We start from the raw sequence: 144179 nt of genomic DNA, 5'->3' as shown, positions 1-144179 counted from the left end.
GCTAGGAATCAATAACAACAAAATAATACATTAGACATCAAGCAATGCTTTTCTAAATAATCTATAAATCAAATGGATCCAAATCAAATAGGAAATGTCAATAAAAATTACAAAAAAAATAAACTAAATGATAATGAAAAGAACACAGGTAATAATAAGTGGAAAATAGATAAAACTCATGTATAACTTTTATATGTTAGAAAAAAGCTCTCCATTTTCAGGATTATTTGCACAAGATGACTAATTTTATAAAAAGAAAAACTTGGTCTTTTAGGTCTTTCCCTGGTTGAGGTTGGTAGATGGGTGGGGTACTGGAGAAGAGTATATCATTACTAGAAAATATGTTTCAGCTTTTTAATATGGAGAGAATTTTTGTTATTTTATGCTTTCTCAATGAATGTTCTCATTTTTTTCAAGACAACTAGGAAGACTTAACCAAAAGCAGGTTTTTTTTGTTTGTTTTGGTTTGTGAGGTTTTTGCTTGGTTGTGCTTATCTTTTGAGAGTTATCATTCTTTACTAAAAGTCAATCATAAAGGAAATCAACATTGAATATTCTTTGGAAGGACTGTTGAAGCTAAAGCTGCAATATTTTGGCCACCTGATGCAAAGAGCTGACTCACTGATAAAGACCCTGATGCTGGGCAAGACTGAGGGCAGGAGGAGAAGGAGGCAGGAGAGGATGAGATGGTTGGATGGCATCACTGACTCAATGGACATGAATTTGAGCAAACTTGGGGAGATAGTGAAGGAAAGGGAAGCCTGGCATGCTGCAGTTCATGGGGACACAAAGAGTTGGACAAGACTTAGCAACTGAACAACAACAACAAATTCTTTATTAACATCTGGATTTGTCAAGATGGTGGGTCTGACAACACGGCTCAAGTCCAGCTCATTGAAGTATCCAGCCATGAAAATTTCAGCTGCACATTCTCAGGAAGGAATATCCAGTGAACCAGATGCATTTTGCCATCTTCATGGTCCTAACCTTGTGTGCGTGCTGAGTTGCTTAGTCGTGCCCAACTCTATGTGACCCTTTGGACTATAGCCCACCAGGATCCTCTGTCCATGGGATTTCCCAGGCAAGAATACTGGAGTGGGTTGCCATTTCTTCCTCCAGGGGATCTGCCTGACCCAGGGATCGAATCTGTGTCTCCTGTGTCTCCTGCATTGCAGGAGGGTTCTTTAACCACTGAACCACAGGTTAAGCCGGTTCTAACTTATTCGTCTTGAATGTTTCCTTCTCATAGGTGGTATAAGACCTCATCCTGGTCTCAACATCACAGCTGTGTATCTCCACATAGGAGAAAGAGGGAGCTGCCTTTGAAGGTCAAGTTCAGACAGGATGCTGGGTGCACAGTCCAGATCTGCTAACTGGGATGTGTATTTTTTTCCCCTTATCTTCAACTTCCCTCTTGGTTTTTTGTGAATATTTGAATATTCTGGTCATTTCACTCACAGGTAGATAAAGAAATTTGCCCCAGGGAAGCAGAAGGGCCTTCCCACCAAAGTGCAGCAAAAGGCAACACAGCCCAATTCTGTTCTTAAATTATTTATTAATCAGAAAAAAAAAAACTTTAAATATCTGAAAAATATTATTTTCCCTGTCCCTGGGGAAAACATTGCACACAGGCAAATACAAATTTTGTATACAGCTTCAAGGCATTTCTAGAATGCCTGAGTTCAGTTATGAATATCAATGTCAAGATTTCTGACTTTAACACTCAAAAAAAAAAAAAAGGAAAAGGAGGGGTGAGGGGAGTAGAGAAGGGAGAAGTGAATGAGAGGAGAAGATTAAAGCTATCATAAGAAAGTGAGTGGAAATACATGTTTTTCTTTCATATACCAACCCACTGAAAAGTTCAGATTTTTCAATACCTTCCCAGACTCAGCACTCAACACCTAAATGCCATGAATTGTTCTTCTTCCACTTAGTGAAATGTCATCAACAATGCCTTTCCTTTTTCCATGTAGCATATCCACTGAAGCAAGACAGTGAAAAGAGAGCGGTAAAAACAAATCTCATTGCATTTAAGATTGTGCACTTGATAAAACTGTTTTCTTAGCCAGACAAAGTGTGAAATTCTTTTCATGGTTTTTAGTTTAAGTAATTTGATCGGATCACCATTCAGCTTGTCGCCCAGAGCTGCTCCATTATGCTGAGTGCTTCCCCAAAACTGCTTCCTCTTATCCAGCTCCTTCTCCACTGATGGAACAAGATTAACAGGATTAGGTGTCTTTCATTTGTTCCTTTTTGTCAGGCAAGACTCGATTACTCATATGTTGGGAGAAGCTTTGTGTAAGTTATTTTAACATGGTTTTTTCATTGTTCTATTTTTGAAAGGTTCAAATTGTTTTCCTACCCACCTCTTTTCCCTCTCCTTGGTAAAAGTCTATATATCTCAGTAACATGAAAGAACATCTTCTGAAGTTTTCCACCTCTAACTTGATTCATGCTCAAGAAAGCACCATCTTCCTATACTTATTAGTATGCATTTTCAAGGTAGTGGAGGACAGAGGAGCCTGGCTTGCTACAGTCCAAGAGGTTGCAAAGAGTCAGACGTGACTTAGCAACTGAACAACACCTTTACTCCCTAATATGGTAAACAATGGACTTTAGGATTAAGTCCTAAAAATTTTTGATCATGCAAGATGCATCTTTAATAAAGAAAATGTATTATTTTCCTCTGATTGTAAATTTTCCACATCAAGTCCAAGAGGAAAAGATAATTCTTTCTTGACAGTTTGACTAAGGTATTGATTTGGAGAAAAGAGAAGAAAATAGAGAGAGAAGTGAAAGAAACAAAAATAAAAGTACGACTAAGTACCGCTATGTCTCTAGGGATATGTGAGAAAATGTCCTTTTCCTTTCATTTTAGACTCTCCTCGATTCTGATAGAGGGATTTGTAACCCAGATGGCCTCTACGCTGACCAGCCTATTAGTGAACTAGTTATTACTGGCATCCTTGCTAAGGTTCAGCTGTCTCACAGCCCTAGCCCTGTTACCATGGTACTCATATCCTCCTTCGCTCATGCCTACCCGCTGCATGCAGGGCATTGTAGCTGCAGGGCATCTGGGGTAACTCGGCTCCAGCTCTGTTGAGTTGATCATCTTCTCCAAGGCATCTGAGGATGGAATCTGAATCTGGTTCAGCAGCTGGGATCCTCCATGATATTGGGATTCCTCACTCAGGATTCTGACTCCTGGCTTTCAAAATTATGAAACACTCTGGCCTGTGAAAAAACCCCATATCCTTTAGACTCCACTTCACCACATTCTCCTGGACTCCGCTTCAATTCTCTGTTTTCCTTTTTATTCATCCTTCAAACTGGAATACCTTTCGAGAATGCAAGTGCATTTGTAATGATTTCATGAAGACAACAGGCATACATTGAGACTGCCCCACACAAACCGATGATTGTCCAGGAACCATACTGCTTTCCCACTCGTACCAGAAGGGCTTTATGAAAACTGTTTTTCTTTCCTCCTTTTCTCCTCTTCAGGCTGAGTCTGTTGTCCTTCTTTAAAATCAAAAGTTAGACAATTGGCTCTGTGTTCTGCTTTTGTTCTCAATCATTTATGAAGGTGATGCTATTAAACAGGCATATATTTAGGTATATAATGTTTTCTTTGTTTTTGAGGGTCTTGCTGTATTGTTCTCTTATGTAGTTAATTGTTGTGACTGTCCAACAAGTCCTTCAGAAAAATGGCCCTTCTCTGCTTTCAAGGGAAAAAAAAAATGTTCTAGCTTTGTGCATTATTAAAATTTTGACTGCACTGAAGTTAGTCACACATTAATGAGAGTTGTGTTAAAATATTTTACTAAGGTAATGGATTTGCTTTAAGGTAATAGTCTGCTTTATTGACTATGCCAAAACCTTTGACTGTGTGGATCACAATAAACTGTGGAAAATTCTTCAAGAAATGGGAATACCAGACCAGCTGACCTGCCTCCTGAGAAATCTGTAGACAGGCCAAGAAGCAACAGTTAGAACTGGACATGGAACAACAGACTGGTTCCAAATCGGGAAAGGAATATGTCAAGGCTGCATATTGTCACCCTGCTTATTTAACTTATTTGCAGGGTACATCATGAGAAATGCTGGACTGGATGAAGCACAAGCTGGAATTAAGATTGCCAGGAGAAATCAATAACCTCAGATATGCAGATGACACTACCCTTATGGCAGAAAGTGAAGAATGTGAAGGATGTGAGAGGTGAACCGTAAAGAAAGCTGAGCACTGAGTAATTGATGCTTTTGAACTGTGGTGTTGGAGAAGACTCTTGAGAATCCCTTGGACTGCAAGGAGACCCAACCAGTCCATCCTAAAGGAAATCAGTCCTGAATATTCATTGGAAGGACTGATGCTGAAGCGGAAACTCCAATACTTTGGCCACCTGATATGAAGAGCTGACTCATTTGAAAAGACCGTGATGCTGGGAAAGATTGAAAGCGGGAGGAGAAGGGGACGACAGAGGATGAGATGGTTGGATGGCATCACTGACTCAATGGACATGAGTTTGAGTAAACTCCAGGAGTTGGTGATGGACAGGTAGGCCTGGAGTGCTGCAGTCCATGGGGTCACAAAGAGTCAGACACGACCGAGTGACTGACCGAACTAAACTGAAGGTAATGGATGTATCAATTTTGGTCTTATGCCATTTTTTTAGCCCGAAGTATTTTTGGATATAATGTTAGGTTCTTATAAATTTAGAATCATTTTTCCTACAGTGAATCAAATGGTTATACTGACTTTCTTCAAGCTTAATAGTGTTTTTTGCACTTAAGTCTATATTGTCTGATATTTATATAGCTACAGCATGTTTTGTTTTTTGCAGTATATTATTTTCTGCACAGGTTTCTGTTTTGTTAGGTTTAATGTATATCTGGTAAAGAATATATAGTTGAATATTTTTCTGTAATCTAGAAAGCTCTACCTTACAGTTTGGGAATTTAGCCATGCATTGTGATTAAGGACACATTTTAAATTATGTTTGTGACCACATTTTGCATTTTTCTGACTGTGCTACATGTTTTAGTTTATTTTTCCTTTTCTGCCTTCCTTTGAGTTATTATTTTAATTCCACTTTTCTCCACCATTTATGAAAATGCCCAATCTGTGTTAACGTGAATACTTATCTAAAATGCAAAGATATTACCTTTATCCTCCTGGATCTCTGCCATCACCATGGAGTATTCTCTGCTTTCTTTTTTCATACACGGTTATGTTATTGTTTTATGCAGACTTCTTTTCTTGGAGTCCCTCATATTTAACATGGTTTTGATTAATATTGTTCTTTCTGACCTATCTTCTATGGATTTCCTTTGGTGACTATTCTGTGTTTTCCTACAGGTGTCTTTATTTCAGCACTATCTCTTGACTTTGGCTCATCTGGGTTTTTATCCCTGCTTTGTTATTTTCTCTCACTACTTTGAAGATATAACTATATTATTTTTTCAACTGTTCTGCCAGGAAGGTCATGCTCATTCGAATCATTTCTTTGTGAACAATTTGTCTTTTCTTTGTTACTTTTTTCAAATCTTTCACTGTCTTTGTTGTTTTGAAGTTTTACTGCTATGTACCTGGCATGAATGTCTAATTTCCACCTAGAACTTAGTGAATCTGAGGCTTAATCACTGCAATTATGGATAAACTTAATCCATTAATGTTATAAGCATTGCCTGTAACTTTCTCTATTCTCTCTCTGGAAATGTTATCAAAATGTATTAGGTTTTGAAACTTCATAACTCAATGTCTCTTCTATATGTTGCATTCCCTTTTTCCATATTCTCAACAAGTTCTTCAATTCTCTCTTTAGCTCTCCGTAACCAATCTAATGAAGTGTTGAGCTTTTCATTTCAAATGTTTTATTTTTTGTTTATTGGAATTTTATTTGTTTCTTTTGTAAATCTACTCACATTTTCTCTCTTGTCCCTAAATCACATTTTATACTCCATATTTTACTTCTTTTTAAACTACATAATTTTATCTGTGACTGTCTTTTACAATATCTTAATTCCTTGCTGGTCATATCATGTTGTTTATAGTTTCTACTGGTTTCAGTCATGACTTCTCCTCTGATCATATATTGCATACATAAGTCCGGATTGCGAGTATATGACTGGCTGACTTTGATCAGTAATAATCTTTGCATCCCTAGGTTGAGGATGCTTTCTTCTAGAGAGTCTCTCTTGACTTCCTTGAATGCCCCAGGGTATTGCCATGCTATAAGTCATTTAAATTAATTCCTGGTTTAGATTTTTCTAAGTCATGCAATTATGGTAATTATCCAAAGAAGAAATGAATTTTCATTAAAGTATTAATTTTCCACTTGGTGCCAGGATGAAAGCAGACATATTTCCCTATAATCTCCCTTTTCCAAAGGTTCGTTCTTCTTTTCCTAGCCTTCCTCTCCCTAAGCATGTAGCACATCTTTAAGAAGGAAAACTCAAGCTCTTATTTTCATTTTTTATAGGGTCAAATCCTTGTCTTCTGTCTGTGCAGCCAACCAAGGAGAGCTAAAATATCAAGGCTCATGTAACTCTGTTCAAGGCTCATGTAACTCTGCTTTCAGGTTTGTCTTAAGGTTGGACCTCTGGGAAAATCTTGCATTGCACTAGTGTATTTACACACTTGTCTGCTCACATACTTAGGGAACTTCACTATGCAGCTAAAATTATGTTTTTCTGTATTTTATCCAATATTTCTAGACATTTGGTATGGAAAGTGTATCCGGGACATAGTCTTACCATATTGTTATAAACAGAACTCTGAAATATAATATTTGTCATAGGGTCAGTGCTCTACTTTCTAATAATTTCCTTTACCCTTTTGGATCTTTTCAAGATTTCTTTTGATGTGGACCATTTTTAAAGTCTTTTTTGAAATTGTTACAATATTACTTCTGCTTTATGTTTTGGTGTTTTGGCCCTGAGGTATGTGGCTCCCCGGCCAGGAATCGAATCCATGCCCCCTGTTTTGGAAGGTGAAGTCTTAACCACTGGACCATCAGAGAGGTCCCAAGATCTAGATGGGAAGATTTTTGGAGATAAAATTAAAGGCCCTTATCAGAGAAGTCCTGGTCTCTAGTCTTTAGTGAAACCTTTAAGAAATAGGAAGAGAACAGAAACTGGATGAATTAATAATTCCTTGCCTTTGGGGAGATACCATCCTAAGGCAACTAGAGTCTCCAAGTTGTGTCAAAATGTAGGACTTAGAGAAACTTTTCAATCAGTTCAGTTCAATTCAGCTGCTCAGTCGTGTCCGACTCTTTGTGACCCTGTGGACTGAAGCACGCCAGGATTCCCTGTCCATCACAAACTCCTGGAGCTTACTGAAACTCATGTCCATCGAGTTGATGATGCCATCCAACCATGCCATCCTCTGTCATGCCCTTCTCTTCCTTAGCAAGAGGAGTATAAGCATTGAGACAAACAGCAACAACTTTTATGAACCCTTAATTCAATTTCTCTCTTTCACCTCTTTTTGGTTCTTACTGATTTTCCTGTTGTTGTTTTAAGTACCACTCTTTCTACACCTAAATGAACTTGCTCCACCACCAGTATTTTATCTTATTTAGTGGCTTAACTAATATCCAGAAACAAGATTCCCTTTAACCATATTGAAAAGTTTGATCTGTGTGACACCTCCCTGCATCTTCCTTCCACTGACTGACTGAGTTCTGCTCTCCATAATCTAACGATGTGTGTTGACTAGCACTGGGGTGCTTTTTTCCAGGGTAAAAGCAGGACAAAAATGGTTATTTTTCAAAAATCCTAAATCCTAAGAATGACACAATGGGCTCTCCTTATAAAATTATCTATAGTGCTGGCTTCAGGAAGAGAGATGATGCTAAAATATCTTTTAGACTTATTACACCCCATACAATGTTTCAGACTTATGACACCCAATACAATGTAATACTACCATCCCGTCTGTGATTGGGCTCATTGATGGGTTTTTAATTCATGTGTGCCTTTCTAATGATATATTCTGAAAGGAAATTCCATTCCATTCATTCGTCAGTAGCTCCTGTTAGAGTTTCATCATACGGCAGCAAATTCTGTATTTCAGTTCTCCACAAAAATTAGCTCTGCTGTGAGGTACATGGACCTAAGAAGTTTAAAAGGTCATAGAACTGAGCCCATGTACTGAAACGTACCATGTCCCTTAGCAAGAGGAGTAAAAGCATTGAGACAAACCGCAGCCCACCTGCCAGGAGATGGAAGCAAATCTATCAAGAAGGGAAGCCTCCCACTCGAACCAGACAGCTCAGGAGAACCTCCCAACAGCCGGCAAAGATAAGGGTGGGTGACCCACTTCTACTAAAGTAAGAGAGGAAGAGAAAGAAAGGCAAAGAATTCTGAATATGGACAGATATTTGTACTAAAAATCCTGCTTTTTCAAAGATAAACATTTGAAAACTTTTCACAGGATCATGGAGAAATATACTCCTTATCTTCAGTGCTCCTAAAGCCAGAACTGGAGATTTTTAAAGGTGTACACTAAGAAACATACCAGCTCTAAAGATGGATATCCGTTGGTTTTGCTCTTAAGTATGTCCTCTAGGAGGGTGCATTGACCTTGGTGTGGTATACCCAGCATCTATCAGACAGTGTTTACCAGACCAAAGCAGAACATTTCTGATGTAATAGTTGTGTCTACAAGCTCTCTGATCCCAGTGACCTAACAAGAGTCGGGGGTAACTTCTAAGATAATCAAAGACTGATTTGTAAGAACAAGTACAACAAAGAGCAAAGCAAATGAGGAATTTTTGAACTTCTCTGGGGACCTCATTTGGGCTGAGAAACTCTTGAACTTCCTCAGATGCCTCAAGCATGAATTTTCTTCTCTTCTTTCCCAGTAGCAGATTGAGACTAGTTGATAATGTTTTAAATTGCAAACAGATAGGGAAATTTCCCAACACCTCATTTGACTTGTTGAGCATTTAGCCTACAAATCTTTAACAAGATAAGGAAGGTGCCATGTAAAACAAAATTTGAAAGTGTCCATCCAAGACCTTTTGGAATTTAAATTTATTATAAGTTTTTCCAACCCCAAAGGAGAACCTAAGCCAGGCTGGTAGATTCTATAATGAGTACATTTTGGAGGAAATTGTTATTTGACAGATAAAATGAATTTGGTAGTGGAGATCTAGAAACCAGTTCTTCAAATAAAGATCATAATCATCTTTATATATAGCAACTGCCTTATGGGCAGGGGTCTAATTAGAGTCTGCTATCATGTTGATTTGAATATTTTAAGCAGAAAAGAAATAATTTAAACATATTATTCATTTCTTCAGATAACTTTATTAACTCCACACACATAGAGACCCAGGGTTTACTCCATTTTACCTTTGGAAAGGTCGGTCATCATCTGCCCCAAGATCATAGAGTTCATTTGCTAAATCAATCAAAATTTACTCCTGAGAGTTAACTGGCATTTGCCCCACACAAACTGATCCACCCTCAAAATCAAAGATTTAATATCTCAGTAGCTTCAGTTCTTATAATCTCCTGTACCAGTCTTCCATGAAACCAACTCCTGGTTGTGAAGACCTCTAATCCATTGACCCCTCCACTTCCATTAGCCCCTCCTTTTTCTTCCTCAGGTTGGAATTCACAGGTTTCCATTACAGTCAACCTTTCACAGACACATTCTTTCTCAAGAGTTGTCTCTCTGTCACTTGGGGGGGAAAAAAAGCAGCCATTGATCCAATGGCCATTTGATTTCACCATGTCCAAAATTATACAAGTGAGAATTGTCAAATAAAATCACACAAAAGATGATTCAACAGTAGCCAAAAGTCCAAAATCATCTCTCAGTAGCCTCCATGAAATTGCTTCCTCTTTCTCTTTCCCCATCTCTCCCTCTCTTTCTCTCTCTCTCTTATCTCTTTCATGCATCCTTGGCATTTAGAAAAGTATGCATGTTTTGTTCTAATGGTTTCACTTATAACTCTGTTTCAATACTTATTTACCCATCGTGAAACTTATTCCATTTATTGGAAAAATCAAACCATGTCTTTTCCTTACTCCTCAAATTTTATGCCTCCCTGTTTCCGCTGCACACATCACCTAGTACTTCCCTGAGACAATACTCAGTTTCTTTCTTCCTGTTTCTTTCATTCATATCTTGTTTCTCTCTCCTTGTGCAAATAAAGTATTCCCCCCACTCCCCGGCAATAAGAATCTACCCATCTCAATCTTCCAAGGACTTTCTTGGAGTGACCCCGATCTCTCCCCTGAATTCTCATTCTCTTGTCATATCTTATTCTTTACACAAGCAAGATCCGGTTGTTGTTGTTTAGTCATTAAGTCATATCCTACGTTTTCAGCCCCATGGACTATGGCCCGCCCACCAGGCTCCTCTGTCCATGGGATTTTCCAGGCAAGAACACTGGAGTGGGTTGCCATTTCCTTCTCCAGGGGATTTTCCTGACCTACAGATCGAGCCCACGTCTCCTGCATTGGCAGACAAATTCTTTACCACTGAGCCACCAGGGTACCATTAAAGAAAATAAAAAGGAAGAAGCTCTCTTGATTATCCATTCTTCCCTAGGTTCTCCCACACTTCTACTTTGCCCTTTTCCAACCATTTTCCATATTCCAGGTACCATGATGTACTGGAGGTCAGCCATGTTGGTAGCCCTCCTCCCCATCTCCCGGTGAGTCTTGGGCCATTTTTTCTCAGCACAGCTCTCCATGCAGCCTGGCTCCCCTTCCTCTGCCATCTTCCTGGCATGCTTGCCTGTGGCTGCTCACACGGCTGTATGCTTCTCATCCTCAAATACCAGCTTAAATACTATTCTCTCAGGCAGGATTTTCCCAGTAATCTTCTGTTAGCAGTGACACAGGCACAGCCCACTGCTTTATTTCCATCACAGAGCACGGTTCCTGACTCTTTAATCAATTTGCTGTGGGTTGCATTTACATGTGCTTATCTGTTATTTTTTCTTCCCCCAGCTGACAAGCAGTCTGTCTCTTTGTGCTCTAGGATATCCCTGATATTTAGCTCAGGGCCTTAATAAATGTTTATTCAATGAATGAATGACCAATGCCAGCTATGAAGCTCAGGCAAATATGTACTTGAGCCAAAGGTAGATTTTAAATATGCTTGTCTGTGGCTCTTACTACTTTCTCTCAGTGTGTATGTTCAGCAAGTAGAATGGACCTTGTCTAAAGTATGTACCCAACAAATATTTGTTGAATCAATGAATGACTGAATGGGGTAATATGTATCAGAAACAAATATCAGACTCTTTGCAGTTTTTATTGGCCTTTTCTTAGCCTTTGGCCATTGGAATCATTTATAGATGATGCTGTGTGTACTTAGACCAGACCCTGGTTACTGACCCATGAACTTCATGTTCTTCTTAACTCCCTGCTGAGGGTCTGAAATGGTAAGACCTTCCTGCAGAGAAGTTAAAATTTCCAACTGAAAAGATAAGAATAATATTTGACTCTTTTTTTCCTTAATCTATACTACTTTTGAATATATATAAACTGCCCCTGGTACAGGAAAATAAAATAGTCATATTAGATTGCATACTTATTTCATACATATTTATTATGCTTTTATTATTCATAATCCTGCTACCTAATGGCTTCCCAGGTGGCACACGTGATGAAGAACCCACCTGCCAATGCAGGTTAGACCTAACAGACATGGGTTCAATCCCTGGGTCGGGAAGATCCCCTGGAGGAGGGCATGGCAACCCACTCCAGTATTCTTGCCTGGAGAATCCCATGGACAGAGGAGCCTGGCGGGCTACAGTCCATGGAGTCACACAGAGTCAGACACAACTGAAGTGACTTAGCACACACACGCTACTTAATTACAAATAATATCATTAAACATCAAATAATCTTATAATAAAATTACTAGTTGATATTCCTTATTTCAGGCAGATGGTAAATAATGATCCTATTTAATAAGATAACATTTTGTTACTTGAGTGTTCATTTCTCCACCATTTGCAAAGCAGCACTCAGATGAATTTATTAATAATAGGGCCGCGGGAGGCATCAGCTATCCTGAGCCATGGCCTTCAAGTAGTTTCAGGCTAAAATTATTGTATCCAAACCACATAGACTATAATCTTTGAACTTCTGCCATATGTTTATCTATTCAATAAAGCAAGTTTAAAACGATCATTTAAGAGAGATCCTGGCTTCGTTAAATTAGTTATCAGATCATTTCAAACAAACCCGGGATGACTTTCTAACTAGGCTGTGTCTTTGGTGGGTTCGTCAGCTCCCATAAGACACACAGAAGACCCTCTTGCCTCACTTCCTGCCGAGGCAGCATGGAAACATACACATGTCCCTGCCAGCCTTCAGAATTTAGTCGAGAAAAGTCATCACTCAAGACAGTTTTCCCAAAAGATATCCGGCCCATCCGTTCTTCTAGGTATTCCACAATGAAAATGGCAATGGATCAACAACGGATCAGCAGAGACCCGTAAGAGCAGAATTGCTTAGTTGTTCTAGCCTCATCGATCTCCTGGAGAAGGAAATGGCAACCCACTCCAGTATTCTTGCCTGGAGAATCCCATGGACGGAGGAGCGGCTACAGTCCATGGGGTCGCAAAGAGTCGGACACGACTGAGCGACTTCACTTCACTCTAACCTGATCGTATGTATTGAGGTCCACCCACAGAGGAGCCAGCGAAACAAAGCAACAAGTCAACAAGAACATGTTCTCAAGACCGTATTAATTACATCACAGTGTTTTACAGTTTTAAAAAAGGAGATAAGTTCTATTGTTTTAAAGAACTTCAGCAATTTTTTCAAATTTTGATTTTTCTCTGTCTTTTGTCTCACTTTCAACTAAAGTTTCTGTTTGTCACATATAAGTGACCATGAATATTTTCTGAAATAAAAATATGTACATACAGATACACATAATTACACATGTATATACACACATAACATATGTATGAAATACATAATACACAATGCATAACATAGAACATATGTAAAATATACGACTAGTTCTTCTAGCAACTCTCTCAAATCGAGTCACTGGGCTTTTAAAGGAGAGTGTTTTTAACCAAAGAAATAAGTCTTTTCTTTAACCAAAGAAATAAGGTAGATATAGTCTACCACAGTTTTACCCCAAGGGAAGGCATGAGGAAGGTATTAGTGAGTAGGAAGAAAAATAGCCAAGTGACATTCAAATTACAAGTTAGCTGTTACCTACCCCATCTGGCCACTGGACCATTGTGATGTACACACAATTTTCAAAATCAATTTCTTTCTAGATTTAAGGCAGAAAATTGGAGCTTAGTCTCCTCACTTTGATCCTGTTATTGATTTATCTTGGGCCATCATTAAGCTATTTGGTAGCTTTTTTCCCCATATTGTTTCTCCTTTTATCTCTACTTCATAGTCAGGAATAGCCTACCCAAGAGATTGCCTGGACTTTAAAAATTAATCTATTCATAATTTGTTAAGGAACACTTGCTCTGTAGGCAGCACAACGCTAGACTTTGGGGATTATTAATGAGTCCAAGGCATAGTCTTTTTCTGTCTGTCCCGCCAATAGTATAATAAGTTCATATCCACTGCTGGGTGGGTAACACAAAAACGTATGCAAAAGAGATAAGAAACAAAGGCTGTTTCTCTTAGGGGAGGGGATGTCTGAGTTGACATTTCAAGGAGAAAGTCTGGACCCTGAAAAGTAGAGTGATTTTGGTATGGTAGCTTTAAAAAATATGATATAGAATTTCTGAGGATAAGATAAGTAAAAATGTAAATACAAGCATGCTTTGCAGAAAATCCATAGATTTTGAGAACATTGAGAAGCAGTATAGCATAAAAATAATTATCACAATAATGATAGTTATTATTGTGATTATTAATAATAATATTTACTAAGCAGTTAAGTTTATATGCATTGGCTAATTAAATCCTTACAACCTTATGTTTTAGGTATTATCAGTATTCCCATTTGACACATGAGGAAACTGAAGTCCGGAGATGTTAACTCTTTTTCCCAAAGTCACACAACCAGACTAAACATGATGGCCCCAGACTTCATCTAACCAGGGCTAACCTTTCACCTGCTGTGTACTTCCTGCGTGCCCTTAGGCGAGTCATTTCACTTGTCTAGGGTCCAGTGGTCTCATCTATAAAGTGGGATTATATGGAACTACCTCCACAGAGTAACTAAACTATTAGTAAGTAGTTGCTACATGTTACTTATTTTCACTGTTACTATTTTCATCCCGGTTGCTCTTGCTGCTGTAGCATAATGTTCTTTTAGTTAGAAATGTAAGTGGAGGCTGGAAATGGAGATTTATCACAATCATTATAGGTCCTTGAATGTCTGGTATTATCCACACAAAAATGAATATTGGTGTCTGCAAGTTACCCCAGGACAGGAGTCCGGCTTGATGCTTCTGAGTGTCCTGAAGTCTGGTGGAGAATTGAAGAGCAGGTTCGTACTAGACGCCGAACGAGCCAATGAGTTCACTCCCTCACACTCCTTGCTTCTCGAGATGCGTATGGGCAGGTCCATGGGTTGTCGTGGAGCCCTGTGAGATAACTGGATGGTACGTGAGGCTCTCCCCCTGAAGCAATGTGAAACCGGAGAACCACAGGGGCAACACGAAGGAAACGGGGAGGAGTGAGGGACGCAAGCCCGCCCTCCGCCACCTGGAGCATCAGCTGTGGGGAAACGGCCCGAGGCCGCAATGCCTGGCCGGAAGTTCAGACAAATACCAGGGCAGAGTGGCTTTGCCTCTCCTTCCCGCAGGACTGTCCCCCATGAGACACCTTTGCTGGGAGCATTAACCCCAGCAGGAGGGCCATCCTGAAGAGACTCAGAATTGCCAGCCTCATCCCCTGAGGATCTGAGAATCCACCACCATCAGTGTGTTTATACTGCCTTTCTGCATCTCTGTCAGTGGTTCTTAAAATATTCTCCCATTTTTATAAACCCTAAGCTGGACTAAGATTTTTTTTAAGTGGAAACTTTAAAAGAATAAAATATAAACACTAAAAGCTCACAGGTAACACTCTTCTAGGTACAATTATGGAGCGGTAAAGGCAAATCCCAAAGAGTTTTGGATAACAAAACTATACTTTTTTTTGCCAAATACAGTACAAAACAAATAAGTCCAGTGACTTTGTCATAGACTATATTATGTTCAAGAAATTCATCTTTGATCCCTAAGCCTACAGCCCTCTTAAAGACTTTCAGAAACACTGAAATGGAGGCAAAATGAGGAAGCCAGCTCAGTGCCATGAGACATGATACAGAAATGCAATGCTATTTCAATCACAACTGTTTTCTAACAGCTTCCTCAACCTCATGCTCTTTGCCATTATGGTGTGTTCAATATCCCTGCACACTTGGAAGTATGAGGCACTAATTTCCATGGCCCTGTTTTTACAGGAACTGAGGAGCAAGGATGACCAGTGAGGTGGGGACTTAAAAGACATTCAAAAAGATGATGGCTTTTAAGGTAGCGTAATGTCAGGCAGAGAAGTTATGCTCACACAGGACATTAAGGCTTTAAAGAATTACAGGAGTCCATTAGGAAGAAATTGCTTGCTGAATTTTATCCCTTTCTTCTTAAAAACACAGTATTACTTGTCATAATTTGAGACAGATTTTTTAAATGCGTATGCTACTTTTAGGAAGTGGGATCTGTTCTTTTAGGTCACTCTCTTAGCCAACTTAGGAATCTTTTTGTAAGAAGCCCTGCTTTATGTGATCACCAAATTTGTTTTTTTTGGTTTGTAGGAATGCTCACATCAACTTTTATGGCAAATGCATTTCATTTAGTCAAACAGTCACTATGTCAGAACTCTTTCTGCGTGTGTGTATGTATGTTAGGGGCTGGATTGTAATGGTTAGCGAAATGGGATATAGATTTTTACACCCTAATGAATAAGATGGGTATTAATAGCATAGTAACAAAAACAAGTGATAATTGCTACAATTGAGGCATATGTGTTTCCATGATAAAGTCTAGCAGGTGAGAATAAGAGGGATTCTTGTCTAGATCTGGAAGGAGGAGAGAATATTCTAATCATCAGTGAGACAGTCAATCCAGGATAGATGTCAAGGGTAATGAGAGAAATATCACAGCCTCATTTAGCACCTGAAGTCAAAAACTGTATAAAACATTTCCTTATAATAAACAAAAACAGTTTCATTTGGTTTGTAAAATCTCTTTTTAGAAACACACACGTGAATTTTCTTTCTCTAGTTACTCTCCTGCCCAAATCCTGAAAATTCAGACCCTGATTATTATAACAGCTGAAACTGAAGTTTATTGGAATAATGGTGCAATCTAAAATGAATTTTTTTAAGTCCTCATGAAAGGTCACAGTTAGGTCCAAAGATTTTTTTTTTTTTTTTTTTTAGTGAAAACTAGAAGCAAACCTTAAATTGAGTGTTTTGCTTGCTTGTCCAGGTTGGATCCTCTTCACCAAAAATCATAAAAGAGCAGACAAAATAAAAACACAACCCTCAGTCTAATAACTTCGCTTATTGAAAACAATTTCTCTGTTCATCAGTGGGCGATAACAGAATTCCTTTTCATTTTTCTTGTGGACATTGCCAATGAAGACACATATTCCTAAATGACCATTTTAAATGCTTGCCCTAGAAATAAAAGCCAGACCCGGTGTACAGAAAAACAAACAAAAAAAACGCCTTGCTTCTGAAATCACTTTCCTGCTTCAACACTTTTCACTATCTGAATTTATGGAGCTGTCCGAATTCCCATAATAATCATGGGATAATGAATCCCTTTGGCAAGGTAGCTGCAGGCTCTAAAATGGACTATTTGTTTTTAGGAGGAAAAAAAAAATCAGTGGACACTGACACAATATTAATGGCTAGCTTAATCCACTCCTTGTTTTTCTTTTCTTTGATTAAAATATTCTGATTGTATGGGCAACACTCATAGTTTTATACCAAGCGATAAAACTCAAAATAAAATGGCACATCTGTGTTTCTGCCAGGGAATTTTTAGTCACTGAAAAAGGTAAAAAGTTTTGTCTTAAAACCAATCACTTTATGATGTGTTTTTTAAAACTAAAATGTATTCATCTTACACTTGAAATGGGTATCATGAATGTAATTCATTTTCTTCAACCATTAACACACGAGGGAGGTTTGAATCAAACAAAGCAAGCAAATTGGGCCCTTTCTTAGACTTCTGGAAACCGCAAAGTTTTAGTAGTAGACCTATTAGTGCTTACTTTATTTATTTATAAGGTTTTAATCATATGTGGATCACTTTTCCAAACATATGCAGTCATTCTGGCTGCAATATGGAAGTTTCTACTGTTTGGAAAGTGCACAAATTAAAACTCTGCTCTAGGGGGAGCTCAGCTCAGGGTCTGTGGGAGGGGTGAGGCGGGGTGAGGGGTGGGAGGAAGGTCCGAGAGGGAGCGCACATATGTATACTTGTAAAGCAATTATACTACAATACAAAAAATAATAAACAGTTTTAAAAAACTTATAAAATGCTGCTCTATAGAACATTGCTCACCTTTAGAGCAGGATGAACAGTGAAGATTCTTGCCCCTCCCATTTTACATACAGTAATAATAACAAGCACTGCATTGGGCACTAGGTTAACACATTTAAACTAACCACAACCCAATAAGACGGTGCTTTTGCTGTCCCCAGTTTATGGATGGAAAAGTGCAGAGAGGCTGTAATGAGTTGCCGTGGTCACATAGCTGGGAACTGACAGAGTGAGCAAAGACCCAGGTCTCCAACCCCTTGGAGAGGTCATGGCAAGAGTATTGTGAGAATCCATGGAGCCACTGCAAGCAAATCACCTGAGCCAATATTTTTTGGCCTCATTTTCTTTTTAAAAAATTTTTGTTTATTAATTTATGGCTATGCCTGGTATTTATTGCTGTGCACGGGCTTTCTCTTGTTGCAGTTTGCCGGCTCTAGGCGCGATGGCTTGGTAATTGTGGCCCAGGGGCTGACTTGCTTTGAGGCATGTGGGATCTTCCAGGACCACGGATAGAATCCCTGTCTCCTGCATTGGCAGGCAGATTGTTAAACACTGCACACCAGGGAAGTCCCTCATTTTATTTCTTTACTTCTCAGATACATTCTAACCAAACAGAGAAATCCCAAAAACTTCCGAGGAAAAAGGAAATGCTTTCCTTCCTTCCTCCTCTCTGTCTAGGACTTATTTTCATCAAGAGTAGTACTGGAAAACTACGCTTAGCTTAGGATTTAGAAGGCCTCTAAGAAACCACAGTGGTTGATTTATCCTTTCATTGCAAACCTAGTTCAAGAAATTCTTCACACTCTACACACAGAAAATCTGTCAGAACATGTGAGCAACATTCAAAGCAGTGATTTAAACAGATAAAGAATTCACCTGTCGATGCAGGAGACGCAAGAGACCTGGGTTCGATCCCTGGATCAGGAAGATCCCCTGGAGGAGGAAATGGCAACCCTCTCCAGTATTCTTGCCTGGAGAATCCCACGGACAGAGGAGCCTGGAGGGTTACAGCCCATGGGGTCGCAAAGAGTCAGATATGACTAAGCGACTGAGCACCCCCACAACGATATGGTGATGTTACCATAGCCACAGTCAAGAAGCACTATATTTCACCCTGAGGTCTTCACCCAGTCAGCCCAGTCAGGACGGTGCTTTGCTTTCTGTTTTTTTTCATCTCACAGGAAGCTCCCTATCGCCTCATCTCTGAGAGCTGCGCCTAAACCTGATGCATTTGCTTTGCTTTGTGTCACAACCAAGGGCCAAGTCGCACTGCAGGTAATTGGCTTCCAGAAGTCCTCAGAGAATTCCTCTCTGCCCTGTTTGCAGTCGCCCTGTTCATCCCATGATAGAGCTTTGCCATCTATCCTGTGCACGTTTCCAGCTCAACAAAAAGCAAATTACATGAGGTAGAACTTCAGAGTTGTTCTCATTCAATGTTACAAATGGTTCTCGGCTGACTTTGATGAAACTCCTCAAATGTCTGATGGGACGCAGGTGACAAAGATAAATGCCATCAGCCTGTGTGAGAGCAGGCGCTCATGTGAGTTGAGAAAAAGAGAGTAAGTTTGAAACTTTAGTCTGGAGGTCACCTCTAGAGGAACATTGATTTTAACCATTATCAACATTTAGTTTTTTTCTGTTTAAATAATGAACATTGTCTACATTATTTGCTTAAGAAAATGCCGATTGCTATAATGACAGGATAATATTTACTTATTAAATGAGATAGTATGTAGAATATTTGAAATCATCTGTTATGTAAAGGTGACTTCTCTCTGATCTTGCAGGGTCCTAGAATGGATGTATTGTAATTTTAAATATACAGTAATTATTGATTCACTTGGCTGTCTGCTTCAGATCATAAGTTCTAAAGGACAAGACGCACGAACAGATAAATAAGAAAATGAATGAATGAAGGGACAAATGTACTCTCATTCATCCCACTGTGCTCAAACTTACAGAAAACTACCATGAGTACAGACCATCCCTGTTAGCACTGTTATTCCCTTCTCTGAATCTAGTCAATCACTAGGATCTGCTGCTCTTAGTATCTAATTTTTAGGATAAAATGTGTGACCTCTTTCCTCACTCTGCTGCTGAAATCCAAGTCTTCTTCACTTGTACCTCAACTCCAGATGTTGTTTTTTTCCCCTTTGAAACTCAGCTTTCATTAAGACCAGCAGCAATATTCATTTTTCCAAGATGCAAATCTAATCCTGCCATGCTCCTTCATAGGCTTCATCACTTGCTCATGGATGGCATGTAAGGACCTCCCCAGCCTGACTCACCTATGGGCACAGCCTCCTCTACTGCCCCTCTGGTGGCACAGACTGTAAGAGCCCTGTCTGCCCCTTCCACTGGCACTGCGTTGTGTCACCATGCTCTATTCCTCTCAACCTTAATCTATTCCTCCACGGCCAGGTGCAGTTCAGGTTGCCTCTTCCAGGGGGCCCTCCAGCCTTCTGTGGATGCTCCTGCAGAAGGGCGCCCCATCCTGTCTCACGGGCACTTTGGCACGCACACCCCACGTTGTTCACAGGAGACACGGCAGCGGCCCGTTCCAAACCTTACAGAATGATCAGCACAGATATTCCTCGTCCATCCTTATTCTCTTCATATAAAGAGTGCCTGACTCAGAGAAAACACGGAAGGCATAAAGACAGAACTCAGGCAAACCTGTGGAACAAGCCACCCCATCTCTGTTGACGCAAATTAAACACTTGTTTCTCCAAGACAACACATCGCAGCCTTCTACCTCATAACTGAGTGTAACTTTATTTTTATAAATTTGAAAGTAATGAAAATCAGATTTATCTCCCTCATTTTGGATTTGGCTAGTTGTCCTAAACAACCAACTGAATGGAGGCCATTTAAAACACCTTCCATTTCATGAGAAGTCATTGATTTTTTTCCTGGAAGTTGTACAGGTAATAATTTCCTAACCCAAACTGACTACATAATTGGTCTGTCTTTGCATTGGTAGAAAAACAAAAAGTCAATTAGATGGTTATTTTCAATTTTTTTTTCCCACTTCAGGTATTTCAGTCCTACCCACACATGTTCAAAATTAAACATATTTATTGCCTTATAGTTCAACTTATTAATAGTAAAACGTGTAAAATCTCCGAAAGCAGAAAACTGGTAACCAGTCCAGAGTTCTTCCATTTTGGCCAGCAAAGCTGATCCCTGAAGTCAGGAGGAAAATTCATGTGTGTTCTTGCTATTGAGAACATACCTGTTCTATCCTAAATCTTGCCTTTGTCACAAAGGTTGTATTGACATAGAAATTATGTGGCAGATTGATAAGAATGGCAACAGTAAAATATTGGCCAGAAATTATGCCAGATGCAGGCTTTGCCCACAGATAAGGGGGAAAGTCCCATTCAAACCCTTCAGTCTTTGTGTCTAAACAAACAACAGGTACCAATTGTACAGAAATCCCCAGCATAACAATAGACTATAATCACTCCGTAACATAAATCTTTAAACCGATCCTAAGCTTCTGGATTAAAGTGAGTCATGGAGTATCAAAGAAAAGGGTGGAGGCTCTGAAACATAAAATAAGGAAATGACATGAAGTGTCATTTATTAAAGCTGCCCTAGACATAAAGGGGGCACCGTAATAATCATTGAGTGATGGCTGCAATCAGGTCTCTGTGACAGGCCATTGAGATCTAAAATGAAAAATTGAATTATTACTAAATAAAAGGTTCTGTTTTCATTCTTGAATTTATTCATGTATTTAATACAATTTAGTTATCTTGGGGGTTATATTTGAAGGTCAAAGAATAAAATGGAAGCATTTAGCCTATTGCAAAGATGTCCCTTGGTTCTGGGAAGTTCTCTTGGATTTAGAAAAAGGCTACAGCTCTTATTTAGGCTTTATGAGAGTAGACATTTCTAAGGAAGAACAGAGCACCAGAGGATGGAGAGAGGTAGAGACAGAGATAGATAAGGGCAGCCCAGGTGGCTCAGTGGTAAAGAATCCACCTGCCAATTCAGGAGACAGGGTCCAATCCCTGGGTCAGAAAGATCCTCTGGAGAAATAGCAACCTACTCCAGGATTCTTGCCTGGAAAATTCCAGGGAAAGAGGAACCTGGTGGGCTGCAGTCCATGGGGTCACAGAAGAGTTGGACATGACTTAGCCACTAGAAAGCAAAAACATAGTTGAATTGGTTCACATAATTATGGAGTCTCACATGATAAGGCAGGCTGACCTGCCATCTGCAAGCTGGAGACCCAGGAAATCCTATGGGGTAGCTCCAGTCCAAAGTAAGAAGGTCCTAGGACCAGAAAAGCTGATGGTCTAAGTCCCAGTCCAAGGGCAGGAGAAGACTGATGTCCCAGTTCAGGTGGTCAGGCAGAGAGCAAACTCCCCTGTATCCTGCCCTTTTGTTTTCTTCAGGCCTCCAGTGATTTGGATGAGGGCCGACCACATTGGGGCGGACAGTCTGCTTACTCAGGGCGCTGATTCAAATATTCATCTCATCCAGAAACGCCTTCACATACACAACTAACGTTTCTCTAATGTCTGGGCACCCCATGGCCCAGTCATGTTGACACATAAAAATCAAGCAATGAGTCACTGTGTAATGACCACAGTGATACATATTAGACAATGATATCTACTGCATCCATTGTGTTCAAACGCTGTCATTTCCAACTCTTTTGTGACCCCCATGGACTGTAGTCCACCAGGCTCCTCTGTCCATGGGATTTCCCAGGCAAGAACACCGGAGCTGGGAGCCATTTCCTTCTCCAGGGGACCTTCCTGACCCAGGGATTGAAAGGGACCCCTGCATCTCCTGCACTGGCAGGTGGGTTCGCTAACACTAAGCCACCAGGGAAGCCCATCATGTCTATTAGACAGCTGCTAATCTCCTACCATTGAGCATCTACCTAAAACCTCATATCTGTATGACATTTGTGCTTTAATTTGCTTGCAAAGGTATTTAAACTTCAGCCCTAAAAACAGCAGAAAATTACTTCTTCTCTTGAATGAAAGTTTCTAATTTCAACTAAGAACCAACAATTTAAAAAAAGCATAGACATACTGGGGCTTTCTTTGTTTGCTTGCTTTTTGGGCTTTTTCACTTAACTTTCTCTCTTGTTGAGCTTCCAGTAGTTTCTCCTGATCTTTCTTCTTGTCAGAGTCCTATAGTAAATATTCACTTAAGTAACACAGTTCAAGTCCCTTGGACTGCAAGGAGCTGAAACCAGTCCATCCTAAAGGAAATCAACCATGAATGTTCATTGGAAGGACTGATGCTGAAGCTGAAGCTCCAATACTTTGGCCACCTGATGCAAAATGCTGACTCATTGGAAAAGACCCTGATGCTGGGAAAGATTGAGGGCAGGAGGAGAAGGAGAGGACAGAGGATGAGATGGTTGGATGACATCATTGACACAATAAACATGAATTTGAGCAAACTCCAGGAGATAGTGAAGGGCAGGGAAACCTGGTTTGCTATAGTCCATGGGGTCGCAAGGAGTCAGACACGACTTAGTGACCAAACAACACAACACATTTTGAAGCAAATATTTATAAGTCTTCATCTTTTCCAGTCCTTTTATTTTCTACTGGAAGTATAAGTACAAGCAATGACCTCAAAGTCTTCCAGAAACTTTAACTCCAATGCCAATGGCCCCTCCAGTAACTCAGTGTTAGTGTGATGCTCATTTATCATGCTTTTATTTTAAAATATCACCCTCTGAAAAGCAAACATTTTTCCTGAGTCAAAGTTATGGAAAAGAGAAATTGTGTTTTGTTATTAAGAAATTGAAAGGTGATTGATCACAGCAAGGTGAAATCTTTTCCCTACCTAGGTATATTTCCCCAGAGAGCTTTCATTTAAAGTCCTGTAGTCATGTTTTCAAATGTCCAATGATTCAAAATGAATTCTTACAGCCTTGACAGACTTGGCAAGCCTTAGTTGATATTTCGCTGCTGTATTATCTATTAATCTAGTCCTGGAGAAAGGAGGGAGAAGAGACGACTCTATTTTGGCCAGCTTCCTAAGCAACCCTCTCTGCCAGGCAACATGTCTGATCTTTGATTTCGAACCATACCCAGGGAAACAGAAAGTAGGACAAGAGACATGTTTCCAGAGGAACCTAAAACTGTCTTGATATAAGTTACTCATCCTGGATGCATTATCAAGTAGGAATAGCAGGCCATTGAATTAGGGTCTTGCTGCTGCAAAAACCACACAATTACAGTTCAAAAACAAAAGCCCAAACTACAGGCTATTAAACTTTTCAAGATAATGGCTCCTGAGCATGTAAGTAGTGATTTTTCAAATGTGTGTGCTATCTTTTTGGCAATTACATACCATAGAACACATATTCATTTTCTTTCCATTGGTGTTTGTAAAGAATATGCCAGGCTTCCCTGGTGACTCAAGTGGTAAAGAATCCGCCTGCAATGCAGGAGACCTGGGTTCTATCTCTCGGTCAGGAAAATACCCTGGGGAAGAGATGAAACACACTCTAGTACACTTGCCTGAATTTCAAGGCCAAAGGAGCCTGGTAAGCCACAGTCTATGAGTCGGATATGACTGAGTGACTAATACTTTCACTTTTCTTTTTTGTTTTCAAAGGATATGCCAGTAAATCACTGCTGCCTAAAAAGTTTCCAGTTCAAAAGCCCGTGTCTCCCATCATTGCTTCAAATTTCCCATCTCTGTGTTACTGCACCCATCAGATCAAAGTCGACCCAATAGTTCAGTTGAATTACAAACAGAATTGAAAATAGATTTTAATGGTCAACTGTCATATGTGTGTGTGAGAGTACGTCAACCAGGAAAAGGTCTATTAAATATTCATGGAAATCATTTTTTTGGTCTCCAAACAGCACAGTTCAAATTAAACTGCCCTCATAAGAAAAACTGTGTCATCACAGGTAACTCTGTACTACTGCTGAGATTGCCAGGCTCTTTTCAAATGTTGCCTGAATGGATGGAAAGGTACAGGTCTTTCAGATTAGCATTTCTGGCAGACTTTCCAGCAATCTGTCGTGATTTTGGTGTTCTCAAAGACCCTTGTCGGTCCTTGCAAAGGAAGCTGCTAAATGCTGTTTACCCACCTATGGCTTCTAATTTTTAAATATACCCTTTTTATTTAATATTTATTTATTTGGCTGAATAGGTTCTTAATTGCTGCATGCAGGATCTTCACTGCATCATTGGAATCGTTGACTGCGGCACACAGACTCTCTAGTTGTGTGGAGCTCAGGAGTTGTGGGCAAGGGCTTAGTTGCTCTGCAGCATGTGCGAACTTAATTCCCCCACCAGGGATCAAACCCGTGTCCCCTGCATTGCAAGGTGGATTCTTAACCACCAGACCATCAGGGAAGTCCCTAGATAACTCTTTTTTCAGACATAACATGCTTTGACTGTTAATGGAAAAATAACATCACCTGTATAAAAGTTGTGCTGTTTGGTCCCCTTCTTTCTATCTTAGGACTTCCCTGGTGGCTCAGATGGTAAAGCATCTGCCTGTCATGTGGGAGACCTGGGTTCAATCCGTGGGTCAGGAAGATCCTCTGGAGAAGGAAATGACAACCCACTTCAGTACTCTCGCCTGAGAAAGTCCATGGATGGAAGAGCTTGGTAAGCTATAGTCCATGGGGTTGCAAAGAGTCGGACATGACTGAGCGACTTCACTTTTCGATTTTAAGGGTTGCTGCTCTTCCCGAGAGAGGAACCCAACAGTAAAACTGCATGGGCCACTTTTGGACAACAACTGTATTTTTCCTTCCAGTTAATGCTTTGACTTGTTAAATTCTACCACAGCAAAATTTCAAGTCCTCTCCCCCAGTGCTTAATGGATGAGAATGCTGCACCAGCTGAGATCTGCATGACTTCCAAATTGTGTGGCTGGGGTGGCGTCTGGGGCTGGGGACAGGCAGGGAGGTTGTCTCCTAATTACTCACGGCTGCAATTTGCCTTGGCTGTGTGTTCACACAGAGTTGTGATGGAGGTCCCTGATTTTGTTTTAGGAAGGAAATGAGTGTGATTCTCTTTTTCATGGGAAAAAGCAAATAAACAATTACCTACTCTGTCCTTCAGCTTTGAAATGGTCCCATCATACTTTCATGTAAGAAAAACAGATAGTGACTAAGTGACAGAATGCTGAGGTTTGACTTGGAGAAAAGTGTCCAAATCAGGTTACCTCTCCGATGATTTTTCTTTTGTACAAGATCACTATAAAATGATATGATGAGTTTTGCAAATGCTGTTTTACCCATGACGCTCCAGAAATGTTTCAGGACGATTCACCCATGACCTGTGGTTGAGCTGATATGCCAAAGCCCTTCCTCCCAGTGGCATGAGCAGCAGAGACCAGAGTGTCTGCTCAACTGTGTTGTCATGGGAAGGGTCCACTGGTGAGGGGCTTGATTGAAAGTTACCAGACCAAGTCTAGATTCAGTTCTGCTGGCTAAACAGAAGCAGAAAAGTATATTTTCACAAAAAGTTCTCAAAGGCCACAGCACTCATTAATGAGAGTGTCATTAAGTCACTTTTGAACTTCCTTTCCTTGATTATATTCTATAATACACGAAAGGAAAAATTGTTTTATTGCTTTTGCTGAAGGCTTAAGGTAGGTGCTACTAGTAAAGAACCCACCTGCCAATGCAGGAGACATAAGAGACTCAGGTTCCATCCCTAGGTCAGAAAGATCCCCTGGAGAAGGAAATGGCAACCCACTCCAGTATTCTTGCCTGGAGAACCCCATGGACAGAGTGTGGTAAGTACAGTCCATAGGGTCCCAAGGAGTCAGACACAACTGAAGTGACTTAGCATGCACGAAGGCTTAAGAAAAGAAGGTTTATATTGATCTAATGATTATTATCTTCTCCCCTGTGTTCTTAGAGGAGAGGAAAGCTAAGTGAAAGTATAGAAAGAAATTACTTGATCCTACTACTTCCACTGGCCTGGATGATAAGAATTAATTCAAGTTTCAAGTCAAAAGAAAAAGTATGTTGTGTGTGTTGGGGGGGTGTCACTTATTACTCCATATAATTGATTAAAAACAAAAAATAAATTTATTTCAGTTATTTACTTCCATTTAATCTAACATCCAGGGTGCTTTTATTTAGGACCATAGGATACATTTTAAAACTAAAAAAATCAAAGTAACTCCTCTTAGCATCCCAAACAGAGGGTGGAAATTGCATATGTCGCCTCTTCTTTCTAAGCTCCTGGGAGCCCTGGGTGTTATAATGAGTGACAAGATGTCCCCAGCAGAGGCTTCTGTCCTCACTCAAGTTACCTCCTCCGAGTGAACCCTGCAGCAACAGGAAGCAGGGAGACAGGGTGTGTAGACTGGCCAGCTTGTCAATTCCCCGCATTCCCACAAGACCAAGTGATCCCTGCCTGACCTCGGCAAAGGTCTCCATGTACCTTGAAGGAAGTGATGCTTCTCAGGCCCCGGGATCTCACTACTGGTTACAGGTAGAAGTTACAGAGAAATGATGAAAAGGGTGTCTGAGCTAAGAAACCCTGAAATCAAGCCAGAAAGCCTCTAAAGCTAGCACTGCCTTTCCCCCGATCTAGAGTTACTCATAAAATTTGAAATCTATGAAAAATGAAAATTTAACTTCATCACATTGATTTGGATTTGTTCTTATTTTAATTTCTGGCAGAACCAGTTTGCAGGAGCCAGAGGATGCTCTCTCGATGGCTAAGATGTCAAGTGACACCGTCAAGGTTACCGAGTGTCTGATCGATAGAACTGTACAGACAGGAGAGCGATGAGGTGGCCAAGCTGTCAGGTGACAAACAGAGAGATGGGGTGAGTGTCACCACAGGCTGCTGGTGTGAGGGGACACGCCACCTGCCCTAGACAGAGCAGGTGAAGGAAAGCAGGCGGCGAGAGACCTGAGCTCTCCTTGGACCGAACGGGCTCAACTCAGGTCTCACCGTGTTGCAGGTGTTAGAACCGGAGAAACAGCAAGAGGAAAACTCAGCTGGAACTATTTTAATGACATACGAAATTAGATAAGAGAATAGAGGGAAATAATTTACAGTAGAATAGTGCAAAGTGGAACTCAAAGTAAGGGCGGGAGATATAGATGTATGCCTTCGGAAGGTCCGCTGATGGCGGGCGTTTGACAGCCACGATGCAGAGCAACTGGCATGCGAGCCTTTTCCTCCTGAGAGCTCAGGACACAGAGGTTCAGAGAAGTGGCTTCCTCAAAGCCACAGGGAGAGCCCTGAGAGGGTCAGATCACGGATTTCCACTGCATCACACTGCAGCCTCCTGAAGGGCACAAGCACAAATTACTAATATTTGATCCTTGTGACCTGAACTGACTCCACCTCCCAAAAGGATTCTGACCTTGTGACTAAGAGACAAAAACATTTGCAGATATCCCTTTCTCCCTCCCACACAGAATGGCCAACACATTAAAAGAAGGCAATGGTCCACATACCTAGAATTTTGGAAACACCCAAAAAGGAAGCTATGAGGTCCTAGAGAAAACACTTGACCCAGAGGCAGAATCCCTGTATTCAAATTATAGTCCTGCCTCTGACCGATTTATTACGTGACTTTGAATAAGACACTTAAGCACTCAGAGACTCTGCCTCTTCATCAGATTGATGGGATTCAAATATGGAAGAGTTATTGCACGCAAATAGAGCAGTTGGCACCTACTAGGCGTTTGACATGTCTGTAGGCATCACTACTGGAGTCACTGCTGTGAATGAAGAGAAGGCCCTGCTGAAGTCAGGCTGTGAAGGTGTACATTGCGGGCTCAGCGACCTGGGTCCTGGTGGAACATGGAGATAAAAGGGAGCCCTCAGGACCCAGGACAGTTGATGGGAACTGGCAGCGCTGGACAGCACAGCTCAAGAAGGTTGAAGCAAAGACCTGGAGAAGAGTTCAAGTCAGAAGTTCATCTTTAGCTCCCCAGGTCAACATCCAGAAGATGTGTTGTGTAAGACAATTCAATGAAGTCATCTCAGGGTCTGATTTGGTAGCTGTTAATTTATGTACATTCTTTATCTCTTACCAAAGCTTTTCTGCAGTGAGGTGGGAAGTCATCTTTAGATGAAAACATTTTCAGAAAACTGGCCCCAGACTTCCTTGGTGGTTCAGTGGTAAAGAATCTGCCTGCCAATGCAGGAGACACAGGTTGGATCCCTGTTCCCAGAAGATCCCATATGCTTCGGAGCAACTAAGCCCATGTGGCGTAACTACTAAGCCTGTGCTCTAGAGCCCAGAAACCACAACTACTGAAGCCCATGAGCCCTAGAGCCCGTGATCCACAAGAGGAGCTACCACAATGAGAAGCCCATGCCCCACAGCTAGAGAGTAGCCCCCGCTCCCCACAACGAGAGAAAGTCCACACAGCAATGAAGACCTAGCACAGCCCAAAATAATATTTATTTGTTAACAAATAAAATTATTTTAGAAAAGAACCTGGCCTGGATACCCAGTGAAAAGCTGATAGCTTTGAGGTTAGTAGAACCTGGAATACTTTTTAGTAAAATTCTTTGACTATCATGATATGAACAAAAATTAAACTATTTGCCTGGCCTGCAGCACATGAATTAAAGGTTAAGCTTTACTGCCTCCCTTTATATAAACTTTTTGTTTTTTTCATTTACCAACACACTTATTGACACATCTTCTATGATATTCAAGCGTCATGGCCACATCATTTTAATAGACTAAATCATCATTTAATTACCATTCATCAATTATTATTTAATTGATTAAATGCAGATTTTGTCAGTTTAGCCACACTATTTGCTCAGAATGTTAAAATATATTCAGTAGCTTCAGATGATCTCTAAAAGTTGAATGAAAACTAAGATCATGGCATCTGGTTCCATCACTTCATAGCAAATAGATGGGGAAACAGTGGCAACAGTGGCTGGCTTTATTTTATTGGACTCCAAAATCACTGCATATGGTGACTGCAGCCATGAACTTAAAAGATGCTTACTCCTTGGAAGGAAAGTTATGAACAACCTAGACAGCATATTAAAAAGCAGAGACATTACTTTGCCAACAAAGGTCCATCTAATCAAAGCTATGGTTTTTCCATTAGTGAAGTATGGATGTGAGAGTTGGACTATAAAGAAAGTTGAGCGCTGAAGAATTGATGCTTTTGAACTGTGGTGTTGGAGAAGACTCTTGAGAGTCCCTTGGACGCAAGGAGATCCAACCAGTCCATCCTAAAGGAGATCAGTCCTGGGTGTTCATTGGAAGGATTGATACTGAAGCTGAAACTCCAATCCTTTGGCCACCTGATGCAAAGAGCTGATTCATTTGAAAAGACACTGATGCTCGGAAAGATTGAAGGCAGGAAGAGAAGGGGATGACAGAGATTGGATGGCATCACCGACTCAATGGACATGAGTTTGGGTAAACTCCAGGAGTTGCTGATGGACAGGGAGGCCTGGTGTGCTGCAGTCCATGGGGTTGCAAAGAGTTGGATATGACTGAGCAACTGAACTGAACTGATCTGTATACTTTTTAATATTAATCAAGTTAACATGTTTGTTGGAGTACAAAATGAAGCAAGGCAAAGGCTAACAGTTTTTCCAAGAGAACACACTGGTCATAGCAAACACCCTCTTCCAACAACACAAGAGAAGACTCTACACATGGACATCACCAGATGGTTAATACCAAAATCAGATTGATTATACTCTTTGCAGCTGAAGATGGAGAAGCTCTATACAGTCACCAAAAACAAGACCAGGAGCTGACTGTGGCTCAGATCATGAACTCCTTATTGCCAAATTCAGACTTAAATTGAAGAAAGTAGGGAAAACCACTAGACCATGCGAGTGAAAGTGAAAGTCGCTCAGTCGTGTCTGACTCTTTGCGACCCCATGGACTGTCCATGGAATTCTCCAGGTCAGAACAGTGGAGTGGGTAGCCTTTCCCTTCTCCAGGGGATCTTCCCAACACAGGGATGGAACCCAGGTCTCCTGCATTGCAGGCAGATTCTTTACCAGCTGAGCCATAAGGGAAGCCCAAGAACACTGGTGGGGGTAGCTTATCCCTTCTCCAGGGGATATTCCCAACCCAGGAATCGAACCGGGGTCTCCCGCATTGCAGGCAGATTCTTTACCAGTTGAGCTGTCAGGGAAGCCTGACACTAGATCATTCAAGTATGACCTCAATCAAATCTCTTACAACTATACAGTGGAAGTGAGAAATAGATTCAAGGGATTATATATGATAGACAGAATGCCTGAAGAACTATGGATGTAGGTTTGTGACATTGTACAGGAGGCAGGGATCAACACCATCACCAAGAAAAAGAAATGCAGAAAGGCAATATGGTTGCCTGAGGAAGACCTACAAATAACTGAGAAAAGAAGAGAAGCGAAAGGCAAAGGAGGAAAGGAAAGATATACCCATTTGAATGCTGAGTTCCAAAGGATAGTAAGGAGAGATAAGAAAGCCTTCCTCAGTGATCAAAGCAAAGAAATAGACAAAAAACAATATAATGGGAAAGACTAGAGATCTCTTCAAGAAAATTAGAGATACCAAGGGAACATTTCATGCAAAGATGGGCTCAATAAAGAACAGAAATGGTATGGACCTAACAGAAGCAGAAGATACTAACAGGTGGCAAGAATACACAGAAGAACTATACAAAAAAAGATCTTCATGACCCAGATACATGATGGTGTGATCACTCACTTAGAGCCAGACATCCTGGAATGCAAAGTCAAGTGGGCCTTAGGAAGCATCACTACGAACAAAACTAGTGGAGGTGATGGAATTCCAGTTGAGCTATTTCAAATCTTAAAAGATGATGCTGTGAAAGTGCTACACTCAATATGCCAACAAATTTGGAAAACTCAGCAGTGGCCACAGGACTGGAAAAGGTCAGTTTTCATTCCAATTCCAAAGAAGAGCAATGCCAAATAATGCTCAAACTACCGCACAATTGTACTCATCCCACATGCTAGCAAACTAATGCTCACAATTTTCCAAGACAGGCTTCAACAGTATGTGAATCACAAATTTCCAGATGTTCAAGCTGCATTTAGAAAAGGCAGAGGAACCAGAGATCAAATGGCCAACATCCATTGGATCATTGAAAAAGCAAGAGAGTTCCAATAAAACACACTATTTCTGCTTTATTGATTACACTAAAGCCTTTGACTGTGTAGATCACAACAAACTATGGAAAATTCTGAAAGAGATGGGAATACCAGACCACCTGACATGCCTCCTGAGAAATGGAGAGTATATCATGCGAAATGCTGGGCTGGGTGAAGCACAAGCTGGAATCAAGATTGCCGGGAGAAATATCAATAACCTCAGATATGCATATTATACCACCCTTATGGCAGAAAGTGAAGAAGAACTAAAAAGCCTCTTAATGAAAGTTAAAGAGGAGACTGAAAAAGCTAGCTTAAAATTCAACATTCAAAACACTAAGATTATGGCATCTAGTCCCATCACTTCATGGAAAATAGACAAGGAAACAATGGAAACAGTGAGAGACTTTATCTTGGGGTCTCCAAAATCAATGCAGATAGTGACTGCAGCCATGAAATTGAAAGACATTTGCTCCTTGGAACAAAGGCTATGACCAACCTAGACAACATATTAAAAAGCAGAGACGTTACTTTGCCAACAAAGGTCCATCTAGTCAAGGCTATGGTTTTTCCAGTAGTCACGTATGGATGTGTGTTCAGCTATAAAGAAAGCTGAGAGCCAAAGAATTGATGCTTTTGAACTGTGGTGTGGGAAAGATTCTTGAGTCCCTTGGATAACAAGGAGATCAAACCAGTCCATCCTAAAGGAAATCAATCCTGAATATCCATTGGAAGGACTGATGCTGAAGCTGAAACTCCAATACTTTGGCTACCTGATGCGAAGAACTGACTCACTGGAAAAAACCCTAATGCTGAGAAAGATTAAAGGCAGGAGGAGAAGGGGATGGCAGAGGATCAGATGGTTAGACGGCATCAGTGACTCGATGGACATGAGTTTGAGCAAACTCTGTGAGTTGGTGATGGTCAGGGAAGCCTGGCATGCTGCAGTCCGTGGGGTCACAAAGAGTTGGACATGACTAAGTGACTGAACTGAACACGTTCATGGTTAAAAGGAAAACTGCTGCTGCTGCAGCTGCTAAGTTGCTTCAGTCGTGTCCGACTCTGTGCGACCCCATAGATGGCAGCCCACCAGGCTCCCCCGTCCCTGCGATTCTCCAGGCAAGAACACTGGAGTGGGCTGCCATTTCCTTCTCCAATGCATGAATGTGAAAAGTGAAAGTGAAGTCGCTCAGTCGTGTCCAACTCTTCCCGACCCCATGGACTGCAGCCTACCAGTCTCCTCTGTCCATGGGATTTTCCAGGCAAGAGTACTGGAGTGGGGTGCCATTGCCTTCTCTAAAAGGAAAACTAATAGAACATAAAATATACAGCAATGCTCTTAAGCCACTTTATTCTACTTCTTGTTCAACTTCATTCCCGAGAGCTAACCACTGTCCTTGCTTTTTCTTTGTGTTGTTCTTTATTATCTTCATAAATGTTAATAATTTTTACACCACTACTTCTATGTAGGCATTATCTAATAACTCCAGATCATGGAGGCTGTGAAATTAGCTAACTGATAACCTTTCTCACAATTATTTTTCTCTCTCCAGTTTTTGAAAGCTCTTTCTCTAGTAACTCCATCTATAAGATCAAATAATATGTTTAAAACCACTATTTATTGTCCTGCCAATGGTAAACACTATCCCTTGAGTACTTAGCCTGTAAATAGTGTATTATTGATGAACCTTTCTCTCCCATCTTCAGTTAACTATAAACTTGTACATTATCGAGATTAATGATATTTATATTCTGGCTTGAAATTATGGTTAATTTGGAGGTTTGACTATAATTTAAGCACTGCAGTTCAAAATCAGTTGAGTATTTACATTTCTAGTAAATATTACTCCCTGGGGACCCATGCTAGACAGAGGTCAACACATTTCCTTCCCCTGGGTCAGATGTCATGACACACAAGCCATGTAGAAATGCCTGTTCCCAGCCTATGAGTCAGCAGCTTTTTCTGCTGATAATTCACCAGGTATTAAATCCATGCCATGTTTTTCTTTTTGACCTATTTGACCCATATCATTCTTACAATATTTTTTCCTTCATCCTTCTAACATTGATGTATAATATTAACTAAGAGATCTGGGTCATCCTTTAGCTCCATGAAACATTTTTTGTTGTGTGTTTAACTTCATTTCATAGTTTATTTCTGTTCATTCTTTCTGGAATGCTTATTTATCAGACATTGGTCCTTCTCTATTGTTCCCTTATGCTTTAATCTTTCTCTGATATTATATGTTAAGCTGTTTGTTGAATTTTCTGGGGCTTTTACTCAATTATTGCCACTAACCTTTCTATTTATTAACATGCTTATGTTAGCAATTATTTTTAATTTTCGGGAGATCTTTGTGTCCTTGATTACTCATATTTCATAGCATCCTGAACTTATTCTTAGAGTTCACATTTTCTTTATTTCTCTGAGGATAATAATTAACAGTTTTATAAAATCATGATAGCAATAATAACATTAAAAATACTCGACTCATCCTTAAATTTTCCTGGCTTCCTCTTGAATTTGTTGTCATGATTATTTATCTTTTCCTTTTTCATGCGGGCAGTCTTCAACTGACTGGTAATTGCTGATTTTCATTTTCCCTGTCCTGAATCTTCGTATATTTCTTTGGTGAACTGCTCCTTGAATGGAAGCCAGTCTGGGGGCTCTGTTGATATGGGTGGGATTTCAGACTTAATGGATAGGTGGACAGCAAATGATATCAAGGAGCTCCCTAAAGCTAGTTCAATGAAGGATCTATTCTGGGCAGCCCACCTCACACTAGCAACTCTAGTTCTTCCCAGGAAGTTTATCCAATTTTGGGGTGGGGGAGCATATAAACTCTCTAGGCTTTGTCTAGGGCTTCCCTTGTGACCCAGACAGTAAAGAATCCACCTGCAATGTGGGAGACCTGGGTTCGATCCCTGGTTTGGGAAGATCCCCTGGAGGAGGGCATGGCAACCCACTCCAGTATTCTTGCCTGGAGAATCCCATGGACAGAGGAGCCTGGCGGGCTACAGTCCATGGAGGTTGCAAAGAGTCAGACACAACTGAGTGACTAAGCACTGGTTTTGTCCAAAGATGAATGCTGAATTGCCAATTTCTTTGCTCAGAGACAAGGAAATTAATGAGGGGTCTACCCAGGAAAACAGTTTCTTGGATACAGTTTGAATTAACTCCATGTTTTACATCCATCTCACCCTCATCCTGGAAAACTGGTAGACCCCAAGTCAAGAGTTTCTCTTCTCAGGAGTTTTCTTGGCAAATGATCTTTAGCTTCCACTAACCACTGTAGGTCGAAGCTTCTTCAAACCTCTTTCATCCATCAGTATGTTTTCTAAATTCATGGAAGTTTGAAATTCACTATCTGTTGACCAGTGCTCTCCTTTCCATTGTCTTTGCTCTTGTAAGTCTATTTGCATTGCTGATTCTACATTATGTCTGTAGTGGGTTTTGGAGAAGAAGGGGAAAACTATATGGGGGAAGGCAAACCCAGTCTTTAGTCCATCTTAAATGGGATAGCCTTCGACATGCCAATAAAAGGCATTAATGCTTGAACAAGAATCCCACAGTGACATTGTGTCAACATTCTCAATGGTCTACCTGCTGCTTCTATCTGTGGAAAACAATCATGAAATTAAATGACATCTAAACTCTGGAATCACACTGTCCAAATATATGGCTACTTAAATTTAAATTCAATAAAACTAAATCTAATATAAAATTCACTTCCCCAGCCCCACCAGTCACAATTCAAGTACACCACACCACGTGTCTAAAGTCTACTGTGTGTGCATGCTAAGCCATGTTTGACATTTTCCAACCCCATGGACTGTGGCCCACCAGAATTATTTGTCCATGGGATTTTCCAGGCAAGAATACTGGAGTGGCTTGACAATTGCTACTCCAGGGGATCTTCTAGATCCAGGGACTGAACTCATGTCTCCTGCTTGGCAGGTGGATTTTTTACTGCTGAGCCACCTGAGAAGCCCAAGGCCTACTGTACTAGGTGGCAAAGATAGAGAACATTCCCTACATGACATAAGGACACAAGCATAGATGTTCTATTGAACAGCATGTCGCTAATGCAAACTCAGAACTCAAAGATAAAGAACGAATCAGTGAATTTAGCAAAGTTGCAGGATACAAATCAATACACAGAAATCACTTGCATTTCTATATACTAACAATAAAAAATCAGGCAGAGAAATTAAGGAATAAATTCCATTCACTATTTCAACAGAAAGAATTAAATATCTAGGAATAAACTTACCTAAGGAGACAAAAGAACCATGCAAAGAAATTTATAAGACACTGATGAAAGAAATCAAAGATGACATAAACAGATGGAGAGATATTCCATGTTCCTGGGTAAGAAGAATCAATATTGTGAAAATGACTATACTACCAAATGCAATCTACAGATTCAGTGCAATCACTATCAAATTACCAATGGTATTTTACACATAACTAGAACAAAAAAGATTCACAATTCATATGGAAACACAAAAGACCCTGAATAGCCAAAGCAGTCTTGAGAAAGAAGAACGGAGCTGGAGGAATTAACCTTCCTGACTTCAGATTATACTACAAAGCTACAGTCATCAAGACAATATGGTACTGGCACAAAAACAGAAATACAGAGCAATGGAACAAGATATAAATCCCAGAAATAAACCCATGCACCTATGGGTACCTTATTTTTGACAAAGGAAGAAAGAATATACAATGGGGCAAAGACAGCCTCTTCAATAAATGGTGCTGGGAAAACTGGACAGCTACATGCAAAAGAATGAAATTAGAACACTTTCTAACACCATACACAAAGATAAACTCAAAATGGATTAAAGACCTAAATGTAAGACCAGAACCTATACAACTCTTAGAGGAAAACATAGGCAGAACACTCAATGATATAAATCAAAGCAAGATCCTCTATGACCCACCTCCTAGAGTAATGGAAATAAAAACAAAAGTAAGCAAGTGAGACTTGATTAAACTTATAAGTGTTTGCACAGAAAAAGAAACTATAAGTAAGGTGAAAAGACAACCCTCAGAATGGGAGAAAATAATAGCATATGAAACTTATAACAAAGAGTTAATTTCCAAAATATATAAGCAGCTCATACAACTCAATACTATTAAAACAAACAACCCAATCAAAAAGAGGAAAAAAGATCTAAACAGACATTTCTCCAAAGAAGACATACAGGTGGCTAACAAACACATGAAAAGAGGCTCAACATTGCTCATTATTAGAGAAATGCAAATCAAAACTACAATAAGATATCACCTCACACCAGTCAGAATCAGTCAGTTCAGTCACTAAGTTGTGTTTGACTCTTTGCAACCCCATGGACTGCAACACGCCAGGCCTCCTTGTCCATCACCAACTCCCGGAGCTTACTCAAACTCATGTCCATTGAGTTGGTGATTCCATCCAACCATCTCATCCTCTGTTGTCCCCTTCTCCTCCTACCTTCATTCTTTCCCAGCATCAGAGTCTTTTCAAATGAGTCAGTTCTTCGCATCAGGTAGCCAAAATATTGGAGTTTCAGCTTCAGCATCAGTCTTTCCAATGAATATTTAGGACTGATTTCCATTAGGATAGACTGGTTGGATCTCCTTGTTATCCAAGGGACTCTCAAGAGTCTTCTCCAACACCACAGTTCAAAAGCATCAATTCTTTGGCACTCAGCTTTCTTTATAGTCCAACTCTCACATCCATACATGACTACTGGAAAAACCATAGCTTTGACTAGATGGACATTTGTCGACAAAGTAATGTCTCTGCTTTTAAATATGCTGTCTAGGTTGGTCATGACTTTTCTTCCAAGGAGCAAGTGTCTTTTAATCTCATGGCTGCAGTCACCATCTGCAGTGATTTTGGAGCCCAAAAAAATAAAGTCTCTCACTGTTTCCATTGTTCCCCCATCTATTTGCCGTGAAGTGATGGGACCAGATGCCATGATCTTAGTTTTCTGAATGTTGAGTTTTAAGCCAAGTTTTTCACTCTCCTGTTTCATTTTCCTCAAGAGGCTTTTCATCAGAAAGTCTACAAACAATAAATGCTGGCAAGGGTGTGGAGAAAAGGGAACACTCTTGCACTGTTGGTGGGAATGTAAATTGATACTGCCACTATGGAAGATGGTATGGAGATTTTTTTTAAAACTAGCAATAAAACCACCATATGATCCAGGAATCCCACTCCTAGGCATATACCCTGAGGAAACCAAAATTGAAAAAGATACATATATCACAGTGTTCTTTGAAGCACTATTTGCAATAGCTAGAACATGGAAGCAATCTAGCTGTCCAGCAACAGATGAATGGGTCAAGAAATGTGGTACAAATACACAATGGAATATTAATTACTCAGCCATAAAAAAAGAATGCATTTGAGTCAGTTCTAATGAGATGGATGAACCTAGAACCTATTATACAGAGTGAAGTAAGTCAGAAAGAAGAACGTAAATATCATATTCTAATGCATATACATGGAATCTAGAAAAATGATGCTGAAGAATTTATTTACAGGGCAACAGTGGAGAAACAGACATAGAGAATAGACTTAGGGACATGGGGAGAGGGGAGGAGAGGGTGAGATGTATGAAAAGAGTAACATGGAAACTTACATTACCATATGTAAAATAGATAGCCAACGGGAATTTGCTGTACACTCAGGAAACTCAAACAGGGGCTCTGTATCAACCTAGAGGGGTGGATGGGGAGGGAAGTGGGAGGAAGGTTCAAAAGGGAGAGGATATATGTATACTTATGGCGGATTCATGTTGAGGTTTGACAGAAAACAACAAAATTCTGTAAAGCAATTATCCTTCAATTAAAAAATAATTTTTTTTTTTAAAGAACTAATCATTGAGGGACCTCCCTGGTGATGCAGGAATGAAGACTGTAGCTTCCAATGCAGGGGTGAGAGTTTGATCCCTGGTCAGGGAGCTAAGATCCCTGATTTCTCATGGCCAAAAAGTCAAAGCATAAAAAAAAGCAATATTGTAATGAATTCAATAAAGAGGTTAAAAATGGTCCACAGCAACAACAACAACAAAAACTAATCATAGAAAGTCAGAGACGTAACTGATGGAGCATGGGGAAGGGCTCTCGTCTAACTTTGCATAAAAATGTCCCTGCATATGTTTCAGGAAGGGAATCTGTTCTCACAGGTCCTTTGTTTTCCATCTGGAGCAGCTCAGCGGGTTAATCCTGACGGTATGAACTGACAGACAGACGGCCTGGCCACTGCAGACGTGATGGATGGGTGAGAACCCTGAAAGCCTCCAATGCTTCCTGGAGGCAGCGAGCAGGCGCTGCAGTGTTTACTCTGTACAGTGAAGCTTACAAATGTGGAGGATCTTAAATTACCTCTGAGAGACAGCACACAAGCACAGGCAAAGAGAGGAGACAGACTCTGACAGGGACTTTGTTCTGTTTAACTTTCCGGTTCGCGGGCCAACCTTGAGGCGGGGGAGGGGACAGTCTGTCAGACTGCAGGAACCCCTCCCTGAACTGCTAGCTGTAAACCTTTGAAACGAGTGCTGAGAAGGAAAGACTACTTCTAGCCTGCCCTGCATTGTTGTTTTTTATCTACGTCCGGGTCCTTTGTGAGGAATTGGATACAGTTTCAGAAGTGGAAAGTAATGGAGAAAGTCAAAGATTTGTATTGATCCAGAGATAATATTGGATCGGGGGGGACAGGCATATGCGATTCAGCACCTCGGGAATTTAATGCACTTGGTTTTATGCCCAAGTCGTAGGTACAGAGTACAAAACAAAACTAGAATAAACTGCACAGTAAAATAGAGCTAACACTGAGGCCCATCAGTGACTCCCTCGGGAATTTGGAGACATGCCATAGATACACTGCCTTGTATCAAATAAATAATGAGAACCTACTATGTAGCACAGGGAACCCTGCTCAATGCTCTGCAGTGACCAAAATGGGAAGGAAATCCCAGAATGAGGGGCTATGTGCCTACAGAGGGCTTCCCAGGTGACTTGGGGGTAAAGAATCCACCTCCCAATGCAGGAGACCTGGGTTCGATCCCTGGGTCGGGAAGATCCCCTGGAGAAGGAAATGGCAACCCACTCCAGTACTCTTGCCTGGGAAATCCCTCAGACAGAGGAGCCTGGGGGCCTACAGTCCATGGGGTTGCAAAGAGTCAGACACAACTTAGCGACTAAATAACAACAACAACCCTAATGAAGGCACATCTTTTTGAAGTATAGTTTTTCATGAGAGAATTAATAGTATGTCATAACACCCTTTAATGCAAAATGGTCAAGAATTTACGAATGTAATTCTTTTTCAATTTAGAGAGCCTGAATAACAACATGGGGAAAAAAAATGCATTTTCAAGTTGGAGTTTCAGCTTGAATATCTACAAGTATCAAATTAATTGGGAGATGTTTTCATTTCCATGTTCCATGTGTACAAGATGGACACATACTAATTCATGTCATATTATCTTTGCTGTACCCATCTATCTGCTAAAGAAATATGAACTGGGGACACCTCATGGAGAGAAAAATGAATCAAACACAGATTGCTGCTCAGAAGTTGGTAATTTTGCAGAGATGATGAGACTAAATAACTAGAATCTAGGGCAGCCCTGAATCCCCATTTGGTCCAAATTTTCCGATTTTCTCTAGAGCTTTAAGCTGAGGTTAATGATAGTCCTGAGTCCTCCTATTCCAGTCACTCCTTCCCTCCTCACATCTGTGCCAAGCTGGAACAGTAAAGTCTACCTGTGACCCCTGGGGGAAGTTCCCAGGAAACCAAGGATGAATGGAAAATTGAAAGTGTTAGTCGCTCAGTCGTGTCCAACTCTGTGATCCCATGGACTGTATAGCCCACCAGGCTCCTCTGTCCATGGGATTCTCCAGAAAAGAAAATTGGAGTGGGTTGCCATTCCATTCTGCAGGGGATATTCCAGACCCAGGTCTCCCATACTGCAGGCAGATACTTTACCATCTGAGCCACCAGGGAAGCCCAAAAGATGAATAGAGGAAGCAGCAATTCAGTGCAGCCCTGTCTGCTTTATCCCTGAATTTCTTTCCCAACAACACCCCCAACAACTTAACCAAAGAGGATAAAGGGATTTTATTTCCATGCCCTTGGATTTCTAGAGCTAAGTAGAAAGCAACACATCCTTTCTGCTATTTTAAGGACATAGCAGTCAAGAAAGTAAGGAGAGTCTGAATAGAAATTGTTCCACCATGAGCCTGGGAGGGTTCTGCAGAATTGAAATTTGTGAATGCCCTGGAAAGAGGAACAGGGTTGCCTTTGAATTCAGATTCAGTTCCTGGGCGAGCCAGGGTCTGGTAGGCAGGCAGAGCATTAGGTAACCTGTGGACAAGGAGGCTCCCCCATAGAGATGTTTTGGGGGTTAAATAAAGCAACAAAACCTGAAGGGCCTATAGCAGTTGCCACAAAGAAGATACCCGGTGAAGGTGAATCTTGGTTTATCTGTTTGTTTTCTCTTTAGCCACTTGATGGCTTTACCAATTAAGAGTGAAGTGACAATTTTCAATTATATGTATATAATATGCAGGTTGTGTTGTCATACTGTGCTCAGTCACTAAGTCATGTCTGACTCTTTTGTGACCCCATGGACTGTAGGCGCCAGGCTCCTCTGTCCATGGGATTTTCCAGGCAAAACCACTGGAGTGGGTTGCCATTTCCTCCTCCAGAGGATCTTTCTAACCCACGGATCAAACCCATGTCTCCTGCGTCTCCTGCATTGTAGGCGAATTCACTACCACTGAGCCACCTGGGAAGCCCCATAATATGCCAATAAACATATACAAATATAGCGTTTGTATACATTTTCTCTATATATAATGCTAGAAAAAAAAATTATTTTCTTATTAACACCTACCTGTGTAATTGCTTTTAAAATATACTGCCTTCAGTCGCATTTGTCTCTTTTAGTGCATATTCTGGAAAATTCCTTACCTTTTTTCTTTCTTTTTCATGTCCCAGCACCGTGCAAAGTTGGACACTCAGTAAATGCATATGATGATGATAATAAGCTTGCCATTTCAAAGTATGGCTAATTTGAGTCATTGAAAGGTTAAACAGCTTGCTTGGAACTACCTAACACTTCCTTTTGCAGCCTGGGAGCCAGGTCCCTAAATATGTTCATCTTTTCCTGATCTCACTCTTTGATCCTTCATAGGTAATTGATAAAAAAAGCCATTTCTTTTCTTAACAAAAGAATGGGTCTTCCTGACTAAATGAAAGTTCTGGTTACCCAATTTATTCTCTTAACTCCACAGAACAAGCAATTGATTTCCTTCCTCATTTTCAATCATGAAAACATCGTCACATTTCATTCTTGCTCTTGGAGTTATTAGATTTCAGTTCTTGTTTCCACATGCTTTATATGCACAAGTCAAGTGTAACCTGAAAGATATTAAAGTGGATTTTCAGTGAAATGGCCCAGATCTGGGAAATCTGTCTTATTTTCTCTTAACTCCTCTTTTGTTTAATGTGCTTATTGGTATTTTCCTAGGATGGAGCTGACGCTGCCACAATGACACATTTCTGCTGACAGCCCTGAACTTTCAGACGGAATCTCTGTGAATAAAGGTGAGAAGGAGGCTTTAATTAATGTCCTAAGCCTGGGAACGAAAACAAAGAACAGGAAGGTTGGGAGATGGATCTGGCTGTCAACACAAAATGAAATAAAAATCCCCAAAAGCTTTGCGCCAACAAGCAGCCCCGCCCTGTGCTGCTGGGAGCCTACCCTCTCCTGGGCCTGGGCCACGACCCAGGGACCACAGACCAATGCTTCATTTGGAAGGAATCAATGAAGCAACTTGCCACGGAAATTCTCTACCCAGGGCACCCTCCTGATCACTCCCATCTCTGCCATTAGTGCTGCTTTCAAATCCCTGAAGAGCTTAAATTCCCCAAGAAGGGCTTGAAAGCTCCCCCAGTAATTACGGCCCTAGCAAGAAACAATCAAACTGGGGAAAAGGACTCTGAAAGAATCCTTAAAGTCAGGCCCGGCCATTGTATCTGTTTTTAGATTTTAGATGAGAAATTCGTGTTACACTTTAGGAGGCCTCTTTGGTGAAACAGTTTGAACGCCATCGCCCAAGGCTAGAATTCTCTTTCTTTAGAAAGAGATACATTTCAGAATCAGGATATGACTTTGAACACAACCTGGGAAATCCAATATCGTACAACAGAGACATGTTAGCACCAGGGTTCAAGGACGACTGAAGATTTAATATTTTTCTTCTTTTAGTACCTTTTCTCTGTCTAAACTGCTCGCTGACCTTCTCTGTGATCAACTTATGTTCCTGTCTACATAGGAAAACTAGTCTAAAACTTAATCATATTAAACAAATATTTACAGGGCACTTTAACCATCTGCCGGGCATTATCCTAGGAGCTGGAAACCCAATGAGCTGTTAGTTGCTCAGTTGTGTCCGACTTTTTGTGACCCCATGGACTGTAGCCCACCAGGCTCCTCTGTCCATGGAATTCCCCAGGCAAGAATACTGGAGTGGGTTGCCATTTCCTTCTCCAGGGGATCTTCCTGACCCAGGGATCAAACCCAGGTCTCCTACATTGCTGGCAGATTCTTTACTGTCTGAGCCACCAGAGAAGCTCAGAGGTTACTTTAAAAAGCAAAATTCCTGTTTTTGTAGACGAATCATCGTATTAACCCCTCAAAACACAACTGCTCCACTGAAGGTGCACACAGCAGTCCGGATATTTGAACACAAGGAATACACACTTGACTCTGATCTCACTCTCTTCTCTGCTCATCTTAGACTTGCTGTCCTGTCTCACCCTGACTGTAAATTCCCCAAGGGCAGGACCACTACCTCTTCTGATCTCTCTCCAAATACGGAGCTGCGTCCACCGTGACTACTCAAAACCCATAATAGGCATGGCAGACATTCAGATATTTTCTAATCATCCTAAATGACACTCTTGTGACACACTGAGAAAGCTATTGGGCTCATTATTTATATTCTTGGAACGTGAGTCAGTTGTGCTTGAATAGTTTGACCAAGGAAACAAACCAAGAGGTCAGGCTGAGACAAGACTGGGAAGCTTTGGTTTTCCATCCAAATATCTAACCTAAAGAAAAAAGGGGGAGGAGGGGTGGGAGTTTCTCTCAAGCGTGCAAAAGGGTTGTGACTAAGTGTGATGTTAGAAGACCTCAAGCAAACTGAAATGCTGCTCTTGGTAAGAACAGCACCTACACATGATTAGGACTTTATACCTTTCATTGAATCATTCATTCAAAAACAAATATCATCAAGTGACAGAACCACAAGAACAGGCAAGATCAGTTGGGTACCTGCCTTCAGGGATCTGGTATGTTTTCTTATTGAAACTGACTGGGGCCTGGGCATGGAGGCCTCTTTTTGTCCCCCATTTCTTGTAGGCAAGACTCTGGCCTCCATGACCTTTCCTGATCTCCAAAGGGCAAATTATCAAACCCTGGCTAATCAAGGGTTGTTCTTGTGGTTGTTTAGTAGCTAAGTTTGACAGTTTGTGACCCCATGGACTATAGACCACCAGGCTCCTCTGTCCATGGAATTTCCCAGGCAAGAATACTGGAATGAATTTCTATTTCCTTATCCAGGGGGTCTTTCAGGACCAAGGATCGAACCCACATGTCCTGAATTGGTGAATTCTTTATCACTGAGCCACCAGGGAAGCTCCCTAATCAAGGGAAGGGCAGTCGAGAAACCACCTAAGGCAAGATTAAAGGGATCAGAGAAGCTCCTGAGACTCTGTACACATCCTAATCTTGTCAACAGCCCTATCCATGAAGTATTGTTATAAAACTCCTCATCAAATTCTCCCAGGTTGGAACACATAGACTTTCAAGGCCAGAATCCACTATGTTCCCTTAATAAAGCTGTCCTTTTCTCCTTCACCCAAACCTCTGTCTCCAGGATTCAATTTGGCACTCGTGTACAGAGAAGCTGAGCTTTAAGCATCTTTATCAACCTTCTAAGATCATTTCAGGACAGTTTAGCAGGCAGTATCATCCTTAGGCAGTAGAGCCTAATGTGTTAAACTTTAGACTTCAGAGTTTAACTGCAAAACACAAGGTTAACTCCCAGTTAACTCCTCAAGTTTCATTATATTCATAATAGTGTTCGAAGTAGGGCTAGAGGAACCATACGGACTGAAACCGCCCACCCTGGCCAGGCACCATAGTAACCATTTGTGTGAATTATTTTACAACAGAAAGCCCTGGTAAGGAACGCAGAACTAATAAGCGACTGCCAACCGGAAGAATCCGGGAAAGGTCAAAAGGAGATGCTATGTGTTCTACCACCTCCCAGAATCCTCCTCACTGGCATCCATCTTGGCTGAGCAATGCATGCACAGCTAGGAAGGACACTGAGTCAGAGTGCTTGGCCAGAAACAACCTAGACACTAGCTGCATCACCTTAAAATCCGAGACTGAAATTTATTAAAAAAAAAAAAAAAAAAAAAACCCGAGACTGCAAGCCACCGTATAGAGCAGTCCCCCTGCGTTCCCTTACCCTGTTGTTCTCTGCCTGCACACCCGTCTCCCAATCAAGTCTCTTGCTTTGTCAGCCAGTGTGTCTCCTCAGGCAATTCATTCCCGAGTGTTAGACAAGAGACTCAGTTAACAGACTTCCTTCAACGGTAGCATCCATCTTCGGGGTGGGTTGCGGGGGTGGGGGGTGGTACGTTAGAGTCAGGATTCAACATAAAGGGATGTATTATAGGAATTGACTCACCCTGTTGTGGGAGCTGGCTAAGCAGGTGTGAAGTCCTCAGGGAAGAGGTCAGGAAGGAGTCGGCAGGCTGGAACCCCTAGAGCTGAAGCTGGGCACCTACCCCCAGCGGCTGTCAGAAAGAAGGGTCCAGGGGAAAGGAGAGAGTGCCGACACAGGATCTCTGAGCTCCCGGAAGCAAGACTAACCCCTCTCTCCTTAAAGGCCTAGCAACTGCTAAAGTCAGGCCTGCCCAAGGTAATCTCCCTTTTGACCAGCATGAAGTTAACTGATCAGGGACTTTTATTACATCAGCAAAGTCCCTTCACAACAGCACCTACGCTGGTCTTGGAATAACTAGGAAAATAACTACCGAAGGGTCTCTGACTCCCTTGGCCTAGAGCTCACTCCTAGCCTGCCCTCACCTGATTGAGCCTAGTCGGGATGACTCAGCACAAAGGCATTCCGTGGGGTTATTGTGAAGCTTAAAGAGATGATACACACAAAATGTCTGGGAAATGCATGGCAAATTGTAATACCACTTAGCAGATGAGAAAATCAGGCTCGGAAAACAAGCCAATATCATGGTTGGTCTGTAGAGTTGAGAATGAAAAAGCTGGTTCTCGTTCAGAACCCTTTGCTCTGACCACGGTCACTGCTCCACAGTTTGTGTTTCTTTGCCTGAGTCAGTACACGGGGGTGTGAGTTAAAAGAGAAGAGTGAGAAACAGCTGTAAAGTGAGCGGATCTGAGGTGAAATGATCAGCCACTTCCCAGACTCCTAGACAAGAAAGATAAGCAGAGGCCTCCCCTGCCCTGGACTCCAGCCTGGGATTCTTAGGCGCTCTTACAGGGCAGGCTGCTTGCTCCTTGAAGGTCCTTAGTCACTCAGTTGTGCCCAGCTCTTTGCAATTGTAATGACCGTAGCCCGCCAGGCTTCTCTGTCCATGGGATTTTCCAGGCAAGGATAATGGAGTGGGTTGCTCTTTCCCCTCCAGGGGATCTTCCCGACCCAGGGAGTGAACCCACGTCTCCTGCACTGTGGGCAGATTCTTTACCACTGAGCCACTGGGGAAACCCACATGCCCCACATTCTCCCGTAATAATCCATCTCTTCTTTGTGATCTTCTGGAAAGCTGAGTCTAATATAAATCCATTTTCATTGTTCTCTCTCCATCTTCTTTAGAAGCAGTTCTCACTTCAGAAATGCCTTGTCACTTTCTTTCGGTTGACTATTTTTAGGCTACAAATTCAAAATTTATGAAAAGCCTTTCAATGATTTAAGACCAAATGTTGTTAGGGTAAGTTGGAGGGATATTTGGGTGCTTAAGAATGAGCAACACTCTTTCTCCACCCACTATTCTTACTGTGAAGCAAATAATAATAGACATAAAAGCACACACAGCTCAAACAAACTGTCAACATAAATTAATTCTCCTGCTGTAACTTTGGCAAGAAAACAGAAGCAGCCATTTACCTTGTCCAGGTTCAGCCTCCTTCCTAGATGTTGTCCCAGAAATCAGCTAGAACACCGCTGACCCTGGTCAGGCAGCCCCGTGAACTGATCTCATTCCATCTTCTCCCGTGACTGAACTTGAAAATATCCATGTGCTAAGATGGCAGTCAAAATGCTCCCCCAAGGTTATAAGTTATCCAGTGAGGCATTGACAGAATTCTAATCTTTAAAGCTGAGTTCAACCATCTTTGTTGCTGTTTTCTAGCCACTAAATTGTGTGTGACTTTTTTGACCCCATGGAGTGTAGTCCGCCAGGCTCCTCTGTCTATGGGATTTCCCAGGCAGGAATACTGGAGCGGCTTGCCATTCCCTTCCCCAGGGGCTCTTCCCAGCCCAGGGATCGAACCAGCGTCTCCTGCATTGGCAGGTGGATTCTTTACCACTAAGCTATCAGGGAAGCCCTTAATCATCTTTAAATCACCAAATATTTATTAAGCTTCTTTTTTGTATCAGAAACTCTTCTTGATGCTGAGATCAGAGTTGAGAACAAGACAAAGAGGGTTTTCTGCTCATGAGGCTTACATTCCAAAGAAGCTCCAGAGACATTATATAGTAAACAAGAAAGAAACAATTCAAACTGTGGCAAGTGCTGCCAGCTGCTAAGAAAAAGAACAGGGTGATCCAATCAAGAGTGATTATGACTCCAGGTTGTGACTTAAAAATAGAGAAACTTGTTATCCAAATAAATAGTATCATACATCCTTTGATAAAGATCATTTATCAATTATTATCAACATTTCTACATATTTGATGCATTTTGTTCAGAAGTTGCATCCAAATATAATGCCATACATTTTGTAAAATACTTATGCACCCACCCAAAAAATATGGGATAAAAGAAATGTTAACATTTAAAACAATTGTCTAGCATAATACTTCTCATATGAAGAGGAAATAGTATTTATAAGGTAGGTGTCTATTTTATCATCCTTGATGATATCTAGAAATCAAATATCTAATATCTAGAAATCAAAAACAAGCCACATTTTAGTCAAAAGTAGAGATGCATGGGCGAAGAAAATGCCTCTGGGTCCTCAATGGACCCCAGTGAGACTCAGTTCACAGGTATCCCTGGCAGTCCAATGGCTAAGATGTCGCCTTCCAAAGCAGGGGATGTGGGTTCGATCCCTGGTCAGGGAGCTAAGATCCAACATGCCTTGTGGCTGAAAGACAGAAACAATATTGTAACAAATTCAATAAAGACTTTAAAAATGGTCCACATTAAAAAAAAAAAAAATCTTAAAAAACATTTAGTTAAAATTATCCGGATTATGAAAGCTGTGATTTTTTTTTTGAACAGGGATGAGGATGGTCTCTGGATGAGGATGGGCTTAGTGTTAATAGTTGGGAAAGAGAGCACTTGAGTTGTTTCAGAGGCTGATGGAACAGTGACAGATTTATAGCAGATTAAGGAGCTCAAGTTTATTTCTTCCTCAAATCCACACAATTCTGACCTATTTTTTGCAGTCCATGTCCTTAGGAATTTTCCTCTTAGTGGCTAAAGGATATTAACAGTCAAACCATTTTATAAATGACAAGCTTGGCTTTATTTTTTTTTCAAGCCAGTGTATTAACCCATTCACCAAAAATATATACAAAAAGCAGCCTTGGTAGGCTGTAGAGAAGACAGACATCAGTGTAGTGAAAGTGAAAGTTGCTCAGTCATGTCCGACTCTTTGTGACCCAATTGCAACTTGCCACAGTTTGAATTCTCCAGGCCAGAATAGTGGAGTGGGTAGTTATTCTCTTCGCCGGGGGATCTTCCCAACCCAGGGATCAAAACCAGGTCTCCTGCATTGCAAATGGATTCTTTCCCCACTGAGCCACAAGAGAAGCCCAGACAGCAGTGTGGTTGCTGAAAAAAGTTAAGCTCAGCCAAAATTCAAAAAATTAACTCAATTTTTTAAGCCGCAATCACTTACATATTCCTCATCTTTCTCTCTTTTTAAAAATAATACCAAGCCCTTTACATCACATTAAAAAAAATTAAGAAAAATAGTCCCCAGAGGATTTCCTCTATACACATAAATTTCTTTGGCTGCTTGAAGATTCTGTTTGGGGCTGTGGAATGAGTCAGTCCTCTAGTAAACATCTTGCATTTCCTATCTCATTTAATCTTCTTGACAATGCTATGAAAGAATTATTTTATCATCATCATGATTCCTAGTCTATTAATTAGAAGGTTCAATTCAGGTTCAAAGAGCTAATGCAAGTCAGAACAGTGATTTTAACTACAGCCTTTGACTCAGAAGTCCCAGGAAAACTCTGCCTAGATTTCATGAATACTTCATCAACCTCTCTAAAGCACTTACTCTCTACTTTATATTGGAAATCCTTATACAGGATACATACGTTTCCTCTGTCGGCTCTTTGTGAGTAGAATACATGGCCGATATTTCCTTGCAGATGGGGGTTGATATAACAACATCTAAATTACAACAACCTTCACCACTGCAATCATCTTGAACACTGAGATATTCTGTACCTGGGATCATGCTAAGTGTTTTGAAAAGTGAAAAAAATGTGAAAGTGTCAGTCTCTCAGTGGTGTCTGACTCTTTGTGAACCCAAGCTTCTCTGTCCATGGGATTTCCCAGGCAAGAAAACTGCAGTGAGTAGCCATTCCCTTTTCCAGGGAATCTTCCTAATCAAGGGCTGGAACCTAGGTCTCTTGCATTGTCGGCAGATTCTTTACCATCTGAATCACCAAGGAAGCCCTGCTAAGTGTTTTAATTCACTCTAAAATTTAATCCTTAAGTTAATTCCAAGTAATGTAAGTACCAATAGTATTAGCAGTTTTTTTGTTTGTTTGTTTTTTTAGTGGGGAAACTGAGTCTTAAGATTTCCTTCCAAGATAACAGGACACACGAACAATCGTATTAATATTAAACACATCCAACAGGGTTATTTAAAATATATTTATTGAGCATCTAAAATATGTCCCAGGTGCACTTCTAGCTACTAAAGAATAGAGTAGAACTTAATTACAGTGGTGGGGAGACAGAAATAGAGACTTCACACTGGTGATACTTGCTATGGCAGGAAAAAGCAGGAAAGAAGGCAACGAAGCTGCTTCCTTTTTTAAATAAATACTTTTTTAATATTTGTTTATTTGGCTGTGACAGATCTTAGTTGCTGCACGCAGGATATCTAATCTTCATTGCAGCATGTGGGATCTAGTTCCCAGACCAAGGATCGAACTCGGATCCCCTGGATTGGGAGCTTGGAGTCTTAGCCCCTGGACCACCAGGGAAGTCCTAAAGCTGTTTCCTTCATGAGAATTTGATGTATTTTCATTTTACAGAGAGTGATCAGGAAGAGGAACCACGGGAAGATAACTTTGAGGGAAGACCTGTTTGGGGCTGTTCTTGATTGCTCAAAGGACAGATACAAAGTCCACGATGTGGGGCAGGCTTGGCTTAACAAAGGAGGGCAAAGAGATCACTGTGGCTTTGCTGGGAAGGAGAGAGAGGGCACAGTAATCAGCAAGGAAATCAGAGATTCACCGTGGGCTTCTCTCTGGCTGTATAGGGATCTGAAAGGACTTTGGTTTTTACTGGGAGAAATAGGGAAGCCATAGGAGGCTTTTGAGCAGACGATTGTCACAGTCAAACTGTGTTTTATAAAAACATCATTCTGACAGTATGTTCAAGACAGTCTATTGGAAGTAAATGTGGCAGAAGAGAGGTCAATAAGAAAGCTGTTGTAATAATCCAGTCTAGGGGTAATGGTGGCATAGACCAGGTACCAGGAGTAGCATTTTAAAAAATAGTTAGATTGTGGATGTATTTCTAACATAGAGTGAATAGGATTTGCTGACAAATCAGACATGGGATATGAAAAAAAAGGGGAGTACTTAAAGATAAAACTGGATTTCTGGTCTGAGCGACTGAGTGGATGTGGCTGGGTGGAGAGGAGAGAAGGAAGGTCAAAAGTTTAGTTTAGATTAGAGCCGAAGTTTGAAACCCTACTAGATAAATGCAGCTGGTGAATGGGCAGTTAGTCCCATGATTCATAAATTCCCAGACTGGACAGAAAAATCAGGGGAGTTCTACCATATGGGCTCCTAAAACCCATGACACGGAGTATGCTTACCGAAAGAATGAGCCCACACAGTGGGAAGAGACCCAAGGACTGAAAACTGAGCCACTCCCAACCTTAGAGATAAGGAAGATATAGAAGCATCAACAGAGGAGACGGAGGAAGAGAGGCTGTCATGCAGCAGGGAAACCAGGGGAGCGTGTGTTCCTGGAAGCGGAGTGAGGAAGGGGTGCCAAAGAGGAGGGCGTGATAAGTGTGTCAGATGCTGATGATAAGACAGATGAGATGTGCCCTGAGAATTGATCTGGGTTTTCCCTGAGCAGTCACTGGAGACCCACAGTCCAGACTCGGTGGAGCAACCACCATCACCATATTGAAAGGTCATTTGGGTGAAATGTCCCCGCTCATAGGGACCTGGGCTTTTCTCCTGATTATTAGTACCACAGAAATAGCTGACTTGGGGGAAAGATCGATCTTTCTAATCACAGGTTTTTTCATCCTCTATTAAAGGAATTCAGCTGGCTTCCATTATCAGGCCTTTTTCTTTTATGAGATGTTTGTTTTTGTGTTTACGTGTGTATGTACATGTGTGTGTGTTTTAATTTCCAAGCCAGAGCTGCTTTGATCCCAGGAAAAAGAATACTCAGAATTCCATCCAGATGAGTATTGCTGCTAAGCCCTGTATTTGCTTTTCTCCTCCCCTGCTAGCTGAAATTCTACAGAGGCCAATTAAACTGCCTACCCCAGCATCAAACACAACATACATTATCTCGACATGGAGGTGATTATAAACATCCAACAGTATGCTAGCACAAGTACTGAGCTGCGCGCGGGGTGTTTTCACTTTACATGAACTATCTTTTGAGTAGAAACACATTGTAACTTGCAGCGCACTCAGGTTCTCGGGAGGGTTGCCGTTAACGACAGAAAGACACCTGCGCTGAGCTCCTCCTCATCATTAGTGAGGTCAAATCATTCCGTTCCTATGTGTTTTTCAGTTTGGGCCCATTTTCTGGGGCCCCACTGATTAAGTTTGATGCATGACTCACACACTAAAGTCATTATGGAAAAAAGAAGGTAAATAAAACAGGCTAGCAATGTCTGAACACTCCGAGGAAAAGTAATTCCTGCTGGGGGATAAGAAGGCCAGAGAGTTTTCAAGAATACAAAAATATAGAAGTTTGTGCACCTCACAGGAATACTTGTCTCAGCCTATTCTGAACAAACATATTGGAAAATTATGTTTTCATTGAAAAATTGCCTCTATTGGAAATGCTGGAAAGGGCCAGTATGTTAAACAAGGAAATCATATTAGTCCCAAGTAACAGCTGAATCTACATGACTTTTCTCCTTTGTGATTTAGGAAAAACAAAACAAAACGCATGTTAACTTTACAGATATGCAAAAATCGACATGAAGGAATTCTGAAAGCTTTAAAAGTTACCAGCCAGCAGACGGTAACAAATTGGACAGACGCTGCTGATTGTCACAACCAGGTGATGTATCCGGTAGCTGGTTGTGGTACTGGTGGGCTGGGGGCCATGAAGGAACACCAGCAGGTCTCTTTCTACTTTCTGCACGTGAAAATGAGACGATCTGGTAAATTAGTAAGAGGGGTTGTGTTGATAGTGTGTTATTAGGTGCTAACGTGTGCTTGGAAGAGGGTTACCCCAACCCCAGGTCCAGGCTCCCCTTCCAGGCTACTGAGCGTGTTCAAACATCAGTTCCTTGAAGAGCAGCCATTCATTCCCTCATTGGCTCGTTTACTGGGTTGGCCAAAATGTTTGTTTGGGTTTTTCCGTAACACATAACATCTTACGGCCGACCCAATATGTCCTCGGTCATCCTCACTGAGCACTGCTTTGTGCTAGGAGCTTATAGGGTCTGGCCACTCAAGATGGCTATTCTCTTGCTCTCTGCATATCCCCTGCCTGACCAGGGCCTGCTTCACTACACCCCACTGCCATGACTGACCTTCCTTCATACTTGCCCCTTGCCCCAGTTAAGGACTGTCCTAATCTTTAGATCACAGCATCTCCATGATATGTGATCAAAGGGGCAGTGAGGGGGACCCTCTGCTGGTTTCCCTGGTAACTGTTGAGCCCACCTGGCATCAATGCCCCTATAATTGGTAACCTCCCCTCCCTCCCTGGAGTGAAGACCTCCCCCATGTCCTGCCCCCCGCTATCCACCACACATGATGGGCTGCCACTCCAGGACCTTGCTTCAGACATGTAAGCTTCCCCATCCATGAGACCACAGATGTCTCTGTTGCTGACTCTATGGTCTTGAAGCTGAGTAAGCCCAGCCTTATAGATCTGTGGGGTGCAGCCCCCAACAAGCTCTGTTTGTTTGCCTCCAACAGAGGGATTTCCTTGGAGATGATTTCAGAGCAGATGCAATGGTAGGTTGATAGCATGAGAAGCCACAGGAAGGAGCTATTTGATCCCCTTCTTCTTTCCTCACACACTCCATTTGCACACCTGTAAGGAAGCATGAGCACAACCCACACAAAAGCCTGAGTGTGTCAGTTCTTATCTCAAATGTCCCTTCTCCCCTGAATCCTCCAATCTTAAACCGATCCCCAAATTATTTCCCCTTAGTCCTCTATTTTGATCCTTCATAACATTATCCCAAGTTACAATGTGTACATAACATTCGTGTGTGAGTTGATTTAATCAACATCCCCAGCATCCATGGGTACAGAGAGCTGGCTGGGTTTGATGACCACGATACACTCTGTGCAAAGTATAGCATTGAGTACACACATTCTATTAATTGAATGTTCTTAAAAATTATTAATGAACAAATACAGGGGTATCAGAGGATGAGATGATAAGATAGCATCACCATTCTCAGTGGACATGAATCTGAGCAAACTCCGAGGGACAATGAAAGATAGAGGAGCCTGGCACACTGCGGTCCACAGGGTCACAGAGCGTTGGACACGACTTAGCGACTAAACAACAGTTGCCTGGAATTTCTTTTTAGGTGTGTCACTGTTTATTTCCTGGAAATGTTTCAGTGTTTGATGGCTCTAATAATATATTTTCTGTCCATTTGGCTTTTATTCTGGATAACTTGTGCTGGCATGGATACTTTTCCCTAACACTCCACCCAAATTTCCAATGCCTGACTGAATTTGGATGTCCAGAGCTATTTCTTCTATTTCCTGTGTTCTAATATAGTCTCGAGTACAAAGTCATTTGGATGCCTGAGATAGAAAAATTGAGAGGGTGGGGATGGCACATTACTTTTATCGAAACTACCCGGAACTGGTACTTATGCCTCCATGACAATGAACGTCATCACAGAACACAGCTCTCAACCCAAATCATGTCAATAGTTCATCCACATCTACCAGTTCCTTCCTCCTTCCAACAACTTCAGGGTCCCCCTCCCATCCTCCGCCTCCAGCTTCCTTTTGGTTATTTCAGGGTGTGTTGCAACATTCTCCACTCTTACATACTTTCAGCTGTACTAGTATTCTTCTGAAATATATAGCACCTGATTGCTTTGTTTTCAAATTACTTTCATCAGCAAATCTCATCTCAAAATTCATGTATACTAAAGCTATACTATTCATGTATACTAAAACTTCTTTTGACTGAAGAGAAAGCATATGGAGTGAAATATGTATATATAAGTTCTAATGAATTTTCTAACACTTGGTGAAATCTATACACCACATTCTAGCAAACTATGGACTCATTCAGTGCTCTTTCAAAAATGGTAGTTCTTTCCTATTGCTTCTTTGAATTACTGTACCTGTTGTCATGCTTTCAAATTATGGTGCTGGAGAAGACTCTTGAGAGTTCCTTGGACTACAAGGAGATCAAACCAGTCAACTCTGAAGGAAATCAACTCTGAAGTATTTCCCCAAGTATATGCCAAATCTCAAGATGCAAACAATCACCCAGTTGCTCAAACCAAGCAACTCCAATCTACCTTTGATTCCTCCCTTTGCATATTTGATAATTATCAAGTTTCACTGCTTTTATTTCACATTTTATCCTGTGTCTGTCTATCTTCCCCAGCTTACACCCAACCACTGCATACAACAGGCCAGCTCCTTACCTGTTCTATTGTAGGATCCACTTTACCAGGTCCTCGTTTCCACTGTTGGCTTCCCTGGTGGCTCAGCAGTAAAGAATCCACCTGCAATGCAGGAGACACAGGTTCCATCCCTGGGTCAAGAAGTCCCCTGGAGAAGGAAATGGCAACCCACTCCAGTATTCTTGCCTGGAATATCCCATGGACAGAGCTGCCTGGTGGGCTATAGTCCAGAGGGTTGCAAAAGAGTTGGACACAACTGAGAGACTAAACACCACCAACCACAGTTTCCACTGCGGCCATAAATGTATCCTCCACACAAGCAGCTAAAACAGATCTCGTTTTAAAAGAGAAACCATATCACCCCCTTGTTCATGACCTTTCAATTCTTCTCTGTGGTTTATAAAATTAGATCGACACCTCAACTGAGTCTTATAAAGTGACATGAGATCTGTCCCACCTCTGCCCTTCACCTCCCCTGTGGCTGCTCCCTTCCTTCCCCCACTGGACTTCAGCCCCATAAGTCTCCCTTTCAGGCCCCTGAACTTGTCAAGGTCTATTCTCTCCTTGGGGACAGCAAGATGCCGAAGGTGAATGACTCTGCCTCATGGTAGCAAAATGTCTCAACATTTAAAACACCCTTAAACTTCGTGTTGGTCTTAAAGCATGTTGCAAGTGTTGATCAGCAGTATTGATCAGGTCCTTGCCATGCACATAATAAGAAATTGTTTTGTAATTGTCTCTTGACACTACTGGTTCCTTAAAGTCAGAATCATGGGTTTTCTTATTTCCTGAGACCCCCTGGGACCTCAGAAGTTTGCCAGGTGAGTGAATAAATGAGTGAATGAATACAGCATGTGGAAGCATCCATCCATCAGGACTTTCTCTACCCTTAAAAGAAAGATAAGCAGCACTCCATCTTCCCCCAATTCTTTCTCTCACCTAGCTGAGAAAGTCCCGAATTAAATTCACTAGGCTTGGACTCTACCCATCTATCTAGTAAATGTGTGATCTTAAAAAAAGTACGTCTCTTGAAGTCTTGAGTCCTTAATTGTGAAATGAAGGATTTAGAGTAAATTGGTGGTTTTCCAACTTTCTAAATGAAACAAAGATTTTAAAATAAAATTATATAATGAGCCATAATTTGTGAATCATTTAAAAATGATGCTGCCTTGGTTGAAGGGGCTGGGGTTCTTGGAGCCCTGCCAATCAGTAAACTGCTCTGTCCCCCACTCTGGGGACCCCAGAGGCACCTTCATAGATGCTGAGGGCTCTGCAAAGCCCAGTTCAAAAACCACTGGGCTCAAAAAGCCTCTGAGGCCCTGGGTGGATCTAACATTTCATGATTCCAACTCTGAAATAAACAACAGATGTTGCCAAGTAAAGCCGAATGAAATGTATTCATGCACTCCTTTAAAAATTAAATGGAAGACTTTTCTCCCCTTCAAAAATCAAGCAAAATTCATTGCTTGGAATTCTGACAGAGTATACAAAGAGCCTTTTAAATGCTAAAGAACATTCATAAATGACTTTGTCACAAAGTGTTATAAGATTTTGCAAAATTGAGCTTATGTAGGTTTTCACTGACTCGAAGTGTTATTGATTAGAAAATACGTTCTACCCTCCGGGCCATGCGTGCCTCAGAAGGTTTCAGATCCAGGAACTAGAGTCAGCTCACCTATGTACTGGAAAGGTCAGCCCCACCATGGAAACCCATTAAAACACACGTGAACATTCACTCAGCTTGGAGGTTGAGAGTGGCAGATCCAATCTCACCCAGAGCCACATTGCAGCCTCCGGGAGGCTGATGTAATTCTCCTGCGACTCTGTGGTTTAAATGGAATTGATTATTTAAAAATATTAGATATGGCATTGCTTGCTTTTTCACATTGCATTAAGCGCTCCCGCACAGAAGCAGAAGTGAAGTAGACAAACATACAGAGCCGTGCAAACTGCCTCCCTCATGCATATGTATGCACACACCTGCACGTGGGCACACACACACAAAGAGGAGGCAACAACATTAACGGTTTACATGTGTGTGCGGATTTACATTTGTAAAACACTTTAATACATAGCAGTTCATTCAATCCCCCTAAGAACCCTGTAAGTTAGGTATTTAAGAGCTTCTATGGACAAGGAAAAAAAAAGTGCACTAAATGATTTCCATGCACTTATCTTGTTTAATTGTTCTTACATTTCAGCTGAAAAGATGGAGGCTCTGAGAAGTCAAAAGGCTTATTCAACATCAGGACACCAAGAGGACAGATTAGTCAATAAAAACCAAGACTGTTGGTTTCTGTATCATTACAGGTTCCACTAAATATCAAAACAGAATGTGGGTGGGGTTTTTAGGGTTTGTTTTTTTTTTTTGCATAAACGTTTGCTCTATCAGAGCAGTTTTCGCTAAACTCAGTTGTTCTCGATTGCTTTTTCAATGCTAAAGCTGGCTTTTCATAGGTCCATTCATATCCACTGTCTAGGCTCTCCCTTTGTGTCAGATGGCACCATTTATGACAAGCTGGGTGACATCAGAGTTGCAAACCGACTCACCTAGGGTTCCGCCTATTGACTTTGACCTCATTCATCATCCCATTGCTCATCGATAGAAAGATGATTCTGACAAGAGGAATGGCACCGGGGTAATGGTCTGCCTCACCCTCCAAGCATCCCACCTCCCCCATGGAATGGTAACCCTGACCCCTTGCTTTCCACTTCCGCCACTGCAGTCCACGTTATAGTTTCCCTTCCATGTGATAAGATATATATATGATCTTCCCTGTCTGCTTAATTTACAGCTGGCAGGATTAGCTGACTAGTCTTGTAGGAACAAGAGAAATGTGATGATTACCTTCAGTGGTTTAGGAGCCTTACACCACTGGGTCTCATGAATAGGGCATCAGCCTAGAAATTTCATTCACATAGTAAGCTTAAGCCTGTTGTGCAAAATCTCAAGAGCCTGCCACAGCCTGGAAGTTGTGAAAATGATCCCGGATTAAGCTGTTCTGTGAAGAAGGAATGAGAACTGCCCAAGATAAACTACCAGTCCTGTAACTAAATGGTACAGGGTTTCTAGGGCAGAAGAAAGATAAATGATTTCCTTGATTACAAATCTCTCTCTCTTGTAGAAAATCCTATTCTCCAATTCTGAGACCATATTATTGGAAGAGCACCACCTGCCACTGGCTTAGTTCTAATGAAGAAAGAATTCAATATAGTAGTGATGGATTCTCTCAGTGGCCACATTCATCCCAGGCAAGCTATTCTGACCACTTCCTGCAGCAGCAAACCTCTCCTCTGCTCCTGCTGTTCTACGCGGAAGGTGATCTATTTTTCTAGGAAACAGGACAAGAGAGGGAATCTGAAGATGTGGTGTTATAGTCCTGCTGTTGGCCCCCCAGCCTACCTTGGAGCTCATGACACCCCTGACAATCATCCTGGGACTCAGTTTATCTATCCATAAGTGGAGCTCATGGGGTTCTCAAGGCAAGAATATTGAAGTGGTTTGCCATTCCCTTCTCCAGTGGACCACATTTTTTCAGGACTCTCCACTATGACCCGTCCATCTTGGGTGGCCCTACATGGTATGGCTCATAGTTTCATTGAGTTAGAGAGGGCTGTGGTCCATGTGATCAGATTGGTTAGTTTTCTGTGATTGTGGTTTTCAGTCTGTCTTCCCTCTGAGGGATAAGGATAAGAGGCTTATGGAAGCTTCCTGATGAAAGAGAGTGACTGAGGGGGAAGCTGGGTCTTGTTCTGATGGGCGGGGCCATGCTCAATAAATCTTTAGTCCAATTTTCTGTTGATGTGCAGGCTGTGTTCCCTCCATGTTATTTGACCAGAGGCCAAACTATGGTGGAGGTAATGAAGATAATGGTGCCCTCCTTCAAAAGGTCCCATGCACACACTGCTACACTCAGTGCCCCCAACCCTGCAGCAGGCCGCCGCTGACACATGCCTCCATTAGACTCCGGGACACTCACAGGCAAGTCTGGTTGAGTCTCTTGTGGGGTCACTGCTCCTTTCCCCTGGGTCCTGGTGCACATAAGGTTTTGTTTGTGCTCTCCAAGAGTCTGTTTCCCCAGTCCTGTGGAAGTTCTGGCAGCTCTGTGGTGGGGTTAATGGCGACCTCCTCCAAGAGGGCTTATGCCATACCCAGGTCTACTGCACCCAGAGCCCTGACCCCTGTGGCAGTCCACTGCTGGCCTGGACCTCCACAGGAGACACTCAAACACAGTTCTGGCTCAGTCTCTGTGGGGTCTCTGGGTCTTGGTGTGCACAAGGTTTGTCTGAGCCCTCTGAGCGTCTCTGGCAGGTATGGGGTTTGATTCTAAATGCAATTTCATTCCTCCTACCATCTTGCTGGGCCTTCTCCTTTGCCCTTGGACAAGGGGTATCTCCTCAAAGTTGCTCCAGCACTGAACAGTGAATGCACAGTCAAGCGGGCCTTAGGAAGCATCACTACAAACAAAGCTAGTGGAGGTAATGAAATTCCAGTTGAGCTATTTCAAATCCTGAAAAATGATGCTGTGAAAGTGATGCACTCAATATGCCAGCAAATATGGAAAACTCAATAGTGGCCACAAGAATGGAAAAGTCACTTTTCATTCCAATTCCAAAGAAGGGCAATGCCAAAGAATGTTCAAACTACTGCACAATTGCATTCATCTCCCACACTAGCAAAGTAATGCTCAAAATTCTCCAAGCCAGGCTTCAACAGTACGTGAACCGTGAACTTCCAGATGTTCAAGCTGGTTTTAGAAAAGGCAGAGGAACCAGAGATCAAATTGCCAACATCCACTGGATCATCAAAAAAGTGAGAGAGCTCCAGAAAAACATCTACTTCTGCTTTATTGACTATGCCAAAGCCTTTGACTGTGTAGATCACAACAAACTATGGAAAATTATTCAAGAGATGGGAATACCAGACCAGCTCACCTGCATCCTGAGAAATCTGTATTCAGGTCAAGAAGCAACAGTTAGAACTGGACATGGAACAACAGACTGGTCCCAAACAGGGGAAGGAGTACGTCAAGGCTGTATATTGTCAGCCTGCTTATTTAATTTATATGCAGAGTACATCATGAGAAATGCTGGACTGGATGAAGCACAAGCTGGAATCAAGATTGCTGGGAGAAATATCAATAACCTCAGATATGCAGATGACAACACCCTTATGGCAGAAAGCAAAGAAGAACTAAAGAGCCTCATGAAGAAAGTGAAAGAGGAGAGTGAAAAAGTTGGCTTAAAACTCAACACTCAGAAAACTAAGATCATGGCATCCGGTCCCATCACTTTCTGGCAAATAGATGGGGAGACAATGGAAACAGTGACAGACATTATTTTTCTGGGCTCCAAAATCACTGCAGATGGTGACTACAGCCATGAAATTAAAAGACACTTGCTCCATGGAAGAAAATTTATGACCAACCTAGACAGCATATTAAAAAGCAGAGACATTACTTTGCCAACAAAGGTCTGTCTAGTCAAAGCTTTGGTTTTTCCAGTAGTCATGTATGGATGTGAGTTGGACTATAAAGAAAGCTGAGCGTTGAAGAATTGATGCTTTTGAACTGTGGAGTTGGAGAAGACTCTTGAGAGTCCCTTGGACAGAAAGGAAATCCAATCAGTCCATCCTAAAGGAAATCAGTCCTGAATATTCATTGGAAGGACTGATGCTGAAGCTGAAAATCCAACACTTTGAACGCCTGATGCAAAGAACTGACTCATTTGAAAAGACCCTGATGCTGGGAAAGATTGAATGTGGGAGGAGAAGGGGAGGACAGAGGATGAGATGGTTGGATGGCATCACCAACTCAATGGACATGAGTTTAAGTAAGCTCCAGGAGTGGGTGATAGACAGGGAAGCCTGGCATGCTGCAGTCCATGGAGTCAGAAAGAGTCGGACACAACTGAGCGACTGAACTGAACTGAAGTGGAGTTAGCAGAAGTAACCCAGAAGTTCTTAGTACAAAATCAAATGTGCAGTGACTATAAACATCTGTACATTCCTGGAAGGATATGACACTAGAACTGTGGTTCTCCCCAAGGAAAATACCTTCTCACATTTGATTCTTTTTGCTGAGAGAGGAGAATTGACACACTGCTGATTTCTAAAGTAAATTTGAATCCTACATGCCTCAGTCAGGAAGGAGCTCATAGCTGTGTATGTATCAACCAGGTGACTCTTTCTAGATTTAATACCTTATACACATGTGAATTAAGTATGCTCACGTTGTAGCTTGGTCCTCTCGATAGTAACTCAAAGGCTTTTATTTCTCTACCTGACTCATTGATGTATCTCCCCAGTTTCTGGCCATCAATTCAATAGAGATCAGCAAAATCTCTCTAGTAGAAAAAGTGCAAAGACAGAGAGAGAAGAAAAAACCTTCGGGTGCAAGATTAAAGGTGTCACGATAATAGCAAAAATACCTTGAGAAAGAAAATTATGATTCTTCGTTCTACATTGGCGGGGAAACAAACTCATTCAATCATGATTAAGGTGAACATATTTTCCATACCAAAAGCTGTTGCAATAAATAGTCTCGCTAGAAACTTTCATACCACTTCTGAGAGTGAAATATGGTATGAGAGATGTAGTTTGAGTCCTGATATAGGAGTGTCTAGAACACATCGCTAGATTTGGAATCAACAATAAAATAAATTTTAAAATGACACCATCCAGAAAAAAATCAAAGATATATGTTCACTGAACTCATACTCTCAGTGTAAATTTACTGGTTTCTATCAGTGTAATAGTGGGTGGAACTGACGGGAAGACCTTGAGCACTCCGTCTCTGCAGGCACACTTTCTGCAACTGGAAATTGAAGGGGCAGTATTAGGTAATCTTTAAGGTCTCTTCCTGAGATAATAAGCTAATAAATTCTATAATCTCTTCTTTATGTTATTATGATCTTCCTTCAAAGGCAGAGCTTGCATGTACTCACACACAGTCACTCAAACACCCACTCATAAGCTTGGCATTTGCCATTATTAATTTCTATTATGGCAACTGTATTCTTTTGATCTTTCACTTAGGAACATCTCTAGGTCTTTGCCCAATGAGATAATACGATGATGTCTAAATATTTAACAAACAACCAGAATGCACACTTCCTAAGACCTCTGGGCTCTTTAGGCACAACAACTCTACATCTTACTTGTTCATCTGTAACGCCAAGTGAAACTATTCAACCTCGGGTACCTCCAGCTCCCAGAAGTTTAGCCAAAGCTGGTTTCACCACCTTCTCTCTACTTTCTGGCAATAGAAAGAATAATGGCATCACATCATAGCTTGGACCAGTAAACTCATACCCAACAGCCAGGTCGCTCTTCTTCAAGCTCCGGTTTCTCTACCTGTAATAGTGTGTGCTTAGTTACTCGGTCATGTCCAACTCTTTGCGACCCCATGGACTGTAGCCTGCCAGGCTCCTCTGTCCATGGGGATTCTCCAGGCAAGAATATTGGAGGGGATTTGCATGCCCTCCTCCAGGGAATTTTCCCAACCCAGGGATCGAACCCAGGTCTCCCGCATTGCAGGCAGATTCTTTACTGTCTGAGCTACCAGGGAAGCCCAATATAATAAGAGTACCTACCTCATAACTGTTGTGAGGGACAAGTCATACCTATAAATCACAGTAGCTGGTACAAACATTGTGTTCTCCAAAGCTATAAAATAAGCCCCAGAATCTGAAAATAGCCTCTATCATCAAAGATTATTGATGCTGTATCAACTCATTCTCAGACAGCTAGCCTCCGGCCGTCCATCCTTGAATGCCCTGTGTTCTGTGATTCGCTGCTTTTCCACCAATGACTGCAGAGAATAGCTAAAGAGAGAGAGACAGACTGAAAACCCCATGAGCTGGAACCGATGCCTACGGGAGAGAGTACGTCAGATGCCCCGGTAACATCACAGTTAGGAGAAGACGTGTTTTTGATAAGTGAACTAGTAATTCCTTTTTTTGTAAATTTTATTGAACACATCAAAGATGTAAAGAGAGACCTATTTACGAGGGTGGCTATTGACATTTATTTAGAATAGTAAAACCAGATTATGAGGAATGTCATGTTAATTCCATGTGTCAACTTGGCTAAGTTCTGGTGTCCAGCTCATCAAACACCAGTCCAGATGTTGCTGGGAATGTGTTCTTAGATGTAATTAGCACTTAATTAAGTAGACTTTGACTAAAGCAGAATACCCTCCATACTGTGGGTGGGCCTACTCCAGTTGGTTGAAAACCTTAAGAGCAAAGACTGAGGTTCCCCAAAGAAGCAATTTTGCTTAAAACTTTCAACATAGCAATTCTGCAGATTTCAGACTCCAGAGAGAAATATTAACTTTCCCTAACCTTGCAGCCTGCTGGCCTGCTATACAGATTTCAGACTTGCCAGCCCATGCAATCACATGAGTAAATTCCTTTAAAAAAATCTCACTCTTCCTCTCTCTTTCTCTCCATTAAAAATAGATAAGAGATAAATAGATGATAGATAGACCATCCTTTTGGTTCTGTTTCTCTGGAGAACACTTGCCAATACATTGAAAGATCACAGGTGCACATACTTACACATCAGTTCAGTTCAGTTCAGTTCAGTTCAGCTCAGTCGCTCAGTCGTGTCCGACTCTTTGTGACCCCATGAATTGCAGCACGCCTGGCCTCCCTGTCCATCACCAGCTCCCGGAGTCTACCCAAACCCATGTCCATCGAGTCAGTGATCCCATTCAACCATCTCATCTTCTGTCGTCCCCTTCTCCTCCTGCCCCCAATCCTATGCAGCATTACGGTCTTTTCCAATGAGTCAACTCTTCGCATGAGGTGGCCAAAGTATTGGAGTTTCAGCTTCAACATCAGACCTTCCAATGAACACCCAGGATTGATCTCTTTTAGGATGGATTGATTGGATCTCCTTGCACATATGAGGGCTTAAATGAGAAAAAAAATTGAGTAATTGATCCCTAGTTTAAAGATAGAGTATGAGTGGTTCTATTAGCTACAGTTTTTTCATCTTTTGTCTAAAATTAATACATAATACCGGAAAATTAGAAACATATATATAAATGCTAGTCAACCCAAATACTAGTCAACCGAAATGCTAGTCTTTCCTTCAGTAGTACCATAAAACCGAGAATAAGTTAAGCCATTGTAAATCATTAGAAGCCCTCTCTTAAACGTTACTGCATGCGGTAGCTATTTCATTCATTAGCACCTTAACAAAAGCACAAGCTTTCAGGAATGTGCGAGTAGGTGACAGACTAGAAAATACAGGAGTGAGAAAATGGTGAAATAACATTCTGAGCAAAATACCTTGCCTTGAAGAAAGTGGAACTTTCCTAAGAAAGGAAACGGTGGTAGAATGTTCCGGAAAGGAATGTTAAGGGACTTTAAGGAAACCCTAGGAGGATGCTGGGAGAACAGGAAAAGAAAGACGAGTGGCTCCTAGAAGGAAGATGAGGCTTTGAAATCACACACATCACGTGTGGCTTAGAACCAGTCACGCGTTGGTAGCAAATGGAATGTGGTTTTGGTGACAGATTGCCAGAAAGCAGAGGCAACATGCTGGTTTTAGTCAAACTCACTCAGTTGGGTTGAATTTCTAAACAGAACAATGCCCAAGACCAATTGGTATAAAAGACAAGTATTACTTTTAACAGAATTCTTCAGAGTAAACGTTTATTGCTATTTTTGCAAAACTTTAGAGTGCTATGTCAACAATGGAAAACATTTGCCTGAATTTTAAGAATACCATATTTTTTTATAAAGATAAAACTATTTAGAGATTTTCCTTCTTAATGGAAACTTCTGTCAAAATCTATGTATGTCTGCTGTATATGATGAAAAATGTAATTCTGAGAGACTATGAAAAATAATCAAATGATTTGGTTTGGGGAACCCTGTTAAAAGACTGCATAATTCCTTTTAGCATCTCATCATTGCCTCTTCCCAGCTCCCTTTCTGGCACATGAAGCCATCCACTGAAGCACCCTTGCACACTTGCCTTATCTAGCATAGACCAATTGTACTCATGGCCCCATTATTGCACACATACTCTTGGTAGTAATTGTTGTCACTGACCACGGACTTGGTCTTGTGGCTCACTTTGGCCACCGGGACTGCAACAAATGTGATATGAGCAGAGACACGCACATTTTGGCTTCCTCTTGGGCTCTTTTGCCTCCACCTTGATAGTATGCCTTGGCTACCCTGCTAAAGAGGAAGACATATAAAGAAGACATACGTCTCGGCTACCCCAGCTGAGCCCCCGACTGTGAAAGGGGCCAGATGAAGGCACTAAAGACAACTAGCCACCAATAAAGCAAGACTCAGTGTTTATTTCTGATTCTCACTGAATCAACTATAGTTTAGCTGTTGTTTGTTACACAGCATTATCACAGCCCTAGAAAGCTGATATATCTAAGTAAAATATTATACTCAGCCTTTCTTCCATTCCTTACTTCACACCAAAACCGACCAGTTGTCTTCTTCCTACAAAGTCCTGTTGTTGCTGGCTACTTTACATGACTTTTTTGGTGTGACATAAGAATGGATAAAATTATGCCATCTTGGGTTGTTTTATCAGGAACTTCAAAGGTATCAGGAGAAGAAAATTTACGCATTTCCCGCTTGTGACAAATTCATACAGGACAGACTATAAGAAGATAAAAGATGAAATTGCAGAGTGAAGATTTATGGGTAGGAAGATTGCCCCCCTACCCACAAGGGAAAGGCAAGAAGGGTGCCCAGGCAATGTGTTGGGGGCACATATCAGACAAATGCTGGTATCAGGGAGGCCACCCTGGAGGAATAAGCATGTTGAGGGCAGCAGGCACTGCATGGCCACACAACTCAAGTTGCAAACTACATACACAGATCTGGAAAGGTCAATGGTATTACAGAGAATAATATCAACTAACGGGACTAGGTTTGCAGGATTATTGGCAGGACAGAACCCCCAGCCCTAGAGGGAGCACAATCAGGGTCTCAGTTTTAAAGCAGCAAAAAAGAGAATGACCTGAAAACTGGCATCTTCCTAGCAACAAAGTAGCAAGTGGATAATTAGAACCAGTGGAAAGTCCAAGCCTGGCCAAAAGAAATGGTGGAGAGTATGGATTTAATGCTGTACCCTATGATGAGTATTGAAAAGTCAGGAGACTTTTCTTTCTTTGGTTTTTGTAGGTTTGAGCTGGAAAATAATTACAGAAACTCAGTTTCTTGCCCTGCACTTGAAAATGTAAATCAGTGTGCCGTGTGATTTGGACAACTTTTCAAATTAAAGAAAAAAAAAATGTTGGTCTTTACAGGTTTACATGTCTACATGTCTACCAGATTTGTAAGTGGAAATGTAATCTATAGAGGAACTTTTCAAGCTGTATGTAACTTGAAGTGGTATTTATGCAGACACAGAAGACAGGTAAAACAATTATTCAGAAAATTCAAACTCTTGAAAATCTTTAATTAATGAAAAAACTTATGCTTCAGCCTAAATTATTCCAGCGGACTGTCTCAATTGATCAAATTCATCAACCATTGCTCAACTTTATACCTCATTCTGTCTATATACAAGCAAAGTCCTCCTAATGGTTACTCTAATTGCATACAATAAGCTTACAACCCTAGAGTCATGGCAGTCAGATCTTAATAATTTAATACCCCCAAGCCTTCCAAAATTAGAGACAAATTTAAATCTAAAGTAAAAGCATAGATCCTAGTAGGGCCCAATTGCTAGACCTGTGTGTGTGTGTGTGTGTGTATACATGCATGTGCATACATGCTTTATTACAAGTATCACATCCATAAAATGTAAGTCACATAAAAATTTTCTAAAAACTATACATCTGATTCATAATTGGCTTTCTTCATGAACTGGGCTGTAGATTAATCATTACATTGCCTACCTACATTGGAATATTGGCTTTTATTTGCTTCTGTTTGTTTTACTCCAAAGTCTCAGACCTATTTGTCAGTTTTATTGGCTGTAGGCAGGGAGAGCTAGAGGCAATCACACAGCAGGTTAGGGTGTAAGAAAAGCCAAGCAGAAGCCTCCTAAAGTAGATGAGAGTAACAAAATTAGAGAAAACGCCCTCTCTCCTCCATGAGAAGAGATTCATTGGCACTCCCTTGGCACTCTGGAGGTCAATATTTTTCCCAGGAACCTATACAAAGACTCGGGGCTTCCCAGGTGATGCTGGTGCTAAAGAACCAGCCTGCCAATGCAGGAGACATGAGAGACAGAGGTTCGACCTTACTTGGGAAGATCCCCTGGAGGAGGAAATGGCAGCTCACTCCAGTATTCTTGCCTTGACAATCCCATGGACAGAGGAGCCTGGTGGGCTACAGTCCACAGGGGGTCACAAAGATTCAGACATGACTGAAGAGACTTAGCATGTACACAAGCATAGAAAAGTTCAAGGAAAACCTAATATGATGTGTTCTGCAAGGGGCAACATGAAATCCAGAGAATCAACTCTCCTTCAAAAGAGTTCCTAGTAAAGGATGTTTTTTCCTTTGCCAGGTTGATTGTAGGGTGATTTTCAGGCAAGAATACTGGAGTGGGTGGCCATTCCCTTCTTCAAGGGATCTTTCAGACCCAGGGATCTAAACCAGGTCTCCTGCCTTGCAGGCAGATTCTTTACCACCTGAGCTACCTGGGAAGCCCTGTATGATGATTTACATCCCAGAAAATATCAGAGAATCCAGACAAACTGAATTATTAGTTAAATGTAACTTTCCTGGTGACTCTCCCTTGTCTTATGTAGCAATGGGTAGAACTGGGCTCTTCCGTGGCTATCTTCTCACTTCCAATCTCCCTTGCCCTTTTAGAAAGGCACACTTTTTAAATGTTTTTTTAAACTTTTATTGGAGTATGGTTACTTTACAAAACTTTTATTGGAGTATAGTTGTGTTAGTTTCTGCTGTACAGCAAAGTGAATCAGCTATAGGTATACATATCCCTCCCACTCCTGGGCATATACCCAGAGAAAACCACAAGTCAAAAAGATACATACATCCCACTGTTCATTTACTATGGCCAGAACGTGGAAGCACCTAAATGTCCATCAACAGAGGAATGGATGAAGAGGATGTGGTACATATAAACAGTGGAACAGTAGCCATAAGAAAGGCTAACTTTAGATAAATCCACATGCTGCAGAATGACCTTGACTCTCATTACCCAAACATCCAAAGCCAGGACCTGGCCAGCTTCCCCCAGGTTAGACCCTTTCCAATTTTGTATCTGGTGGTGCCTATCTGAAAACAGACAGAATGACCTAGAGCTTGGTTCTTAACTTGTGATTGCCAGCCCCTCAAAGACCAAGCCTGGGCTCTTCTATTTTCTTTACCCCATTGCTAACTCCCTTTTACTACCACCAAATGATGCTGTCAATATCCTCCAGAGCTCTGCTCAGAGCAACCTTCACGGCAACCAATGTTATCCATATCTGGAACCTTGGGAAAAGCATACTTTGGAACAACTCCACAGCACAAAGATGTTTACAACCATGCAATCAAGTCCAAGTAGAGGGAAGTAGAGGAGAAAAGATGTCCCCAGGTGATCACTTGATACCCAGGACAGTCAGACGTTTTTGGGAGAAAGGGGGTGGGGAAGTATGCCACCCTTTGCCTTAGAGACCATGGCACGTGATGGTATCTCTGGATGAATCTTTAGAGTCAAGAGCAGTCAGCAAGCGCTCTCATCTCTGAGCAACTGGCCATGTCTGAAGCTCCTGGAAGGTAACACACTCTTCTTTGTATCCTGCACAAAGCAGATCACAGTAGGAGCTCAACAAATGTTTCTTGAATCAGTCCTTTCCTTTAGAAGACCCATATCATCAACTGACATACACCTGATTGTTTAGACTGACAGATTTGTTTGTGAGTTGTATGGAAATAAAGTCTATTATTTTGTTTCTCTTAGTAGAAAACTTAAATGCATTCACTACGGCTTCCCCCATGGTGCTAGTGATAAAGAACTTGCCTGCCAATGCAGGAGACTTAAGAGACGCGGGTTCAATCCCTGGGTCGGGAAGATCTCCCGGAGGAGGGAATGGCAACCCAGTTCAGTATTCTTGCCTGGAGAATCCCACAGACAGAGGAGCCTGGCAGGATATAGTCCATAGAGTTGCAAAGAGACAAACACAGCCAAAGCAACTTGCATGCATGTACACATGCATGCATTATAGTACATTTGAAAAATATAAACATCCAAAGGCACATCTCTGTATATGATTTACTTTTTCAGGAATACATTGTCTGCATCTTGTCATATGATTGTTATTCCACAGTATTGTTGACAGCTACATAGTATTCCATGAAATATCATTATTATTTGATTCAATTATCATTGGTTAGCAACTAGAATAGTGAATGGCTCAAAGCAATAGCTTAATATTTATTTTTAAAATAATAAGGGAATTTAGCAGACATTCAGTTTTTCCTCCATTTTTCTCTATTAAAAATAACACTGCCACAAACATGTTTGTAGTTAAATTTTTATTTCTTCAATCACTCAGTCATGTGACCTCCATGGACTATATGACTTTTTTTATTTTTTCAATCGCTACTCTTTGTGACCCATGGACTACAGCATACCAGGCTTCCCTGTTACTCACTATCTCCCAGAGTTTGCTCAAACTCATGTTCATTGAGTCAGTGATGCTATCCAACCATTTCATCCTCTGTTGTTCCCTTCTCCTGCCTTCAAACTTTCCCAGCATCAGGGTCTTTTCCAGTGAGTCCGCTCTTTGCACCAGGTGGCCAAACTATTGGAGCTTCAGCATCAGTCCTTCCACTGAATATTCAGGGTTGATTTCCTTTAGGATTGACTGGTTTGATGATCTTGCAGTCCAAGGGACTCTCAAGAATCTTCTCCTGCACCACAGTGCAAAAGCATCAATTCTTCAGCGCTCAGCTTTCTTTACAGTCCAACTCTCACATCCATATGTGAGTACTGGAAACACCACAGCTTTGACTAGGTGGACTTCTGTTGGCAAAGTAATGGAAGTGAACTTAGTAGACATTTAGTTTTTCCTCCATTTTTCTCTATTAAAAATAACACTGCCATGAACATGTTTGTGGTTAAAGTTTTATGTATACACATAATTCATCCTTTGGAGGAATTCCTGGAAGTTAAAATGCTGGTTGAAGAGTATAAATTTGCTGGATTTTAATCCCATCACCATAAAATTTTCTCAAAACTGATAAGGTCCCCCTCACAGAAACAGTTTGCATTACTCAAAGCTGCCGACAGTTTGTTTCCCTAAGTGTCGCCTTACAACTAAGAAACAAAAAAGATCTATTTTTCTCTCCTCTTGCTCCACAAGAAGCATGCCGATCTAAGTAATTAGGGCATATTCGTTACCAGGACATTTATCTATTAGATGTGAAATAAAGTGGGTCAGGGGGGAAAATCCTTTACTTTCATTCACCAGAGACCAAAAGGAATGATTATAGGGTGTGCAGTACTGTCCAGCCACATGAATGAGTAAATTGGATGCTAATGAATGTTTTGCTTCAGTCCATTTGGCCATCCGTCCAGTAGTTTGTTTCAGTTACTGCCGCAGAAGAAGGACTCTGACTGCAGTGTCAGTGGCATCCTATGATCCACAGGCTGTTGAGAACCAGAGAAACGTCATCTATTTCAGTCACCTGCCTTCAGGTAGGGCTGCATTGAAAATTTGCTGAACAGAATACATCCTGCTGTAACATGCATTACTGCAAGGGACTGTTGGGGACCTCCCCAAGGAATTCAAAGACAATATGCAAATCAACTAACACTTAAATAGCCTAAAATTATCGAGCCACATTTGCAAACACTATCATGTTTAATCGCAGGCTCTTCCTTTTATGTGGCACTTACATAATTTAAAGATAAAACTTTAAACACCTGGAAACACCATCAGCACAGAGTTTCAAGATAGCACCAAAAATCTGTGTCACAAGCCATCCCGAGATCAAGCACATTTCTTATATTTTTATGAACTCTTTCAAGTGAATATTAGAGCAGTTCCTTAACACCTTTGTTTTCTAAACATCAGTATGACCACTAAGATTATCCACTTCAATTACACGCAGTTTGTAAATTAGATTCTTTAATGCTCACGTGAAGTGATCATTTTCAACTTATGTTGCCGAGACTGTGCATTTAGCTCACAATATCCAGAACCAAAGGTAATTTAACACTTTTTCATTCCTTCCCTACTTTAATCACGCTGCTAGTTTTTTTCATTATGTAATGACTTGTTGACCTAGAATATTTTTTTTTTTTTTTGAGCACAGAAAATCTTAACAACAAAAATAATGACTCCAAAATTACCAAATGTGATTATGGGAACTATTTGATCTTACCACGTGAGAGACACATCAAAGGATGACAGCCCAGACTTCACAGGGCAGAGACTTCTGGGAACAATTATTTCAGTTGTTAAAAAGGGGAGGGGGTGGAGGCTGGGAAAAGAGTTATCTCTGTTCCTCTTTCAGTTAGATATCATTCATAACTGACTGTATATATCTCAAGATGTTTTTAAATGTGTGAAACTTTATTTCTAGAGGGACATTCTATAATTTGATTAATAAGTTAGATGTAATAAATATGGCCTGATCACAGTATCTATGAATACAATAAAAAAAGAAAAGCAAAGAGTCATTACAATGCTGTGTGCCCAGTCGCTCAGTCGTGTCTGACTCTTTGTGATTCCATGGACTGTGGTCCACCAGGCTCGTCCGTCCATGGGATTCTCCAGGCAAGAATACTGGAGTGGGTTGCCATGTCCTTCTCCAGGGGATCTTCCCGATCCAGGGATTTACCTCACATCTCTTATGTCTCCTGCATTGGTAGGAAGATTCTTTACCACTAGCGCCACCTGGGAAGCGCCCACGGAAGTGCTGTGCCATGCTTAGTCACTCGGTCGTGTCCAACTCTTTGCCACTCCATGAACTGTAGCCTGCCAGGCTTCTCTGTCCGTGGGATTCTCCAGGCAAGAATTCTGAAGCAAGTTGCCATGCCCTCCTCCAGGGGATCTTCCCAACCCAGGGGTCAAACCCAGGTCTCCTACATTACACGCGGATTCTTTACCATCTGAGCCAAACATGCTACAAGATGGTAATTTTACACTCTACACTTCATATATGCAAGAGACATAAGTGACGTGGGTTCAATCCCTGGGTTGAGAAGATTCCCTGGAGAAAGGAGTGGCAATCCACTCCACTATTCTTGCCTGCAGAATCCCATGGACAGAGGAGACTCGCTGGCTATTGTCCCTAGGTTCTCACTGCATCAGACATGAGTGAAATGACTTAGCATAAGCAGGCACACTTCATACAGGGAACAGTCACACTGCTGCTGGAAATGTGACCTTTATTTCTTAAATCACTGAAATGCCCTCTTTGGACCTATAAATGTGTCTTCTGACTCACCGATTCAAAAGACAAGATAGAAAAAACAATAGATTTACACTAGTTCCCAGATCATTTTGACATGAACCCAATGTGAGAGGTAGTATTGTCCACCATGTTTTACAGAGAAGGAAACTGAAGCATTGAATAGTTAAAAATAAATTGCCCAAAGTCATGGAGAAAAACTGAAACCCAGATTGTTGGTTCCTAACCACTGGGCAATAATATGAGAATCTGATACATCACACTTGATTGTCCATCAGCTGATAAATGAAATCACTCTTATTCCAGCTGCTGTAGAGAGTGAAACTGCCAGCATGACCTTGGGTGAGCCGCTTTGGCTCTGAACCTTTGTAACCTCTCCTAAAGGAAAGTCTTAGATCTCCATATGTTAGAGCTATCAAATGATCTTAAAAATATTGTTCAGGTCTGAGATTTTCAGGTTTTGTAGCATTAAAAAATATCAATTATTTGAATAGCCATTTTATATAACTAAATCATCGACTGTGTCTGCATATTGCTGTTTCCATTTCCCCAAAATGTTGGGCCAGGATTTCAAATAATATAAAGCTTTATAGGTTACCATTACCTACTGTCACAACAAAGTATTAATATGTTAGATCATAATACGAAGATGCCAAATTAAGTCAATAAAATGAATTTGAGCCACAATGAAAGGAATCATTAAATATAGATAGCCTAAAATATATTCCAGCAATTATGAATTTGCCAGTAAATGATTTGCTTCAAAGAGAAACTATGGAATTCATAAAACTCTATAAACTCCCTTTAAACATGAAAAGATTTATTTTCCCAGAATTGTCTTGTGAAATATTCTCTAACTAAGGGAAGGATTTTGTCAATCTGCTTTAAATGAATTGTTTTCCCACTGAAGTAGGTGATGCTATGCGTGCTAAGTCGCTTCAGTCGTCTTCGACCCCGTGCAACCCTATGGACAGCAGCCCACCAGGCTCCTCCGTCCACAGGATTCTCCAGGCAAGAATACTGGAGTGGGTTGCCATTTCCTTCTCCAGAAGTAGGTGAAATCAAGGGTAAAATGGATGTCCATTTTTCAGAGCCAGAGCCCATTTCCCGGGGAGAAGAGGATCGCTTCATTGTCTAGGGTTCTATCAAATACCCCACAGTGTGCAGTGACCACATTTAGAGATAGACTCCGGAAACATTTGTTTTTAATTTTTCAATTTGTATTGGGATATAGCTGATAGTTTCAATCTCAGCCACACACATATCTGTATCCATTCTTCCCCAAACTCCCCTCCCATCCAGGCTGCTATATAACATTGAGCAGAGTTCCCTGTGCTATACAGCAGGTCCTTGCTGGTTATCCATTTTAAATATAGAAGTGTTTGTACATGTCCATCCCAAACTCCCTGACTACCCCTGCCCTGTCTTCCTCCATGGTAACCATAAATTCATTCTCTAGGTCTATGAATCTATTTCTGTTTTGCAAGTATGTGCATTTGTATCATTTCTTTTTAGAAAATATTCAGATGATATTTCTGTCTGACTTACTTCATAGAGTCCTGGAAACTTTTGCTTTCTCAACAAAATATAATATTACTCGTCAGATTTTTCCCAGTTACTTTTTAAGAATGGGTGGCTCTTGCCCCCTATAATTCCTCCTCAAACCCCTACACAAATGCATTGCATGATATATTGAGTTAAAAGTTTGAAGCTATGAGCTAACAAAATGTTTCACATTTCAAATAATCTCGTGAGTCAACTGAAGATAAGTTGCGGCAACGTGGACTGGCACTCTAGAGCTTTTGGAAATGACTTTTCTAAAAATCGGTATCTGAGAAAGAATGTCATTTCCTTCTCTCATTCTCTGGAATTGGACAACATGCATGAAAGGGCAGGAAACAAAGGATCAGAAGAGAAGAAGAGTAACCTGCAGTGAATTTTTCCCATGTCAAGACAATAACTGTGAAGCCTTCACAAGCAGAGATAAGACCTACAGGGAGGTCCTGCTACCCTGTTCATGCCTTTGTTTTGCTTGTGTGTGAGCATGCCCAGTTGTGTCCAACTCGTTGCAACCCCATGGACTCTAGCCCTCCAGGCTCCTCTGTTCATGGGATTTTTCTAGGCAAGAATACTGGAGTGGATTGCCAGCTCCTTCTCCAGGAGATTTTCCCAACCTAGGGATCAAACCTGTGTCTCTTGGGTCTCCTGCATTGGCAGGCAGATTCTTTACCACTGCACCATCTGGGAATGGTGCAGTTTTCTTTGCTATAAAGAAAACTAATTCTCTGGGACAAGGGACTGGCTGATAACAAACACACTTCTTGTACAGGGTGTATAATAGTTTTATTTTAATGTATATTAGTATTTTTTAGATATCATAACAACAGCTATAGCAGCTATATGTCTCATGTTTGCATACATGATAAGTTGCTTCAGTAGTGTCTGACTCTTGTGATCCCATGGAGTGGACTCCACCAGGCTCCTCTCTCCATGGGATTTTCCAGGCAAGAATACTGGAGTGAGTTGTCATGCCCTCCTCCAGGGGATCTTCTTGACCCAGGAATCCACCTGCATCTCTTTTGTCTGCCGCACTGATAGGCAGGTTCTTTAGCACCAGCACCACCTGGGAAGTATATGTCCTGACTACAATTTAAAATATATGCACCATCAATCCTGAATTGTGTTACTCTACTTATTCCCATGAATGATTCATTTTATGTCCAAATAGTTGAATGTACTGTCTCCAACTTCCCCTGAAATCCATGAACAACATCTTGGTTTCTTTGAACTCTCCATTATCTGTGGAAATTGATTTCATTTCAAGTTTCATTATCTGCACATTATTGCAAACCCTTTATGGTAAAGGTTTGAAAGAAACAAATTTATATATTTAAAAGTATGCACTATCTCTTTTTGAAATCTCACTCTTCTTAACCTCCCAAACCTGCTGAGCAATTATCTACATCTGTCAATGTGGTTTAGTGCCCTTTTCTTCCTCAGACTACAAAAGCAATCATGGTTTTAAAATTCTTCTGCAAAAAAACTAATGACAGTAAGCCGAATAAAATGTCATTTGGAATGACAGGAGAGAGCTTAGGAAAACATCAGCATTTACAGGACAAGCCTCAGGTTTGCTGCAGCCAACAGGATGCACGGTTCTCCCTACCATGTTGACAAATACAGCAGCTCAGGCTGCTGTGTAGTAATAAAGGAAACCCAGACAGAGGTCAGGAGGAGGCTTCTGACAGGGTTTGGAGCTTACTGCCTTCCAATAACAATAATCACCTACTCTGCAGACCTGCAATGTCATACCTGACAAGGCCTTCTTGCCCAAAAGGCTACATTTTGGGAACCCTCACGGAGTGCCATCCAGAGAGCCAAGGAAGAGTCCTGTTTCTGCAAAGCTATGGTTTTTCCAGTAGTCATGTACAGATGTGAGAGCTGGACCCTAGAGAAGGCTGAGCACCAAAGAATAGATATTTTCAAACTGTGGTGCTGGAGAAGAGTCTTAAGAGTCCCTTGGATAACAAGGACTCTCTGTTATCCAATCAATCCTACAGGAAATCAACCCTGAATGTTCATTGGAAGGACTGATGCTGAAGCTGAAGCATCAGTACTTGGGGGACCTGATACAAAGAGCTGACTCATTGAAAAAGACCCTGATGCTGAGAAAGATTGAAGGCAGGAGGAGAAGGGGATGACAGAGGATGAGATGGTTGGATGGCATCACCGACTCGATGGACATGAGTCTGAGCAAACTCCAGGAGATGGTGAAGGACAGGGAAGCCTGGTGTGCCGCAGTCCATGGGGTTGCAGAGTCAGACACGACTTAGCGACTGAACAAAAACAATAATGTACTTAATGCATTGTCTCTCTTAGAGCATGCATCTGATTGTATCACAAATATTTTTATATATATCTTCCATTCTTAAGAGAAAGCACTTAGCATGATCCCTGGCACAAAGTGCATCCTCATTCACTGTTCGCTGTTGAAGGAATAGTGACTCATTAGTGGTCCTATTCCAAAGCATATCCATGATGACTTTACATTGACACATGGTGGAATTTTGTCTGCTTTAAAACTCATAACTGTAGTGTTTAATCCGCTTTAAAATTGCTTCGGTACCTTGAATATTTTTGCATCTTCTCTTTCAAGTTTTTACAGCTGCATCTGGAATATAGTTTCAACTATGATTCGTATATTCACTGCAAATTTAATTCATCCCACAATATTAGAAGATTGGATGAAAAAATAGTTACACTATAATCATTATTTGGAAACAAGCTGCAAAATATTTGAGGAGACATAATTTTATGTATGCTATACTCCATCTGCATGAGAAAGTTTGAATTCACATTTCTAAATTGTTTATTATAAGGTTTGGTAATAATGTATCAACTAGCAGCTTGGATTGTAAAGTTTAATGGCATATCCCACTACAACGGGGGTGGGGTTGGTAAACTTTTCTGTAAAAAGGCCAAATAGTAAATATTTTAGGCTTTTCATGCCATGTTGTCCTGTTGCATATTCTTCTTTGTGTGTGTGTGTGCACACATGCACACACTTGACAATCTTTTAAAAACGTATAAGCCACTCTTAGCTTGAATGCTATAAAACTTTTTACAACAATTTTTTTTAAAAGACCATTAAAGACTAGACTGGATTTTTCTCACAAGGCATGGTTTGCCAATCCTTATCATAGTAATTATTTTGTTATATCCTGATTTATCAAGTACATTATTGGGTGAGTCTTAGATAAACCAAGTGGTGCATATGTTTTCTACTTTTTCAATCTTTCAAAGGTAAAATCAACAAGACCTATTGACCAGCTATCATGGTAAGAGGGAGAACTACTGCTGCTCCTGCTGCTGCTAAGTCACTTCAGTCGTGTCCGACTCTGTGCGACCCCATAGACAGCAGCCCACCAGGCTCTGCTATCCCTGGGATTCTCCAGGCAAGAATACTGGAGTGGGTTGCCATTTCCTTCTCCAATGCAGCATGCATGCTAAATCACTTCAGTCGTGTCCAACTCTGTGCAACCCTATGGACGGCAGCCCACCAGGCTCCTCTGTCCATGGGAGTCTCTAGGCAAGAATATTGGAGTGGGTTGCCATTTCCTTCTCCAAAGAGAGAGAACACATCATCTAAAATTACTGTAGGTTTTCAATATAATGGATGTGTTGAAAAAGATGAAGAACATATCTGAAATGGTAGACACAGATGTTAACTTAATATGATATCCGTTAACTTAATATGATATCCGTTAACTTAATATGACAGTGTTTCCAAACACTGCTTGGAGAGTTACATTGTGCTGAGTTTGGAAATAAGGGAAGATCAAGCTTCTTGGAGGAGAGACACCCTTATAACACATTGTGGTGGAGATATGCAGTAGATTGATGCATGTTACAATCTTTAGACAGAAGAGAGCCTTGCAAATTATAAGCATGTCATTTTTGTTGTTCAGTTGTTAAGTCATGTCCAACTCTTTGCAACCCCATGGACTGCAGCACGCCAGGCTTCCCTGTCCTTTACTATCTCCCAGAGTTTGCTCAACTTCATGTCCATTGAGTTAGTGATGCCATCCAACCATCTCATCCTCTGCTGTCCCCTTCTCCTCCTGCCCTCAATCTTTCCCAGCATCAGGGTCTTTCCCAATGAGATGGCTCTTCACATCAGGTCGCCAAAGTATCAGAGTTTCAGCTTCCACTGAAATTATAAGCATATAGGCAATATTTTAAACCAAGAGTGTGGATAATAATGCCTACACTTAATGAAGGTGTAAAAGGAGAAGAATCAACAGCTGTAAGGACAACCTGGCAGAACTCGTGAGGGCTCATGTAGAGCACAGTAAGAGAACCACAGACCACAGAAGAAATGCTTTCATCTCTAAAGTTCAGAAATGCTCAGCTGGTCCATGTGTCCCTAGAGTATGTTCTAAAAGATGTGGTGGGAAAGAAATGGCTAAAGGTAGAACAAAATAATCCAACCTTTGTTTATGTAAATCCCCTTGGTATTGAAGAAAGCTGAAGGACGTGACAACTACTGTTCTCTGCGGGCACCGCTTTCAAAAAAGTTTTGGCTTATTTAGATAGACTGTCACTGATGAAAGGAGTTATTTCATTTTATGGTTTGCACATTTAGAATCTATCTTTAAATAGCTATGTATACAAGATGTATAATAAATGTTCATTGAGGGAGAATACTACCATTTTTCCATAGTCCTTATAGAAATTGATTCAGCTCTTTCTTGCATTTTTTCCAAGTATATAAAAATACAAAGGTGGTCTTCAAGTAATTTCCATTTAGGTTCTTTATAGCGAATGCTCTTTATTATCATTTACTGTTAATGACTAACGGTTACCTTTCTCTTGTGTTGTTTTCTAGAGTTAGAGATATTCCTTGAGGAACTTAGTGGCCACAGTTCAAAGTTATAGGAGGAACAGCAGTCATTCCACTGTACATCTTAAATGTGTCCAGTGTTGTGTGTCAATTAAATCTCAATAAAATTGGAAGAAAACAAATGCAACAAAACAAAATTATAGAGTGTGCAGTATATGTGAAAGAAACACATGTTTAAAGGAAAATTGTTTGAAAAACAGCTTTTCCTGTAACTGCTATACTCACACCTTCTTGACCAACAATGAACATTTTTCATTCTTAAAAGAATGTTTCAGGTGAAGCTTGAATGAAAATGTAAGAGGTGATCAGATTTATGTTGCTCCTCACCCAAAGCTGACAATTTCAGAATTAAAATTTGAATCTGTCTTTGTTCTTGAGTTGGGTTCTAATACTGTATAATTTCATGGACTAGCTTTTCCCTACCTTTCAAATTACAAAATGGAACATTGGCATGCAAAGGTCATCTCGGCCAGCCATTTTTCCACAAAACATGGCGCAGTGACATTTGAATTCAACCTTATGTCTACTGAACTACTCACTAGACTTACTTTGACAGATCTGAGTATGATGGATGCAGATTTCCATCCAAAAGGTTTGGCTAGGCCTCAGAGTAATATAACCTTTCTTAAAGGTTATTTTTAACCACTTGCTAAAAATTCCTGGAGGAAAGAAAAGTGACGTGCCCTTTAGTAAAAATGAATACAATAATATACCTACAATTGATACCACTGCAGTCAAGTTTGGCCAATCGCCCGAATAAGAACCAACCCCTTAATAGCCAGGGGCTGTCCACTTCTGGCCTGGCACCTTGAAAAGGGGCTTAAAACTAAAGATTATGCAGAAACTGGGCCACAGTCTAACTCTGAAACAAAGAGAAAGATGGGGAAAAAACATAAGGTAGTTTTTGCAAACCCTTCATTAAATTGTCAATTAGCTCTGATACTGTTTTTATAAAGTCAAATCAAATATAATGCAATGGATTTATTCATTAGGAATCTCATTGACTCAGTGAAGGTTAATCTAACAGTTAAACAGCGTTTGGTTTTATTTTCAAAAGATTTTAATAAGATTCCATCTCTGAGAGATAAAGTGGAATTAAGAAGTATAGCAATCAGTACATTGACTGGACCAGCAAAATTAGCAGCACTCCATTTGAGATAATAGCTGAAAATTATTTCCCAAATAAGACTCCATGTACTTTCATAATTTGTTAGTGATCGGTTAGGAAAAAAGGTTGTACAAATATAATTAATCTTCTTGCTCACGGGGTTTTGGTAATGCAGATTTCATTTTGACAACATCAAAGCCAATATATTGCCATTTCAAATGCATGGCTAAAAATATATTATTCCAGGGTTCTCCAGTTATTAAGGTAATAAGACAAAGTAGCAGCAGCGCCATGCTGGCTACACGCAGCTTGGACTGTGTGTTTCTGGGTTCGGGTGAATGAGTAGCATTGAGCAAAGCCGTCTCTACAAATCCTTCTTCCCTCACCACGTGGCAGCTACAGATACAGACGACACCAGGAGATGACTCTAAGAAGACTTACCCCTCCTGGGAAGATGCCTCCCATTCCTTCAGAGTAGAACCAAAAACTGAGGCTCTGGCCCAGCAGAGATGCTCAGAGAGAAAGATGTAAACCCAAATTGTACAGGAAGAGCTTCTGAATGGCACCATCCTTCTCTGAGGTCAAGGTCAAGCTTTTGTCAAGAGCCATGTAATCTTTTTCAATATTCTTACTCAAAAGAAGCAAACTACTCAATTTCATCTGTTTCTTCTTTATAAGACATTAGGTATATTTTACCTGCTACTTTACAAAAAGGAGAATATTTCTTCAAGCTCATGTAACTAGTGTAAAAAGTTAGGAAAAATGCCCATGTTTTGAGTATCCATCACTCAGAAAAATCCCTGCCATACCCTTTTGCTTAAGCTACCTATGAAGCATTAGTATTGTTATTTTTTCTAACAAATCCACTTACTATCAGCCTCTCTGAGGTCTCTAAGCTTAAATCTGCCTCTATTGTGAAATATATATGTGAGAACTCATATTTAAAATCACTTTAAAAACCCACTTTTAAAATGAGTGTTCTAGCTTTTTCAATTAGACGCGCTGAGTCACTTCAGTCATGTCTGACTCTTTGAGACCCTATGGACTGTCGCCCACCAGGCTCCTCTGTCCCTGGGACTCTTCAGGCAAGAATACTGGAGTGGGTTGCCAGGCCTCCTCCAGGGGATCTTCACCCAGGGGATCAAACTTGTGTCTCCTTATGTCTCCTGCATTGCAGGCGGGTTCTTTACTACGAGTGCTACCTGGATAATGCACCCTTAAAGAAAGTTGTAAAGCTAGAAAATGCTCACTAGAGGATTTTAAACCAGTTTCCTTTCTCATACTTTGGATGCATGGAAGCAGGATTTTTAGAAAAAAAAAAGTAAAACCAATTAGGATAGGATGTCTGATATGTTTCAGCATATAAAGTTACAGTGTGAGTAAGCTTCTGACTTTATGGAGTTTTCTGAAAAGCACAGAGCATGTCTTTAAATGCATTGAACACTGTCAACAAGACTCTGTTGTGACATACCAGTTGGCACACACACGTTTACTTCTGAAATGCCCATTGTACTTTGGCTCTGTGAGATTTCCCAAGTCCACAACATCACCAGAGTTCATAAACACCCCAGCTCCAAATTGTTCAACTCTAAATGTACAAGGACTGGGTCTATCAACTATGAACATTATTATAGGTACACAGGCCCCAGGCACTAAAGAAATTGACTTGGGTTGAAACAATGTTTTCAAAAAGTAACATTTTAGTAAACATGACATTTAAAATCTTTTGGATATAATTTTGTAGCTTTTGATGTACTAGAAATTTTATTGTTTGTGAATTTAAGTTTCCCCAGAAGGCATTAAACTGTATAGACTTTATGATAAATATGGACAGATGGATGAACGGATGGATGGATGGATGGACAGACAGATGGATGAATAGATGGACTGGTGGATGGATGTGTAGAAAGATGGATAGATAGATGGATGGATGGATGGATACACCATATGTGCAAGAAAGGCTATAAGAAAACTGTATTAAGTAGAAAATCCCATGCCCTTTTCAGAGGTGACCATTGAAATAACAGAACAAAAATGGAGGCAGAAACCCCTTTTATTGAGAGAGAATCTTACATATTTTGGTCTTGGTAGAAGAGAAACTTCTTGATGAAGAACTTTTTCCAATGAAGAATTACATTCAAAAGGACCGGGGTGAAGGATGGTACTAAAAATGAACTGAGGAAAGACAGGAAATTAGTTTGGATATGAAGATGGGTGGAATTTTAAGTCCTTTGTAGAGCTAAGTTAAACTTTATAATACAGGCAATTCAGAAAAAGTAAGGGTTTGTGATGGAAGATTTTCTTTGCATGTTAGGGAGATAATTTTAGCAGCAGTACAGAGAAGAACTAATTCAAATAGGAAGTGCTGAAACACTATGCAAAGATGATGCAGGAGGAATGCAGAGAAGAGGCCAGACCTAGGGACATTCCTTAAGTCCAGTGGATAGGTTGTGAAGGCCAACTAAAGAAAAAGAACAGAGGAGGGAAGTGCAGTTCAGTTTAGTCACTCAGTTGTGTCCGACTCTTTGCAACCCCATGGACTGCACCATGCCAGACTTCCCTGTCCATTACCAACTCCCAGTGCTTGCTCAAACTCATGTCCAGTGAGTCAGAGAAGGGAAAGGAGTCTGCAGGAACTAGTGTCTCCAGTCTTTGGGACTGGATGTGTGGTGAGATCATAGAGAGTCCAGGAGGAAAGGTCAGTAATATAGTTAATAGTTGGAGTAGGGTTTAAGATAATTGTTTAAATGCTCATACTGAAGTAAATGTGAAACATTCAATGCAAGAAATGTCTTCCCATTTCTGGAAATACACTTTTGTCATTTCCAAGGCTGCTTTTGTGTATTTGTGTGTGTGTGTGTGTGTGTGTGTGTGTGTGTGTGTTAGTCGCTCAGTCGTGTCCAACTCTTTGCAGCCCCATACACTGTAACCCACCAGGCTCCTCTGCCCATGGAATTCTCTAGGCAAGAATACTGGAGTGGGTAGCCTATCCCTTTCCCAGGGGATCTTCCTGACTCAGGGATTGAACTTGGGTCTTCTGCATTGTAGGCATATTCTTTACCATCTGAGCCACCAGGGAAGCCCTTGTGTATTTATGAGGTATCAACAAAGTCATCAGCCTGAGGAACAGGTGAAGAGAGAAGGGGATCACTCACATGAAAGTTAAAAAGATCTGGAAAAGGGAGCCAAAAGGATTGTCAAAGTTGTATCAGAAGAATCAAGATAGGCCGGTGTCTAGAACCCAAAGGAAAAGTGGGTTTTTAAGAAATAGGAGATGAACAACCGGGTCACATGGTGTGGGGAAAAAATAAGAACACTCTAGTCCAAAAGTAGCACATGTTTTGCAGATAGAAAGTTAAGTGCCATTTAACACAGCAGTTTCAGTATGTTTGGGGTAGATTTGACTGTAACATGCTCCATGGTAAATGAACGTAGAATTTAAGAGAATGAATTTCATTAATTCATTTCTTCATTCAGTCACTCTATCGATATTAATTGAGTACCTACTACATGCCAAGCACTGTTCAAGGGGCTGGGGATATGGCAGCGGGCATAGTAAGCCCCCTTTTCCTTACATTCTGATCTGCAGATGCTTCCAGAAGATTCATCATGAGGAGTGGGAATAAAGATGAGCTCATGTTTGACTAGGAAGACGGAGTGGAGGGGAAGATTTTGTTTGTTAATTAATAATTTATTTATTTTTCATTGATTACTTTACAATATTGGGATGGTTTCTGCCAGACATCAACATGAATCAGCCATAGGCATCCATATGTCCCATCTCCCTCCCCACCCCATCCTTCTAGGATGATCCAGGGCACAGGCTTTGGGTTCCCTGCATCATACATTGAACTTCCACTGGCTGTCTGTTTTACATATGGTAGTGTATATGTTTCAATTGCTATTCCCTCCAATCATTCCCCTTCTCCTTCTCCCACTGAGTCCGAAAGTCTATTCTTTATGTCTGTGAAACTGAAAAGTGAAAGTGTCGCTCAGACGTGTCCTACTCTTTGCGACCCCATGGACTACACAGTCCATGGAATTCTCCAGGCCAGAATACAGGAGTGGGTAGCCTTTCCCTTCTCCAGGGGATCTTCCCAACCCAGGGATCGAACACAGGTCTCCCACATTGCAGGTGGATTCTCTATCAGCTGAGCCACAAGGGAAGCCCTTATGTCTGTGAAGGGGAAGATTTTAAGGATGAAGGAATTCTGGGCCCATTTGAGGCCAAAGGAAGGTAGAGGAGAGGAGAGAGATAAGGAATCACAGAATAAACAGGACTCTGAGGTCTAGAGGAGCAGTAGGCCTCCCAACCCACAGTGAGGTTCATCCGGCTCCTGAATTGTCCACCTGTGGTCACTGCAAATTCCCAAGGTTGAATATATGGGGGCTGAGCTTCATAGCTCTTTGATGACCCTGACATTACCACGTGGGGGACCAGACTGGTGAGAGGACATTGCCACCTGTGTGATCAGTTGCCACACAACAGCCTTGGAAGATAGAAGAGCTGGCACCCAAGAACTCACAAAATTCCCCTCGCGTTGACCTTGGTCTACAAGAAAACACCCCATCTCCGGGCTCAGCTTCTCACATGGAAGAAAGCCATCTCCCAGAAGCATCTATACTTTAATTTAAAAGCTTTGAGTCACATTCCTAGCCCAGAGCTTAGTGCGCAGGAGGCAATGGCACCTTGAACTGATTTGAATGGACTAGAAAACTCCTAGTCGTGATCACCGCTACCCAAGAAGAAGTGCTTTCACCAGATTCTATGTCCACTACCTTTCTCAGCACGTTATTATTTTTTTTGAACTATTTATCTGTTTATTTGGCTGCACCAGGTCTTACTTGTAGCGTGTGGGATCATCTATCTTCCTTGTGGCATGAGTGATCTTTAGTTGTGGCATGCAGAATCTCGGGCCCAGAGATGGTACCTGGGCCCCCTGCATGGGGATTACAGAGTGATTCCTGAACCACCAGGGAAGTCCTTTCCTTAGCACTTTAACAACCGACTTCAATAACAGCTGTACCCAGGGGCTGTTCTAGGGTGGAGCGGTGGAGGAATTATGCTCCCTAATACAGTGTGCTGTGTGCATCCATGGTTGCAAAGTTCCCTGCCTGGTTCTTTTTTTTTTTTTTTTGCGCTCTCTTGTCTGTGTTCTTACGTCAGTTCCAACACCTCCCAATAGATAGATACCTTCTCTAGCGTGTTTGAAATAGATCTGAAAATATGCGTGGATCCTGGAAAAATCCACAGTGCTCTGGTTGCATTGCTGATTTACATAAGGAGTCTTGTGCACTAAATTCCTCCTACCTTTTCATCACAGCATGATGTTTTTAAAATCCATTCATGTTGCTGAATGCACAGTCTATCGCCATAATGGAAATGAGCTCAATTATAAACAGTAAAGTGAGGAATGAGGTCAGGATAGCAAAGAAGTTACAGGACTTCATAGGATTTACAGGACTTCTTCTCCCAGCTTCCTGACCTCACAACCACCATGTAAGAGACGCTGAACACAGATACTCAAATTCAGCTGAATGAAGCCAGCACGGAGAATCACAGCGTTCACAGGGCCCTTTTACCCACGTTCTCTGGTCTCAGCTTGACCACCTACCAACTTGGAAGCCTTTACATGTGTTTCTCTTCATCTTTTCACCTTTTGCTTTTTCTCCAAAGTCAGCAGGCTAAACACCTCATTACACTCCTATCCATTGTTCTACATTCAAATTGTTATATAGACTTAAATATTTTTTATGTATTAGGAATTTGATGTTTCTTTTGAACTGTTAATACATCTATTAGAATTTTTTCAGTGTTTTTGCTGTATTTCAGTAATTGTATATCACTATGATATATCTCAGTTTTGATCCCTGGGTCAGGAAGATCCCCTGGAGAAGAAATTCTCTCACTCACTCACCCACTCCAATATTCTTGCAAGGGAAATCCCATGGACAGAGGAGCTTGGTGGGCTACAGTCCATGGGGTCACAAAAGAGTTGCACATGACTAAGTGACTAAATAACAACAACACGATACGTCATAACTATGGTGGAAGGGAATGTAAGGAACCGTATAAAATCAAGTAGCCATAAAGAAAAGCTTGACATTTCCAGCTATATAAAAATTTAATATACAATTGCATATAATTATATAGCCTGGGAGAAATTTTTTGCAATACATATAATAAGCAAGTGATTTATAACTATGATGCAAATGTGGATTTTAATCCAAATGAAGATGGAAAAAATAATACATTGGACAAGTAGGCTAAAGAAACTAACAAGCATCACAAAAAGAAAAAGGAAAAATGGCCATAGAATCCAGGAAAACATGTTCAAACTAATTAGCAATGAAAGGGATGCAAATGAAAACAAGGAGAGAGCATTTTTCGCCTTCAGATGGCTTAAGGGAGTCGGAAAAGCACCTCCTTGATTAACGGTTATGCCTCAAGAGGAGGGAAGAGTCAGGAAAGAGACAAACATGGCCCACAGTTCCCTTCTTCTCTGCAGTGTGTCATGGTTCACCGTAAGTATGCATTGTTTAGGCAACTAGGTTTTTTATAGAAATGTAATGGAAAAGTCATTATGGGCTAATATACACGATGAAAAGAGGCTTCACAGGAGACGTTTGGGCTTGAGGGATGAAAAAGGACTTAGGGCATTTGGTTCTCGATCAACAGGGCCATTGTTGTCCACTAGGGGATGTTTGGAGATGTTTGTGGTTACTACAAGGGGAGGGTGGTACCAGCATCTAGTGAGTAGAGAGGCCAGGGATGCTGCTAAACAACCGACAGGACATCCACCCTACCAGAGAACCATCCAGTCCAGACTATTGCGAGAGCCATGCTCGAGAAGCCCTTACTTAGAGAGAGGGCCGCCGCACATTTCCAAAGGAGAATGGCTGGGGAAAAGCCATGGAAGAGAGGATGCCCAGGGTGGATTGCCGACCCCGTCTACACCAGCTCGCTGAAGCCGATCACTCAGGTGTTCTTGGGAGTCCGCTCAGCGCTGCACGGATGCACTCCCAAGAACGCTGGGCTCTTCAGGACACGAAGCACGGGGAAATGAGAAAAACAGCTTTAAAGCTGTTTTGCTTGACTTGCATTACTCCAGCCTTCTTCCATTTGATTTTATACCCTATGATTATTTAAAAGGTTTCCATCTTAATCAAGACTATTTACTGCATTTTAGATGTCTGTTCTGCATAAAATAATACCACATGTATATAATACCATTTTCAATGTTCAATTTGATGCTTTTTTAAAAAATGGGATTCACACACACAAAAAAAAGATTAGTAAATACTCTGTTCTATCTGTTACATTGGATTAGTGAGGCCTCGCATGAGGGAAAAATGACTAAAAGAATAAAACACTGATTTTTAGTGAAATTCCTGCCATAGAATGTCAAAATACACTCTGGCAAGTGATTTCCATGCAGTTGGTGAACCTGGGAACACTGGATCCAAAGCCATTGATCAAGAAAATAACTATTTGAATTCAAGTAGATATCCATGCCATTGCAACAGTGCAATGTAAGATTTTAGTACAGATTCTCCAGGCAGCTACTCTAAGTTAACTGGGAAAAAAGCAGACAGATGCGACTTCTTTTGTCAAACATCTTTTCAGGTCCTGCTGCTGGTAGATGATTTGGTAGCAAGAAAGTCATGCTTTGTCGATACATTTTTTTTAATGATTTAACCAGGGTTGTCAGCATACAGAGGATGAGACACAACTGTTCACATTTCACAAGGGTATTTCTGGGCTGTGCTGTGACTCTAGCAAGATTTCAATCCCCAATTACCTAGCTTGCTGGGGATACTGTCCAAAAAGCCTCTTTGATTTACCAGGGTAAGCCCGTGGTTTGACAGAATGTACCAATAAATTGCAAAGTCTGGGCTAACGTGGCAGATACTCTAAGCAAATGCTTCTCAATAGTCCAGTGGGACCTTTGAAACATCATCAGCAACTGGAGAAAGAGAGAAGAGACATCCATCTCCCCTAGCCGAAGCAGCTACAAACGCATGAGTTGTTAGCTCAGCTAAAGAGAGCATCACGTTAAAGGGACCAAGGTCTCCCAGCTGATTCCTGATTCTCTTTTGTTGCATGGCTCTAGTATCTACATCAGTAAAACTCCTTCGGCTCAAGGGAACCCAATGGAAAGTTGCAGATGAAACTAAACATAAATAGGACATGGAAGATTATAATCCCTTTAGATGGATTAGGAATGCTGGTGGCTTGATGGCAAAGAACCTGAGTGCCAGTACAGGACACACGAGTTCAACCCCCGGTCCAGGGAGATCCCCTGAAGAAGGAAACGGCAACCCACCCCAGTACCCTTGCCTGGAAAATCCCATGGAGGAGCCTGGTGGGCTACAGTCCATCGGGTTGCGAACGAGCTGCATAAGACTGAGCACATAAACAACAACAACGTGCCCAGAACTCTGTTAACTAATCCTTTTTCACATAGCATTTTTCTGAATTTTTCCTACAAATATGCCTTCAAATGGAAGGCATTTTGTAAAAAAAAAAATAAAACAATGATACTTCTGTGAAAACAGAAAATTGAATAAAAATGAAATGTTCAATTTATGTCCCACCACCAAGATGAGCAACTTTTCAATGATTTTTTTTTTTTTTTACTTATCTGTTTTCTCATCTTCATGGAAATGGCCCAGACTGGAAAGTGGAATTAGAAAGTAGAAGGTCCATGCACTACGCCTTGCATGTCATCTCCCTGTCTTCTCTTTCTGATAATGAAATGATTCATGATCACAGTCACCTCCCAGAGAGTTCTCCTCACCCCACATCCTTAAATAGCACCCTCATAATGAAACGGAGCGGGACCCTCTGGTCCTTCCCCTCCATGTCCTCAGCCTGCCTTTTGTGTGTGGTAAAAAAAAAGAATGTTTAATCAGGAAAGTAAGAAAGTGCAGAAGCAAAGAAAGGCAGTCCAACAGGGCAAACAATAACAATGTAGTCAAATGACAACCCACTCCGGCATTCTCGCCTGGGGAACCCCACACAGCTGAGCCTGGAGGGCTACAGTCCTTGGGGTCGCAAAGAGTTGGACACGACTGAGAGGCTGACACACAAGCCAAGTCAAGGAGCTTCAGTCCCTCCTCAGGGGCTCTAGATAATAATCTGAGCCTCATCCTGTGACTGTCTTACAGATACTAAAACCCCCACCAGGTGGAAGAAGCTAACTACGTCAAGCCCGGACTGAAGCCATGACATCAGCTGCCACAATTCTGAGAACTGGCCTCAAGGAAATGGGAACAAACCGACTCTGGAACTGAAGGGCACTGACACCATCAAAATGACGCTGGTCAGACCACCGATGACCAACTTCCAGATGACTGTCAGAGCTGACTGGGCTGTTTCTGCATGCAGCCCCCCACTTCTGTTTATAAAAGCTCCGCCCCTGGGGCTCAGTCCAGCAAGTCCATCCTTCCTCCACCCCAGGTGCCGGCATCCAAAACAAAGCAAACTTGCCTTTCCACCAACCTTGCCTCTTCACTGACTTTTGAGCGGCGGGCAGACAGACCCCACTTTTGGCTACAATAACTGACTTCTCCAAGCATGATCCATGAGCCAAAGGTCAACATCACTTGAGAATTGTTAGAAATTCAGACTCTCAGGCTCCTCCCAGATACATTGACTCATAATCTACTTATTGGCAATATGCCCAGGTGACTCTGACGGGTATGAAAGTTTGAGAAGTGCTGCCCTAATAGAGACCCAGAAAATGACCCACAGCGCGGCTCATCCAGGTCACATTTGTGGGGCCACCTGTCCTCAGCAGCCATTCCTTGAGGTGCCAGTCACCTGCTTTACGAGGTAGGCCACACCTGGTGGTGTTTGGTGGTTGACCTGTTGGATGAGAATTCTTTTTGGAGCTTATCAGCATTTCATGCGGTATCACAGACATCGAGATGTCTAAAAGTTCAGTAGGAAAGAGCAACCAGCAAAGCTTTTCCAGTTCAATGTGCTCCTTCATCCATGAGCGAAAATCAAAGGCTGCCATTGAGTACAAACCTGACACACTATGGGCTTCCCTGGTAGCTCAGCAGGTAAAAGAATCTGCCTGCAATGCGGGAAACCTGGGTTCAATCCCTAGGTTGGGAAGATCCCCTGGAGGAGGGCACAGCAACCCACTCCAGTATTCTTGCCTGGGGAATCCCCATGGACAGAGGAGCCTGGACTACAGTCCATGGGGTCACACAGAGTCGGACACAACTGAGCAACTAAGCACAGCCCAGCACACAGATGACACACTATATGCTTGTGGACTCACAGGTAAATCTAAATGGCTTACCCGTAGTATCATGTGAAGGACTCACAGCATGTAAAATTGCCATTGAAGCTGTTGTCTTGTGGACTGAATGGTGGAAAGCATCATTTTGTGACTGACCTTGCTGGCTAATAAAAGGGCTTCCCTGGTGGCTCAGATGGCAAAGAATCTGCCTGCAGTAGGGGAGACCTGGATTCTATCCCTGGGTTGGGAAGATCTCCTGGAGGAGGGCATGGCAACCCACTCCAGTATTGTTGCCTGGAGAATTCCATGGGCAGAGGAGCCTGGTGTGCTACAGTCCACGGGGTCACAAAGAGTCAGACACGACTTAAGCAACTAAGCACAACACAGCTAATAAAAAATAGTCAGTACTGAAACACTTTGGGTTTCCCAGGTGGCACAGTGGTAAAGAATTAGCCTGCCAATTCAGGAAGAAATCCCATGGACAGAGGAGCCTGGCGGACTAAAAGTCCATGGGATCGTAAAAGAGTCGCACACTACTCAGTGACTAAACAACAACATCAGTGAGGAGACGCAAAAGCTGTGGCTCCATCCCCGGGTCAGGAAGATCCCTTTGGAGAAGGCAATGGCAGCCCACTCCAGTACGCTTGCCTGGAAAATTCCATGGACAGAGGAGCCTGGCAGGCTGCAATCCATGGGGTCGCAAAGAGTCAGACATGACTAAGCGACTGAGCATGCACAAACATTGAAACACTTTTTAGTCTTCGACAGACTCATGTACAACTGCTGCTGCTGCTTCTAAGTTGCTTCAGTTGTGTCCGACTCTGTGTGACGCCATAGACGGCAGCCCACCAGGCTCCCCTGCCCCTGGGATTCTCCCGGCAAGAACACTGGAGTGGGGTGCCATTGCCTTCTCCTCATGTACAGCTAACCTTTCTCAAAACTTTGGAATCAGTGATTCCATACAGGACACAGGAAAGCCCATTGAATACATTATCTTTCTACTGAACCATTATTGAAAGATTCGGCTCAAAATGAGGTATGGAGTATTTCTGTTTTAAAGCCTAATCCCAAGAATAAAACGATTTTTAAGAAAAGGAGCAGAGACTTAATAGACCCAAGACCACAGGACATGGAATTCAGTACCTACAGCTCAGACGCTGAGTGTCAGTGTGTAATGAAGGACACATACATGGTCATAAATTCATTTGTTTCCATTTGAAACCTACGTCTTTCCTTGAAACACTGAATGTGTGGGACTCATTTCTAACCTCCATTCTCACTCTCGTTGCTCTGTCCTCTCTGTTGCTTTTTGTTTGGTTATTTTTTTTTAAAATTATCCTTTCGTCTTAACAGTTTTATGCTGTGCTGTGTCTTTTCGGAGACAGACAAAAATCAGAACAAAGGTCATAGAAAATAACAAGGGTGATTTCTTTGATCTGGCCATGATCAATCAAGCTGATTTTTGTTTTGTTTCTTCTTGGGTGGTGGTCTGTTGCAAACAGTCCTTGGTTAGGAAGATGGATTCTTCCATGTCTGCTCAGGCTAGCTCCTGTCCTCCATGCAGACATCCGACTGCTGTGTGTTGGAATACTGATACATGTGCACTAAAGCTGCAAGTTCCCAGGGCAAAGGAAGGGGGCCCGTATGGCGCCAGGGTGGAAGTACTTACTGAAGAAATAAGCAGATGAGTTACCATGAAAGCAGGCTAACAACTCAGCTGGCGGACTCACCCTTCAGACCAGCCAGCCCCACTCCTCTGCCTTGTCTGTCTTTGCCACAGGCCACCACCACACATTCCACGGTGATTTTCAAAAACATTGTTAGAGGAGGTTTATGTCTCTTCTGATTTGGCAGACGCGCTGTATATTTACTGCGATGAAAGAACACTGTCATTAAATCCACCAACAGCTGACAGTTGGAAAAAGAATTCCAAAGTGGAAATCCCCACTGGTGACCTTTGATCATCACAAAGACGAGAACGCTGTCTGACCAATTCTTGCAAGAAAAGGGAAGGATGGCAGCTTAGCCTGGACTGAGTTTGTCCTGATTGTAGCAAACTGGAAAGCAGATGCCTGTGCTAAAGAAAATTCCAGAAAAGATTCAAGCAGATTCTGCCTCTCTATGGGAAAAATGCATCGACAATAACTTTAGCAGGGTTGATTTTGGGTCCTGGACCTCTGATAGGATTTGGTATTAATTTTTCTTCAACCAAGTGAAAAGTGAAAGTGTTAGTCACTCAGTCATGTCTGACTCCTTGCGACTTCATGGACTGTAGCCCACCAGGCTCCTCTGTCCATGGGATTTCCCAGGCAAGAATACTAGAATGGGTTGTCATTTCCTTCTCCAGGGGATCTTCCCGACCCAGGAATTGAACCCAGACCTCTTGCATTGTGGGCAGATTCTTTACCATCTGAGTTACTAGGGAATCCCTTCTTCAACCAAAGATTTCTCTAAACATGTTAGTCTTGACCTCCTATCAGAAACTTGGGCAAGCTGACATCTCCCTGAGATTCATCTCTTTTAAGATGCAGACCAAAATTTCAACATCAACTTTAGGCATTTGGAATTCATCTTAGTTATTTACGATTCTAATGGCTACCAGTTGATTCAGAAGTTGACATCTGTAAAATTGCCTTCAAGCAAGCATTCGAAGTACATTTACAACTGACTTAATATAATTGTGGAAGACAAATCTATTCCCCTCTTTTTAATTTTCTCCCCAGACCAAGGGTTGGAATATTCCAAGGTTTCATTCCCATATAAAATCTAATGAAGGAGGGAAAAGAAAGTCAAGATAAAGTGCATGAAATACCTCTATGGAAGCTTTGGCATGAATAGGACTTCCAAGAAAGAATGGTGTGTAATTATCATGCTTGAACCAGTCACCCAAATTTTACCTTGGGGGGAAAAAGTGTTTTTAAGGTTTTTGATGTAATCTCTCATTCCTGTCAATCAAGAATATAAATGACATTTGCTTAGAAAACAAACTCAAATCATGTGTGTCATCATGCTCTACAAAGTTATTTTGAGCTGATAATGCTGCCTTATATTGAATTTCTGTCTACCAACACAGCCCTCTTTTAGGCTTTGTCCAAGACTGACACTACAGCTTTCACACACACAACTTTTTTTTATTTATTTTTTTAAAATTCATATCAACCAAGGCTTCCAGGCAAATGTACAGACGGCAAGTTCACACTCTGCCTTCCTAAACACTTTCTCAGGGACATTCCAGAAAGGACTGCAGTAAAACAGCCTTGTCAACAGATCGCAACTGCAATGTTTAATTTGTGTCAAAATCATCCCTTTTCACTTGGCTTCACCTAATACCATTTACTAATCTCAGTAGTGGATATTAACACTGTATTCTAATGACCTACTGTGGGAAAGAATTTGTTATCCAACAATGCAGAAAATCTAACATTTACTATTGGTTACATTCAAACACAATATTATGTCACATTATAGAATCAACACAAAGGACTTCAATCCTGCTATTAATATTGCAGTGTGCTAAGTTGCTTCAATAATGTCCAACTCTGCGACCCTATAGACTGCAGCCCATCAGGCTCCTCTGTCCATGAGATTCTCCAGGAAAGAGTACTGGAATGGGTTGCCATGCCCTCCTCCAGGGGATCTTCCTGACCCCGGGATCAAACCCATGTTTCTTACATCTCCTGCATTGGCATCTGGGTCTTTACCACTAGCACCACTTGGGGAGCCCATTTAATCCAGTAGTTATTTTAAAAGACTGTATTGAGAAACAAGTATGTTAAATAAATGTAGAGAATTTAACAAATATCTTTTCATACCATTCTCTTTGGCTTGGCTAAAACATTTATCTCTAATTTGTTATACACTCCACAGCATTTTTTAAATGTTTATTTTTATTTATTTTGGTCTTCAGTGCTGCTTGGTCTTTTCTCTAGTTGCGGAGAGAGGGGGCTCCTCTCACTGTGGTGACCTCTCTTGTATCTGGGTACATGGGCTTCAATTAGTTTGGCTCCCAGGCTCTAGGGCAAAACACTCAATATTTGTGGCCCATGGTCTTAGTTGGCCTATGGTATGTGGATCTTTCTGCACCAGGGATCAAACATGTGTCTCTTGCATGGCAGGAGGATTTTTAACTGCTGAGCCAACAGAGAAGCCCTACACAGCATTTTTTTATTATTTGGTATTAACTTTTGCTTTAATAGGAAATTTGTAAATCACACCTTTCAGTTATGATGTGAACATCAAAGATGTTGCTGCATGGAACAGATGTTTATGAAATGAAGCTTTATTTTCTTAACATCAATTAAAAGTAAAATGTAAGGCCTTACTCTATTTGTGATGCTTCAATCACATAAATAAAATTTTAGGGCTGGAAGACAGGAGTTGAGATTTAAAATCCAATCCCATCATTTTGAAAATGAGGAATCTGAGAGCTGGAGATGTTGATTGACTTTTTCAAGGTCACAGAAGTAACTAGAGACAGACTGGGTATGAAATGTCTCAGTCAAACCACATGCCCTTCCTTCTTGAAGTGTTTGACATTTGACCTTGAAGCAATGATATCTTTAAAGATACACACACGGCTCCAATTCGTTCATCTACTGAGAAGTATTCTTAGCTGAAAAGTTCCATCGACAGAGGTGCCTGGTGCATCCATGGGGTCACGATGAGTCAGACACGAATGAAGCAACTTGGCACACATAGGTTATCCAGCAATCCAGTTAATGGGCAAAAAAATAATAATAACAAATTAATTCATTCATAACTCAATGCATTGAAATAAAGAGAAATTTTGTTCAAAAAAAAAAAACACCTTCTCCAGTGCCTAAAAGAATGCCTAGCATTTAGTAGGTTTAATGAATGAACTATTCATTGATGTTCATTCATTAATTAATAAACCCATAAATACAAAAAACCAGATCCACACGATAACTTACTGAAACCAACATGACTTAAGACAAAGGCTGGTGGGTTTCTAGGATATGCCATTTGGTTTATGCCTGGTGACTCCACGCAGATGAGAAAGCCCAGACTGAGGTACAGGGTCAGCAGGACTGGAAGCCTCCCTGGATGTTTATGTTCAGGAATCAACTAAAACTAAGCACTATTAATAATTTGAACACAACTCAAAGCCAGAGGTAAAAGAAAGAAATAACTTTCAGCCAACTGATACTGGTCTATGTAAAACAAGAGAGTATCTGGAGATTTTGACTGGTAGGAAAGGAAATATAATCCCTTCCAATGTTCTGCAGATACACATGTGTTTAGAGATAATAGATGTGCTGAATGTTCTAGGTGTTTCGTTGGCAATCTCTTTGTCTGCCATTAAACAGAATAGTATCACAGCTGTGTTGAATCATTAGATATCTTCTCTATAACTATGTATAGTATAAGAACAAAAAGAAGATTGTATGAATATGACATAGATGTTCATAACAGATTTTCAAAGTTGCTGGCCATGCATCCTTTTGACAAAGGACTAATTTCATAATAATGCTTTTAAATATGTAAGAATATACCTAAGTATAAAATAAGCATAAATATTTTATATAAATGGAAGTGCAACGAATATGATTAATAATTATAAAGTATAAAAAAACTGCTGAGGACTACAAAGGAAACAAATTATGATGAAATGCACATATCAATGTGTTAAACATAAAGCACTATAATTTATCAATAATGATAAGTAAATGTTATATCAAGACACCTACAGCAACTGAATTGCAATAGAAAAACATCTGTGAGTTTTGTAGATGATAAAGTCTATATACACTGCAGGTACTTCTATGATTGTTGCATTTATAATTAAACAAAAATGTTCAGTTCTGGTCAGAGGTAAGCAAAAACAAATATGCAAATTTTTTCCCTTCCAAGTTTATGGAACCCCTAAGTTCTTTCCACAGACTCCTTGAGGGAGTGTAGATACAGGTTAAGAACCTCTGATTTGGGGTAAGACAGATCCTGAAGTGGAATTCTGGCTCTGCCATGAGTGAGTTCAGTGACCTTGAGTAGCTGCTTATCTTCCATGAGCCCGGCAAAGTGGGAGCAGAAATGCGCGTCACATGAAATAATGTGTATGTCATAGTGCACACTGTCCAGAATATACTAAACTCGCAATGTATTATATTTTTGACTCACAATGAGATCATTTTTTTCCTGATAACTTAGCCTTTTAAAATAAATGCTTCACTTCCAAGTAAGCATGTGATATTCCTTCTCTATTGCTGAGAATTACATTCTTCTTCATTTTAGCAACTTAATTCCAACAACAAAATAATTAGCGAAGGGGATCAAGGTCATGCGTAATTCTGTAACAGCCCTAATACGAACTTTGTTAGCACTAAAATTAAAAGAACACTTTATAAGATAAACCAAATATCAAGAGTTCCATACACTCATATCCATACTGTTGGGGAGAAGGTGAGCATTGAATTTGGGACACTAAATCCCTTAGATCAATGAGGCAATATGGTGCCCCAACAGTATATAGCAATTTCGATGCTGCTATTCATATTAACCTAGATAGCATGTTTAAAAGCAGAGACATTACTTTGCCAACAAAGGTCCATCTAGTCAAGGCTATGGTTTTTCCAGTGGTCATGTATGGATGTGAGAGTTGGATGGTGAAGAAAGCTGAATGCCGAAGAATTGATGCTTTTGAACTGTGGTGTTGGAGAAGACTCTTGAGAGTCCCTTGGACTGCAAGGAGATCCAACCAGTCCATCCTAAAGGAGATCAGTCCTGGGTGTTCATTGGAAGGACTGATGTTGAAGCTGAAACTCCAATACTTTGGCCACCTGATGTGAAGAGTTGACTCACTGGAAAAGACCCTAATGCTGGGTAGGATTGGGGGCAGGAGGAGAAGGGGACGACAGAGGATGAGTGGTTGGATGGCATCACCGACTCGATGGACATGGGTTTGGGTAGACTCCGGGAGTTGGTGATGGACGGGAGGCCTGGCATGCTGCAGTTCATGGGGTCACAAAGAGTCGGACACGACTGAGCAACTGAACTGAACTGATTCATATTAATATCAACTACGTACTTGAACTTTATTGAGTCAAAATTTTTGAGATTCAGAAAAGCTGAGCAGAAGAAACTCTGATTATCATATTTCATTCCAGTGGTAGCCTTTCTTTTCTAGAATCTATAACTGGCCAATGCCTATGGTCAATTCAACCTGTGTTGATGGCCATTATTTGAAGGCACAGAACGGAAAAAAAAAGAAAACAATTTTATTGATTATCATGCATTATCATCTTAAGAAAGTGCATATGAAATCATTGTGGAAGTTTTCTAAGTCATCAATCCAAGTGTATTTAATAATATTGACTTTTGCAACCTGAAATTAGAACATGGAGAGTGAAACAGCTTGCTAAGAAATTTCATGCTGCAGAAAAATCAGTTTCCTCCAAGAATTAGTTGACAAAAATAAGGTTGTCTCCCCTGGGTTTGGAACATGCAATAGCATATCATTTCATGCTGGAAGAAATATATGAAAACTTCCTCAATATTGTCATTAAAACAAAAGCAAAACTCAACAAATGAGACTACATCAAATTTAAAAGCTTCTTCACAGCAAAAGAAGCAATTCACAAAATTAAAATAAACCTATAGAATGGGAGAAAACTTTTGCAAACTATATGTCTGTCAAATATATAAAGAACTCCTGTAATAACTCAATAATGAAAACCTTCAAACAATCAAAATTTTAAAATGGGCAGAGGAACTAAGTAAACTTTTTTCTAAAGAAGACATTCAAATGGCCAACACGTACATGGAAAGATGCTCACATCATTAATCATCAGGGAAGTGCAAGTAAAAGCCACAATGAGATAGAGCCTCACACTTGTTAAAACGACAATCACCAAGAAGACAAGTGATAATACGTGTTGGTGAGGATCCGGAGCAAAGGGAACCCTTGCGCACCATTGGTAGGAATGTACACTGGTTCAGCCACTATGGAAAAAAATATGGAAGCTCTTCAAAACATTCACAGCGGGTCTACCATGTGTTGTGTATGTGTTCAGTCACTCAGTCGTGTCCGACTCTCTGCGACCCCATGGGCTATAGCCCTCCAGGATCCTCTCTCCATGGAGTTTTCCAGGCAAGGCTACTGGAGTGGGTTGCCATTTCCTTCTCCAGGGAATCTTCCCAACCCAGGAATTGAACCTGCATCTCTTGTACCTCCTTCAGCAGCAGGCAGATTCTTTACCACTGCACCATCTGGGAAGCGCAAGATCTACCATATGATCTAGCAATTCCACTTCTGGGTATATACCCAAAGTAAATTAAAACAGAACAGTGAAAATACATACACCCTCCCATGTTTATTGCAGCATTATTCACAATAGTCAAGTTATGGGAACAACCTAAGTGTCCATCAGTAGATGGATGGATAAAGAAGATGTGGCATATATATATATGCAACAGAACGCTATTCAGCCATGAGCAGAAAGGATGTCCTGCCTTTTGTGACAGTATCAATGGACCTTGTGGACATTATGCTAAGTGAAATGTCAGACAGAGAAAGCCAAATCCTGTATGATATCATATGAGGAATCTAAAAAAGTCAAATTCATAAAAACACAAAGTAAAATAATATTTACCAAAGACTGGGGGATGGAAGAGACAGGATAGACGCTGTTTAAGGGTGCAAACTTGCAAGTAATAAGTCTTACATATGTAATGCACAGTATAATGAATATAGACAACAGTATTGTGTTATAATCATCAAACTTGCTAAGAGACTAGACCTTAGTTATTCTAACCCCTGGAAACAAATTATAATTATGTGACACGATAGAGGTGCTAATTATCACTACAATGGCAATCATATAATATATAAATGCACCAAATCAACACATTGTACATCTTAAATTTACACAATGTTATATGTCAAATATATTTCAATCACCATATGGACTTCTAAGCATTTAGACAATTAGAACTAATGTTGGAACAGAAAACCTAAATTATCCTTTAAAGTAATTTCATGTAATTGCTTGCTTTTGCCTATGATAAATTTCAGCAAATTTAGAATGAACAGTACATTGGTAGAGTAAGATCATACTATAAATTCTAAAGATAAAGATCTTTGATTTTTCAAGTAAAAAAACATTGTTATTAATTACAGTTCATTAAAATTTTGGAAACCTTCCAGAGAGGAAGAGGGATTTGATTTTGCTAAGAACTGAAACACATAAATTATGTCTACAAGTCCTTAAAAAGTTTGTTTACTCTTTCTAGGAAACAGGAGACATACCTTTTAGCTATGGATAGTGAAAATGTTCCTTTTATTACCATGAGTAATTTAAATGTTACTTTTGTATTATATGTATTGTACCATTAACTCAAGCTTTCATTTTTTAATTCCTTGTTTACCAAATCTAGGTTCCAAGCTATAACCTATAAAACTCCCTGTGCTCTAGTTTTGTGACCTTGGATAAGTTATTATCTCTCTAAACTTCAATTTGCTCACCTGTACAATGGAAATAATACTAGTAATCAGATAGGGTTGTCTGACGTTTTTGAGAAAATATATAATAGTGAAAACCTGGCATTTAGAAGTACCTTAATAATAATAATCACTATTTTTCTTACCCTAAGAAGCACTGATAGTCTTGGCTTCTGGGTGAAATAGCTGCATTGTTTAATTACATCTAATCCACCAAATGTCTAACACTCACAACATGTACTGTCTTCATAAATCACCTACTGTTGGTAACCTATGAAAAAAACTGAGAATTTGGCTTATTTTTACACAAGACAAGTACAATCAAAAATCATATTACTACGAAGAGAAGAAATTTTTCTTTGTGTTCTCTGGTTCCAAGTCCCAAATTTCCTTTTCATACTTCATTCTGTTTTTATTTTAGATACAGCTTTTCTCTGAATGGGGAAAAGAGTGATAGGATTCTCCATGAAACATTGAAAATACAAATAGAATTATTATTCTAATTTTTAAAGGAAATTATTTTAAAGCATACTTCTGCTTAAAGTATATTTCTTTCAGGATAACAAATGATTTAATGTCAAATAAATAATAATTAGGCTTCCCTGGTGGCTCAGGCAATAAAGAGTCTGCCTGAAATGTGGGAAATCCAGGTTAGATCCTTGGGTCGGGAAGATACCCTAGAGAAGGAAATGGCAACCCACTCCAGTTGCCTGGAAAATTCCATGGACAGAGGAGCCTGGCAGGAGTCCATGGAATCACAAAAAGTCAGACATGACTGAGAAACTAACAAATAATAATTACAGTGCTTCCCTTGTGGGTCAGCAGTAAAGAACCCACCTGCAATGCAGGAGCTACAGGAGACCAGGTTCAATCCCTGGGTTGCAAAGTATCTGTGGGGGGTAGTAAATGGTGACCCACTCCAGTATTCTTGCCTGAAAAATTCCATGGACAGAGGAGCCTGGTGGGCTACAGTCCACTAGGTTGTAAAGAGTCGGGCATGGCTGAGCAGAGCACTCAGCACATTGCACTTTACATTTTATACAATAACATGTAAAGAACAAAATTTTATAAAATATTTATCAGAAATTAAAAACTTGTAATTGATGGGATGATGTCATATCATAACCCAAAATCCATTCTATGAGATGTATTCCTGCCTCCAAAATACCCCCCCAGCCCCATCTTTCCTCTCTCCTTTGCCCTCTCATGAGCTCTCAAGGTCACTGTTATGTCCTGAGTGCTTTGGATGTCAAACGTCATTCATTACAGTAAACATCAGGTCTGGTTCTGCCTCGCTCTAATTGAGTGGCTCTCTGTGGCAGCTCCAGTGAGACACTTAGGGGGTTAATCCTCACCCATAACCCGAAGAGTTAACAAAATTTTCATTCAACCTGCCTCCCACCAAAAGCAGAAACTAAAAAGCAGGTGTCACAGTGGTTGGAGGATAATCTGAGACTAAGAAAATATGATATGTTGACTTCTTGCCTATTTAGAATATTACCAAAAACCATATTTCCCAAATTAACTGACATTTGTCATCAGTATCTCCATTTAGCTCTCATCTGAGCCTTTAGCTACGCAAGAGTGATTCAGTTCATTTAATCAAGCCCATTTTGAGGATGATTATTTCAGTCATTCATATTCAACAATGGCTTATGGGTGTCAACAACAGCATTCGAGTCTGGAGGCCACAAACATGAATGAAAAATGGTCTTCGTTTTAGGGAACTTATAATTTAGCTTGCAAGATAACAAGTATAATCAGAATTCAGAAAATGTTCCCTGGTTTAGCAATACCCAAAAGTGTCTTCTGAGACCAAGAGATCTTGTTCTTCTGAATAACAAAAAACCAATGATTTTTGGAGAACGAATGAGTGAATGAATGAACAGTTGCCAGAAGAATATTCCCAGAGGTTTTTGTAGCTTGAATATGGTTATACTAAATTACTGTCTGATGAACACATGCAAGGATCTTCCTTCTACTGCAAAGAATTATTCCCAATAACAGTACCACTCAAGACCCAGAGGAAACTAATAGATTGATCAGTTTCCAGGAGAACACAAAATTAACTTGAAAAGGAAGGTTTTCTTTAGTTTATCTAGAGGACCCTCAGGAATCAATTTCCCAGAAAGAAACATTAACATCCATTGGGAGAACTGAAGAAGGAAATGTATAGCTTTTAAAAAAGAGTTAAGATGAAAGAGATAAAGGGTGGAACTCTGATCACCTACAAAGTGATCCATATCCATGTATGACAGGAGGTGGGAAACCAGCTCACAGATGAAGACAGGCACATGGTTCCAGCACAGGCTTTTGTCAGAAAGGTAGAAAAATAAAAACAGGAGAAGCCAGAACATGGAATAAAAGTTTTTTAAAAAAAGAACACAGATAAGTTGTTGTTGTTTAGTCACTAAGTTGTGTCCAACTCTTTCGTGACTCTCCAGGCTCCCCTGTCCATGGAATTCTCTAGGCAAGAATACTGGAGTGGGTTACCATTTCTTCCTCCAGGAGATCTTCCCCGCTCAGGAATTGAACCCACATCTCCTGCATGGGCAGGCGGATTCTTTACCACTGAGTCACCATGGAAGCCCACAGATTTGTTACTACCCCCAGAAAAGAGTAGACCACTTTCTGTGGTAATAAATTCTCATTTTTGGAAGCATTGGAAGAGGAGGTGGATGAGCAAGGATAAAGCAGAGGTGATGCATTCAAGCACAGGGTTGGGCTAAGGGACGTTGAACACCTGGGGTTCACTCCAGTGAGGAGAAAAGTCTGACTGAGTGAATATTTTAAAACAAATAGAGGAGGAGGCACATACTAAGAGCAAAAAAGAGTAAGGAGACTCAGAGAGGAGCAAAGAGAAAAAGTAGGATGAAAAAAGAAGGCAGGAAGGAGGAAGGGAAAGAGGGAGCAACCAAGGGAGAAAAGAATGGAGAGGAAAGGGAGGGAGGAAGAATGAAACCTGCGAGCCCAGACACAAAATGGCGGCACGCAAGTGTTCCTTCTGAAGACACCTCTGTAAGCCCGGGAAAATCGAAAGTCAAGTGGTGCCGCAGGGGAAATGGCCCATGACCCGGTCTACTGAAAGCAATTTCGGGGGGACTCCAGGAAAAAATTGCCCCTAGAGCCCACCCCCAGCCTCAGGCCACTGGTTCTCAACAACGGGTTTATGACCCCCCCACCTTCCTCCCCACGCTGAACACTAGTAGTTCACACCACCTCAGTTACTAGTTGTCCAATAAATGCCTTTCCTTTGCATGAGAAATTCCCTCCTCCTGAGACTTGAACCAAAGATCCGTAGATCAAGGGGATCTAGAATCAACATGGTGGTGCCCAGCTCCAGAAATATTCCTTTAATGAGCTCCCAGATCAATCTTCCTGTGTTTGTAAGTTGCTAAGTGGGAAAAGGATTGTGCTTACTGATAGTACTTGCCTGAACTGACTGCATAACCACACCTTTGTGACTAAGGAAGTGAGGACACTCAGGCCAAAGATTCTGGTTCTTTCTCTTTTCCAATGTCCAACTACTTCCTCCAGAAATGAGGTCACATACCAGGAATTAACACTTCTTTTTTCCTTCATAGGGAATCTGAATTTAAAGTTTCCTCATCCTCGCTTTTTTTGGCATGGTGATTTTTTTTCACAAAAACTATTCATTGTAGAAGTTTCTTCAGAAAATAGGCCTTTAATGTTTCAGAAACTGAGCGTTTCTTTTCATCACGAATTCAAGTTCTTTGAGAAAGATTAACACTTGCAAAATTAACATTATAAATTAGAGGAAAAGGGAGTGACTTTGACTCTCACCCGAGTTACATGAAAACCCCCATTTCCTTATAAACTTCCATCATTTATTTTCTTTTCTCTAATTTTATTACTTTAAAGTTCACTTTAATGCAGTTGTATTAGGACCAGGAAAATTAATATTAAACTACTGGAAGTGCAAATCAAGCCACCTCTGATTTAAGGGTTTTTCTTAAATGGTGCCTCTGAATTAGTTTCCTGGCTGTTTATTATATATCATAGCAAGAATCAAACTTTCTTTCAACAATTTATACATAATTCAGAAGCTAGAATATGCCAAATGAGAATGATAATGTCCTTTAGTATAATTCCTCCATTTTCCGAGACACTAAAATATTTTAAAACTTTATTTATAGCAGTGGTAAAATACTTCATCTGCAAGGCACTATCAGAAAGTGTGATGTTTCCCACAGCATTACTTACATACAACTGTACGAAGAGATCCTACACCAAATCTTTCTCTCTCTGCTCTTCCTTGAGGAATGGTTCTCCTGCTAAGCCTAACTAAAAACTTCATCTTTGTGACACCATTTTAATTGCTAAGCAAGTTACAGTAAAAAGAAATCAACAATTTGCAACTTTGATAGGTTACTGATATTAAAATACCAATCAGCATTCTTCACTTTCTTTGAGAGTAAAGACAGAAGATGGATTTTGAAAGATCAAGTTTTTAATTATTTCCTTTATCTGTGAAAATTCTTTGAGATACAATAAAAGGGTTTCTAGGCATAAATGAACTAATTATGCCATGAATAAGATCTGGGTAGATAGGGAAATGGCAGATTCAACAGATTGAGTACATTTTCCACCTGTTCGGTCTTCTGCTACATTTTCAAGACATAATTCCTCATTCCTCAGAATATAAAGTCACATGAACTATTAAAATGGTGGTGAAAACTGTCAGAGGGATCTGAAGAGATGTGTTTTATGTTTGGGGAAATAAGCAAAAAAAAAAATTTTCCAAAGAGGTCCCTAGGTAAAATAAAAGCCATTATCTCAGATTAGAAAGGCCTGGAGAATGAGACAGAAATTCACACTAATATTAAGAATATAGTGAGAAAATGTAAGGGCTCAGCCACCAGTGAATGCTCAAGGCAGATTCAGGGAAAAGTAATAGGCCTCCCTGATAAAGTGGAGAATAAGTAGATGATGATGTTCTGAATGGAGGATGCCACGAGTGCTTGATGGAAAGAGGTTATTAAAAGCATATAATCCCTACAGCCAGTTAGATGTCAAAGGAAATACTCAATACAGGAAATGACCTCTGGGAAGAGAAAGGTAATTTTCTCTCTAAAAGATAAACTAGAAATAGCTACTTGATGACAGTATCCATAAGGTGAAGTCAGCATAGGAGAAGTGTTATCTCAAAAAGTGGCAAGAAGAAAAAAAAAAAAAAACGAATCAGGGAATCCTGGTCATTGAAAGATGGATTCTAGAGTCAAACCTGTGGAAAGCTTAGCTTTAGTATTTGTGCATGCTAAGTCACTTCAGTCATGTCCCACTCTTTGCAACCCTATGGACTGTAGACCGCCAGACTCCTCTGTCCATGGGACTCTTCAGACAAGAATACTGGAGTGGGTTGCCATGCCATCCTCCAGGGGATCTTCCTGACCTAGGAATCTCACTCATATCTCTTAAGTATGTATTGGTAATAACTCAATATTAAAAAGAACATGTGGGCAGAAGAATGTTATGTTGTGGGACAGATAAAAGAGACATCCTGAGATCTTGGCAGACTTCATCATATACGGGCCAAAGGAGAGAGATGGCTGAGTCTTTCTGACCATTAAGGCAACATAGTTCTTAAGGACAGGAATCACTTAACTGTCCTAGCCATGAGAAAGTGTGCTTAAGATGATCTACCTCCATAGCTTGAATTTTATCTCCAGTTAACTTTTTTAAATTCAATTTTGCCTCCATGGGAGAGAATACATGGATTGTGGATGACAGTATCAATTTGCAAAGCTTCCTATAGCAAAAAAATAAATTTGTATTCTGAGATATTCATAAGTTTCTTGTAAATGGTGTCAGTGTCAGTTCTTAGAGAGTGACCAATATTTGGGACACTGACAATTCAAACTGAGGGTTTCAGTAAGGTACTTTGTTCCTCTAAAGCTTGTCTGGGTCACCAGTCAACTCCAATCTCTGCCATCTTTGTGAGCATATTTTAGAGTCAGTAAAGGCAGCAAAGCCTATTAATACTGTGCATATGTCATAGGTAATATAATGCTCCCATCACCTCCAAGATATCTACCTGCTAATCCCCTGGAATCTGTGAATATGCTAAATTACATGGCAAAGGCAATTAAAATTGTAGATGGAATTAAGGTTGCTAGTCAGCTGGATTAGCCATGGAGTAATCATAAACATCCTCAAAAGTGGAATAGGGGGACTTCCTTGGTGGTCCAGTGGTTAAGACTTTGCCTTCCAACGCAGGGGTGCAGGTTCAAACCTTGGTCTGGGAGCTAGGATCCCACATGCCTCTCGGCCAAGAAACCAAAAGATGAAGCAGAAGCAATATTGTAACAAATTCAATAAAGACTTGAAAATGATCACATCAAGAAACATCTTTTTTTTAAAAAAGTAGAATAGGGAGACAGCAGAAGACATAGGAAGATGTGATGAGTGAAGCAGAGTTAGGGATATGCTGTCTTCTTAGTTTTGAAGGCGAAGGAAGAGGCCATGAGACAAAGAATGTGAGTGTCCTCTAGAGGCCAGAAAAAGCAAAGAAACAAATTCTCCCAAAGCTTCCAGAAGGACCACAGCCCTGCCAACACCTTGGTTTTATCTCAGTAAGACCCTTGTTGAACTTCTAGCCTACCGGAACATAATAAAGTTGTATCATCTTGAACTACTGCGTTTGTGGTAATTTGTTACAACGGCAATAGGAAAACTAACACAGCACAAGCGCAAGACCAACTGCATTATGATTTGGTTGAATTAGACTCCAAGAAACGAAGCTATGTAACCAATTTCTTAAAAAATTGCTCTGTCTACTAGAATAATTAAGGTAATAGGCTCTAGAAGTAGAAAAACCCACGTTTATATTCCAGTTTGGACATTTAACAGAGATATGAGTAGATATTTAAGCTATCTAAGGCTCATCTTCATCATCCATTAAAATGAAGATAATCTGTTGTTTAGTCACTAAGTCATGTCCAACTGTTTTGTGACCCTATGGACTGTGGCCCACCAGGCTCCTCTGTCCATGGAATTCTCCAGGGAAGAATACTGGAGTGGGTTGCCATTTCCTTCTCCAGGGGATCTCCCTGACCAAGGGATTGAACCTTCACTGCAGGCAGATTCTTTACCACTGAACCAGCAGGGAATCCCTCAAATAAAGGGAATAGTTACCCTATAGATTGTAGTATGAATTTAATAAGATCAAGTTGTCTAGTCCAATAAAAATGACTATGAAGCATTCACATTTGGTAAAGTGTTTGATGAGGGGAAGTTATACAATGATTTAAAAGTGCCGATTAGAACTTCTTATAGATGCTGGGGCTGCAACAATGAACATGACAGACACTGAAAAATAACCCTGTGACTAACATCAATGGTAAACCTTTGATGAGTATGTAGGAAGTTCTATTATCATACAAGGGGCACTTTGGCTGGATTTATGCATCAGAGAACACTTCTTGGGGAAAGTAAACTCTAAAAAGAGGCCTAAAGAATAAATGGAAATAGATAAAATGAGCAGAGGAAAAGAGGAAAGGCATTCTAGCCCAGGAACAATATGATAGAGCACCAGTTTGCTTGGTGACCAGGGGAATTGAAAACCATAGTGAGGAAGGTCCATTTCTGAGCTCAGCAGAGGCCAGCGTGGGAAATGTGTCTTATCCTTGTTGCCAGATGGATTCCTTGCAATGTTTTAACTGAAGAAGAGACACAGTTTACAGTTATGTTGTAGATAGATATTCGTCACTACAGTGTAGAATACAAATTTTAAAAACCAAAATGACAAAAAGTCAATAGGAAACCCATTGGGAAAGTGTTGCAATAGCACAAGCAAACTGCTCTCGCTACTTTTGGAATCAAGCTATGAGAAAAAGGAACAAACACGAGAGAAAGAAATGAGATGAGCCCGTGCAAGCGAACCTCTCTACATGTGGAGGCAGTGTTTACTCCTGGGTGGAAATGGAAGGAAGGAAGGAAAGGAGAAGGAAAGAAGATCTGCCTATTAATATTTGATCACAGAGTCTGTCTGTGCCAAGTTCCCTGTTACTAAGCTCATTGCCCTCCTCCTACCCTCAAGGCACCTACAGATCTTGAGAAGGTCTAAACCTGGTCCCCAGCCCTGACACCACCCAGACACGAAGCCTGTGTCTAAAGACCCCCTGGCACGAAGATGACGTGTGAAAAACCCAACCCTCCACCTGTGTATCTAAGGTGCCCAACATTGAATCCACATAGCATTTCCGTGCCCAAGCTCAAGCCTCCCCTGTCTTACTGGGCGACAGATGCTAATAGAATTAGAGCTCAAAGACGTTTGATGGTGGCATAACAGACAATGACCAGTGCTGCTTACAGACTAGAGTAACCAGGGGACCTGCAGCCATTTAAATGGATAATTCCTTCTGAAACAGGAAGAAAAAAAAAGCATGTGGGAGCGGTGAAACAAAGCAGTAACTTCCACAGGAAGCTTATGAGTAAAAGTGCTTTCTAAAGCTCCAGGGAACTTCCAGAACCCCAGGGTAAGTAAACACAACCTGCCAGTAGATTATTTCAAAGGCAGAGGATAAAAAAGTGTTAAGTCTGGGTGAAGAGCCAAATTCTGCCTCTAGATGTCAAAAGTAATTGTGGAAAAACAGCTTAGAACTCAATATTAAAAGAACTAAGATCATGGCATCCTCTCCCATCACTTCATGGCAAATGTAAGAGGAAAAGTGGAAGCAGTGACAAACTTTCTCTTCTTAGACTCTAAAACCACTGCAGATGGTGACTGCAGCCATGAAATTAAGAGATGATTGCTTCTTGGAAGGAAAGCTATGAGAAACCTAGACAGTGTATTAAAAAGCAAAGACATCACTTTGGACAAAGGTCCATATAATCAGAGCTATGGTCTTTTCAGTAGTCACGTACAGATGTGAGAATTGGACCACAAAGAAGGCTGAATATTCACTGGAAGGACTGATGCTGAAGCTGAAGTTCCAATACTTTGGCTTCCTGATGCAAAGAGCCGTCTCTTTGGAAAAGACCCTGATGCTGGGGAAGATTGAAGGAAGAAGGAGAAGGGGACAACAGAGGATGAGATGGTTGGATGGCACCACTGACTGAATGGCCATGAACTTGGGCAAACTCTGGGAGACAGTAAGGGACAAGGAGGTCTGGTGTGCTGCAGTCTATGGGGTTGCAAAGAGTCAGACATGACTTAGCAACAGAACAACAACAGGGCTTCCCAGGTGGCACTAGTGGTAAAGAGCGCTCCTGCCAATACGAGAGACATAAGAGACACGGGTTCGATCCCTGGATTGGAAACATCCCCTGGAGGAGGGCATGGCAACCCACTCCAGTAATCTTGTCTGGAGAATCCCATGGATGGGGAACCTGGTGGGCTATAGTCCATAGGATCGCAAAGTGTCGGACATGACTGAAGCAACTTTGCACACAAAGGAGAAACACTGTGGAAGCTCCCAGTATCGATTTCACATATGCACAGAGGTCATTTCCAACCATGTAGACGTAATGACAGCAATAAACAGTTGCAAGAAATGAAAATACACTCTAGATCAAAAGATTTTACTCTTAGATGTTCATGTTACCTGCAATTTAAGAAAAAAAAATCAGTTTTCTGATATGTTAAAACCATCATTTAAATAAAGTCAAACAAAATAAAAACAAGGATAATTTATTTTATGAAACTTTATAACAAAGAAATCTCTACTTGTCTTCTGAGTTGGAGTCTGAACACCCTGTTTACTCATGGAAAACCCATCACAGACTTGGGGATAATGCATATTATTAAAACAAAAGATGGATTCAGCCCATCTCACTGACATCACTCTCTCATTGTTAGTCCAGAAATTTTGCAAATATCAACAGTGGCAGAGTCAGCAGACATGTCATTAAGTACTAACAAGAAAGAGGAGAAATAAATATTTATCATCGTTCTGTGCCAGGCCCTGAGCTAAGTGTCCCCTCAATCTTAATAAATTGAGTCTATCACACATCCAGATTCAACTCGAGAAACAAACAATGGAGGATTTTTAAAAAGAAAGAAAAACTCAGAACTGAACCTGAATAATCATGCTTGTTCCAAACAATGAAGCCATCAAGTCTGGATACAAACCCAATTCTGTACAAATAGAGAAAAGTAAGACTGCCTGAGGCGATAGGTAGAACACAGTCTGCATTATCCTGAAGCAATCCTACTATTTGACCAAACCAGGATTATATTCCAAAACATCTTTTACTATATTCAGTCAAAAATGATTTTCAAAACACCGGCTATTTGCCAGATATCATGCTAAATACCGGGGACACATCAACACACTGGAGAGAGAAAAAAAAAGGATGTTCTGTCCTAGTAAATCCACAATATATAAGGCACAGATTTGCTGATATCTTTGGAGAGACAGAATACATTTTACTCAAATTTTCTTTAATTAAGTTTGTTAATGTTTCCCAGGGGCTTCTCAGGTGGCGCTGGTGGTAAAGAATCCACCTGCAATGCAGGAAGCAAGAGATGTGGGTTCAGTCCCTGGGTCAGGAAGATCCCCTGGGGTAAGAAACAGCAACCCACTCCTGTGTTCTTGCCTGGAAAATTCTATGGGTAGTGGAGCCTGGCAGGCGATGGTCCATGGGGCTCCAGAGAGTTGGACGCAATGAGAAACTAAGCAACTACAATAACAATAAAGTTTCCCAAAGGAAAAAAAAACTAGATCTAGCAATGGTATGGATGCTTCCCCGGTGGCTCAGATGGTAAAGAATCCGCCTGCAGTACAAGTATGGTTAAATTAGTATGATTAAACCTTCAGATGTTGTAGCAAGATGTCACCACACTTGGGAACACTGTTGTCCCAGTAAAATAGACAATTCCTTTCCTGACTTCACTCTGTGTGTGATGGAGTCTGGTGGGGAGGATGCTGTCATACAATGTAATGTGGAGGGGATGGGTCTGGGGTCCTAATGTGTATATTCCAACCCCACTAAGTACTAACCTATGCAGATCACCCCAGCTCTCCAGATTCCAATTTCTCCTGCCGTAAAATGAGATAACAACACCTCCTCCACGGGGTGGATGAGAAGCTAAATGAGTAAAGAGAACCCTCAGCTTAGCACAAACGACTTATGAGCATTCATAGATGCTATCAAGACATGAATGAGACCACGACTTACCTCTGCCACCCAATTCAGTTGTCTTTAAAAGACCAACATCTGTGCAAATCACTAATGCCTAATACTGACGTCACATAGCAACAACACTCCGTCAAGTCTATTGGGCAGGCTAGAGGATGGAAGCAGTAGTAGAAATATATGGTGTGCGCACACACACATACACACCTGTGCACACACACATCTACACACACACACGAAGGAAAAAAAAATGTGTGTGTGAAATTGTCATCTAATTTCTAACGTCCACAATCATCATCATCATACTTGGCCTACACTATTGCTGCATTTCTTAGGAGACTAAGAATCAGAGTGATTGACTAATATAGCCAAGGTCACACAGCATTTAAAAAATTAAACATAACCCCCATCCTTGTCTTTTTTTATTCTGACGCCTTGGTGTTTCCACCAAGACCGTGCTTCTCTCACATATAGAGTTAACAACATTTAGTTCTTCAACATTCTTCCATACTTATATTTAGAAGTTTTTTTGTTTTTGTTTTTTTTTTGCTTTATATCCTGAAACTTCCCAATGCTTCCATCTAAAAGCACAAAATTGCTCTGTGAAAACTGTTATGGTCTCCACATGCCTTTTATTGGCAAAGAACCCCCAAATCCTCATCTATTTGGGGCATCCGTAATGTATCTCTGAGACTTAGACAAGTTTCAGAGGAGAAGCGCTTTCTCCTGTCTCTAAGTAATTGAGAGCTACAGCCTCTATGTGACTCATCTGTGACGATCTGGGGCCAGTGTGTGGATGAATGAGTGAATCCATTAATGCATCTGATGTGACTAGTTCAGGAATTCCTTATTTTTAAGTTCAGGAATTCTCAATCAGCAGTTCCTCCAAATCTTTACATTCGCCTGCTGTCCACCATATTGCTATTTACAGTCCTTCCCCAAAGTGGATCAACAAAGTTACTAAGTCCAAGAGGGAAAGAGTGATGCATGTATGTATCTTCAAACACCTCTTTATTTCAAAGACTCCAGTGCAATGTAAATACTCATAAGCACATATTTTGCACATCAGATTATAATTCCAGAGAGATTTGAACAGTGAGAGTCACACAATTTGCTTTGAGAACCATCACATCAACCACTTCTAATGCGGTCATTCACAAAGTAACCTGCGCACTCCAGGGTTTGTATGTTTGAGATTCGCCTTGATTACCTGGAGAAGGCTGAAGACATTACAATCCTTGCCAAGGAGACATGAAGTCCCTTGCTCTTTGGGGTCGCAAAGAGTCAGACACAACTAACTGACTGAACAGCAACATCTTCTTAACACCTGTGACCAGTGGTATAGTATGTGGAGTCTCTGAGATTTTTTGAACTTTGTTATTTTACCCGTTCTGTTTATAATCAGTTTCAGTTTTTAATTTGATTTTGAAATTGTAGTTAATCAAAAGATATTTTGTTTTTAGTGCCACATTTTCATTTCCTTCCAGCCAACACTGCAATAACTAGAGTTTCAGCAACTTATTTCTCATTAAATGCCCATTAGAAACACCTTCTCCTCTGTATGTTTTGGATGATAACTTGTATTTCTGATCCCTTTTGCCTTTTATAGTGCTTACAGGTTTTCACTGATAATCATACTTCGGTTCCTTCTCAAATGAAAGTTCAGCTTTTATTTTTCTTGTTTTGTTTTCATTGTCAACATTCCAGGTTGAGTTTTATGTCAATGCTTCTTGGAAATATATATAAATGTTACATTGAAAATCCCAAAGTAGGAAAAATCGTATTCCAATCAAACAGTACTAATAGGTCTAATATTCCGAATCACTTTTATTAGGCCTCTAGGCATGCTAGGAAAAAATAAAAAAATAAAAAGCCCTGCTCCAAAGTTGCCACAATCTATATAGTCTAAAATGTTAATGATTAATTTATCCCAAAGGTCAACTTTATAATAGAAAAATACTTGATTATTCTTAATAAAATAGTTAAGAAGGAAAAATACCCGGAATAAAGCAGTTTTTAAAGCTGTGATCAGTTTCAAGTAATCAGTATGCTCTTTTCCTTGGGGACCAATATTCAAAGAAAGCAGTTCATTTGATTTTATTGACAGTATAGTGACACTTGGCAGATTGGGTATTTTTCCCCTTTTTAAAATTTTTAAATGTTGAAGAGCTGCCAGGTTGGCAGCTCTGGAAGCCTCAGTTCCTTCAAGGAATTGGCTCTCGGTATCGCTATGTTCCTCAGTTTGGAGGTGTAGATTTTGTTGGGGATTTTCCCCTCTCTTAATTACTTTCCTCCTATAGCACAGTCGTTAATGAATCAGAGAAACCACTGGAAAAGTGATTGACCCACTCTGTCCCTGGTGAGAAATAACTGACTTCTTAGTATTACAGGAGAAGAATTTGAATGGAGAGCGAGGGAAAAAGAGGAACAGTTATAGATCATGTAGTCTGATTGTTAATATCATTTACTAGGCTGTCTGCATGGTTTCTATCCCCATCTGAGTAAGACACAGGAAATGCCTGAGCATCAGAGAAGATCCTGCTTATTCCCACAAGTAAGAACTTCAGAAACCTTGTCGCTAATGGTTAAAGGACCCTGGAGCTGAAATTCAACGCACAGCTCATGTTCGTATTCTCTCTAACACATGTGTCCCGGGTGATCATCTGTTCTCCCAGCGACCAGAAACTTTATATCCCCTAAGGAAGCTCACTGGAGAGATAAATATTCTCTTTATTAAGTCAAAATGCCTCTTCTTCCAAACTCAGACTCCAAATGGCATGGTGGTCGCTGGACCCAATTCTATCCCTTGGGTTCAATTCCTCGGAAACATTTTTCGTGTTAGGTTTTCAATGATCTTCCTCTTTCTAGTCAAGGCTAAGTTAATAAGAAAATAATCAGTCTCATAAATTATCATTCCTGATGTCTCTCGGCCTGTCTCCAAATGACCCCAAGCTAAAAGACAGTTTTTCATTTTGCTTTTATCTAAACCAGGGATTTGGGGATTGTTTTGAAGCTGAGGAGCTCATTTCTATTTGCTTATTTTTTATTCAGAAAGTTTGTATCACTCTGATTTTAAGTGTTTTTTAAATACCTTTCATCCTGGGGGACATGGGCAAACCATCTTCAATATGTGAATAAAATAGATCTAGTCACATTACAGTTAAGGGGGCATTGTTGAAAAATGCCAAGTCCTGGGTTTCAAAAGAAAATGAGAATTTTTCAATTTACAGTTGCAAATGCATGAAACACCAAAATAGTTTGGCTTTAAAGTGCTGACCATGACAAAACACACTACAGTCTTTGGTCAGAAAGCCCTTTGTTTCCACATGTGAGTAGGTATTGATAATATCGCACAGGAACCACTTCAGAGGACTGTTTCTTCTAGACATATGGTCAAACCAAATTAAGCACATACATTAGCTAGATAGGAAATTGACAGAAACCATTCAAAATGGGCTCTGTTCACACTTGGGGAAGTGCACAGAAGGGCGGGGCGCACTTCCAATTAGAGTTTATTTTCTGGTGTCTAAACTGTTACACATACACTATGTATAAAAAGGGTCACAGGCAGGAAACTCCTGCAGAATGATTTGCATAACAGTCGCAGATTTGCGCCCCGTAATCCGTGTTGTTGGCAATTAAAAAATTCAGAAGAGTGATAAATGCAAATGAATTCTGTATGTCGTAAATAGTGAATGACCCTCCCTAGAACAAATGCCAAAAGGGAACCACGGCAGAGATAAAAAGCGAGATTAGAATGATATATCTAGGGACCGTATAACATACGGTGTCTCTGTCTACTAATTCAGACACCAGTTGAAACCAGTTGCTAAAATGCAAATATTCCTAGGTGCCTATGATCCTTTAAAATTTGTAACACCCACTAGTCATTAGAGATCCCATTTCTCTATAGACCATGTGACTGCTCTTCTTGCAAAATAAAGTCAAATTTGGGAGAGAAGCAATCTGAATAGAAGAAGCAGTTTCTGCAGCTTCTCCAGGTAATGGTAATTAATCTCTAGTTCACTCCAACCAAAGCATCCACCAGCGCCTAAGGAATTCCTTCCCAAGTGGCAGACAGACTCTCATTTCACAAGCCTGAGCGCCAGAGGAGGTTACACCATTCAGGATCTCCAAGCAGGGTGTGAAAATAAACCTCCCCATTGGAGGGACCACACACTCTAAATGTTTCTCTGAACTCTTACACTTTGCAAAAGCAAGACCAGAACGAACTTGCATACAACAGCCCTACTCTTTACAGTAAAGTGTGTCGAGTTCATCTGGCTGCAAAATACATAATTATCCAAATATGACCATTTAATTTTCCGTTCTTAACTTCTTTTGGTCCAGTTTTTTCCAAATGCTGAAGAAAACAAATGCATAACATCTTCCTGTTTTCCCATTTTCTAACATGGGGAGGAAAAGTTGATCTGAAAGTCACTGTTTTAGCATTGTATAAATGTATATGTAAATTCATATAATCTCAAATTAATGAAATAATACAAAAGTTTTTCAGAGTAGTTCTCTTCTTCAGAATATTTAAAACCATAATCAACTATGATAGAGTATTTTAATGGTTCAGTTTGATTTACATGTAGAATGTCTTCATTAAAATATACTCACTACTATATATAAAATAGATAACCAAGAAGGACCTACTGTATAGCACAGGGAACTCTAGTCAATATCTTGTAAAAATGTATAATGGAAAAGAATCTGAAAAAGAATTGAGATATATATATATAAGCATATACGTATAACGGAATCACTTTGCTGTATACCTAAAAATAGCACTTATGGCAGAAATCAAAGAAGAACTAAAGAGGCTCTTGATGAAAGTGAAAGAGGAGAGTGAAAAAGTTGGCTTAAAACTCAACATTCAGAAAACTAAGATCGTGGCATTGGGTCCCATCACCTCATGGCAAGTAGACAGGGAAACAATGGAAACAGACTTTATTTGGGGGGGGCTCCAAAATCACTACAGATGGTGACTGCAGCTATGAAAGTAAAAGATGCTTGCTTCTTGGAAGAAAAGTTATGAACAACCTAGACAGCATATTAAAAAGCAGAGACATTACTTTGCCAACAAAGGTCCATCTAGTCAAAGCTATGGTTTTCCCAGTAGTTATGTATAGATGTGAGAGTTGGACTATAGAGAAAGCTGAGCACTGAAGAAATGATGCTTTTGAACTGTAGTGTCGGAGAAGATTCTTGAGAGTCCCTTGGGCTGCAAGGAGATCCAACCAGTCCATCCTAAAGGAAATCAGTCCTGAATATGCATTGGAGGGACTGATGATGAAGCTGAAACTCCAATACTTTGGCCATCTGATGTGAAAAACTAACTCATTTGAAAAGACCCTGATGCTGGGAAAGATTGAAGGCGGGAGAAGAAGGGGACAACAGATGATCAGATGATTGGATGGCATCACTGACTCAACGGACATGAGTTTGAGTACACTCCAGGAGTTGGTGATGGCCAGGGAGGCCTGGCGTGCTGCAGTCCATGGGTTGCAAAGAGTGGGACACAACTGAGCAACTGAACTGAACTGAACATAGCACAACATTGTAAATCAGCTATATTTCAAATACAAATAAGTAATAATAATTTTTTAAAACCTAAAACATAAAACTTTAAAGATATAGAATGTCCTCTATAAAAAGGATATGAAGAAATCTGGTTAAAAATTCAATCTATGCTCTGCTTTAAAACATTTTCCTTCTTTTTTCCAGTGAGGAAGCTAATTCAAACTTATAGACAAGAGATGAGTAAAAATAACTTCCCATCTACTGAAGACCTCTTTGAGAAAACCACTTCAATTCCCCTCTTACAGGAGTATGATTTTAACTAAAACAAGTGGAATGTGTCTTGAGTCTCTTCCTTATACCCACATATCTTAATTTTCTAACTGGCAAGAAAAATTATCAAATACAAATCAGGGAGGAAAAAAAATCTACTGATGCCCCATCAGAAGCATTTTAATAGGACCCTGATACAGATGTTTTACTAAGAACCCATCAAATTCCTCCTGTCTGTAAAAGGAAACAGAAGCAAAACAAATGCTTAGAAATACAATAAAAACAAATATGGCAAAAGTAGAGAAATGAGTTTCCAGAGAAATCCAGTAAACCCCCAAATGCCCATAAACCATTTCTTAATTCATCTGAAGGTTCTACCTGCTTGTCATGTCAAAGCCACCTATAAGTTAAGGAATCCTGATCATTACTCCAGTATGTCAAGCAGTTTTTCCTACATTTGATCTTCCAAGTTTCCATCACAAATGAAACAAGTCTACTAAAAGTTAAAATTTACTTCTAAAAGGAAGTCAAGTTTAGTATTCCATTTTACTGTCTGTATAAATCACCCAAAATACAATGTATTGTAAACAAAGTAAATTTATTTCCAAGGAAAAGATTATAAACTATGACAATATCCTTTGGGAAGCCACTTACCTGATTGAGACAACTTTACCATTGTCTTTACATCACTGTACCTTAAACCTCTTTCCCTAAGAACCTTAGTTTATGTTCAAATAACCATCTGTGTTTCAAGTAACCAAAGGAACATAACCTGATCATATGGAAGTGATTGACTTATATAGCTAATAAATATTACACAGACCAAGGAATAGTGGTAAATTTATGACAAATGGCATTATGTTTCCTTTAGATGTATTACAATACACAAAAATGATTGCCAATACTATACTTGAAACAACACAACTGAGTATTTTCCAAAACAATGCTTTTGACAACATATATATGTTTATGCCAAATGCATTATGCAGTAAATTGATTTGATTTTACAAGCTATTTTTCCCATAAAAACTGGAGTAAGGGGAAAAAAAAACACCCCATCAAAATTAAGAACTTTGAGGGAGGAAAAAAACACGGAAAATGCATTTGAATTAGTGGTCTTTTTTTTTTTCCTTTTTTTAAGTCTAGTAAAAATGTACAGGTTGGATTTAGAAATCTGTTCTGGAAGAACTAGATAGATGATGTTTGAGTGCTTGCACCGTAGCTAGAAAGTTTATAGCTTGAATCAGTTATGAGTAACGGATTCTCTCAGTTGCTTTGGCCAGTGTGTGCATGAACTGGTTATCTGTAACATAAATTAAAGACTGCCTGTCTCTAACACAGACTAACAGCGGCCACTTGAGACTGACAGGGCCACTTGAATGACTAGGAGGGTGAGTCAGTACAGTAAATTGTCTTACAAGGTACTCGGCGTTTTAACAGGTCGGGTTTTTAATGTGTTTGTTATTGTGGTTTACTTTTGTTTGGCGATATACAGAGAGAGCTGGGCATTGTGGCTGAGCTCCACTGATGCCTCCTGGTGCTGACAAGACACCTTGGCCAGAGTGCTATACAACCCATTCTCTCGGCCTTTCCCAAATTCCCCAATTCATTCTTCTGTCTCCCAGAGAGATCCACTGAGCAGTTAAAGATCATGCTTAATAGCCCTCTGATATACAGGCAAGATTATATTTAATGGATTTAAATATTCCTTTCCCTAACATGCTTAGCATTTCACAATTCAGGAACTTAATTGGTTTGCAAAGGTGCACGGGAAAAATAAAATAAAAAGAACTGTGGATTTTATATGCAGTACTTTCTTGCCCCCTACTGGAAAATGTGAGCCTGGCATACTAAGAATTCTCATTTTTAAAGTATTTTCTGATTTATTTTTCCCATACATCAGCTACAAACCCATATCTACCTCAAGCAAAAGGGAAAGGGAGTAGAAAGGTTTAGAAAGCTTTAATAGCATTAGCTATGCATTTTATTGAAAAATAACGAATTTTAGAAATCCAATTTGTATAAAAGAAAAAAAAAATCCTCAGGAGTATACAGAAGTCAATTTTCCAATTGCACAGTAAAATTAAATCCACCATATCAAGTTGAAAACTGGTAGAATTCTTTGTAAATAGAGTTTAAAAGAAGCTTAACACTCAACTGAATTTGCAAAGGTTATAAAGGGACCATGTTTTCTACTTTCGAATATTATTCATGACTTCTTGGGCATCAAAAAAAAAAAGTTTCATTAGAAAGAGTATTTCAATTATATCTTTATTTTTGAAGGCACTTGTCATATTTCATCAGAAATATTTTCTAACACACAGCAGCTGGGGCCTCTATCACTTTTGGATCATTTTGGGTCCAGCATTAAATTAGCAACGTTTTCTTTTATTAAGATGGAGAAGGCAGTGGCTACCCACTCCAGTATTCTGGCCTGGTGAATTCCATGGACGGAGGAGGCTGGTGGGTTACAGTCCATGGGGTCACAAAGAGTCGGACACGACTGAGAGACTAACACTTCTTTTATTAAGAAGATGACCATCGCGATTTCTTGGGTCATGGTTCAAGTCCTCCGAACGTTTTTATACAAACACAGCTCATCACACATCACACCCCACACAATGATGTACGTTTTCTTTAGACCAACATTCTTTTCTCATCAAATTCCAATGATTGCCAGGTTGCTAAGTGTGACACGCCCTCAAACAAAGAAGAGGTCCCTCTTGGTGGGCTGCGCCGCTGAGACCTGCTGCTCTGACTTTTTCTGCCTCTTCGGGTCTTTGAGACGAGCCGCGGTCCCCTCCTGGGTGTCGGGGACCTTCGCAGACAGTTTCTCAGTCATCAGCAACACGGAGCTTTTGACTCAGTGACCTTAACCTTTCAAATGACAGGTCACTTCCATGGCGAGGAAAATGCCCCCTTCCACCCATAACCAGCGCGAAAAGGCTCAGACAGATGCATCCCATGAAGAGAAGGGACCTTTGCTCTCTGCAGCGCCCCTTTGACACTGAACGTCTTCAAAGGCCAGAGCTTAGCTTGATACCAAGACAGCTCTGCGCTCCAAAGGCCCGGAGCAGACACTGCCGTCGGCCGACCTTCATTTTCGCGCCTCTTGGCCCCTGATTTCATTGTGTGGAGGGTTCGCATCTCCTTGGAAGGAGCATGGCATGGATTCCATGCATGCTCGGCGTTCCTCTGCAGTCCGATTCTTTGCAAGTGAAGACAGAGCTCTCCAGGTGACTCAGAAGCACATCGTTATCTTTGATAATACTCTTTGAATTCCCAAATTGCAAACATCTGCTCCAGGACGGCCACAATCCCTACCTGGTAAATGACATCTCGGAGGGGGCAGGGAGAGGGCAGTCGTTCAAAGATTTCATTCCATCGAATGCCTGGGAAGGGTCTTGAACCTTTTAGGGCTAAGTCATTCACTCTCATTATGGGCGCCAAGGATGCTTCCTCAGAAAAATTACCTGCTCGATAAAGAGCAAGTGCCAGACCTCCGCGCTGACTTCTCTGTGACCTCTGCCAAATGAGCATCTTCCTACAAATATCCTAGCAAATAAGTGTGCATATTACCAAGCTCAGGGTAATAAACGCCCCCACCCCAACCCATAATAGTAAGAATGGAAAACTGGGGACATTGAGTAAATGTCTCAAGTTCAACTGAAGTCTGAACAAACTCAGCTCAGTCATTATCCTGCCCTATATCCTGCTACAGAAGAAATAGGCTCAGATGTAAACCAATTCCGGAAGTGTTAAAGGTCAGCATAGTCTCAGAAATGTGTCTCACTGTGTCAGTCCAGCCAATAGGGAGGGAGTTAACCGCCAGGACACCTTTTGAACAGAAAGTCAGTAAGAATGCAAGGGTCATATGAGTTTTCCTAGGTTTTTCTTTTTTTTTTTTTAGAAAAGACTCCTGTCTGGTCTGCATGGGTGTCTCCTCAAAGTTCACTGCTAAGATTTTAAGAAAAAGCAAACTAGCATAGTATGATGCCATTAAATCAGATCATTTAGACACCCCTGAGTGTGGCGAAAATAGAGTTAGTGGTACCTCTGGAGTTAGGTTTTATAATATCTCTCTGTAGGTCAACTGGATCTAGTTATCTGTAAATGGATGGACATTTTGTATTTCACTATATCTGTCCTCAGATTCTTCCACGCTTATTTTCTAGAATTGTCTAAAAAGCAGAACACTTAAGTCTTCAGCCAAACAAGGATTCAAGAATTTTCTTACATCCAAAAAAATTTCCAGAGAAGAGTTTTAGCTTACCTGCAAACAGAGGAAGGAAGAATCTCCATACACAGAAGGCAAGACTTCACTAAGAATGCCTTCATTCTCCTAGGGGCGTCCCTGGTGGCTCAGATGGTAAAGAATTCGCTGCAATAGGGGAGACCTGGGTGTGATTTCTGGGTTGGGAAGATCCACTGGAGAAAAAAAATGGCTACCTACCCCAATATTCTTGCCTGGTAAATCCCAAGGACAGAGGAGACTGTCAAGCTACAGTCCATGAGGTTGCAAAGAGTCAGACAGGACTGAGCACAAGGTGACCAGATCACCTTTCTGCTTGATAATGACTAATTTTCCTAGTGTAGGGATTCTGGTGTAAAGACTTTCTTCACTTCTTCACTCCTTGAGGGAACCATCCTGTAACTCTTGACACATAGTAATTGCTCAGTAAAAATCAGATTCCTTCTTTCCTTCATTACAGATGTTGAGAAAGGGTAGTAGCCTCTCTAAATGTCCTTATCCTTATAAATAAAATAAAAATATAAATAGTGCATACTGCAAGGGATTAGTGCAAAAGTTAGTGAACTAGTACATGTAACTTCCTGCAAATTTTTTAAAAAGCAAAATAAATGTTAGGTGCTGTTACTGCTGCTCTTGTTATACAATTAAATTTGTTCTAATGGGGGTACTGTATATTTTGCTTGTAAATCACTGCTAATCCATCTAATTGGTAAAGAGCATGGGTCATAAAGTAATGATATGTATAAATATGTCTAAGGCAATAAAAATCAAGTCATATCCAATGATGTGCCATGACTGTGAAGAATAAAGGCAGATTTTCTGAACTTTAGGAAGAAAATAGAAAAAAAGGCATTTTGAAATTTTCAGTGGCCATTGAAAACTTTTCTGACCGTAAATAGGTATATTTTATGGATTGAAGACCTCTAGGGAAAAAAAGCTCTGCCAAAGGACACTCCCGGGAGATACTAGGAAGGTAAAAAGATGATCTAAGACACTCATCTGTGCCCTTCATGTCCATTGACCAGTGGAAAAGTTTTCTCTGGTTGCCACCACCTCCTGGGACATCTAGCACAGAAAATAGAGAGGGAGTGAGAAGTCTTTGGGGAGCAAGACTTCAATGTCACTGCTTTACTTGTTTTATTTAGTAAGTTATTTAATGCAAATATAAATGGATAAAAAAACTTATGTGTCATTTTTTGAGACTTCAGACATTTTCTCTTCCCATATCTTTTCTCATTTCATGTTATTGTCCACAATGCTGAAAACAGTAATTTAACTATTGTTTCATTAGATCTGCAACTGAATGTTTGCGTGATCCTGAAAAATCAGACTACAATTAGAAAAACAGAACAAACAGGGGTGCATCCTAATGATCAGTCCAAATAGCTGAAGAGTTGCTTCTTTCTTCTTCAGTCATTCATCCAAGTCTCCGTTTGGGGTTTTAAAGGTAAGATTCTGATGGTAGTTTCTTATGGTTTTTATGTGAGGAAAAGTGAAAGTCGCTCAGTCGTGACTGAATCTTGGCAACTATACATGACTGCATCAGTTCAGTTCAGTTCAGTTGCTTAGTTGTGTCCACCTCTGGACTGCAGCGCTCCAGGCCTCTCTGTCCATCACCAGCTCCCGTAGCTCGTGCAAACTCACGTCCATGGAAGTCTCCAGGCCAGAATACTGGAGTGGATAGCCTTTCCCTTCTCCAGGGGATCTTCCCAACCCAGGGATCAAACCCAGGTCTCCCACATTGCAAGCAGATTCTTGACCAGCTGAGCCATGAGGGAAGCCCAAGAACACTGGAGTGGGTAGCCTATCCCTTTTCCAGGGGATCCCCCCGACCCAGGAATAAAACCAGGGTCTCCTGCATTGCAGATGGACTCTCTACCAACTGAGCTACCAGGGAAGCCCAGTGAGGGGACCCAAGAAATAGAAAGGAATCAATTAAAGGGATAATAGGAAAAGAATCGATTTAAATGACCTTAAATTTTCATTTTTCATCTGAAATGCCTGACCTCTTCCGCAAATCCCTAGACCTCAGCCATTCATCTTTTACCTTACCCTCTAGCTCCTGGTTCTTTTCTCTTCACGAACCCAAAACTCTTAGCCATTCACTAACGCAACAAGCCATATTCCCTGGAGGTTCAGTGGTAAAGATTCCACCTACCAATGCAGGAGAAGCAAGTTTGGCCCCTGGGTTGGGAAGATCCCTTGGAGAAGGAGATGGCAACATACTCCAGGATTCTTGCCTGGGAAATCCTATGGACAGAGGAGCCTGGCGGGCTACAGTCCATGGGGTTACAAAGAATTGGACATGACTGAGTCACTAAACAACAACACAACAGGCTATTTACTTATATCAGCTAAAATTAGAAGAAACAGGTAATTAATGAAAAACCAACCAGTGTCTTCCTTTACTATCTCGTAATTTCATCTTAAAGAAACCATTCTCTCTCCATTTCTTCTTTGGGAAAAATGGGGTTGTAGTTTAGCCATTCCTTTAAAAAAAATAATAAAATAACCGTGGCTTATTTCAAAATTAAATATGAATCACTGAAATGAATTTTGATTTCTTTTGACTGCACAAATTATTTTGAAAGCTAACAGCTCTGCACATTTTAAAATAGATTCAATCATTCAAACTCAATCACAAATTTTCTACCCCATAATAATTTCTAATCATTTCACAGTGCACACACACCCGCATCTAAATGCCTTCTTCCACATGTCAAAATAAAATTCATATCTATTACCACACCTCTGAACCATCAAATCATTCAAAATGAAGATCATAAAATGAAGATGTATGGTAATGATGTGTAGTGCCACACGGAATGTATTCAGCAGAGGTGAGCTAGCCAAACTCCAATATTACATTTCTAAAACTCAACTGTCTTTTTCCTTTGAGATAATTTATTTTTAACTTTCTAAACAGTCTGTAATATTTACAACTTAACTCAAACTTTACTTGAAACAGCCTAGATTTATACTGAACACAGTATCATTTTTGGAATCATCTGCAGGGTAAACCCTGTTAATTATAACTGTCCCTCACTCCATTTATAAGATTGTGGTAGTCATTTATGTGGAAGCTCAGATTTCAGGAAAAATAATCTACCCCAAACAGAAATAATTCACTTGTGGATAATGAGAAAACTTCATGAAAACTGGATCATCTATGTACACTCCCCCATCTCCAATAAATGACAATAATTATAAAATGAATGACTTCTTTCACATTTTTCCTCCCCGGGGACTTCTACTCCTGCACACACATGGAAGCACACACAGAAAACTCCCATGTGCACACACTCATACACACATAGACTCACACTCTCAAATGCTCACACACCCACACGTGCGTGTACACATAGCACACCCACACCCAGACATGCAGGTGAGGACAACCTGGATGGTCAAATAAGGGTGAGAATCTAGGACTGCCCTTCAACAGCACTTTAGTCTGGGCCCCAGCTTATAGAACAAAACTGTGTCTTCGGAGCCCTGTGCATTCCTGTGAAGGAAACGCTGGACAACAAAAGGCCCCGTGACCCAAGTTCTGCCAAAGCTGAAAGCAGCTGCCTGCCTGGGACCACGACCTGAGCTGACTTAGCAGTGGCTCCAGCTGGCGTTCTATTAGACTCTCTTCTCAGAGGGCAAAGTTCCCTCACAGAGGACAACTGCATTCTCTGGAATAACCATGTCCCCTTTTCCTTCCTTTAGCTGGACTACCCCTTCCCAAGTGCCTCTTTCCCTCTCTTCCACTAACTGGCAGCACACGCACTGAAGGGGGCCAGAGGCTTAAGCAAGGCTTCAGTTGAAGGCTTCAGTCAAATGCTGGGAGACAACACACAGAGAAGGAGTTATCTGTCCCTGGTGTGCTAACCCATCTGAAGGACACGGCCTCAGTGTGTAGACCTTCCAGGAGAATGGGTACAGATGTCTCCTCATTCCCCTCTAGAGGCCCCCTTGAGAGTCCCTTGGACTGCAAGCCAGTCAATCCTAAAGGAAATCAACCCTGAATATTCACTGGAAGAAAACCTATGACAAACCTAGACAGCATAGTAAAAAGCAGAGACATTACTTTGCCAACAAAGGTCTGTCTAGTCAAAGCTATGGTTTTCCCAGTAGTCATGTATGGATGTGCGAGCTGGACCATAAAGAAGGCTGAGCACCAAAAAACTGATGTTTTTGAACTGTGGTGTTGGAGAAGACTCTCAAGAGTCCCTTGGACTGCAAGGAGATCAAACCAGTCCATCCTAAAGGAAATCAACCCTGAATATTCATTGGAAGGACTGATGCTGAAACTGAAGCTCCAATACTTTGGCCACCAGATTCAAAGAATAGATTCATTGGAAAAGACCCTAATGCTGGGAAAGATTGAAGGCAGGAGGAGAAGGGACGACAGAGACCAAGATGGTTGGATGGCATCACTGACTCTATGGACATGAGTTTGAGCGACCTCTGGGAAATGGTAAAGGACAGGGAAGCCTGGCGTGCTGCAGTCCATGGGGTCTCAAAGAGTCGAATATGACTGAGTGGCTGAACAACAACAAATTCATTGGAAGGGCTAATGCTGCAGCTCCAATACTTTGGCCACCTGATGCAAAGAGCCAACTCATTGGAAAAGACCCTGATGTTGGGAAACTTTGAGGGCAGAAGAAGGGAGTGGCAGAGGATGAGATGGTTAGATAGCATCACCAACTCAATAGACATGACTTTGAGCCAACTCTAGGAGATAATGGAGGACAGAGAAGCCTCATGTGCAGCAGTCTGTGGGGGTCGCAAAGAGTCGGACACAACTGAGCAACTGAACAACAAGAGGCTTCTTACCTTTAATTAGTCCTGAACTTGCTGTATCCCTGTCCCTTCCCTCCACCTGGGCCAACCCATCTCTGCGTGTCTCACAAACTCAGCCATTTCAACTCTTCAGTGGGAGGCCAGGGGTGTCTTCTGCTGGTTTGTCCAGCTTGGAGTGATTCTATTAATGGAAGCCCCTAGAGTGTCTCTTTTTACCAGAACTAGCCTTGTTTAGCTGTTCAGAGCTTGGCTCATTTTCTAAGTTAGATTCTTTCTGTCCAGTCACTCCAGAACACCTTCCCTTGAACTTCTACACATCCCTGTTAAATTTATATTACTTGAATTAAAACAGCTTCCCAAAGCATCCTATTTGGGCAACAACCATGAAATCCTCTTATTTTACAATATGATGAGATCTGAGGAATCATTTGCACTACTGGCTAAATGAAATATTGTTCCTGATTTATCAGTTAAAATAATCTAATATTCATCTAGAATTTGCTCTTTCCCTTTTAAGCTCCCCCACCCCATAACCCCAGGAAGGACCCAGTAGGGCTCAGACCACACTGCTTGTTCTTCTCCAAAATCATTAGCCTACATTCCAATGGTGTCAACCATAAAGGAGGTGAAATTCTTTGCCTTAATGATGATGCAAGGAAACTGCAAAGAATTACAAAGTCTACTGAAAGAATGGCATTTTTTTTTCCTTTCTGAGCTAATTTCAGTATTTTCATTTAGCAATCAGAAGATCACTTTCCAGGTGAGCTGGATAAGTAGGTAAGCAAAGACAAAAGGAAATACTAATGACCAAAGGCTTAGCCTGATGGGATTACCAGCAGAATGTATTGTCCTCTGGCCCAACCCCCAGGGTAATGTTCCCGAAATAATACACTCAATGGCTTGTGTTAATCTTCGGCATGACTCATCAGGCTATCACGTACCTTTTCCAGAAGGCATTTTAGCAAATAACTTCCTCTCAAATCAAACTATTTAGAAGTACAAGTTCCACTCTCCTTTCAACTCTTCCTAAATCTAACTCAAACATTTGTTTCCTTCCTCTTTCACAGTCCTATGACACTCTGAGCCCAAGTTACATTCACAGCACACTTCTGTCCATAGCAATATGAATAGAGAAATCTCTAGTACATGTATTGACAAGAATGGATGTTTTTTTCTGTATTTCATTCATTTATTAATTCATTCAAGTAATATTTCTTATATTGTTGTTTATGTCCAACTCTTTTGCAACCCCATGGATTGTAGTCCACCAAGCTCCTCTGTCCATGGGATTTCCCAGGCAAGAATACTAGAGTAGGTGGGTCGCCATTACCTTCTCCAGAGGATCTTCCCCACCCAGTGGTCCAACTCACTTCTCCTGCATTATCAGGCAGATTCTTTACCACTGAGTCAACAGGGAGACCCAAAATATTTCTTGTACATGATGGATTATCAAAGCACTGTGTTAAGAGCTAGGCAGCTACAAAACTGAATAGAGGATAACCTTGACCTAAATAACGTTTCAGTCCTACAAGGGATTATAAAACAGATACACAACAAGGAAAGTAAACTAAGATTCATGTAAATGAATGCTCTGGCATTCAGGGAGGTAAGGATAATCTCCACCTCAGCTATGAAGATGATGGATGATTTCACAGAAGAGATGGCTTTGGAACTGGGGAAGCTTAGATGGGACTTGATGATTTGGAGGTGGGAGAAAGAGGTGAAAGGGGCATGTCATGGCAGAGGGAAGAAGACCAATGAAGGTGAGAAAAACGTGAGGTCTGGGAATAAAAAGCAGTATTTCCCCTTAATTTGCCTGCAGCAACAGCTCATGAAGAAGCGGAGTGATGAGAAACAGATTTGTTAAAACGTGTTGAAACCAGATCAAAGAGAGACTAGCACACCAGCTGAGGAACTGCTCTTGATTCTAGCGGGAATGGAAAATCTCTGAAGGGTTTGGAGCTTGCGAGTAAACAGTCAAAGGTGGCTTCAGGAAGATTGCCAGCTGTGTGTGAAAAATAGAAGGAAGCCCAGCGGGACACAAGGCCAGGTAGGAGGCTAGTGCCATAGACTTCCCAAGGGAGGGAAGGGAAAGGTCCCGGAGTGCCAGGGACAGCTCAGAGACAGAGCGAAGAGGACTTAACCATCAAACGAGTAGGAGGGAGATTCCAGGGAGGAGGAATCCTAGAGCCTTGGGTGCCTGGGAGAAGCATGATGCCATTAGTAGTCAATGAAATACAAGGAGACATAAGATGGTAAGTTCATTTCCATAGGTTCAAATATGTATGGTATTTCTGTAAATTTTAGGTGCATCCCCCAGCCCAGCAAGGGGTACAAATCATCGATGGAAGATGTCTGTGTTGGAAAAATATTACTCCCATTGATTCCTTATTTTAAAGATTTTTTTTTTGATGTGGACCATTTGTTTAAAAGTCTTTATTGAATTTGTTTCAATATTGCTTCTGTTTTATGTTTGGGGTGGGGGTGTTTAGATGTGATGTATGTAGGATCTTAGCTCCCAACCAGGGATTGAACCTGTACCCCCTGCACTGGAAGGGGAAGCCTTAACCACTGGACCCCTAGGGAAGTCCCACTCCCATTAATTCTAAGGCAACATTTCCTCTATCAACACCTCAACGTACGAACTGACAGAGGAGCACTGAAATATATACATTACCATGTGTAAAATCCTTAGCTAGTGGGAAGTTGCTGGATAGTGCAGGGAGCTCAGCCTGGTGCTCTGTATCAACCTGGAGGGGTGGGATGGGGTGGGAGGTGTGAGGGAGGTTCATGTGTATACTTGTAGCTGATTGATGTTGATGCATGGCAGAAACTAACAGAACATTGTAAAGCAATTATCCTTCAACTAAAAATAAATTAATTTTAAAAAACCTTCAATGGGAGCTCCACCTGATTTCCTCTCTGCCTTCCCAGCCGCAAGCCCTTCCACCTGATCAGTTGGCTTGCCACCTCCATTCATCCACAGCTCATGCTCACCATGCTGGCCTTCCACTGACTTCAGACAGCTCTTGAGTGCCGGACCTTCTCAGTTTAGCCCCAGCAACCTCTCCCGAGGACTTTCTAAAATCCTACTGGACACCACATGTCCAAGGACCCACCCTCGCTGGATGGCTGGGCCAGACCGAACCTCAGGCATCTAGGTGAATGCAGATGGCGACAGTCCTGCTAGAAAGGCAGGATAGGTGTGGAGAATTCTGGAAAGTTGGGCAATCTCGTGATGATTATCCTCAGTCATCACCACGTGACGGAACCGTGGGGTGTGCCAGGCCATCCTGCGGGACCGTGGTGTGTCCATGAAAGGAAGGCAGGGAAGCTCACACACGTGGGCTCTTACACACACCTGGATGTGAGCAGAGTAGAGGATGGACAGGCGCTGAGACTGTTTGGTCACGCTGATTCTGCACTGTGAGTGTGCCCTCTGGTGTGAGTGTGCCCTCTGGCAGCCCATAGATGCTGAGGGACCACTGGTGGCCCACTCTGGCCACAAGCAGCAGGCTCACCCCTTGGAGTGGAGCCTTGGGAGATTCCGAGGAGCTGAAGTGGAATGAGCCGAGGTTAAATGCTCTTGCACTTCTAAGTGACAGGTTTTAATTAAACATAATTCACACCTCAACTGAGCCCATCAGCTCTGCAGAAAGTCCAGGTTTCTGTTGCTGACAGACTTGAAGGCTGACAAGGGAGGAAGTGAGGGGAGACCGATGGCAGACAGGGTGGAAGGGGAAATGGCACTTGTGTGAAATCAAAATTAAGAGAGGAAAGAAAATACACTTAAAGGGATTTGTTGTTGTTCAGTTGCTAAGTCGTGTCCGACTCTTTGGACCCCATGGACTGCAGCATGCCAGGCCTCCCTGTCCCTCATTATCTTCCAGAGTTTGCCCAGCTTCAGTGGAATCTGTGATGCTATCCAACCATCTCATCCTCTGCTGCCCACTTCTCCTAAAAGGTGTACATTTTGACTAAATATGACTTGACATACTCAGGGTGGTGATTTTGATATTTTCACTCTCTTAAAAAAAGGGTTGCTAAATAACTTGTCTTTGTGACACAATACCTTGGATCCCAATGTTATTTTTTTCCAGTTTCAAAAAGTGTTGAAATTGAAAGTGTTAGTCGCTCAGTCGTGTCCGACTCTTTGCAACCCCATGGACTGTATCCCTGTCCATGGGATTTCCCAGGCAAGAATATACTGGGGTGGATTGCCACTTCCTTCTCCAGGGGATATTCCTCACGCAGGGATCGAACCCAGGTCTCCTGCATTGCAGGTGGATTCTTTGCAATCTGAGCCACCAGAGAACTGGTGGCTCCTTCAAAAATTACCAGAAGATTTTATTTTATGACAGTAGAAATATGATAAATGCAAATGTTCCCATTATACAGACCTGACCACTACACCCAGAGAAAAAAGGCAGAGACCAATTCACATGGAGAACAGGGTCTCAGGCTAACAAAAGAAACTCTGATTCTCCCAAACAACACCCAAACACCGCTTTCAATGGGAGAAAATCAGACATCAGCCATGGCTTTTGCCTTTGAAGCCATTCCCCTTTTGTTTGCCGAAGCTAAAAAGAAATTAAATATATAAAAAAATTTTATTCTCCCTAAATTTCTATTTCTGGGGTCACAGCTGCAGGATTAACATATGTTAAAGCTCAAACAACCCAAAGTTGATTGTGCACATCTCTTCAAATGCAGCTTAATCGCCCAAGAATGCGGATCCCATTTCAGATGTATTTTAAGCGTGAAAAAATTTATATAATTATTGTCTCATCAGATAAATATTAAAATCTTGAACCACTCTACTTAAGATCCCTGAAGTTTCTGCTGAGCAAAATCCTCCCCGTCCACTCAAGTGAGCTCAAAGCCCTCGTCCTCTGTGAAGCCGCTCCGGTTCCCCAACAGGAACTGTCACCTCTGTGAACCTCCCCACCAAGCACTTAGCCTCCTAACGCGGCGCTTAGGTGCCCCAGATGGTAGTTAAATGGACATGCACACATCTTATTTCCCAACTTCCCTATTGCATCCTGCGATCCCCGGGGGAAGGAACTATAATGTACACATCAGCATATCTGCCCAAGAGCCTAGTGAAAGACATCCTGCTTAGGAGGTGTGAAAGATATTTTTTAAATGAATGATGACTGCAAGAAAATCCTCCAGAGTACTCAGGCTTCCCTTTTAAAGTTTGGCTTTAGAACAGGGAAAGCAAGCTTCTAACCGGATGCACCTAGCCCGCGGCTACTTCTCCACCGCTCCGTCACAAATGAATCCCATCTGCTGATCCTCTCTGCTGGCCTCTCTGGAGATTGCCTGCTGGCTAACTGGTCACTCTCTGTTCTAACTTTGGATTTCTCTTAGTTCTGGCTCCTGAGGAAACCTCACTTAGGCCAGGGGTCTATCTAGGATGCTGGTTTGTACGTTATACGCTCAATACCATATGCTTTTTCTCTTTAAACTCTTAATTACTACTTTCTTTTTAGTTATCTTCATTTCCTCCCTCCTGAAATGTTCTGTTTCCAGGTCTCTCCTGAAACTATCTCCTTTGAGTCATCCACAGAACAGAAGGTAAACAGATGGTACTCCAATCGCTCTGGTAATTACCCCCTGAGAAAAGCATCCTTGTTCCCAAAGCAGGTAATTTGGACTAAATGAGAACTTCCGCCAGAACAACCCAGGTGAGTAGGGTGATGCGCTCTGCACAGCCATGATCATATTTTATATCATAGGAACCATCATCGTTAGTTTTTGACAAAATCAGGCTGTCGCTTTCTACAATGAAGGATGGTAAACATCTAAAAACAAGTATTGATGATTTTGTTTTCTGTCTAAAAGGAAATACTTCAGGCTCCATCCCCACATCCACGTTCAACTCCACCTGTTGGATGCATTTGGGGCACCAGAATCACAGTAGAGAAACTTTTAGGCACCTACTCATTTTCTTTTTTAATTTTCAACTTTTTATTTTCTGCTGGGTTATAACTGATTAACAATGTTGTGATAGTTTGAGGTGAACAGCAAAGGAACTCAGCCATACATATACATGTATCCATTCTCCCCAAATCCATCTCCCATCCAGGCTGCCACATATCATTGAGCAGAGTTCCCTGTGCTGTACAGTAGGTCCTTGTTGGCCATCAATTTTAAATATAGCAGTGCATACACTTCACGGCAGATAGATGGGGAAACAGTGGAGACAGTGGCTGACTTTATTTTTCTGGGCTCCAAAATCACTACAGATGGTGATTGCAGCCATGAAATTAAAAGACGCTTCCTCCTTGGAAGGAAAGTTATGACCAACCTAGACAGCATATTAAAAAGCAGAGACGTTACTTTGCCAATAAAGGTCCATCTAGTCAAGGCTATGGTTTTTCCAGTGGTCGTGTATGGATGTGAAAGTTGGACTGTAAAGAAAGCTGAATGCGGAAGAATTGATGCTTTTGAACTGTGGTGTTGGAGAAGACTCTTGAGAGTCCCTTGGACTGCAAGGAGATCCAACCAGTCCATCCAAAAGGAGATCAGTCCTGAGTGTTCATTGGAAGGACTGATGTTGAAGCTGAAACTCCAGTACTTTGGCCACCTGATGCGAAGAGCTGACTCATTTGAAAAGACCCTGATGCTGGGAAAGATTGAGGGCAGGAGGAGAAGGGGATGACAGAGGATGAGATGGCTGGATGGCATCACTGACTCGATGGACATGGGTTTGGGTCTACTCAGGGAGTTGGTGATGGACAGGGAGGCCTGGCGAGCTGCGGTTCACGGGGTCGCAACGAGTCGAACACGACTGAGCAACTGAACTGCGTGCATACGTGCCCATCCCAAACCCTAAGTATCCCTTCCCCACAGCAACCATAAGCTCATTTTGTAAGCCTATGAGTCTCTTTCTGTTTTGTAAGTAAGCTCATTTGTATCATTAGACTCCACATATAAGGGATGTCATACAATATTTCTCCTTCTGCGTCTGACTTACTTCACTCAGTATGACACTCTGTAGGTTCATCGATGTTGCTTCAAATGGCATTATTTTATTCCTTTTAATGACTGAGTAATATTCTACTGTATATATTAGGTACCTACTCTTACTAACAATGGCATCCCTGTAGCTCAGATCCCTGTAGCCTGTAATGCAGGAGACCCAGGTTCAGTCCCTGGGTTGGGAAGATCCTCTGGAGAAGGGAATGGCAACCCACTCCAGTATTCTTGCCTGGAGAATCCCATGGACAGAGGACCCTGGCGGGCTACAGTCCATGGGGTCACAAAGAGTCGGACATGACTAGTGACTAACACACTTACCAACAATCCGTGTATTCCCTTTAAAACTAATCTTTAAGCACAGATCTTTTTTTAATGATTCTTACTTTCAAGGAAATCACCAAGATGCAGTTTCCACCAATCGGTAAATTATTTTGACTTTTTGGCAAAGTCAGTATCAAATCTTTAAACCCAGACTTGGGACAATGGGACAAATAAAGACTCCTCTTTGCTCGAGAGGAAACAGAATCCTGCCTGCACATTCACTGTGATTGTAACTGCAAATCATAATCAGCTGAAATTCTTTTCTAACAGTGGGACTAACTAGAGAGCTTTCACCAAGAGCAGGGCACCTATGTCACTGGGCAAAACGGTAAAGGTCATCCAAATGCCCTTCACGTAAGAAGAAGGGAAGCAGTGAGAAATGCTAATTGCCCTTTTCTCACCCAGACCAGGTCGAATTATCATCAATTCTTTGCTGTGGTGTTTTTCCTCTTTTCTGTCTGGTGTATTAGCGTGATCCTCCAAAGGCTGCAATTTAGATACAGGGCTCATTAAAAAGAAGATGAGGATTTTAATATGTAGACCCAACACAAAAGCAAGGTATTTATCTGTGCTCGGCAGATGGCAGAGGTTAAAATTTCATTGACGCGATTTTTCCGAGATTAATGTAGCTGCACGTATCTTTTTCCTTCTTCTCTTCTGGAGAGGCAAAAGAGTGCAGGAAGAAATACATAAGGAAGGAAAAGCTCCTGCCAAACTTGTCGGCTCCATCAACATTATGGACAAATGATGGCCAATTTTACAATAAAGTGCCTGTGTTTTCCATTTCAGCATTTGGGGTCTTAACTTAGGAGGCTGTTATATACTATTCGGTAATCTTCTCTTCCTCTGCTTTTCCTGACATTATAAATTGTCCAGAGTACTTGTGTTTTCTGTTATTAACCTTCAAAACCCCCATCCACTCTACAACAAACATGCTGGGAAAGTAACAAGTGGGAGAAGAAAGATGCTTTAGTTTTCATTATCCTACTTAATGAAATAGCTTAAGAAATTATTTTGCTATTTTAAAGTTACTCACCTGTATCTGTGGGGGAGAAAATGCCTGTCACATGAAGCACAACAGAACCTCACAAATATTAGCATGTCTGCTGCTGCTGCTGCTGCTGCTAAGTCGCTTCAGTCGTGTCCGACTCTGTGCAACCCCATAGACGGCAGCCCACCAGGCTCCGCTGTCCCTGGGATTCTCCAGGCAAGAATACTGGAGTGGGTTGCCATTTCCTTCTCCAATGCATGAAAGTGAAAAGTGAAAGTGAAGTCGCTCAGTCGTGTCTGACTCTTAGCAACCCCATGGACTGCAGCCTACCGGGCTCCTTCATCCATGGGATTTTCAAGGCAAGAGTACTGGAGTGGGGTGCCATTGCCTTCTCCTTAGCATGTCTAATAAGACTCAATTCTCTCACTCTGGTGAGTAGGAAAAAAATAACTGTTTTGGTCATTTGTTATTTAAGTTATTTGAGTTAAGGGTACACTTAACTGCAATTTAATGTGAGGCCAGCTAATTTGTGTAGTAATGAGACTATCAGAGACCTACCAGAGGACCAGATAATCACGATGGTCTGATCACTCACCTAGAGCCAGACATCCTGGAATGTGAAGTCAAGTGGGCCTTAGAAAGTATCACTACGAACAAAGCTAGTGGAGGTGATGGAATTCCAGTTGAGCTACTTCAAATCCTGTAAGATGATGCTGTGAAAGTGCTGCAATCAATAGGCCAGCAAATCTGGAAAACTCAGCAGTGGCCACGGGACTGGAAAAGGTCACTTTTCATTCCAATCCCAAAGAAAGGCAATGCCAAAGAATGCTCAAACTACCACACAATTGCACTCATCTCACACGCTAGTAAAGTAATGCTCAAAATTCTCCAAGCCAGGCTTCAGCAACACATGAACCATGAACTTCCAGATGTTCAAGCTGGTTTTAGAAAAGGCAGAGGAACCAGAGATCAAATTGCCAACATCCGCTGGATCACAGAAAAAGCAAGAGAGCTCCAGAAAAACATCTACTTCTACTTTATTGACTATGCCAAATCCTTTGACTGTGTGGACCACAATAAACTGTGGAAAATTCTGAAACAGATGGGAATACCAGACCACCTGACCTGCCTCTTGAGAAACCTGTATGCAGGTCAGGAAGCAACAGTTAGAACTGGACATGGAACAACAGACTGGTTCCAAATAGGAAAAGGAGTATGTCAAGGCTGTATATTGTCACCCTGCTTATTTAACTTATATGCAGTGTACATCATGAGAAACACTGGGCTGGAAGAAACACAAGCTGGAATCAAGATTGCCGGGAGAAATATCAATAACCTCAGATACGCATATGACACCACCCTTATGGCAGAAAGTGAAGAAGAACTAAAGGGCCTCTTGAAAGTGAAAGAGGAGAATGAAAAAGTTGGCTTAAAGCTCAACGTTCAGAAAACGAAGATCATGGCATCTGGCTCCATCACTTCATGGGAAATAGATGGGGAAACAGTGGAAACAGTGTCAGACTTTATTTTTTTGGGCTTCAAAATCACTGCAGATGGTGATTGCAGCCATGAAATTAAAAGACGCTTACTCCTTGGAAGGAAAGTTATGACCAACCTAGATAGCATATTAAAAAGCAGAGACATTGCTTTGCCAACAAAGGTCTGTCTAGTCAAGGCTGTGGTTTTCCCAGTAGTCATGTATGGATGTGAGAGTTGGAGGGTGAAGAAAGCTGAGTGCCAAAGAATTGATGCTTTTGAACTGTGGTGTTGGAGAAGACTCTTGAGAGTCCCTTGGACTGTAAGGAGAGCCAATCAGTCCATCCTAAAGGAGATCAGTCCTGGGTGTTCATTGGAAGGACTGATGTTGAAGCTGAAACTCCAGTACTTTGGTCACCTCATGCGAAGAGTTGACTCATTGGAAAAGACCCTGATGCTGGGAAGGATTGGGGGCTGGAGGAGAAGGGGACAACAGAGGATGAGATGGCTGGATGGTATCACCGACTCGATGGACATGGGTTTGGGTAAACTCCAGAAGTTGGTGATGGACAGGGAGGCCTGGCGTGCTGCGATTCATGGGGTCGCAAAGAGTCGGACACGACTGAGCGACTGAACCTAACTGAATCAATACAATGCAATACAATACTTGACTCATCTGTTATGGACTCTGCCAATATAAATAGATCCATTTTCAACCTACCTGATAACTCCCTTCGCAGTAAGTCAAACTAGTACTTCAAAACAGTCCTTGATTTAGACCTAGTAAAGCCGAGAACTGCACCTCACATTCAAGGTACTTTTGATGTTATTTATAAAACAATTATTAATAATATAATGTTAAAATCAGATTTTGATTACAATATAGAGAAATCTACATTTTCCATAAGCTCCCCAGACCTCTCTACGCACCCTATCGTTTGAGAGCCACTCAGCTAGTGTTAAATGAATAGGAGATTCTTCCTCTGAAGTGCAAAGGGGGATATGAACCCAACTATCAGATTTGCTGAAAATATTGCGTATTTGAAGACATCAGACATCTAAGTTTCTTCTTCCAACTTGAGGATTGTGAAATAAGTCAGAGAGACATGCATCATATGATATCACTTATATATGGAATCTAAAAAACTGACACAAATGAACTTATTTACCAAACAGAAATAGACTCCTAGACATAGGAAACAAATTTAAGACTACCAAAAAGGGAATGGAGCAGGGAGAGGGGTGAGACAAATTAGGAGTTGGGATTAACAGATACACACTACTGTATATAAAAAACAAAAACAACAGGCTGTATAACACAGGGCACTATACTCAATATCTTATAATAACCTATAATGGAAAAGTCTCTGAAAAAGAATATATATATATATATATATGTAAAACTAAATCACTTTTAAATTAACACAACATTGTAAATTAGCTATACATCAATTTTTTAAAAAAAGAAATAACTTGGGGACAGGTAGAGAGATCCTCTCTACTGGTTAATATGAGAGCCGAAGTCTATATCCTTACTGCAACTATTAAAAAGCCTTTACTCATCACAAAAAGTGATTATTTTCTCATTGAAAAGAATAAAGCTGAAATAGAACTACCATCAGTGTCCCCAGGTCATTCTGTAATTAATGTGAGGCTGCAAACAGCCCAAGGACTAGGCATCTTTTTGTAGACCAGGTTTTTTTTTTTTTGTAGTCTAGAAATATCGCTGGTGTCAGCATGGACATTCCCATGCCTGTCATCAAGCAGCCACTGTCCATCAGCAACATAATTAAAGAGTCTCCCTCTTCATCAAAAGACAGCCAGAATTAGTTAGAAAATACTTGCCAACACTAACAAATAATTTCAAGTAGAAGAAGGGGCAGCAGATGTTGAGATGGAGAAGGGAGGAAAGGGAAGTGAAAAATGAGAAAGCAATAGATTAAAAGACAGAAGCCAGGCTCCAGATTGGGCTGAGTAACTGTCAGTCACCTCCCCCTTTATCTCGCTGAGTGACAATAAAAATATCTACAAGCACATTAACATTCCTAGAACAACAATTATAATTATGGCAGCAGCCTCAAATTTCCACCCTCCTCCTCCGAGGTTTCTGAAAATAAAAATCCACAGACACAAAACATGCTCTCATTAACAACCTGCACTGTGTAACTGCTGGACATAGCAGGTTTCCCAGCAACTTCATACATCATGGAGCCTTTATCCAGAGAACGTTCGGATTTTGCCAAATTAATTTTTTAGCCTTATCATTGTAAATGTGTCTACCCTCCAACCATGCAAGCAGCAACAAGAAACAGATGAATTGTTTAGATATTGCAAGAAAGTGCTTTCCCACAAAGACAGCGTGATATTTTTGAGAAAGCAGGATGTTTGTAATAAGAGGAAAGAAAGTGAAAGTGTTAGTCGCTCAGTCATGTCTGACTCTTTTGCAACCCCATGGACTGTAGCCCCCCAGGCTCCTCTGTCCATGGGATTCTCCAGGCAAGAATACTGGAGTGGGTTGCCATTCCATTCTCCAGGGGATCTTCCAGACTGAGGGATCAAATCCAGGTCTCCTGCATTGCAGGCTCATATGGCTCTTTACCATCTGAGCCATTGCAATAAGAAGGCCTGGGTTCAAATATCCATCCTCTCATTTAAGTGCTCTATTAGGGGAGCAAGTCCGTAAAACCAATAGGGGTTTCCATTTTCCCATGTTACAAGGATCCTTCAGAAGGCTGGATATCAGTTAAAGTCCATGAAAATTCTTTAAGGGTAATAAGTTTTCATACATGTCACACATGTCATCCTTTCCAAGGATGAGAAGACACAATTCCTAATGTTAGGATACTTGGAGTCCAGTGACAAGGCAATGGCACCCCACTCCAGTACTCTTGCCTGGAAAATCCCATGGATGGAGGAGCCTGGTAGGCTGCAGTCCATGGGGTCGCTAAGAGTCGGACACAATTGAGTGACTTCCCTTTCAATTTTCACTTTTCACTTTCACGCATTGGAGAAGGAAATGGCAACCCACTCCAGTGTTCTTGCCTGGAGAATCCCAGGGACGGCGGAGCCTGGTGGGCTGCTGTCTATTGGGTCGCACAGAGTTGGACACAACTGAGGTGACTTAGCAGCAGCAGCAGCATCCTTTCCAATGATAGCTTCCCTGATTAGGGCTTCCCTGATTCCCGGGAGAAATATCAATAACCTCAGATACGCGGATGACGCCACCCTTATGGCAGAAAGTGAAGAAGAACTAAAGAGCCTCTTGATGAAGGTGAAAGAGGAGAGTGAAAAAGTTGGCTTAAGGCTCAATGTTCAGAAAACTAAGATCATGGCATCTGGTCCCATCACTTCATGGGAAATAGATGGGGAAACAGTGGAAATAGTGTCAGACTTTATTTTTTTGGGCTCCAGAATCACTGCTGATGGTGATTGCAGCCATGAAATTAAAAGACGCTTACTCCTTGGAAGGAAGGTTATGGCCAACCTAGATAGCATATTTAAAAGCAGAGACATTACTTTGCCAACAAAAGTCCGTCTAGTCAAGGCTATGGTTTTTCCAGTGGTCATGTATGGATGTGAGAGTTGGACGGTGAAGAAAGCTGAGAGCTGAAGAATTGATGCTTTTGAAATGTGGTGTTGGAGAAGACTCTTGAGAGTCCCTTGGACTGCAAGGAGATCCAATCAATCCATCCTAAAAGAGATCAATCCTGGGTGTTCATTGGAATGTCTGATGTTGAAGCTGAAACTCCAATACTTTGGCCACCTCATGCGAAGGGTTGACTCATTGGAAAAGACCCTAATGCTGGGTAGGATTAGGGGTGGTAGGAGAAGGGGACGACAGAGGATGAGATGGTTGGATGGCATCACCGACTCGATGGACATGGGTTTGGGTAGACTCCGGGAGTTGGTGATGGACAGAGAGGCCTGGCGTGCTGCAATTCATGGGGTTGCAAAGAGTCAGACACGACTGAGCGACTGAACTGAGCTGAACTGATAGCTCAGTTGGCAAAGAATCTGCCTGCAATGTAAGAGACCCCAGTTTGATTCCTGCATCAGAAAGATCTGCTGGAGAAGGGATAGACTACCCACTCCAGTGTTCTTAGGCTTCCCTGGTGGCTCAGCTGGTAAAGAATTCACCTGCAATGAGGGAGACCTGGGTTTGATCCCTGGGCTGGGAAGATCCCCTGGAGAATGGAAAGGCTACTCACTCCAGTATTCTGGCCTAGAGAATTCCACGGGCATGAATGAGTGACTAAGCACCATCCTTTCCAATGCACATAATAACACATCACTTATGTAATTAGTAGATTAATTATTTAAGTGTTGTCTGATCCTGTCATGGGCATTAGAACTGGCCCCAGAAGACTGCCAGCTAAGTAGACCCAGGCTTCAGTGTTCAAAGCCAAGCCAAGAATGGCAATTATCCGAAATAGAGCCACCAGTTAGAACAAACCCATGTCAGAGGGTGAGTGGAGAGGGTCCAACAGCAGGGATGAAACCTGTCATCTGGTCCCAGCGGACAGGGCAGCACCTGAACCTCAAGGCTGTATCCAAACATCTAGGAGCGAACAGCACAGGCATTGAGAGAGAAGGAAGAACATAGAAATAAGACCAGAATTGTTACAAAGGATGCCCAGGGCACCCTCATCCTGGGTGGGACAGCACCCCAAGACCCATGTGATTCAACCTGAGTTAAAGTCCCAGGATCAAGGCGATTGCTGGTTAATTGCTATTTGACATTATTTGCAGGGGTGAACACAGTGTATTTGAAAGGACATGGATGGGTTTTCAGCCAGACAGAACCAAGTTCAGATCCAGTTCTGAAATTTACTAGATGTGTGACCAACCCTTGAGAGTGTCAATTTCTACCTCCCCATAAAATTAGGATAATAAGGCCTTCCTCACAGTGCTTTTGTGGGGATTAAATAAAATCAACACTCACGAAAGGTCTGAAACAATAGGTGGCAACCACACAACAAATGTTAACTTCCTCCTCCTGCTTATTTCTGGACTTCTCTCCTGGCTAAGTTTTTTTTATTAGCAACTTAGTATCCTCATCAAGTTTTTAGTCAGTAAGTGCTTTTTGAAAAAGATTAGACTTTAGTTTTCTTTTAGCCTTACTTCAATACCTGATTCTGACATAAACCTTTATCACCATAACCTCTGATTCCATTCACAGAGAACAGCACAGGATGCTGGAAAAACATTGACTAGACTCCTCAGCAGTCAGCTTCAATAACAGCAAACAACCTGCCTCATGCTCACTAAATATGCCTTGATACCAATGCCATAAAACAGAAGCTTCCCTATGAACTAGTACTAAAAACGATTTTTTTTCTAGATTTTGTGAAATATTGAGATTGGCCTTTACAGGTGAAATGCAGAGAAATCATAAGTTGACAAATATATATTAGTTTATTAACTTATTCAGCAAATGTTTATTGAGCTCCTACTGTATGCCAAGCATTCAATTAAAAGCTCAGGACACAGCATTTGAACAGATAGATGTTGTGCTGCCCTCGGAGAGATTGTGGGCTATTTACCAGGAGAGCCTGCATTTTAAATGAACTTTGTCTAGGCTGCATGATAAATAAACTTTAAAGTTTCAGTACTTTCACAAGATCAAGGTGTATTTCTCAGTCAGTCAATATCCAGCAGCTTTCCATGCTTGATGGCTCCCCTTCCAGTGGTTAACACATGGATCCAACTTCCTTCCATCTTTCTGTGCCTTTATCTTAAGCAGGTGGATTCCAGGGTCTTTAAAGGAAGAGAGGTGACAATTTCCAAAATATACAAACAGTCCATGTAACTTGACAATGACAAAGCAAACAACCCAATCAAAAAATGCGCAGAAGACCTAAATAGACATTTCTTCAAAGAAGACGTACAGATGGCCAAGGGGCACATGAAAAGATGCTCAATATCACTAATTATTGGAGAAATGAAAATCAAAAATATAATAGGCGCCACCTCACACCAGTCAGAATGGCCATCGTTTAAAAGTCTATAAATAATGAATGCTCAAGAGGGTGTGGATAAAGGGACCCCTCCTACACTGTTGATAGAAATATAAATTGGTACAGCCATATGGGAAACAGTATGCAGGCTTCTTAAAAAACTAAAAAATACAACTACCATATGACCCAGCAATCCCACTCTTGGGCATATATCTGGACAAAACTCTAAATTCAAAAAGATACAACCCTATGTTTATAGCAGCACTGTTTAATATATATACATGTATATATATATACACATATATATATACATATATATGTGTATATATATATGTATATATAATGGAATACTACACAACCATTAAAAGAATGAAATATTGCCATTTGCAGCAACGTAGATGGATCTAGAGATTATCACACTAAGTGAAGTCAATCAGAAAGAAAAAGAAAAATACGTTATGACATCACTATATGTGGAATCTAAAATATGACAAAAATGAACCCATCTATGAAACAGAAACAGACTCACAGGCATAGAGAATAGACTTGTGGTTGCCAAGGCGGAGGATGGATAGGGAGTTCGGAGTTAGGAGACGCAAACTCTTATATAGAGAACGTGTAAACAAGCTGCTGCTGTCCGGTGCAGAGAACCATATTCAGTGTCCTGTGATAAACCACAGTGGAAAAGAATATAGAAAAGAAATATTAACTGAATTGAATCACTGAATCACTTTGCAGCACAGCAAAAATTGACACAATATTGTAAATCAGCCACATTTTAATAAAGGGAGGAAGGGAGAAAAGCAAGTAGGTGATCAGTAGTCCAGTCTGGGAGTAGATTTCAACACTTTACCTGCATCCCACTTTCTGAACCCAGTCATAGTCCCCCCAGCTTGACTGCAAGGGAGGCTAAAAATGTAGTTTTCCTATATGCCCAAGAAGAAAAAAAGTTACAGTGGGATTCAGGGAATATATAAAAGTACATTTGGCACACCTACTATTTGCAGACTACTGTAGTAAATAGTAAGAGACATAGACGCATTCCCTTCTCCAAGTCCCTTCCAGAAGCTTCCAGTGCAGTGAATGATGACAAATATATACATACATAACTGATCAGAGATATAGTTTACATACAATATTACAGAGGGTCTGGGCTCGGAAATATTGAGCCCCTGAAGCATATTGTAGAAAAAAAATGCAGTGAAGAAAGGAATGTGCTTTTACAAGAAAATATGAGGAAAAGAGTTCAAGGTGGAGAAAGAGTCTGAGAAAAGGAAATATTTAATGGATGGCAGGGACCCCAGTGTGGCTGGCGTGTAACTCGCGTGATATGGTAAGTTTGAAAAGGTAGGCAGCAGGGTTGTGAATGTCACAGCACAGGGTGTGAAAGGATCTGCACAGAGCAGGTAGAAGCAGAGAAAGACTGTTTCAAGGATGTGGTCAAGAGAAGGCGAGGGTGGGATGATTTGAGAGAATGGCTTTGAAACATGTATATTACCATACGTGAAATAGATCACCAGTCCAAGTTCAATGCATGAAACAGGGCACTCAAAGCTGGTGCACTGAGAAAACCCTGAAGGAAGGAGTGGGGTGGGAGGGGGGAGGGGGTTCAGGACAGGGGGACACATGTACCCTCGTGGCTGATTCACGTCAATGTATGGCAAAACCCACCACAACATTGTAAAGTAATCAGCCTCCAGTTAAAACAAATAACTTAATATTAAAAAAAAAGAGGCACTGAGGTTCTAAACTGAGGACATCCCCAGGCCACTACTTGATTCCATGCTCCTTGAGAGCAAGTACTATGTCTTCATCAACTTCTTTTCTTTTTAATTTTGCTTTTAATTTCCCTCCATGCCTACCCAGGGCATAGAGGGCTCACTTGGTTGGTGCTGATTGACAGAATGGCTGCCCAAGTAAATAGCAGACCCCACAAGGACACTGATAACCACCCCACACGTAGGGGATTCATGTGCAAAAGTTAAGGAGAGGGACAGTAGCAAATGATGGATACCATGTGCCTTTTTAGAGCTGAGACAACACATCAGTTATTTGGCAAAGAAAGAGTAAGATCCATAGGCCAAGGTCCAAGAAATGAGAGCAAAAGCACAGTGTTCCCCTTCTGTTTACCCGCCCTGTGTGGCAGGAAGGGCCTTCACTGTGGTTGCTGGAACAGCTGAGCTCTCATCTGCATCTACTGGTTTCCAGCCAGTTGGCCTCAGTCCAGCCAGGTGCCCATTCCATGTCTTCATCCAGACACAGTGATGTTGACAGCTACATCCCCAGGACTTTCAGGAGGTAAAAGAAGATGGATGTAAAAGCTCTTTGAAAAGATTGGAGTCCTAAATAAAATATAAAGCGCCCATTTTAATGGAAAGTATGGCTTTCAGGTAGAAAGTGCAAAAGATGGAAGCGGGACACTGGTTAAAAGAAAAGAAGGTAGGACAAACTGAAAAAATAGCGTTGACATATATACACTATCATGGGTAAAACAGCTAGCAAGTGGGGAGCTGCTGTAGAGCCCAGGAAGCCTAGCCTGACACTGTGCAATGACTGAGAGAGGTGGGGTGGGAGTGGGGAGGGAGACAAAAGAAGGAAGGGGTATATACATGCATATAATTATGGCTGATTAGCGTTGTTGTATGGCAGAAACCAGCACAACATTGTAAACCAATTATCCTCTGAATAAAAAGAAAAATTTTTTAATAAACAAAAAATTTAAAAAGAAAGAGAAATGAAATCCAAGCTCCAATCTCACCAGCCTGAAAAACACACCCCGTGCTTGGCCCGTCCACGGCGCAGGCTCCAAGTGCCAGCTGATTTGGACAGAGAGCATCCTCATGGGCAACAGAACCCGTATCAGCCCCAAAGCAACTTCTGCTGTGGGCTCTGTACTGGTGATTAGTTTCTCTTCTCCAGCAGCCAAGGGACTGGCTCACCCCACACGGTAGGGCAACTTAATTAAAGAATTAGATACACAAA

General features: G+C 41.1%; 2 long non-coding RNA genes across 2 annotated transcripts; both read right to left on the bottom strand.

Annotated features, from left to right (window-relative positions):
• Positions 1–49742: 49742 nt before the first annotated feature.
• LOC145530578 (uncharacterized) lies at positions 49743–141861 on the bottom strand. Its single transcript, XR_014071913.1, has 5 exons — positions 141727–141861; positions 140853–140997; positions 63498–63853; positions 54957–55037; positions 49743–53362 (listed from the first exon to the last, which is right to left on the bottom strand). It is a non-coding gene; the product is annotated as an uncharacterized LOC145530578 (long non-coding RNA).
• On the bottom strand, positions 120312–125745 carry LOC145528792 (uncharacterized). The gene is made up of 2 exons (XR_014070652.1): positions 122901–125745; positions 120312–122368 (listed from the first exon to the last, which is right to left on the bottom strand). It is a non-coding gene; the product is annotated as an uncharacterized LOC145528792 (long non-coding RNA).
• Positions 141862–144179: the final 2318 nt, after the last annotated feature.

Source organism: Giraffa tippelskirchi, chromosome 12 (assembly GCF_054371585.1).
Source record: "Giraffa tippelskirchi isolate mGirTip1 chromosome 12, T2T-mGirTip1v1.2.pri, whole genome shotgun sequence".
NCBI classification, from domain to species: domain Eukaryota; kingdom Metazoa; phylum Chordata; class Mammalia; order Artiodactyla; family Giraffidae; genus Giraffa; species Giraffa tippelskirchi.
This window is presented reverse-complemented; position numbering and strand designations above follow the sequence as displayed.